Consider the following 144,179-nt stretch of genomic DNA (forward strand, 5'->3'; position numbering starts at 1 on the left):
GACGGTGAGGGGATTTAGGTGCTTCAAGAGATTGGTGAGGACTGGAATAGAAAGTAGATGGAATGATGAGAGTTGACTGAGTCTTAACACATCTGGTGGCATATGCAGATCAAATTGCTCAATAAAAATAATAATAATAACTGAGGACTTAGTACATGTTTGGCTCTCCTCTCCGTGCTCCTGAGTTAAATCATCTACACTTTGAAAGTCAGTTCAGTCACTCATTCATGTCCAACTCTTTGCAATCCCATGGACTGCAGCATGCCAGGCTTCCCTGTCCATCACCAACTCCTGGAGCCTACTCAAACTCATGTCCATCAAGTCAGTGATGCCATCCAACCATCTCATCCTCTGTTGTCCCCTTCTCCTTCCTCCTTCAATCTTTCCCAGCATCAGAGTCTTTTCCAATGAGTCAGTTCTTCGCATCAGGTGGCCAAAGTATTGGAGTTTCATTTTCAGCATCAGTCCTTCCAATGAATATTCAGGACTGATTTCCTTTAGGATTGACTGACTGATCTTGCAGTCCAAGGGACTCTCAAGAGTCTTCTCCAACACCACAGTTCTAAAGCATGAATTCCTCCTCACTCAGCTTTGTTTATGGGTCCATGAGTTGATGTGAATCCAAGTAATGAAAGTGAAAGAAAGTGAAAGTTGCTCAGTCCTGTCCAACTCTTTGCAACCCCATGTACTGTACAGTCCATTGAATTCTCCAGGCCAGAATACTGGAGTGGGTAGCCTTTCCCTTGTCCAGGAATCTCCCCTACCCAGGAATTGAACCGGAGTCTCCTGCACTGCAGGTGGATTCTTTACCAACTGAGCTATCAGGGAAGCCCACTATGTATCAAACTTCTTTTCATTTACTCTTCTTCCTCTTAGGACTTAAGCTCATTTCTGTACAATGATTCCTGTGATCCTACCTCAACAAACCTCTGCTGTCCCATATCTTTCAAGGTAAATGTAAACACGTACTAAGACTGAGGCTGGGTTACAAAATATATGCATATGCATAGTCCAATATACAGCAGAATTCAATTCAAAAAGGAATCTTCTCTTCCCAGTATCTAGGGAGATGCCCGAGCAATACCAAAGACATTTGGCTCTGGTAGTGGAAATTGGGAAGCAATGGTGAAATGAGGTAAGACATTCCAGGGCCTGAAAGTGGACGCAAGTCATCAGCTGCTTCTCTCAGGAGGCTTGTTCTTTTTGGATAAGGGCTATATGTACAAGCCACGATCTGCTGCCACAGCCTCCAGCCCCCTCTACCTGATTCTGAAGCCCGCTCAGGCTGGAGCTGATGCCCACAATGCGGGGAGTCTCATTTGTAGGAGATGAGTGTTCCCTTGCTTTATTTTACTGTTTGCCGCCAGCCAGGGTAAGGAGGATGTGTCAGAAATCATGGAGAACAGCGACAGCCAAGCTTTCTCACGCAAAGACTAGGCAACTAAGGAACAGCAAATCATGACTTGCACAGTATTTAATGGATCATGGGAAAACAAGCTTCTCTCTTGCCTGCCTGCCCTTTTGGAACCAGCTCTGGCAGACGTGGGCAAAACCGGGGTGGCGTCCTGCGGGGCTCTAGAGGGCGGGAGATGCAGGGACGCGAATAACTCAGCACCTCACCCCGCACCAGGGCCAAGGGCCGAGCGGGAGGCTCCGGAATCGCCCCTTGATGATCCCCAAAGACAGACTGGGCCCTGATAAATATCCCGCCCGGCCGGATATAGGGAGCGGAGCTTGCAGCGGGTCTGGGAAGTACACAGTCAGATCCAGCCAGCCACTCCCTCCCCATCACCAGCCTCACCCTCTGGCTGCGGAGCCGACAGGGTTACTGCGCCTGCGCAGTCCTAGTCCCACCACTCCCACGCTTTCCGAGGCCTCCTACCCAGCTTGCTGTCGCTTAGCAACGCACAAGTCACAGTCGTGGTTTCTCCGCGCGTCCCTTTCCTGGCAGGGTTTAGTCCATGGTTTTCCCGTGAGGCTCCTCATTGCCTCGAGTCAGACGTAGGAGCCCATGGAGGGAAAGGAGGATAAGCAGCAGTAAGTGCTGAGCATTGGTTTTCTATTTCCCCTTACGAAAATGTTTTCTTCCCTGTGGGGAGGGTTAAGTGAGATCCGAAGGGTGTCTTCAGGCCATCAGGGAGTTTCCTCTGCCAGTCCCCTTTCCTACTCTAACTTCTAGTATTGAGTGCAATAATTTTAAAACCAACTGTTTACTGAGCGCCTACAATCTATCAGGCATTTTACATGCATTGGCCTAAAATTCTTGACACAATACCATCTTGAATCATCCATTCCTTCTGACATCTAATTTATTAGCAAATTCAGTAGGCTTTACCTTGAAAATAAATGCAGACTCCACCACGATCCAGCATCTCTACCATCATTCCCACTCAAGGCAGCGTTCCACGTGGTCTTTTTACAGCATAAATTTAGATTCCTGTTCATCCTTGGCTACTGCAGAGGAAAAGGCAGGGCTCCTACAATGGCCACTGGGGCCCACACAATGTGTCCTTTGCCTTCCTTGACCTTGTCTGCACTTGCCTGCCTCTGACAGGGTTCTGCTCCAGCACTGAGGCCTCCCTGCTACATCTGCAGTAACTTTCTGAGTGTGGTCCCCAGAACAGCGTCAGCATCACCTGAGCACTTATTCAAAATGCACATTCTGGGGGGTGGGGAGAGGTTCCCCTCCTCTCCACAGATGTACCATATCAGAAACTCTAGAAGGGCATGATAATTGGGTATTAACAAAGCCTCCAGGTGATTCTGATGGACCCTAAATTTTGAGAACTATTCAATCAAGCAGCTTGTTACAGCTTGTTATGTCGTGGAGCCACGTTATTTGCTTCCAAAGCCTGTTATTTTTGTCTCTAAAATGGTGGTTCTCAAATTTCAATGTATATAAGAATAATAGGGTTTCCTGGGAACCTGCCCCAAAGATTGATTTGGTAGGTTAGGGAAGGGGCCCTTGAATTTGCATTTCTGACAAATTGACAACTGATGCCAGGGCTGCTACTCCAGGAACCACGCTTGAAAAAGCACCATCCTAAGGTCAGGTACTTCTGCTGCAAAGCTTTGGCAGCTACAATTCCCTTGCTAGAATGCACTCCCTCAAATACCCACTTAGCTCTCTCCCCTCTTTCCTTTCTTCATTGCCATCTTCATAATGCAGCCTCCACCTTATCTAAAAATGCCACCTACCTCCCATATACACGGACTTCTTTCCCCCATTCCCTGATTTATTTTTGTCCTCAGTACTTAACAGACTATATACTTTACTTTTTATTTCTCAACTGCCTTCACCTCCTAAAATGTAAGCTCCGTTTGTTGCTTCTGTATCCTCAGTGCCTCAAACAGCACAGAGCATATAACTCATTTATTGAAAGAATGAATTATTTAATTTTATTCTCACATGTCTTATGATAGGTATTATTGTCCTTACCATGCAAAGAATTGGAAACTAAAGCTCAGATAGTAAATGGCAGAGCTGGGATTCCAACCCAGGTCTAACTTACTTCAGAGCCCACTAGTATTTTTAACTGGAGAAGGCAATGGCACCCCACTCCAGTACTCTTGCCTGGAAAATCCCATGGACGGAGGAGCCCGATAGGCTGCAGTCCCTGGGGTTGCTGCGAGTCGGACACGACTGAGCAGCTTCACTTTCACTTTTCACTTTCGTGCACTGGAGAAGGAAATAGCAACCCACTCCAGTGTTCTTGCCTGGAGAATCCCAGGGACAGGGGAGCCTGGTGGGCTGCCATCTATGGGGTCGCACAGAGTCGGATACACTGAAGAGACTTAGCAGCAGCAGCAGTATTTTTAACTGTGCTTTCTTTCTAGTAGGAGATAACTAAGAACTCCATATTTCACATTTATGAGTCAATCTAGAGCCACTCAGACCACAAATACTTAATAAAATGACTGCATCAGTATGTGAGCAAACAGCCACAGTCCTTTCCTTAGGGACCTGATTCTAGTACAAATGCACTGCTGGGTTACAACTATGAGAAGCAGATGGAAAAAACTGATGCCAGAAGTCTACGATGATAAATAATGGCCTTTAAATAAATTCATTTCTGAAAAGATAACAGGAAAAGCCTTTGAAGTGATTTACACTTAACCGGTAATCATTTTTTCCAAACCCTTCACAGAGAGCAACTTCTGTTGGGACACAGGGAACTGGAATCCAAGGGTCCTGAATATTGTATGTGTTCTGGGTGAGGGTTGGGTGTGTAACAGCTAACACAAAGCCAGAGTGACAAACAAGTCCAGCAGATTCACCAGAAATGTGTAGACAGTATAGTGGCAAGACACTTGTCTGGATGTTGGGTACATAATGATGAATGAAACCCAGTCATCACCTTCATGGAACTTAATGGCTTGTAAAGGACATTTGTAGTGCTTACTAGAACAACTAAACAAAAATAGGTACATAAATGATAAATCGTAGTTTGCGTTATGAAAGAAATGAACAAAGTACTAAAACAGAGAATACATGGTGTGGGAAGGGGAAGTCTAGGAAAAGCTTCTGGATTCTTTACCCACTGAGCCACTAGGGAAGCCCAAAAGCTTCTGAGGAGACGACTTTTCAGCTGGAGATCTAAAGGGTAATGAGTCAGGAACTGTGCAGGGAGCTGCGGGGGTGGGGGGGTGCAGCAGATGCCCTGAGGGGAGAGGAGACCAGTGTGTTCCAGGAAACTGAAGGTAGGCAGTCTGGCTGCAGAAGGGAAGGGAGAATGGCTTGAGTGGCTGAAGAGATTAGCGGGAGCAGGGTCACACAGGGTCTCAGAGCTATGATAAGGATGAAGTGTTTTAACGTAAATGCAATGGAAAGCCATCGGGGCTGCTGCTAAGTCGCTTCAGTAGTGCTGCTGCTGCTGCTGCTGCGTTGCTTCAGTCGTGTCCGACTCTGTGCGACCCCATAGACGGAAGCCCAGAAGGCTTCCCGTCCCTGGGATTCTCCAGGCAAGAACACTGGAGTGGGTTGCCATTTCCTTCTCCAATGCATGAAAGTGAAAAGTGAAAGTGAAGTCGCTCAGTCGTGTCTGACTCTAGCGACCCCATGGACTGCAGCCTACCAGACTCCTCTGTCCATGGGATTTTCCAGGCAAAAGTACTGGAGTGGGGTGCCATTGCCTTCTCCGCAGTAGTGCCACTGGAGGGTTTTAATTGGAAAAACTGACAAGATAGAAGCGATGGACTTGGCTATGGTTTGAAATAAGGTAGGGCCATGGACATGGCTAAACAGAACTACTCACTTTCTCTATAAATTTCGAATATTATTCACTCACCTTCCATGGGTCAGGGCTTTGATTTTTTTCTACATAAAAAGTATCTAAACTCAATATTTTGTTACCTTTATTTTTCAAGTATCTGAAATTTTTTAAAAAGCACCTTTTATAAAGTCTATTGCTCATTTGAAAGGAGAAAAACTTTAATAAACTATTACTTTAAAATATTTTTATTTATAACATTTGAAAAAATCAGTAATTTTTATTTTTATTCCAGGGTAGTCATAAGCAGCAAAAAATGATGAGATTGAATTAGCTGTTCTGATATCTGCACAGTGGCCTCTTCCTGAAAAGATAAATAATAGTGCTCATTTGGTAGCTTTTGTAACTCTGCTAGGTGAGCCTTTAAAATTAAATAGATGGCTTTGTCACCTTGTCCAGATGACTAAATTTATTACATAACTAACTTAAAGAAGATGAATTAAAATTAGCATGTGACATAGGCACCTGAATAAATACTGTAAACATGATTTGTAAGAATGATCAAATCACTACTCTTTCTTTACTCCAAGCAAATGTCTGTACACTGCATTGGTATTATAGTAATAAAGAATCATGATTAAAACAAATATCTTTATCTTATATATGATTTCAAATGAGAGGATACCTTCTCAAATTTTAATTGCACCAGCCCCTAATTTTTATTAATAAAGCCTAAATTGTCTTGACACCCGAAATATATTTACATCTTATTTTATATGATTATCAATCAGCACTGAAATGTTCATTGGAATAAAGGATATACAATTTAATTCTGTTTTTCAGACAGCATAAAATAGAAGATGCTGGTATACTGTATGTAACTGAAAAAGAAGAATTCAAACATGAAAAAAAACCTGGAAAAAGTATTCAACATTCAAAACCATGTGTTGGGAGAGGACGTGTATATTATGCTAAATTCATTAACACAAATGTAAGAACATGCAATGAACCAGTTCCCTACATAGATGTCAAGAAAGAGCCAGAAAATCAGGTTGGATTGATGTTCATTACATACAAATATAGATTTAGATTCAGAAATGTTTTGCAGGATCATTTTGTCACAGACTACTTAAAGGATGTGACATATCTCAGACTAATACTTTTTATAATCCAATAGTTAAAAGCAGTAATCTGGAACAATACTCGCAGATAATGTTTGCATACAAACGATGTGTATGTATATAGAAGGAATCCAAATAACTGTTTTTCTCAACTGGATCACAGTCACTCAGCGGTGCTTAGGGAGAGGAGGGGCTATTGAAGAAATCTCTTCTAAAATATTGTATTTGTGACAGATATTATAAAATTTTCCATGATACTCAGTAATTCAAATACTTTCTATAAAATAATAGCTACCAATTATTGAAAGTGTGCAATGTGCTAGGAATGAGCTAAGAGTTTCATATAAATTATATCCTTTAATCTGCACAACTATTTCTAGGAGATATTATTGGAAATAGTTTAGTGAAAACATGCTCTAATATAGTAAATTAACATAACCTGAGATTACATAGTGAGCAAATGTCACAGTCACATTTCTGACCCAGGACTCTGTTTAGCCAAATCACACTTTCATTCACTATTATATTAAATATATTCCATTATCATTTTTTTACAATCAGGTTTGTTGAGGTTTGTTGTATTAGTTTCCTATGTTGCTGTTAATGATTACCACAAACTTAAAACCATAGCTTAAAGCAACACAAAGTTATTCTCAACAGTTCCGAAGCTCAAAAGTCCACAGTCAATCTCATTGGCCGCCGGCAGAGCTGGTTCTTTCACCAGGCTCTAAGGAAGAATCCACTTCCTTGTCTTTCCCACCTTCTAGAGGTTGCTGCATTCCTTGGCTCACAGACCCCTCTTTAAAGCCAACAACATAGCATCTTCAAATCTCTGACTGACTTCCCTGCCTCATTCTTCTAAGGACCCTTGTGATTATACTGGGATCCTTAGACAAAAATAATCTGGGATAATCTCCCCTTTCCAAGATCGTTAGTCATAGCCGCAAAGTCCCTTTGCCATGTAAGGTCGGTGTGCCTAGTCATGTCCAACTCTTTGCCACCCCATGGACTGTAGCCCACCAGGCTCCTCTGTCCATGGAATTTTCCAGGCAAGAACACTGCAGTGGGTTGCCATTTCCTACTCCAGGGAAGGTTAGGTATAGTTCTGATTTAACTTAACATTTAAATGGAGATTGCTTTTCGTGAGCTCTCTTTACATAGATAACATCAACTATTCATGTCATGAAACAGCACACCACAGCCCTGTGTGTGAATGTGAAATAAATAATAAGATAAATAGATAAATAAAGTTTACCTTGGTTTTTAAAAATTAACTGGTTTATAGTAATAATGGCTTTAAAATGAGTAAAGAAAATAAAGTTACCTAAATATTTAAATTGACATATATCTGTTATGTATTTTTTAAAGAAAATGTCTTTAGCATACCAGATTGGTTGATTTTACTTATTTGCAAGATTTTTAAATTAAATAATAAATTATATAGTTCTACATAGGGACATCAAATTGGTGATATTAGAAAAAGTAAAAACAAGTTTCAGCTCTGTTAGTTCCAATAAAAACTAATTTGGTTGTCTTATATTTTTAAATATTGGTAAATATTGATATTTCAAAGACAATTATACTAGGTCAGTGTTTTACAAATTGTATTTTTTGGAGCACTAACCTTTGGCTATGTGCTCAACAAAATAAAGCTTCACAGTCAAATATGCTGTGGAAAAGCTGTATTTTTATATACCCTTCTGAGAGCTTCACAATTCACATCAGCAGATAAAGGTTCTGAGAAATTCTGTGGTAAACTTGTTTAACTTGCTTATCTTTTTATTTGTCAAATCTATTTAACTATGGAAACCTCTTTTATATAATACTTATTAACATGCTGCAGAACTAGTATTCCACAGAACACAATTCAAGGATAACTGTTGCCTTTTCCCAAAAATGGTGCCGAAGGCAAAGAAGGAAGCCCCTGCCCCTCTCAAAGCTGAAGCCAAAGCAAAGGGCAAGAAAGCAGTGTTGAAAGGCGTCCACAGCCACAAACAAAAGAAGATCTGGAGGTCACTCACCTTCCAATGGCCCAAAACACTGCGGCCCAGGAGGCAGCCCAAATATCCTTGGAAGAGCACCCCTAGGAGAAACAAAGCTGACCACTATGCCATCATCAGATTCCCCCTCACCACCAAGTCAGCTGTGAAGAAAAGAGAGGACAGCAACACACTGGAGTTCACTGTGGCTGTCAAGGCCACCCAGCACCAAACTGAACAGGCTGTGAAGAAGCTCTATGACACCGACATGGCTAAGCACAATACCCTAAGCAGGCCTGATGGAGAGGAGAAGGTGCATGTTTGACTGGCTTCTGACTATGCTGCTTTGCATGTTGCCAACAAAATTGGGATCATTTAAACTGAGTCCAGCTGGCTAATTCCAAATATAAAAGCTTTCACTATTAAAAAAAAAAAGAGTAACTTTATTGCTCATACTTTATTGAGCAAAGTATGAATTGCTTAAAAAGAGGTATTTCTCAGCATTCTTTCTGATCCACAACAAAATACAGAGGAATGTGGATACAATGTAACTCTAGTAACAAATTTTTTAAAGCCACGGAGGTCTACTAAAAAACATATGATTATCTATGTGTAAGTTGTTGTCAAAAGTCTGTATTTCCCTAGGAATCCCTACAGTATAATGTTTTGTTCCACAGACAGCACCCTCATCACCACACCCCCATCATCACCAGCAGTCATCTTGGCCAGGCTGCTCTAGAGCTTGGCTTACCACCTCTAACATTCTCTTAACTAGTTTCTCCAGGATATCCCACTTGCTTTCACTATATCCCCCCAGGATTCTCCCTTAGTTTCTCAAAGAATGGAAGTAATTTTACTGATGCATTTCTGAAGATATTGGGATGACAGAAGTATAATGCAGAGATGGCCTCACAGTGGTTTCCAAGGGTAGCCAAGAGGCCTGCAGTACAACAGCTCTTGGGCATTCCAGGAGCCTGCATCATAGTGAGTCTTGTCATTAGGAATCGCCAGGTACCTTCCTACCATGGAACCCCAGTGCTGGTCATCCTGGGGCAGGGACCCTGGACTGGAAGGGAGGACTTCATCCTCTCTCTGGGTCCAAAGTTTGGGGAACAACTTTTTCTTTAGGCAAAACTCCCTCTACAATCTGCAGGATTGTGGTCCGACCCCCAAAACCTAAACAAAGCAATTACAGAGAGGGCCTTTTCCAGTCTCCTTTATCATAAATAACTCCACATCAGCCCCTCACAACCCAATGTAAGTGATTGTACACAGAGTGGTAAAGTTTTATCCTTAGTCCTCCCCTTCAGCGTGTAGTAAAGGAAAAAAAATAAGCCTCCACCTTTACCTTTAATCTTTATAATCTGAGCAAATGCTTGGATCAAATGGGCATGCATGCGTATCTGGGTGCATACACGTTTTCAGTCTTCTAGGAAGGAATCAGACTTTTGGGGCATAGGGCAAACTATCCAGAAAGAGAAAAGATAAAAAAAGTTTTTGAACTCTAGGATTTCATTCTCCTGAAGTGAGGATTCATCCAAATGATGACACTAATCAGAACACTCACCAACTCCAAGGGTCTTAAAATCATCAATCACAACAGGAAAAATTGCTCATTATTTTCCTTATATGCATCTGTAAAACCAGAGAGACCATTTTGGTAAAATTCTAAATTCAAGTTTTCTTGAAAGGTGAATAATCTCTGCATTAAGGCTAGCTTTTGCGCTATACTCTGGTTTAAGGAAAAAAACTGAAGTCTACCAGACATAGTGGTTCACTCATTCCAGAGTCCCTTCTCTAGTAACTTGGATATTAGCAAATAAATTTCTGATCTACAGAAGATGATATAAAGAATATACCTTAAAACCTTATCATATGGATTCCCTGGTGGTCCAGTGGTTGGGAATCTGCTTGCCAGGGTGAGAGACACAGGTCTGATCCCTGGTCTGGGAAGATCCACCCACTCCAGTGTTCTTGCCTGGAGAATCCCAGGGACGGGGGAGCCTGGTGGGCTGCCGTCTATGGTGTCGCACAGAGTCAGACACGACTGAAGCGACTTCGCAGCAGCAGTAGCAGCTGAGAAGATCCCACATACCGTGGAGCAACTAAGCCTGGGTGCCACAACAAGAGAAGCCACCACCACCTATTGAAACTATAGAGTAGCTCTCAACTCGTTCACAACTAGAGAAAGCCTAAACACAGCAATGAAGAACCAGCATAGCAATGAAGAATCAATCAGCACAGCCAAAAAAATAAATAAAATAATAATAATCTTTAAAAAAAACCTTATCATAGAAGATCTTTCTCAAGATATTTACTTATTTTATTTTTATTTTATTTATATTTTATTTTTGAGATAATTTAAATAACTTGGTGTTTGTCCGGCTTTGCCTTCCACAGCAGACTTGCGATAGCAGTGCAGCACAGAAATGAGAGGCTCACCCAACAGATGGGGCAGAATCGGTGCAGCTCTGCTACCTGGTGGAGATACCCCTTGGAGAAGTTACTTCATCTGCCACCAGTTTCTCATCTGTACAGTGTGTGTACACACCTGGTAGAACTGGTACACACCTCAACACCTTGTGTTGGGAATCAGAGAGAGAAGGCCTAGACCCTGGGACACGAGCACCACAGTAATCACAGAGTAGAGAAGAGCAAGAAGCAGGCACTCTGACAACAGTAAGACGAAACTATTTTGAGCCAGGGAGTTAGAAGATGCCATCTGTGTAGTGATCTGTTCTAGAATTCCTAGGATCCACATCAAGTAGTCTTTTTTGCAATTCACCTTCAAGTTCATTCTGAAAAATGAGGCATTAGCCGGTTTTTCCTACTCTCCAAAATTCTTTGATTTGTGCAAACGTATTCATTTTTACCTCTGGTTACAGGTTGTTACTGGCTCTCATTATCAGTTGCAAAGGGAGGTCTAACTCTTTTCAACTGTGCAGGGCTTAGTTCATGCACATGGTCTTTGGTCCATGTCCATCCTATCCTTTTTTTTTTTTTTTTTTTTTAAATCGTTTGGGGGCTTCCCTAGTGGCTCAGTGGTAAAGAATCTGCCAGCCAATGCAGGAGACACAGGTTCAATCCTTGATCTGGAAAGATCCCATATGCCACTGAGCAACAAAGCCCATGGACCACAACTACTGAGCCTGTGCTCTAGAGCCCAGGAACTGCAACTACTGAACCCATGTTCTGCGACTGCTGAACCCCGTGAGTAGAGAACCCTCTCTAGAGCCCGTGCTCCACGACAAGAGAAGCCACCACAATGAGAAGCCAGTGCACTGCAACTAGAGAGTAGCCCCTGCTTGCTGAAACTAAAGAAAAGCCAGCGCCGCAATGAAGACCCAGCACAGTCAAAAATAAATAAACAAATAATTGAATCTTTTGGCCATCCCAAACAGCATGCGGGATCTTAGTTCCCCAACCAGGGAGCAAACCCTTGCCCCCTACATTGGCAGTGTGAAATTTTAACCCCTGGACCACCAGGGAAGTCCCCATCCCATCTTTTCAGTTTGAAGATAATTTCTCTTAAGGAAGAACCTTGGATTGAATAGCTCTGACTTCAGCTCTAAGCAAGGTACACTTCTCCAAATTCTAAGCCTTTCCGTGATTTCTTGCTATAACAGATTTCTTTCCCCGGAATACCCTACTTTTCCTTCCTTTGGTATTTTCGTAACTTTCTGCTATCTAAGCTTGAGAATCTCCTGACAAGACGACTCCATTAGAGTATGTTTTCTTTGAATCTGCTACTGTGCACCTTTTTATACATACAGGTCTCTTTGGAAATTAAGCTCAGTTGAAACCTAACTCCCTAATATTGCCATTTAGGTTTCTTTAGATGCCTCCTTCTTTTTTAAATCAATGCAGCTTCAATTGTATTTTCAGAATTTAACTTACTAGAATTTCATATTTATCACCCTTGAATCATATTTTAAAGTCTCTGACTGTGCAATAACAGTTGATTTTTTAAAAGGATGATCTCTTCCTTTAAAGCCTCGGGTAGCTGTTTGAATATACCCAAGGTTATTCTCATTCTCTAATATCCAAGAACTCTGAGGTATCACAGTTCCCTTTTCCCAAGGTTCTCTTCTACCTGATCAACCAGATGAAAAATTTTTTAGTCAGTTCTAAGACAGAAGATCAGCCCTGGGTGTTCCTTGGAAGGAATGATGCTAAAGCTGAAACTCCAGTACTTTGGCCACCTCATGAGAAGAGTTGACTCACTGGAGAAGACTCTGATGCTGGGAGGGATTGGGGGCAGGAGGAAAAGGGGACGACAGAGGATGAGATGGCTGGATGGCATCACTGACTCGATGGACGTTGAGTCTGGGTGAACTCCGGGAGTTGGTGATGGACAGGGAGGCCTGGCGTGCTGCGATTCATGGGGTCGCAAAGAGTCGGACACGACTGAGCAACTGAACTGAACTGAACTGAAGACAAGTAACAATTCACCTCACTGCTTTCTCAGCTTCTAAGAGATCAAATTGTCAAATGGGCTAATGTAGAATCTTCACTTGCTTCATACTTAGGTAATGTTTTATTATGAAAAATTCAGTAACACTGGAGAAATTTCTGCTTAGAACAAAATTTTTCAAACTGAGTCATTAGTGAGTTATAAATCCATGTGGACTGCAACCAGCTTTATGAAATGAAAATAAAGTAATATAATAGAAAAATAACCAAGAGCACTGCATGTAATAAAAATAAGTATTGTTTTGTGAAACCTAGTTTTATGTGAATGTATGCAGTGGGTACTCTTGCATGACATAAAATGTATTTTGTGGTAGGGGTCATGGACTAAAAACTTTAAAAAACCATCATCTTAGATGATAATACATTATTTGTACTGCTGAAAGGAAAAGAAAAGAATGTAAAATTTAGGTTAAATCATGTTTACTGTGTTAATACATAGGCATACATGTGTACATACATATATAACAATAGTACAAAACATAGAAACATAACTATTCTGTTGATTTTTACCACTCCATCTGTGGATATAAGGTAGTTTAAGAACTTAGCTGCTGTATTTTAGCGAAAAGTATGTGATAATGCATTTTTAGATGCCTTTTAAGAAATATAGCGTTGTGAAAATACTCAATATATTTATTCCTAGATTTCAGAACCGTATTTTAGTACTAGAAAAATCCAGTAACTTGTTGAATCAAATTACTCACAGACATCAATCACAGAAATCAATTCACAGACATCAAACAGCACATGAAAATATCTTATAATATCCAATGTTATGTTTCCATTTTCCTTCCCATGAAGGGTGACTGGTGGCCACATGGTAAAGGGCTGGAAAATCCCATCCAACCACCTTATGACACTAAGAGCACCCAGAGGAGTGACTTTAAGAAGCCAACATGCCCATTGGCTTCTCCAGTCAAACACAGCAAGTTGCAAAAGCCGTCTTACGGAATAGGTAAGGTTAGCACGTCTCCATGGTCTCAAGTTACTGCTATCAAATTAAGATGTATTAGATGTGCTTTTACCTCCTGGGAAAAAATAGTCCTCTACAGGAGTTGAAAATATACATGCAACAAGTGCAGCCCTTGACAAGTTTGTTTCTCATCCCTTCCTGGTGGACAATTTAGCTCTAAACATGTTTAATATAACATAATGAAAATTGTAATGATCATTGATAACACTAGCCTCCAAGTCAGAAATTTAGTGGCATTCTGCACATTATTGCCAGCAAACTTTTAAAACTGTAACTGTTAAAATAGGAGGCAACTCTAACAAGCAGTATTTCTCAAAGTGCACACTGAGGGACACTAGTTTTTCTGATGTTTACAGATACTGCTCAAAAAAAAAAAAACAAAACAGGGAAAAACTGAATTTAGAAAGTTAAACAGTTTTTGTCTTACTACAGAACTCTTAAAACCCTTATCCTAAGCATAAGCATAATAAATTTCCCAGAAGAGGAATGAAGTATGCTATGTCTGAATGTAAAAGACAACTTCATCCTTTTCAGAAGATCATCTACATGACTGGTATCTCACAAAATATAATTTAGGAAATACTGTTCTATACACTATTCATATATTTTGAGATCTAAAATTTGTTTTACCTGATAGCATCATTATCATATCTAAGTCTTTCACATTTATTCAATTTGTTTCTCAACCCAGTCCTACTCATCTCTGCCACAGGAGTAGGATTTTTTAGCAAGCCTTTTTTCAACCCCCACATTTACTAACTTACTTTTATCATAATAAGAAATGATTTCTATTTTTCTAAGCCAACTAAAAAAGTCTAGGTCAATTGACTCTACTGGTGAAATGAAGTAAAACATGGCTCCCTCCTCCCCCAAATGACTACCAAAAAAAAAAAAAATTCACTTGAGTTCTTTCACTTAAGTGAATTGTATTTGACCAATGACACTAATATCAATACATGTTTAGAGATAATAGTGCTTCACATTTTCAAGGCTGAGTGGCGGTTTACCATGGTCTGGGAAGAGCCTAGGTAATTTCCTATAAAGAACCATTTCTGTTATCTCTTGTCCTGAATGTGAATCTTCATCAGTATTAATTAACTAGAATACTTCCAATAAAAAACTGCAGTTTATGTATGTTTAAGGGTTTATTTGGGAATACAATTTTTAATAATTCTCTTTTTTGACCCTATGGACTGCATTAGTAGCCCGCCAGGCTCCTCTGTCCATGCGATTTCCCAAGCAAGAATACTGGAGTGGGTTGCCATTTCCTTCCCCATTTAGCAAGTCTTCAAGCCACCATCAAGCTTGCCAGGAGAAGTATCAATAACCTCAGATATGCAGATGACACCACCCTTATGGCAGAAAGTGAAGAAGAACTAAAGAGCCTCTTGATGAAAGTGAAAGAGGAGAGTGAAAAAGTTGGCTTAAAACTCAACAGTCAAAAAAGATCATGGTATCTGGCCCATCACTTCATGGCAAATAGATGGGAAAATAATGGAAACAGTGACAGACTTTATTTTCTTGGGCTCCAAAATCACTGCGGATAGTTACTACAGCCACAAAATTAAAAGATGCTTGCTCCTTGGAAGAAAAGCTAGGACAAATCTAAACAGCATGTTAAAAAACAGAGACATTACTTTGCTGACAAAGGTCTGTATAGTCAAAACTATGGTTTTTCCAGTAGTCATGTATGGATGTGGAATTTAGACCATAAAGAAGGCTAAGTGCCAAAGACTTCATGTTTTTGTACTGTGGTGTTGGAGAAATCTCCTGAGAATCCCTTGGACAGCAAGGAGATCAAACCAGTCAATCCTAAAGGAAATCAACCCTCAATATTCATTGGAAGGACTGATGCTGAAGCTGAAGCTCCAATACTCTGACCACCTGATGCAAAGAGCCAACTCACTGGAAAAGATCCTGATACTTGGAAAGACTGAAGGCAGGAGAAGGGGACGACAAAGGATGAAATGGTTGGATGGCATCACCAATTCAATGGACATGAGTTTGAGCAAACTCAGGAAGATGGGGAAGGTCAAGGGAGTCTGGTGTGCTGCAGTCCATGGGGTGGCAAAGAATCAGAAACGACTGAGCGACTTAACAACAAATAGAAGTGCAGGATCAAGTCCAAACAAAAATGTATTTATTGAGTACCCTCTCTGTTCTCACCCTATACAAAAGTTCACAAGATACATATTAAATTTTCTGAACACAACAGTAGGCAGTGAAGGATTGCTTTGAGGTCAACAGTTCCTCAGTTGTAGCCTTCTGGCCTCAGTGACTGGCCAGTCTAATTAAGAATACAAAAGGCAGCTAGACTGAAGGTCAGATATTAGAAAATGGTCATATTTAACATGATTTCTACCTCAAGAGAGGCAATCAATAGGGAGGGCAAACCATGAGATAATCTCTAACAATGGTGTCTCTTTTAGGAATGTAATAAAGTTTCCACTTCTAATTCAAGATGGTAGACTGAGCAGAAACATCTAAATCCCCTGCCTCCCACAACCCTATTACATGATACCAAAGCAGTCAACCCACAAAAGACCCATAAAAGTGAGAAGAATGAAAGGAAGTGCTTTCTGACATGTGAGGAGGAATGGAAGACTGTTGATGGATAAAAGACAGCAAAGAAGCAATAATCTAGAATATATAGAAGGAGATACAACCAAGAAGAGACAATCTGCCTGAAAAAAAACAGAAGTGTCTGAAGGCTCAGCCAGGAGACAAAGCGAAATGGAAAGTGTGGAGGGAGAATTAGAGGGTTATTCAAATAACTTCTCCAGTCATGAGCACTGTACCCTCTCCCTACATTGGCTGCTAGAGTCCAGTGTCTCAGCCAGATGTCAACTACCATGCTAGGTAGTTCAGTATTTCAAACTGGTCTTCTCTCCTATTCTTAACTTATGAATGGACAACCAAAGATTAGAATTATGCCAAATTATAAATTTTTTAGTTTGGAGCCTAAAGTCAAGAAAATATCACAGAGCATAAAAAAACTTAAAGACAAAAACTTTAGAAAATATAAGAGAATAAAAACAAAATAGAGAATCATTCTTGGAGTTCCAACTCTTCTGGAGCTCCAGAAAAGAGTAAATATAAAAGAGAGAGAACTATCCACACATAACATTTATTGAAAGTGAAAGTGTTGGTCTCTCAATCGTGTCCCCAGGTCTCCTGCATTGCAGGCAGATTCTTTATAATCTGAGCCACCAGGGAAGCCCTAAACATGGATTAAGCAGATACTATCTGCCAGGTACTTTACGAACCTTCTAAATGTTAGCTCATTCAATTCTCACAGCAACATAGTGGAATGTAATATTAATAGTACAGGCAACACTAGTGGTAAAGAATCCGCCTGCCAAGGCAGTTCAACCCCTGGGCTGGGAAGATCCCTTGGAGGAGGAAATGGCAACCCACTCCAGTATTCTTGCCTGGAAAATTCCATGGGTAGAGGAGCCTGGTAGGCTACGTCATAGAAATTTGGACACGACTGAGTGACTGAGCACAATACTATTAATATTCTCATTTTTCAGATAAGAAACCAGAGTTTAAGAAAATAATTTTCCCAAGGCTACACAGCAAATAACTGGTGTCTGAACTCACTCGGACTCTAGTACCGTTATTAAAAATAACCAGTACTTGGACTTCCCTGGCAGTCCAGTGGTTAAGATTCTGCACTTCCACTGCAAGAGACACAGGTTAGATCCCTCATTGGAGAACTAACTAACTAACTAACTAAGATCCCATATGCCATGCAGCAAATATTAAATTAAAAATAACCAGTATTCTACACAGCCTCTAAAATAATAATAATTTCCCAATTAAAAGAAAGCCACTGAAAGAGTCCACTGAGTACTTCAAAATATGAAGGGAAAAAAAAAGAGACACACCTACACATCACTATGAAACTGTAAAACCACAATTATAAAAAGATTCTAAAAGTTTCCATTAAAAGAAAACCAAGTCACCACCTAAAGAATAAGTATATGGAATTAACACAGCTGGAAGAGCACAATGGAGTTAATGTCTTCAAAGATCTCAGGGGAAATCATTTTTAACCTAGCAAAGAGGATTCTATTTGACATGTACACTAGAACTTTTAACCCCGGCACCGGGGTTTGGATCAAATGAGAAAGAAATGTAGTACTAGCACAATATTTGGCCATTAAATGAACAAAACTCATATAATTGTTAATATATTGTAAATATTATATAGTAGTTTTCAACTTTTAGCATCACTCTATAGACACAACACCGAAAATTTAACACTTCCCTGGTGGCTCAGACTGTAAAGAATCTGCCTGTAGTGCAGGAGACCCAGGTTCAATACCTGGGTTGGGAAGATCTCCTGGAGAAGGAAATGACAACCCACTCCGGTATTCTTGCCTGGAGAATTCCATGGGCAGAGGAGCCTGGCAGGCCACAGTCCATGGGGTCACAAAGAGTAGGACACAACTAAGCGACTAACACAAACACACAGATCAGACACTACCTACTTATCTCCTGAAAGTCATGTTTGTTTCAGAACCAAGTACACAGGCGAAAATTGGTTCTGAAATAAACATGACTTTTAAAGAGTATTCTCTACCTCCTTGGTCTGAGTTATGTACTCCTTCTCTAAATCCCCATACCATGATATCAGGACCAGCAGGAGATAAAGTCGGTAGATCTGGGAGGTCAAATAGGATCATGCAGACCACAGCAAAGAGTTTGAAATGTATTCTACAAACAATGAGAAATAACTGGAGGCTCTAACTGGGGAGAGTGATATCATTTATGTTTTAAAAAGATCCTTCCAAGGATCTGAGTTGTTGTTTTTTTTTTTTTTAAGTAGTTTTTTCTAGAAAACATTCAAAGTTGAATGCTTTAGAAAAGACTTGCTAAAAGGTCATTCACTAACTTAAAAATGCTAATTAAGAGTGGGTAAAATAACTATAAAAGAAGAGAGAGCGCGAATTTTTTAAATCTTGAAGGACGCTGTACTCATTTTCCTTCAAAAGCTTCCTTAAGTTTCCATTCTGTGATGCATCAGGGTGTGGTTTGTGCAAGAAATACAAAGTGAAATTCCAAACAGACACTTCCTCAAAGAAAATGCCTTTGCACTTCAATAAAATTTTGGTAAATGGACTGCTTAAAATATCTAGACATGGTTTCATCATTGACTGTGATTCTTTGTCTTTACCGACTTTTTTGTGAGCTAACCAGTCAGTCCCAATACTTTCTCTGGGAGCAGCTATTTCTTCTCTGGTTCAAGAAGGGACGTGGTGGAAGACGAGACAGGGAGACAGGCTTTGTTCTAGGATGAACAAGCAGGACCTGGCCATTTCATAAAGGAACAACCATAATCACTGTCTATAGGTCTGTCCGTTTTCTCAAAGAGGAATCCTCCAAGCTCTGCCTGGAGTAGGGGAGAGAAAATCTGGGAGTCCCTCAAACTATCTTCAGTTTACAGCTTCAACTTGAACCACTTTGCACGCTCCTGGCCTCAGAAGCATCTGATGCCAAACACTGGGGCAGGAACTAGATTTGATTTTCACCCTACCTCCTCCTCCACAAGCACTTAGCTTCCAGTTTTCTGGGATCTACTCAAGTCAACTGCCACTTATCCATCTGCTTTCCAACCTCCAAATTTGTTAGTATCTTTGCTCATATTTAGTTCTCTTTTTTTTCCTTAAGGCTTTAAGACATTTTAATTTCTTTACTATCACTGTACTATCTTTTTCCTCTTTCTGTCTCTTCCTCTCTCTCTTGTTCTTTTATTGGTATTTCTCATTGCCAAGATCATTACTATATTCCAGGTCCTACCACTATGCCCAGACTCAACAATTACTTATTGATTAAGTTAAATGATAATTCATATTATTCAGTAGATTATTTAAAGTCATAATATAACTTAAACTAATAACACACAATATAAACCTGCAATTTATTCATAGTTTAGATGGTGTTTGGATACTAGATGAGAATGATTTTAGTTTATGTAACATTTTAAAATGTGTATATAAACCAGTCGGTATGTCAGATTTTTAATGTATATATACATGTGTACATATTTATATATATGCATACAGACAAAATGTGTATATAAACATGCATTACTAACAAAAGTCATCTCATAGTTATTCTTTTCCATCAGCCCACTTAATTACGCATGGCTTTTGGCATTTTAGTAATGGCATCTTGTGCTGATAATGAAAGTGCCCTTTATGTCTTGTACCACCACACAATTTCCTGGCTGCCATCCATGGTCAGTTCAACAAATGGCTATACTCCATCATATCCCAGTTACTGTAGGAGTAAGCGTTCGCTTTTGGTTTTATATAATAAAACTTTATAAATTGGAAAAGCTGATCTAGTTTATAAGGGAGGTGTTTTGAACTTAAATGAAATTTTGACTGGTTATAAATTACTTGATATTTTAACATTCTTGCAAATTCATATACAGTGCTAAAAATATTTTTCTAAAATAGGTTTTAGTTTGTGTTGCTTCTTTTGTATCAGGGTATAACAATGATTTCTTGCTATAATTGTATTCAAGTTTCTTTTTTTTCCACTGTATTTTGAAAATATGTACTGTTGTTTTTACATTAATAATCTTTTATTTAAGATGAAAATAAATCCTACTTTGAAGAATGGGGTTTCTAATAGAAAAATTATACTGAGGAATGCTTTCTTAAGTAGATACAAACAAAAAGTTAAGAAAAATTTTCAAAGTAAAAACGGCTAAGTTCCCATTAATATGAGGAGCAAGTTGTGTGCTTGAACAAATCCTGCCTTTGTTGATAAAATATAGATGGCTAGACACCAACTTGTTTGGAAAATTCCTATTTTAATTAGAAGTTTCCAAGAAACAGAGAGTGGATTTCAAATATTTTTCATAGACTTTGCCTTACTTTTGGAAGCCTCATCTAACAAGGTTTCTTTTAAGTAATTATTTTGGGTCCAATTTGAATTCTTAAGTAACCACTAAGAACTTGAATATCTTCTTTGATGTTTTCCCACTTAGATGATCTTCACTATTGTTGGGCTTCTTTTAAAATCTCATACATTTGCATAAATGAATATGGTAGTTATGTCTACTTTTAATAATGCCTGGGTAAGGAACTTCTTTCTGTACTCTAGATTGCCTTCCCTGCCCCTTTATTAGTCTCCATGAAGATATTTTTTTAAGTTACTACTTTTAAGATTCTGGGAGGTCTTATATAAAAAATGATTTATTTTAATTGATTTAATTAACTTCCTTCTGAAGTCTTTCTGGCTGTTATCTGCCTAACAAGTCACTCCAACATTTAGTTGCTTAAAACAACAATTATTTTATTTGCTCATGATTCTGCAATCTGGGCTGTGCTCAGCTGGGCAGTTCTTTGGCTGGTCTTATCGGTGGGCACTTGAGTGGCTTAATTTAGTTGACAGGTCATCTGAGGACTGGACTCAGCTAGGATGCTGGAATGATTGGGCCTCTCCTTCTGCATTTGGTCTCTGAATGTGGTTTCTCTAGCAGGGTAGATGGACTTCTTACATGGCAGTTCATGACACTCTCAAGAAAGCAGTGTTTTCTTAAACTTTATGCCTGGAACTGGCATGATATTGCTTCTGCCTCATCCTATTGACTGAAGTTAATTACAAGTCCATTTCACATTCACAGAGGGACTGCGCAAGGATGTGAATACTGGAAGGCCTGATTCTTTGGGACCATCAATGTAACACATTAGTTCAATGTCTTTAAATAGTTGTTTCCATTAGAATTTAGGAATGGCCAACTCTTCACCTCTCTTTGAAAATGTCTAAACTGAATTGCCCTCGCTCTTTAATGAATGAAAGTATAGCTGGATATAAAATTCTAGATCCACAGTTACTTAGCTTTTACACCAGGAAGGTGTTATTCCATTGTCATCTGGATTCTATTGTTATGTGAAGTGTGCAAGTAAGCCAGTTGTTAATCCTTTGAAGGGCTCATGTTTCAGTAGATCTTTTTTATGTTTTAAGGGAGTCTTTGTATACAGAAAGAGTTTATAGCTACTTATGATTTAAATTAATATTCTAGTTTTAACTTTATAAATTTAAAGATATTTCTTTCCTTAAGCCTTTAATTTTTAAATAGTAGATAGTAACTTTCACTTATTCTTTGATGTTTAAACTCAAGTTGAACATAAACCTTAGGCACATAAGGGTTTAAACATAAACCCTTCTTGATTTATTGCTATTCGTGAGTTCTTCCTCTAGAAATTTTTTGAAGTGATCTGTTTTACAGGGAAATATTCTGAGGCCTTCTTTGCCTCCGAATATTTTTTATTCTGGCTTCATAATTAAATGGCAGTTTGGCTGGATGTAGAAAATCCAGCCTTAAGGATTTTTCCCTTTAATATTTAAAAAATATTAATGTTATCATGTGTCCAATGTTGTTGTTATCAAGTTTGATATAAATCTGCTTTTTACTCTTTTGTAGGTAATCTACCTCTCCTCTTTGAAAACATTTAAAATTTTTCTTTGTCTCACATGACTTTAAATTTCTCTATAAAATGTCTAAGATAAGTTTTTTTTCTTTATCTACCATGCAGGATTTGGAGGAGTGTGAGCCAAATGAGAGATCTAGGGTACAAAATGTAAGGAGGCACTCACTCCCAGCATTGTGCAAGTGCATCCTTAAATTTGCATCCCATGGGCCTCACCTGCTCCATCTTCTCACCCTGCTACCTGTTTGCTAATCTGTGACCCCTTTCAGTCTGAGGCCTCTGAATTTTAATTCTGATATATTTATCATCCTTACTTTAAACGTTTCATTTTCTGTCTTCTAGATTTCCTGAATTCTAGTATTGGTATTTCTATCATCCATGTCTCTCAGCTTTTTAATTTTTATTTTTTAACCTTCCCAGATGTCTTCTAGGAGAGCATCAGTCTGACTTTCTAGTTCATAAATGTTGTTATTTATCTCATCATTTCCATTTCAACTATTAATTTTTCATTTCTAATATTTTACATGATTCTTTTTAATGTTCTCATTCTTGCTTTATATTAATACCTTCTATATCTCTGAGGATATTTGTTATGCTTATTCTATTCTTGGTGCATGCTGCTGCTGCTGCTAAGTCGCTTCGGTCATGTCCGACTCTGTGCGACCCCATAGACGGCAGCCCACCAGGCTCCTCCATCCCTGGGATTCTCCAGGCAAGAACACTGGAGTGGGTTGCCATTTCCTTCTCCAATGCAGGAAAGTGAAAAGTGAAAGTGAAGTGGCTGAGTCGTGTCCGACTCTTTGTGACCCCATGGACTGCAGCTCACCAGGCTCCTCTGTGCATGGGATTTTCCAGGCAAGAGTACTGGAGTGGGGTGCCATTGCCTTCTCCGATTCTTGGTGCATAGGTTCTAATAATTCTCCTTCACATAATATATGTTTTCAATTTTGTTGTCTTTCTTTTACAGTGTCTCTCTAGTTTAACTTTAGGTCATATTCCACAAGGGGAATTATCAAGCTCTGTGAGGACAAGGCTAAAGACCATGGCTTGGATTGTGTGCCTCCCAGTGAATTTAAGGCAAGAAGATGAAGGTCAGGCTGGGCCGGCTGTAGGTCAGGCCCCACAAAACCAGTTTTGACCATCTCTATTTTTTGTCCCTACTGAGACCAATGCTCTAGTCAGGGCTCCACTCCCTTCTCCTTTTAACTCCTGAAAAGAGTCATCACTGAGAGAAAGCTCTTGATGTTTTTAATCAAGACAGTTGCCAGGGGAATGCTGGAGGAGGAAATGCCCAAGAGGGCCGCATGCGTCCATTTTCATCAGCTCCTTACCCTGGAGGGATTTCTGTGCTGTTTCAATGATGTTACTAAGTTGACAACAGATGGCGAGACTGTTGCTGCCAGTTTCTGCTGCCTTCAGGCAAATAGTGATCTTCCTAAGGCAAGGTAGGGGAAAGTCAAGAGCAGATTTGAAAAGCTCTCTTCAACCTATTCTCCACTGGCTATTTCTGATCTCCCTATCCTCCAGCCCAAACTGCCACCAACCCTTCGTACGGTTTACTAAACTCTTTAGTTTTCTCACAGTCCTTTGATAGTTCATTGGATTCATGCTTGATGGTTTCCCTTTTGTTAGGATATGAAAGAGCTCTCCTGCTGCCTAACTTGGAAATCCCTTTCTAATTTGGTCCATCATCCTGGAGACTTTATAGACACAGTCTTTAATCCTCACAGCTCTGAAAGGGAAGTATTATTATCCTCATTTTAGAGACAGAAGTGATTTGTCCACAGTGACACAGGTGGGATATGTGGGAGAGCTGGAATTTGAAAACACATCCATCTTTTCCCAAAGCCCATGCTTTGGATACTCCATTGATCCCACCTAATTAATGCCTCAATTTAGAAGAGCTTCATTTTATTCACAAAGTTATCAGACTATGTTCCTGAAAAAACACTAACATTCTGTGAGCTGCACCGTGACATTTACCCCAAAACTGACAGTCTTTTCCAAATTGGTAGAAAAATATGTTATGGTTAGAATTTTCTCAATTTAGTCGTTGTGCATAAATTTTTGTTAAATTTTTGGCACCTGCTCTCTTTTGTGTGATAGCAAATCCTAAAGGAAAGGTAATGATTAGGTAGAAAATGAGTTTTGAGTATTTGATCTCAATTAGAAATCAATGAAATGTTATCAATTAGCATTTTTTCCTGGTAGTTGGAAAAGAATGCCATCTCACATCATGTAATACATAAATGTTTGAATGCTTCATTCCTGCTAGTAAAATTAGTTTATATTAATGTCTGACTATTGAATTGAATTTGTGAATACTTAGTAAATGTAAATTTACTAACATTTTTCCTTTTTATATGCACTCCCTAATTTTAAAGGCATGTTTTTTAAAAAATTAAATTTTATTTTTTAATAGTGAATACATGCATATGGTAAAAATTCAAATGGTACATTAGGATGAAGAGTGAAAGTGAATCCACCTTTCTCCACCTCCATCCTCCAGTCTGCTAACTCCTTCCTCCTGCAGCAACCACTGGTATCAGTTTCTTGTTATCACTCCATAGATATGGTAGTGATATGTATGTAATTACCTTATGTATGTTTTTTTCTATAAAAAGGAGAAATTTTTATTTTTTTTAAATTAATGTATTTAATTGGAGGCTAATTACTTTACAATATTGTGGTGGTTTTTGCCATACATTGACATGAATCAGCCATGGGTGTACATCTGTTCCCCATCCTGAACCCCCCTCCCACCTCCTTCCCCATCCCATCCCTCAGGGTCATCCCAGCGCATCAGCCCTGAGCACCCTGTTTCATGCATCGAACCTGGACTGGCAATCTGTTTCACATATGATAATATACATGTTTCAATGCTATTCTATAAAAAGGAGAAATTTTTAATTTTTTCCTTGACAGAATTTTATGTCACTAAACTGGGTGTTACTCTGACTCCTTATATAACAGTGTGTGCTAAAAGCAGAAATAAAGTGAGTTTTAAAAATTAAAAAATTTTAACATTGAGAGTCCAACATAATGAACCCCTACATAGATAGCTATTACCCACATTAAAAGATTATTTTAAAGTGATTTTTAAAGAGCTTAATACTCTTGCAAATTTTCAGAGCCTCTGTAAATGGGAAATGAAAAGAATTATGTGTTCAACTCTAGGTGCAGCAGCCCTGGAATCTTCTAGTTCATCTGTCAGTGCTATCTGAGAGCAATTTGTGCATAAATTTCTCAAAACCTTTCTAGTAGTAAAAAACAAAAAAAAACAAAAAAAAAACAACAACAAATAAATTGTACTTATGCTTTTCCTAGCACTTTGGTTGGTATATGTACAAGAAGCAGATCTAACAGTAGGTTTTTAAAAGCCATCAAAGCTCTGGTTTTTCCAGTAGTCATGTATGGATATGAGAGTTGGACTATAAAAAAAGCTGAGCACCAAAGAATTGATGCTTTTAAACTGTGGTGCTGGAGAAGACTCTTGAGCATCCTTTGGACTGCAAGGAGATCAAACCAGTTAATCCTAAAGGAAGTCAGTTCTGAATATTCATTGGAAGGATTGATGCTGAAGCTGAAACTCCAACAACACTTTGGCCACCTGATGCGAAGAACTGACTCACTGGAAAAGACCCTTATGGTGGGAAAGATTGAAGGCAAGAGGAGAAGGGACAACAGAGGATGAGATGGTTGGATGGCATCACCAACTCGAGACATGAGTTTGAGCAAGCTCTGGGAGTTGGTGATGGACAGGGAAGCCTGGTGTGCTGCAGTCCATGGGGTCGCAGAGCTGGACACAACTGAGGGACTAAACTGAACTGAACTGCATTAATATTAGCTTTTTAAATTACTAGCAATTCCACATGTGGGGCTAATTTGGTTGTTTTGATTTGGTTCTTCTCATAGAGAAAGAATGATAAATCTATCATAGTATTATTTAGATGTGTTTAGGTAACCTTGCATACTTAAAACAATTTAGTTTCATTTGCATTTTTTATAAAGCAACATATTATAAATACTTATGTTTCCATATACAAATCTAATGTATCCTGACCTTTACAAAATCTTTTTCCCTCTTAGTTCCACTTGTCTCTCCTGATGCATCAGTAGACCTTCAAAGGAACTTTAAAGAACACATCTCCTTTATACATCAATATGATGCCAGGAAAACACCCAATGAGCCCATTCGGGGAAAGGTGAGACAGTATTTAGAATCAATTATTTAATAGTTTATGATGGGGGATAGATTTATGCTAGAACTCCAAGCCTTTTCAAGTCACAGTCATCTTTCTCAAAGTTGATTTAAACAAACTAACATGGTTATTAGGATGAAAATCTTAAACACATGTCATAATCAAAACTAAAGAATGATGTCATCATTTTGGATCACAATATTTGGAATTTGGTTCAAATTAGTAAAATCATTCACTTAACGTAAAGCAAGTTTCAAATAGGAAAAGGAGTACGTCAAGGCTGTATATTGTCACCCTGCTTATTTAACTTATATGCAGAGTACATCATGAGAAACACTGGGCTGGAAGAAGCACAAGCTGGAATCAAGATTGCTGGGATAAATATCAATAACCTCAGATATGCAGATGACACCACCCTTATGGCAGACAGTGAAGAGGAACTAAAAAGCCTCTTGATGAAAGTGAAAGAACAGAGTGAAAAAGTTGGCTTAAAGCTCAACATTCAGAAAACGAAGATCATGGCATCTGGTCCCATCACTTCATGGGAAATAGATGGGGAAACAGTGGAAACAGTGTCAGACTTTATTATGGGGGGCTCCAAAATCACTGCAGATGGTGATTACAACCATGAAATTAAAAGACGCTTACTCCTTGGAAGGAAAGTTACAACAAACCTAGATAGCATATTAAAAAGCAGAGATATTACTTTGCCAACAAAGGTCCGTCTAATCAAGGCCATGGTTTTTCCAGTGGTCATGTATGGATGTGAGAGTTGAACTGTGAAGAAAGCTGAGCGCCAAAGAATTGATGCTTTTGAACTGTGGTGTTGGAGAAGACTTTTGAGAGTCCCTTGGACTGCAAAGAGATCCAACCAGTCCATTCTAAAGGAGATTAGTCCTGGGTGTTCATTGGAAAGACTGATGCTGAGGCTGAAACTCCAATACTTTGGCCACCTCATGCGAAGAGTTGACTCATTGGAAAAGACCCTGATGCTGGGAGGGATTGGGGGCAGGAGGAGAAGGGGACGACAGAGGATGAGATGGCTGGATGGCATCACCAACTCAATGCACATGAGTTTGGGTAAACTCCGGGAGTTGGTGATGGACAGGGAGGCTTGGCATGCTGCGATTCATGGGGTTGCAAAGAGTTGGACATGACTGAACGACTGAACTGAACTGAAAGCAAAGAAATTTGATAAATTTTTGTATGTGTGTAGCAGGGGGATGCATATCAGGTTTATAAATTGAAACTAATGTAATATCCAATTGCTGGATTTTTTTTTTTTTTAACCAACTACAGATGTTTGTTTTCATATTTCATGATGGCTAATAATAACATTTCACAACAACTATTAGTTGTTGGAACTAATAGATGTTTGCAATGCAATCATAAATCCTTAGGTCTTTAAACTGCAGTTTCTACTGTTTCCATAGCAACCCAAAGATCAAGAAAGGAAATTTGATATGAATAGTCTCATACAATCCAAATGACAGAAAAATTGAGAATGAGAGATAATAAGATGTTCTTCTGACTTTGTTTTTTCTTTCCTGTTCATTTTCTGGTGCACCGTTGTTCATACTTTGTTTGAATGGTTCACCAATAATTATTATGCTGCTGCAGTCTACAGTTTCAGACTAAGGTGACAGCTAATGAACAGGCAGAGAAGTAAGAGCCTGTTTCAACCAGGACTTGAGCTAATACATGAACTCAGGTCACAGCTGCGTCTTCCAGCAACTTGTGTGCCCTGGTTAACATCAACTTTGTTTTCCTTTCCAGAGACATGGAGTTTTTGTGCAGACAGAGATAAAACCAGGGAGTAGGCCAACAGTTCCTGAGAGAACAGAGGTATTACTGAATGCTTCAGGGTCATGCTCATCAGAACAGTCCAAAAAAACAGAGAAAGGAAACTCAGCGGAAAGCAAAATGATCTCACCCGGTCTCTGCCGACAAAATTCCCAGGAGTTGTTAGAGACTAAAACTCACTTATCAGAAACAGACATCAGAGTGGCAGCCAATGCCTCCCCCAGAAGGCCTGAGAAAAGGGAGAAGACTGCAAAAGTCTTTCAAATAGCTGTAGTAAATGCTCTTCTCACCAGGCATGATCCTTTAAGTCCATCAATAAAAAGTCAAGACAAATCAGGATAAATTACCTTCTTCAGAAAAAAAAATAAACCTTTGAATGTACAGAAATTTCAGAATCATCACACAGGCCCTCACATTTGTTTTTTCTTTGATCAATAACCTCAAAAATTACAATTTGGGAAAATGAAAAAGGGATAATAAAATACACCAAAAATTCAAGTGTGGTCTTCAATGAGTGATAGAGATGAGACATATTTCTATGTCATATTTATAAATATAACAACTTTGTTATGTACAACAATGGATGTAACTAACAAATATGAGAGGCTTTGTTAGACAGTCGTTAATCATGGCTTTAGAATCAAACTGGGGTTGAAATTTTGGCTCCAGCACATAAAAGCGACGTGACCTTGGATAAATTACTTAACCTCTCTAGAAGTCAGTTTCCTCATCCATAAAATTAGGATAATAGCAACTTCATAAGGATATTAAGCATGAGATCATGCACACTGATCAGTGATCAATGTAACCACATCATCACTATTACTATAAATAAAATTTAAATTTAAGGATAACATTCTCCCATATGCTTGAATTTTCCTCCTTATTCTAAAATTTTGAACCCTTTTATGCACAGTTAAAAGTGTGAAAACTAAAAACATTCCTCCCAGTAAAAGATACACAAACATACCCACTTAATTCAAAGGCATGAGTACCTAGAATATCAAAATATTTCCTAAACTGATTTCTATTTTACTTAAATTATTTCTAGCACTAACTCACTCTTTGCCTTTTTGGTCAGTTTGGTATGGTTAATTCTTCCAGTTATTCTCTTTGATACATTTTGTGCCAAAAAATTTATCTATTATAAGCTTGTTGTATCGCTGTGTTGTGTTGCACACAAGTGGAAGTAGGTAAGGTATTCCTCTGATGCCTAAAAGAGTATTTACGTACACAACAACTTTCCAGGGGAACTTATCAGTTGCACTCTATTATCTATAGTACTGGTAAGACTCTAGGTATATCTTTATTCCCTCACTAAAGACATTTTAATAGACTGCAAACAACCAAATGCCATTATTAAATATTTGTGTATTGGGGACTTCTGCTTCTTACAACATGGCAAATTAAACCAAATAGTGAATCCTTTTCATTACAAATACGTTGAAATGCTGAATAAAATGAAACAATAAAATTCATAGCCCAGCTCACAAAACAGAGAAACCTTCATTTCCAAAACAGAGAACTTGCTTATTTTATGTATCAATTCCTATCTTGACGATCTCTCCTTGTCAACACATGTAGACTACCTTATTATTTTTTTATTGAGGTATAGCTGATTTATAATAAAGCTGTGTTAGTTTCTGGTGTACAGCAAAGTGATTCAGTTATACATACATGTACATATTCTTTTTTCATCTTGGTTTATTACAGGATATTGAATGTACTTCCCTGTACCAGAGGACCCTGTCTATTTTATATATAATAGTTAGATATAATACAACCCCAAACTCCTAATTTACCCCTACTCAACTCTCTTTTCCCTTTGGTAACCATAAGTTTGTTTTTTTCTGTCTGTCAATCTGTTTCTGTTTTGTAAATAAGTTTATTTGTAGACTACCTCATTACTGTATGTTGGGGAAAGGAATGGAGGTTGTTAGTAGATTTGGAGAGAAGTCTTAAAGGCTATGGACTTGAAAAAAAATTTGTTAAAGCATACACTTTTTTTTTTTTTTTTTTTTAAAGGCTGTGGACTTGAATTTTAATTCACATTGGAGCAGAGTTGGAACCTTGTAGCCTCCAAAGTAGAAAGCTGGAACTGAAATTTGCATAAAGCCAGAACTCTGGAATAGCTGGTGTCGCATTACAAGGCAGACTAAAAGAATTCCAATATTTAACTATTTTTATGAGATTTAGCCCAAATCAGTGGCTCAGACAGTAAAGGGCCTGCCTGCCATGCAGGAGCGGGAGACCTGGGTTCAATCCCTGAGTCGGGAAAATCGCCTGGAGAAGGGAATGGCAACCCACTCCAGTATTCTTTCCTAGAAAATCCCATGATGGAGGAGCTTGATGGGCCCCAACCATGGGGTTGCAAAAGAATTGGACATGATTGAGTGACTCTCACACACATGAGATTTAGTATGCAGTGATAGAGGTGTATGATCAGTCTGCCATCTTGAGTCAATCTTTAATTTTCTTTAAGTAAATCATTTGTAAACTTAGTACTTTAATTATGAGTAGACCACAGATACTCTGAGATAGACCTCGCAGTTGACTGATAATCACTGAGCATTGCTACAGTCCTTCTGCCTTAGACAATATGCTTTAGTGAAGGATAGAGGGTCTGGATCCAGTTAGTGGACTACTGCCATAGGCTAGGTCTGTCATTTTCAATATTTTCAAGTATGAGGACATCTTTTCTGCATTATATAAAGATTTTATGTTTCCGCACAAAATAGTAATTGGACTTTCAGTATCCATTGTTTGAATAAACAATAACAAAATGCAGTGATGACTTTCAGGTTCAATTCTCTGTTTTTAACTGCTAAGAGTCTTTGTCTCCACAATGAATTCCACAGTCTATTAAACTTATAACTGCCTGTCAGTGTAAGTGCTGGTCTTAAATTTTGCCAGAATATTTGAATGTTTCCATGTAGTTCCCTTATTAGGTATTTTCATAGAATGATAGCTTTTACCAGGAAACAGGATCTTTTTTTTCATTAATGGGGGTCACAGAGAGTTGGACACAACTCAGCAACTAAACAACAATAACAAATCAAACAAACAATAATTCTTCACATAATATTTTAAAACCTTCTTAACGAATGTGTTAATGGTTTCAATCCTTGACACTGCTATTAATAATATCATAAATTTACATTATGTGATTTAAGCTTTAACATATTTTTTAGTCTACTATCTCATTTGATCCTTATAAAACTTCTATGAAGCAGGCAAATAATAATATGTCAAATTTACAGCTAATCATAGGCTCAGAGAATTTAAGTAATTTCCCCAAGTCTGCAATTAGCAAGCAACAGAGCGAGGACATGAATCTAATCCCAATGCTCTTGTCCATTAATTCTGAAATGTCAACCACAGGGCAATGCTGGCCCATCACAAATGAGTAAACAAAGACAGTATAAGAAATATCAAGGCAAATAATTTCAACACTTTTATTGAAAGATTTTCATTCTATTGCTTTGGGGTTTAAAATTCTCTTTGCCAGACTTTTTATCACTATGATGGACTAAGTTGATATGGAAAACACCAATCATTCCTAACACAGATAAAAGCTCAATAAAATATATTTCAAAAGTTGAAATACACAACTAAGCACTAAAACAAGAAATTAAAATTCTCAAATACCAGAAATAAAGAGAATGCTAAAAAGTGGTGAGTAAAGGGTGAGGCTAAAGAGGCAACTGAAGAAGTGGAATCAGAAGTTGAACTTAAGGGCTGGGATTTTAATATCTGAGCTGAAAAGGGAGCTGAGATTCCAAGCAGTGGAGTTGGGCTTAACATACAGCCAGGATTCCAGAAGAGATTTGCTGCTTTGAAAAGTATTCTAGAATATCTCCTCTCATTAGCCTGAGAATTAGGGGAGAGAACAGAATGATTACCACCCACATGATGTATCTCCCAAACTGAACTGTGCACAGGCGTGTAGGCCAAATGTGCATTCATGAATAGTGCAGGAAACTGAAACAGAGGTAGCAATAGAAAAGCTGGCACAAACCACGAAAACCTGAAGGCTGCAGGCAGAGACAAATACAAAACTGCTCCATAATAACCCTTTACAATCCTAGATACATGAGACAGTATAGAAAGAAATGCCCAAGATGAGATGAAAACACATACACACACACAGGGCTTTGCTGGTGGCTCAGATGGTAGAGAATCTGTCTGCAAAGCAGGAGACCTGGGTTCAATCCCCGGGTCAGGAAGATCCCCTGGAGAAGGGAATGGCCACCCACTCCAGTATTCTTGCTTAGAGAGTTCCATGGACAGAGGAGCCTGGCAAGCTACAGTCCATGGGGTTGCAAAGAGTTGGACAAGATTGAGTGACTAACACTATGACTATCAGTCACATATCAGTGACTAACACATGTGTGTGTGTCTATTTTATGGGAAGAAGTTAGGAGAATTCATTCCCCCAAGAATTACAGACAGTAGGGCAGAGAGACTATGAAGTAAGTACAGTACACTTAAATGATCTGAGACATAAAAGAATAAAAACTATACAGTAAAAAATAACAGGCATATTTCAGGGAAAAAGTTATAGAAATTCTAAAGATAAAAAAATATCATTTTTTGCAGTGATATGGATGGACCTAGAGAGTATTATACTAAGTGAAGTAAGTCAAAGAACAATAAATACTACTGTATGATATTATTTATATGTGAAATCTAAAAACTAATATAAATGAATGTATATGCAAAACAGAAACAGACTCACAGATACAGAACACAACTAGTTGTAAAAAAAAAAAAAAAAAGAACTAGCTGTAACCAAAGGAGAGAGGTAATGCAGAGGGGCAAATTAGGGGTATGGGACTTAGAGATACAAACTCCTATGTATCAAATAGGTAAGTAATAAGGATATACTGTGTAGCACAAGGAATTATAGCCATTATCTTGTAATAACTTTTAATGGAGTATACTCTGTTAAAATACTGAATCACCATGCTGTACACCTGAATTTAATATAGTATAGGAAATCAACTATACTTCAATAAAATATATATCATTTAAAAAAACTTAACTCAGTAGACAAAACATAGCTCAAAAGAAAACCAGTAAATTGGAAGATAAAGCTGAATAAATCTCACAGAATATAACATAAAAAGATTAAAACATATTAGAAGGAGGCAAAGAGAACAGAATGTTAGTCAGAATGTAATGTTACGGAGAGTTCCAGAAGGACATAATAGAGGGAATACGTGAGAAATCTGCAACCAGAAAAATGGCTATGAGGGAGACTACTACTTGTTTCCAGTAACCAATCTCTCCCTCTGCCTTATTCATTGAATTACCCATTTTCAGCTGGGAATTTGGTTGCCTAGACTAAAGACAGTATTTTCCAGCTTCCCTTGTGTCTGGACTGACCATATGACTATCTTCTGAGATATAACTATAACGGCAGAACAGCTTCCAGAAATATACTTAAAGGGAGGAGGCAGGCCCTTCTTTATACTTTTTCCTTCCTAGTAACTGGAATGCAGATGCTAAGGTTTGAGCAGAGAATCTACTTGTGGAGCACAGTGGAACAATAAAATAGAAGGGTCCCTGAGCCCCTGGCATCATCAAACACCACCTGGAAGGCCTAATTTATGTGAGAAAGAAACTTCTATCTTATATACATTACTCTGATTCAGAGTTTTTCTGGGTTTTTTGGTTTGCTTTTGTCACTTGCAGCAGAATCTCATCCTAATTTACACAATGATTAAGAATTTTCTAGGACTGAAGAAAGATGTGAGTCTTCAATTTGTAGAAGCAAATAATTTTGAGGTAGAAAAATGCAATTAAACTCACACATGAACACATAATAATGAAACCACAGAACATCAAGTATAAAGAAAGAAGGCTTTGAAGCAAATAGAGAAAAGAGATTCTTGCCTATAAAGGGAAGGCAATCACAATGGCAACAGACTTTGCATTCACAACAACAGATGTTAAGAAGATGGTGGAGTAGTATCTTGAAATGCTGAAAGCAATAATGGTCAACATAGTATTTCATGGTTAATTAAACTGTAATTCAAGAATGAAGACAAAACATGGACATTTTCTAACATATACAGATTAATAATAACAGCAAGTGCTATGTAATAATTTTACAGGGCACTATTCTAAGTGCTTTGTATGTTTTCACTCAGTAATCTCCATAACACTTTAAGATATTATTTATATTTACCATATTAGAAATGATGACACTAATACACAGGGAGGTTAAGTAACTTGCCCAAGGTCACACAGCTAGTCAGTAGCCAAATGGGGATTCAAGCACATGCATTTTTTTTTTTAATTGGAGGCTAATTACTTTACAATATTGTGGTGGTTTTTGCCATACATTGACATGAATCAGCCATGGGTGTACATGTGTTCCCCATCCTGAACCCCCCTCCCACCTCCCACCCCATCCTATCCCTCAGGATCATCTGAGTGCACCAGCCCTGAGCACCCTGTCTCATGCATTGAACCTGGACTGGAGATCTATTTCACATATGATAATATACACGTTTCAATGCTATTCTCTCAAATCATCCTACCCTCGCCTTCTCCCACAGAGTTCAAAAGACTGTTCTTTACATCTGTGTCTCTTTTGCTGTCTCACATACAGGGGCATCGTTACCATCTTTCTAAATTTCATATATATGCATTAGTATACTGTATTGGTGTTTTTCTTTCTGACTTACTTCACTCTGTATAATAGGCTCCAGTTTCATCCACCTCATTAGAACTGATTCAAATGCGTTCTTTTTAATGGCTGAGTAATATTCCATTGTGTATATGTACCACAGCTTTCTTATCCATTTTTCTGCTGATGGACATCTAGGTTGCTTCCATGTCCTGGCTGTTGTAAACAATGCTGCGATGAACATTGGGGTACACGTATCTCTTTCAAGTCTGGTTTCCTCAGTGTGTATGCCCAGCAGTGGGATTGCTGGGTCATATGGCAGTTCTATTTCCAGTTTTTTAAGGAATCTCCACACTGTTTCTCCATAGTGGCTATACTAGTTTGCATTCCCATCAACAGTGTAAGAGGATTCCCTTTTCTCTACACCCTCTTCAGCATTTGTATACTTTTTGGCAGCAGCCATTCTGACTGGCATAAGATGGTACCTCATGGTAGTTCTGATTTGCATTTCTCTGATAATGAGTGATGTTGAGCATCTTTTCATGTGTTTGTTAGCCATCTGTATGTCTTCTTTGGAGAAATGTTTGTTTAGTTTTTTGGCCCATTTTTTGATTGGGTTGTTTATTTTTCTGGAATTGAGCTGCAGGAGCTGCTTGTATATTTTTGAGATTAATTCTTTGTCAGTTGCTTCATCTGCTATTATTTTCTCCCATTCTGAAGGCTGTCTTTTCACCTTGCTTACAGTTTCCTTCATTGTGCAAAAGCTTTTAAGTTTAATTAGGTCCCATTTGTTTATTTTTGCTTTTATTTCCATTACTCTGGGAGGTGGATCATAGAGGATCTTACTGTGATTTATGTCAGAGAGTGTTTTGCCTATGTTTTCCTCTAAGAGTTTTATAGTTTCTGGTCTTATGTTTAGATCTTTAATCCATTTTGAGTTTACTTTTGTGTATGGTGTTAGAAAGTGTTCTAGTTTCATTCTTTTACAAGTGGTTGACAAGTTTTCCTAGCACCACTTGTTAAAGAGATTATCTTTTCTCCAATGTATATTCTTGCCTCTTTTATCAAAGATAAGGTGTCCATAGGTGCATGAATTTATCTCTGGGCTTTCCATTTTGTTCCATTGACCTATATTTCTGTCTTTGTGCTAGTACCAATCTGTCTTGATGACTATAGCTTTGTAGTATAGTTTGAAGTCAGACAGGTTGATTCCTCCAGTTCCATTCTTCTTTCTCAAGATTGCTTTAGCTATTTGAGGGGTTTTGTATTTCCATACAAATTGTGAATTATTTGTTCTAGTTCTCTGAAAAATACTGTTGGTAGCTTGATAGGGATTACATTGAATCTACAGATTGCTTTGAGTAGTATACTCATTTTCACTATATTGATTCTTCCAATTCATGAACATGGTATATTTCCCCATCTATTTGTGTCCTCTTTGATTTCTTTCATCAGTGTTTTATAGTTTGCTATATATAGGTCTTTTGCTTTTTTAGGTAGATTTATTCCTAAGTATTTTATTCTTTTCATTGCAATGTTGAATGGATTTGTTTCCTTAATTTCTCTTTCTGTTTTCTCATTGTTAGTGTATAGGAATACAAGGGATTTCTGTGTGTTAATTTTATATCCTGCAACTTTACTATAGTCATTAATTAGTTCTAGTAATTTTCTGGTGGAGTCTTTCTATGTAGAGGATCATCTCATCTGCAAACAGTGAGAGTTTTACTTCTTCTTTTCCAATCTGAATTCCTTTTATTTCTTTTTATTCTCTGATTGCTGTGGCTAAAACTTCCAAAACTATGTTGAATAGTAGCAGTGAGAGTGGGCACCCTTGTCTTGCTCCTGATTTTAGGGTAAATGCTTTCAATTTTTCACCATTGAGAATAATGTTTGCTGTGGGTTTATCATATATGGCTTTTATGATGTTGAGGTATGTTCCTTATATTCCTGCTTTCTGGAGGGTTTTTGTTTTTGTTTTTGTTTTATCATAAATGGATATTGAATTTTGTCAAAGGCTTTCTCTGTATCTACTGAGATAATCATATGGGTTTTGTCTTTCAATTTGTTAATATGGTGTATCACATTGACTGATTTGCGGATATTAAAGAATCCTTGCATCCCTGGGATAAAGCCCACTTGGTCATGATGTATGATCTTTTAAATATGTTGTTGGAGTCTGTCTGCTAGAATTTTGTTAAGGATTTTTGCATCTATGTTCATCAGTGATATTGGCCTGTAGTTTTCTTTTTTTGTGGCATCTTAGTCTGGTTTTGGTATTAGGGTGATGGTGGCCTCATAGAATGAGTTTGGAAGTTTACCTTCCTCTGCCATTTTCTGGAAGAGTTTGAGTAGAATAGGTGTTAGCTCTTCTCTAAATTTTTGGTAGAATTCAGCTGCAAGCACAGGCATTGTTCCCCAGAGTCCATGGTTTTAATCACTTACAGTAATGCCCTGTATTACCCACTGACCTTCTCTGAAATTATTACTAAAAGAATGATCTTGAACCTGGACATAAAAAGTAGGATGTAAGTAGAAAAATAAGACAAATCAGTAAATCATATTGAGTAACTCATATATTAACTACAAAAATGTTCTTTTGTAAAATGATTCTGATACTAGATTTTAGGGATCTTTTTTTTCCTTGTAGAGTCTTTACTTGGCAAAAGAAAATATTTGACAACTCTATGTTAGTTCCCCCAGAAAAAAACTTTGGGAATTTTCCTAGTCTATGAAATCATAAAGTCTGGAAACTATTGGTTTAATCTATTGTGCAACAAAGGTTTGTTTTTTGAAAAAGCAAATTAGCCAAGTTAATTACTAATGTGTTATACAAAAAATATACTTATTAGTAAGAGGATATTTCACTGGGTATTTGAATTTATGGTGTAAAGAGGACACAGGCTACATGTAACCATTAGGGAGAATCACCCAGGAAAGGGCATACTATAAATCAAAATGTAAAAAGGGAAGGGAAAAAAGCCCTTTTGACCACAGAAATTCATTACTAATTTATTAAGATTTATGGAGAGAATGCCATTGGCTGATAAATTATATCAAGATGATCTCTAGTATTTCATCCAGGAAGGCAGAGCCCAGTGCTGTTATATGTACAACAAAGTCAAAGATGTATAACCAGACTGCACACCTCTGAAAGAGTGAACTTTGTGAGGAAGAGAGAAAATAGGTTACTTTTTCAGTTCAGTTCATTCGCTCAGTCATGTCTGACTCTTTATGACCCCATGGACTGCAGCATGCCAGGCTTCCCTGTCCATTACCAACTCCTGGAGCTTGCTCAAACTCATGTCCATTGAGTCAGTGATGCCATCCAACCATCTCATCCTCTATCATCCCCTTCTCCTCCTATTACTTTTTGCTTGTTTGTGATGATTAACTTTTTTGGGAAACTTTAAGAAAAAAGATTTATGTACTCAATTTTTTCGCTGCACTGGGTCTTAGTTGCTGCACACAGGCTACTCTCTAGTTGTGGGGCATAGGCTTCTCATTGTGATGGCTTCTCCTGTGGTGGAGCACAGGCTCTAAGGTGCACGGTTCAGTACTTGCAGCTCGAGGGCTCAGTAGTTGCACCTCGTGGGCTCCAGAGCGCTGGCTCAGTAATTGTGGTACATGTGCTTAGCTGCTTTGCAGCATGTGGGATCTTCCTGGACCAGGGATGAACTGGTGTCCCTTGCATTGCCAGGCAGATTCCTGACCACTGGACCACCAGGGAAGCCCAATTAACTTCTTTATTATAAAACTTTCTTCAAATGATTCTGTAAACTATCTTTTTAAATTCTGTAAATAAAGAATGCCTAACATTTTACTCTTAGGTAATCACATTTCCTCATTCTCTAGTCAGCTTTGCACTAGAAGGAAACATGCCAAAAATGATGCCCAGAGTTCTCAGCTCTTTGTTTCACAATCACAAGCAAATGAGTTGAAGAAGCCTACTACCTAATGGAGTTTTTAAGGCTAGAATCTTAATTGCAGCTCTAACGGATGCTGCGTTTCCAAATTAAGCTCTTCTGAAAAAAAAAAAAAATTTCATTATTTAGGTTGTTTCTGTTTCTTTATGCTTATTTCTGCTTTGGTATTTAGAGGCTTCAGTATTTCATTGTGGTGGGAGCTGGGTATAATGAGAAGGTATTTTTAAAAGTCAAGCTGTAAAGTAAAAAAGTCCTTTGAAAGTCCTTCACATCATTTAGGATGTCTAGAACATGAAATTTGTGGTATAGTAATTTTTATATACACTAAAGTATCATTGAGCTACAAGGACAAAAGAAAAATCTCGATCAGATGTCTGCCTGCCTTAAGGGTTTCCTCCATTCTGTTTTTAAAATCAGGATTCTATAACCCTACATGTTTGTATAATAAAGTATTAACCCTGCCTAAACAGAGGACTGACATTTACCCTTGGCTCCTATGAGGTCACTTCTAAGACTTTGGAATACCCTGACTGATAAGTGTGTCTTTGTTGACCTAAGGACCTTGGGCCATGCCAGATAGTCACTGCAACAATATGATTATTTGGGGATGGGTCCTGGGCCATGCAGTTTTAGTTTGACCACTATTGGCTCTGGAGACAAAGGTCAGCGATGGAGGTAGTCAACCATGGCTGTATGACCAAGCTCAATAAAAATGCTAGACACCAAAACCCAGGTTTGGACACAAAATCCCAGGTGATAATATTTCATGTGTCTCTAACATAGGACCGAGAGAAGTTAGTTCTGTCCACAATTCCATGGGGAGACAACTGGAAACTCATGTTTGGATCTCTCCTGGACCTGCCCTATGCACCTTTTAATTTTGCTGATTTTAATGTGTATCCTTTCACTGTAATAAACTGTAACCATGAGTATAAGAGCTTTAGTGAATTCTGTGACTCCTAGCAAATTATTAGACCTAAGGGTGGATCACAACAAACTGTAGGAAATTCCTCAAGAGATGGGAATATCCGACCACCTTACCTGCCTTCTGAGAAACTTGTATGCAGGTCAACAAGCAACAGTTAGAACCAGACATGGGAACAATGGACTGGTTCAAAACTGGGAAAGGAGTACATCAAGGCTGCATATTGTCACCTGGCTTATTTAACTTATATGCAGAGTGCATCATGAAAATGGAGAAGGAAATGGCAACCCACTCCAGTGTTCTTGCCTGGAGAATCTGAGGGACGGGGCAGCCTGGTGGGCTGCCGTCTATGGGGTCGCACAGAGTCAGACATGACTGAAGTTACTTCGCAGCACCAGCAGCATCATGCGAAATGCCAGGCTGGATGAAGAAGTAGCTGGAATCAAGATTTCTGGAAGAAATAACAACCTCAGATATGCAGATGATACCACCCTAATGGCAGAAAGTGAAGAGGAACTAAAGAGCCTCTTTGATGAAGATGAAAGATGAGAGTAAAAAGGCTGACTTAAGACTCAACATCTCAACATTGAAAAAATTAAGATCATGGTATCCAGTCCTATCACTTCATGGCAAATAGATGGGCAAAAGATGGAAACAGTGACAGACTTTATTTTCAGGCTCCAAAATCACTGCAGATGGTGATTGCAGCCATGAAATTAAAGGACGTTTGCTCCTTAAAAGAAAAGCTATGACAAACCTAGACACTGTATTAAAAAACAAAGATATCACCCTGCTGACAAAGGTCTAGATAGTCAAGGCTATGGTTTTTTCAGTACTCATGTATGAATGTGAGAGTTGGATGATAAAGAAGGCTGAATGTTGAAGAACTGATGCTTTTGAACTGTAATTCTGGAGAAGACTCTTGAGAGTCCCTTGGACAGCAAGGAGATCAAACCAGTCAATCCTAAAGGAAATCAACCCTGGATATTCATTGGGAGGACTGATGCTGAAACTGAAGCTCCAATACTTTGGCCACCTGATGAGAAAAACCAATTCATTGGAAAAGACTTTGATGCTGGGAAAAATTGAGGGCGGGAGGAGAAGGTGGGGACAGAAGATGAGACGGTTGGATGGCATCACTGACTTAATGGACAAGAGTGTGAACAAACTCTGGGAGTTGGTGATGGACAGGGAAGCCTGGTATGCTGCAGTCCATGGGGTCACAAAGAGTCAGGCATGACTGAACAACAAAAGGTGATCTTGGGGACCCTAGAACTTGCAGTTAGTGTCAGAAGTGAGAACAATCTTAGAGGCCCTCAAACAAAGCAATACTGTTGTGAGGATTAAGCAAGATAATTAGGTCTATAGAGAAATGGCCTGGTAATATAGCACCTCTCACTACATTAGATAGAGTTGGAATGTTTGACAGAAGAATGTAATAATTTAATTTATTTAGCTCTAAAAGTATAACGAAGCATTTTCAAGAAGAAATTCTGAAATTTTAAAGGACAAAGTCTTGATTTTACTACAACTAATCTCAGTTGTGGTAAAGAAATGGCAAAAAAGAAGATCTGTGTATCAGTCAATAAAACTCTCATTTCTTTAATCAATCCTATCAAAGGTCCTTTTGGCCTTGAAGTGGTCATCACTATTTCTGGCTATGGTACAGCATGCTCCTTATTAACTTCATTTAACTCTGCCCACAGCTTCCTAAATTATCCCTTTGTTCTCCACATTCACCCTATTTCAGTGGTCATTATTTTCTAGCTGGACTAGATTCATACAGTGATAGGCACTGTCACATATGATCACAGAATCTTCTCAACACCAGGTTATAACTGTAAATTGATTAAAGTTGACACTTAAAATACATTTGTCATTCTTAGATTTTGGACGTAATGATATTCCTCCTGGTTTGAACCTGTACAAAGAAACATGCCTTATTATTGGACACTTGATGGCTCTCTCGTTTCTGGTTCATGGAGCAACAACATCTAGTTACACCACGTCTTAGTTACACCACTCTGTGGTCCAAGTAATGGCAATTTTAACCCAATTTATCTGTCTGTTAATAAAGCCTCCAAGATGCCCTGTGACCCAATAAACTTCTGCTTCATACTTCTTTTTTGAGTCACCTGTCTCTGTGTCTCAAATTTCCACAGAGACCAGAAGGTTAACCAAAATAAGGCAGTGGTATAAATAATAGTTCTGATTTCTGGTAGAAAAGACTTTGGGAAAATTCATTTCTCCATGAAAGAAATGAGACACTGGCAAAAGTGGTTGAAATCAATTACTTCAAAACTTTGAAAATTAACCAAAAGCTTACTATAACCAGAAGAACATTCATTCAGTAAAAATGACAATCTCTGTGAGAAAAGTAAGCTCTATGGTATTTTAACTCATTCTATTTCCATCCCACTCTCAAAAAGAATAAAACACTTAGGAATAAGTGTTTCAAAGACTGCAAGTCTTTTAAACTGAAAATTATGAAATATTGTTGAAAGAAATTAGAGGATCTAAATACGTGGAAAGACAGTGCATGTTCAAGGACTGGAACAACTGATATTGTTAAAATGCAAAATACCCTGACTGGTTTACAGAGAAAATACAATACTTTTCAAAATCCCAGGTGCCTGTTTTGTTTTGTTTTAAAGAAATCAAAGCTGATTCCAAAATTCATATGGCAATGCAAGGGGGCTAGAACAGGCAAGACAACCTTAAAAAAGAAGAGCAAAGTTGGAGTAGTCACACTTCCTAGTTTCAAAACTTAACACAAAGCTACAGTAAATCAAAATGGTGTGGATTAGGACAAGGATAGACATGCAGACTCATGGAATAGAACTGAGATTCCAGAAATAAACTTATACATCTAGTCAACTGATTTTCAAGAAAGGTGCCAAAACAATTTAAAGAATAGTCTTTTCAACAAATGGTGCTAGATAACTGGATCAGTTCAGTTCAGCCACTCAGTCATGTCTGCCTCTTTGTGACCCCACGGACTGCAGTACACCAGGCCTCCCTGTCCATCACCAGCTCCTGGAGTTTACTCAAATTCATGCCCATTGAGTTGGTGATGTCATCCAACCATCTCATCCTCTGTCCTCCCACCCACAATCTTTCCCAGCATCAGGGTCTTTTCTAATGAGTCAGCTCTTCACATCAGGTGGCAAAAGTATTGGAGTTTCAGCTTCAGCATCAGTCCTTCTAATGAATATTCAGGACTGATTTCCTTTAGGATGGACTGGTTGGATCTCCTTGCAGTCCAAGGGACTCTCAAGAGTCTTCCCCAACACCACAGTTCAAAAGCATCAATTCTTCGCTGCTCAGCTTTCTTTATAGTCCAACTCTCACATCCATACATGACTACTGGAAAAACCACAGCTTTGACTAGATGGACCTTTGTGGGCAAAGTAATGTCTCTGCTTTTTAATATGCTGTCTAGGTTGGTCATAACTTTTCTTCTAAGGAGCAAGTGACTTTTAATTTTGTGGCTGCAGTCAATGTCTGCAGTGATTTTGGAGCCCCCCAAAATAAAGTCTGTCACTATTTCCACTGTTTCCCCATCTATTTGCCATGAATTGATGGGACCGGATCCCATGATCTTCGTTTTCTGAATGTTGAGTTTTAAGCCAATTTTGTCATTATCCTCTTTCACTTTCATCAAGAGGCTCTTTAGTTCTTCTTCGCTTTCTGTCATAAGTGTGGTGTCAAATGCATATCTGAGGTTATTGATATAATTGAATAACCACATACAAAAGAATAAAAGTGAATCCCTTTTTTTTTACATCTAACAAAAATCAACTCAAAATGTATCACTGACCTAAATTTAACAGTGAAAACTATAAAACTCTTAAAAATAAAACACAGGTATAAATCTTAATCATCTTGCATTAGTCAATGGTTTCTTACAGATGACACCAAAACACAAGGAACAAAAGAAAAAAAAGACAAGTCAGATTTAATAAAACTTTAAAACTTTTGTGCTTCAGAGAACACCATCAAGAAAGTAAAAAGTCAACTCACTGTAGAAAATAGTTGCAAATCATTTGAGAGACTTTTATCCAAAACATATAAACAACTTGCAAACTCAACAATTAAAAACAGCCCATTTAAAAAATGAGCAAAGGATCTAAATATGCATTTCTCCAAGAAAGCTATACACATGACCGGTAAATACTTGAAAGGATTCTTAACATCTTGAATAATTAGGGAAGTGCAAATCAAAAGCATAATGAAAAAAACACTTCATACTCCTTCAGTTTAGTTCAGTTGCTCAGTCATGTCCGACTCTTTGTGATCCCACGGACTGCAGCACATCAGGCCTCCCTGTCCGTCACCAACTCCCGGAGTTTACTCAAACTCATGTCCACTGAGTCAGTAATGCCACCCAACTATCTCATTCTCTGTTGTCCCCTTCCCCTCCCACCTTCAATCTTTCTCAACATCAGGGTCTTTTCAAATGAGTCAGTTCTTTGCATCAGATGGCCAAAGTATTGGAGCTTTAGCTTCAGCATCAATCCTTCCAATGAACACTCAGGACTGATCTCCTTTAGGATGGACTGGTTGGAGCTCCTTCTGTCCAGGGGACTCTCAAGAGTCTTCTCCAACACCACAGTTCAAAAGCATCAATTCTTTGGCACTCAGCTTTCTTTATAGTCCAACTCTCACATCCATACATCCTTGACTAGATGGACCTTTGTTGACAAAGTAATGTCTCTGCTTTTTAATATGCTGTCTAGGTTGGTCATAGCTTTTCTTCCAAGGAGTAAGCGTCTTTTAATTTCATGGCTGCAGTCACCATCTGCAGTGACTTTGGAGACCCAAAAAAATAAAGTCTGTCTTTGTTTCCACTGTTTCCCCATCTAATTTGCTATGAAGTGATGGGACCAGATGCCATGAACTTAGTTTTCTGAATGTTGAATTTTAAGCCAGCTTTTTCACTCTCCTCTTTCACTTTCATCAAGAGGCTCTTTAGATCTTCTTCACTTTCTGCCATAAGGGTGGTGTCATCTGCATATCTGAGGTTATTGATATTTCTCCACTCTCAAAGGTTCTGTGGCCACTGCTGAGTTTTCCAAACTTGCCTGCATATTGAGTGCAGCACTCTAATAGCTGCACTAATCATCTTTTAGGATTTGAAATAGCTCAACTGGAATTCCATCACCTCCACTAAAAATTGATTGGAAAGTGCTTTAAAATTTGTGAAGTGACAGACAGATGTGAGGTTCATTATCACAACTTTGACGTCATGATTTTATGAAAATTTTAATGGGCAAATAAAAATTGTTTAAATAACTAGGAACAATTCCATGGTTACAGGGGAGCATTGTTTTAAGGAGAGAAAAAGAATACTTCTGAATGCATATTTTTATATATATGTGTGTGTGTGTATGAAATACATTCCTTCCTAGGCCAGAGTGTTTTACATCAGTGTCATGCTGACATTTCTCATCACATCAATCATGCCGAAGTTGCTAGACAAAAGAATTCAGTGATGGCAAGGAGGGGTGTCCCACTGCTGGATGGTCAAGTGGGAAGTTCCTTTATTCATTTTGCTCCTAACATCACTACCAGTAAATTCAACAGTACAAAAACACCTGGTAATTCTATGCTACTTCAGTCTTATATTTCAGTGCTGCCAGCTATAAAAAGACAGCAAAATTACATTTTTCAGAGAGAAGGAGGAAAAGGACATAAAATCTCCTATTACCTCTACAAAAATGTTGTAGGAATCACGAGATGTTAATTATAAAAATTACTTTGCATATTCATTTAAAAGCACATATTTTGTTTTGAAATATTAGTTGTTATTTTAGAGCTTTGTTTAAAAAAAAAAAAAAAACACAAAACCATCAAGAGAAGAGTAGCAAGTGTATTCACTCAGACCAGTTGCCGCACAGCTGACATGGTAATTTTTTGGTTTTGCCATCTAGGATTCCACCCCTCAGGATCTGAAGTGGGCTGGAACCCAAATAACTTGTTGAAAATATGAATCTGTGAGGCGCTCTGTCTGGTGATTCCTTCCAGTCTGCTTACACTGAGGAGAGGTGAAGCCTCACTGGCCTTTAGAAGAGGAAAGCGCTGGTTTAAAGGTGCCTTCTCTTGTGATGGGGGTGGACAGGAAGCCTGGGTGGAGGGCGGGCTGGGACCCAGCAAGACCAGACAGGGTTCCTGACGTTCTTGGGAACTTCCTGGAAGCATGAAGAGGTGAGGCCCCACCCCTGGAGGAACAGGCCACTGGTCAGCTCCGGCTGTGCCCTGGGCCTCTGCCAAGGGGACTGTTTTTATTGTTACCAAATGTCACTCCACCCAAGGCAGGATTTTCAAAGATTCCTTAGATGAATGGAAACTTCTGGTTGCTCCTTGTTTTCTGAAGAGTGTTATGACAGGCATTTGATCTGCTCCTCCTTTGTAATTCAGGAAAAATTCCTCAGGGCCTGGAGGGCGACCTTTAACAGGAAGCAGGGGACATTGTTATTCCTTTCCCCACAGTTTCAGGGTCTCTTATGGGCTAAGATTCATTTTCTCACAGATGTTTTAGGCTGCTCAAGCAGGAAGAAAAAACCCACCACTGTCCTCAGTATTTCCTTGTTTGATTTTGAGCCCCCCAAATAAGGAAGATGGGGCAAGTTGAGGTTAAGAAAAGGCCTGAGCTAGGCCAGAGGCTCCAAAGCATGAGAGGGACCACCCAGCTGGGACCGCCGCTGGAGGCTGCCAGCATTCCCCAGGGTGCTGGCTTGCATTGGGTTTTTCAGGGAAAGGCAGGCCCATCTTATTTAGGAGCCCCCAACCTCCACAGCCATTTGTGCCCAGAAAGGCGGCAGGAACATCTGGGCTCGGCATCTGCTCTGGTGCTGGGTTCAGAGGGAGCAGAGGCACACTGAAGCGTCCAGTTACCAGTTCCCACTGGCTTGACCCCACCCGACTCCGACTCCAGAGCAAATGCAACAGTCTGGAGACTTCAAGCCGTCTTCAAGCAGCAGGAGTCACACCTGCTGTCACAGTTGTCCGCGTCTCGCCTCTAGTAAATATCAGACATGCCGGCGGTGGGCGAGGGCCTAGGCAGCCATGATGGCATCTCCCAGGAGGACGACATCAATGCCAGAAACACAGTGGCTTTGCCAGGAAGCGAATCCCACAGTGTGGGTGGGCGCAGGAGTGGGCCTGAGGCTTCTGCCTGGGGAGCAGTTGTGCTGGCTGCCTGGGAACAGCCAACTCCAGTCAAGCAGGAAAGCAGGTTTCCGAGTTACCACTCAGTCACTTGCCAGCTGTGTGACCTTGCAAATGTCACCTAACCTCTCCCACCTTCAGCTGTTAAACAATGATAATGTGAACAGATACATCAGACGGTCCTGGTAAGGAATAAGTGAGATGATGCATGTGGAATGCTTCATAAACAGTAACTGCTAACATGCATTGAAGGTACGATGTGCCTGATACTGGTCCATGAACTTCACAGGTCTTACTGGAATCCTCACCAACCCTTTGAAGTAGGTTACTATTATTACACCCATTAAAATGGGATAACATAAGGAAAATGGGGCACAAGGATATTACGTAGCTTGTCTCTGATCACATGGCTAACATGCAATGGAGCTGGTATTCAAACCTGGGTAGTCTGATTCCAATCTGCCCTCTGATTCTAGCAATAATGTTATAATGTGGGAAATTTTGACATGCATATTCAGCTTTAAGTCTTCCTTCCTCCTTAACCTAATATTCTACCAGCTGCTGAGATCTGTAGAGTCCATCAGTGTCTCACATTTGTCCTTTTGTTTTTTATTCTCTCAAATTTATTTATTTAGTTTCAAAACATAGCCTGCAACTTTTTGACACTCTCCCTATCGAGAGGTGACTGTGGCCCCTCGCCTTGAATTTAAGTGGGCATGTGACTGCTTAGAGCAACAGACCAAGATAGAAGTGATGACATCAAACTTCCAAGGCTAGGTCATTAAAGCCCACTGTCCACTGACACAGTGAGCCACCGCGTGAGAAGTCACTTCCCCGAGGCTGCCACGTGAAGGGCACATGCAGGCATTGTACCAGCCTGGGCTGAGGCCAGCCTTCCAGTCTCCTCCACTAAGGTGCCAGAAACAGCAGGAGAAAGCTCATCTTGGAAGTGGCTCCTGCCCTTCCAGCTCTTCCTGTCCCAATCATCTGAGTCATCCCCAGTCTCCAGCGGAGGCCGAAGATCAGGAGCAGATGAGCCACGTATAACTATATATTAAAGTGATCGTTATCCTGTGTCACCGTGTTTGGATTCATTCACTGTACTGCCACAGATAACTGGAACACTCACCATGTCCCAACTCAGACTCGTCCCTGCCTCCTATACACCCCGTCCCTCATTTCTGCCTTTAGATGAACAGCAAAATCAGCTACCCAGTAGGTCAGAAACTTTCATGTTCCACCTCCAGTTAGTCACCAAGTTCTATTTCATCTGTTTCCTATCTTCTATTTCCATTACCTCTTCCTTTCCTAGCTCAGGATCTACCGCTCACTCATCTAAAGACAATGGTCTCCTAACTGATCTGCCTGTCTTTAGCTTCTCACACCCTGCACATACTCTGCAGTACGGCCAGGTTTGGTCTTTGCAGATTCTGATCAGTCTCAGCCTTGCTAAAAACCCTCTAAAAGCTCCCCATTGCTGCCAGAAGAACTTATAGGATCTTCACAGCCAGGTAGCCTTTCCCCATCCACCCATCCCCCAGCCCAATGACCTGCACTCAGACCTGGAGCTACTCGCTCTTTCTAGAATATGCCAGGAATGTTCAAGCTTCTGTGCCTTTATTCACACTGTTTCCTTGGCCTGGACTGTCCACGCCTTCTCACATCCCCCACGTCTGTAACATGTTTCTGATTCCTCCTAGACCTAGCTCAGCTATCACCCTCTCTGAGGCTCCCCCTTCAACTCCCAGCAGAACAAACTGTTCCTTTCTGTACATCCCATTGTTTTCCAGTTTGGGTGTCACTTTGTAGCTCATACTTGGTGTTTGTCTCTATACTCTGCATCTGCGGGGCCTACTGTGTAGCCTGCCTGGCATACAATAGGTGCTCTATCAGTGCTTCTCGGATTTCCACTGCTGCTGCCCTAATTCAAAGAATCATCTCCACTCTGTCTTCTTAAATACAGCACCCCAACAGGCCATCTTCTCCTCAGAAATTTAGGCAGCTCTTCACCAAATGAAGACAGAACTCCTTAGTATGGCATCTGTGACCTACACATATGTCTATGGACTAAGGAGACTTAGCAAAATAATCAAACAGTTGAAGCTGCCCAATAAGTTGGGTGGGTGCTGCCAAGCTCTGGGCTGCTTCTGACCAACCCTCCCTCCCCTTGTCTGTACCCAGACATTCATCAGCACAGTGCCGTCCTCGATTTTTAAATTTCTATTCCTATTTTATCTTCCTAATAGTCTGTTTCTCTTGGGCAACGCTTGTCCTTCCATTCCTGGCAGTGAGTTTCCACATCAAGTCTCAGGAATACCCATGAGGTCCTACTTCATTCTGGGTGCAAGACAGCAAGTTCGCCTTCTTTACTGCTCAGTGCCTAGGCAATGGCATACAGACACCTGCATCACAAGTGTAGTGTTTCTCGCTTCCTCTCCAATTATCTTAACTTGTATTTTACTACACAACATGCCTCCTGCAATGTTCTTTTCTTTTTCTTATCCTCTATAGTAACTGGTTTTACAGTCTTGTCTAAACTAAGCATTTCTTGCTCTACACTATAATTCTTACAGATACAATCCTAAATGTTGAAAGTGAATGTCTTTTCTTCTTTCTCATTCTATTATGAGCTATTTCCAGCAATTATATACCCATCTACTGGGAGCCCTATTTAATAGAAGGCATTTTGAGTAATTAGATTTGAGTTATCCACTTGAGAAATGATATTTAATAACTGCTGGTACATTCTCATTTGGTCATAATTTCAAGTAAAAAGAAAAACTATCCCAGGGCAAAAGGAGCATAAGGATTTTAATACTTAAAGTAAAGGCAAAATAATGCTTAGAGAACCAATACATATGCCCTATGTTTCTCAGAGACTGGCTAATTCCTTTCAAAATAACAACATTGTTTATTTCCATTTAAAGAATTTAAATATCAACCAGAAGCAGAAGATATTAAGAAGAGAAGAACTATACAAAACAGATCTTCATGACCCAGATAACCACAATGGTGTGATCACTTACCTAGAATCAGACATCTTGGAGTGCAAGGTCAACTGGGCCTTAGGAAGCATCACTGCAAACAAAGCTAGTGGAGGTGATGGAATCCCAGTTGAGCTATTTCCAATCTTAAAAGATGACACTGGGAAAGTGCTGCACTCAATATGACAGCAAATTTAGAAAACTCAGCAGTGACCACAGGACTGGAAAAGGTTAGCTTTCATTCCAATCCCAAAGAAAGGCAATGCCGAAGAATGTTCAAACTACCGCACAACTGCACTTATCTCACATGCTAGCAAAGTAAGGCAATGGCACCCCACTCCAGTACTCTTGCCTGGAAAATCCCATGGATGGAGGAGCCTGATAGGCTGCAGTCCATGGGGTCACTAAGAGTCAGACACGACTGAGCAACTTCACTTTCTCTTTTCACTTTCATGCATTGGAGAAGGAAATGGCAACCCACTCCAGTGTTCTTGCCTGGAGAATCCCAGGGATGGGGAGCCTGGTGGGCTGCCGTCTATGGGGTCGCACAGAGTCAGACATGACTGAAGCGACTTAGCAGCAGCAGCAAAGTAATGCTCAAAATTCTCCAAGCCAGGTTTCAACAATACATGAACCAAGAACTCATGAATTTTCAAGCTGGATTTAGAAAAGGCAGGGGAACCAGAGATCAATTGCCAACATCCACTGGATCATATAAAAAGCAAAAGAATTCCAGAAAAACATCTACTTCTGCTTTACTGACTTAGCCAAAGCCTTTGACTGTGTGGATCATAACAAACTGTGGAAAATTCTTCAAGAGATGGGAATACCAGACCACCTGACCTACCTCCTGAGAAACCTGTATGCAGGTCAAGCAGCAACAGCTAGAAACTGGACATGGAACAATAGGCTGGTTCCAAATAGGGAAAGGAATACGTCAAGGCTGTATATTGTCACCCTACTTATTTAACTTATATGCAGAGTATATCATGAGAAATGCTGGACTGGATAAAGCACAAGCTAGAACATCAAGACTGCCAGGGTTAATATCAATAACCTTAGATATGCAGATGGCACCACCCTTATGGCAGAAAGTGAAGAAGAACTAAAGAGCCTCTTGATGAAAGTGAAAGAGGAGAGTGAAAAAGCTGGCTTACAACTCAACATTCAGAAAACGAAGATCATGGCATCCAGTCCCATCACTTCATGATAAATAGATGGGGAAACAATGGAAATAGTGAGAGACTTTATTTTTGGGGGGCTCCAAAATCACTGCAGATGGTGACTGAGGCCATGAAATTAAAAGACACTTGCTCCTTGGAAGAAAAGTTATGACCAAACTAGACAGAATATTAAAAAGCAGAGACATTATTTTGCCAACAAAGGTCCATCTAGTCAAGGCTATTGTTTTCCCAGTAATCACATATGGATGTGAGAGTTGGACCATAAAGAAAGCTGAGTGCCAAAGAATTGACATTTTTGAACTGTGGTGTTGGAGAATACTCTTGAGAGTCCTTTGGACTGCAAGGAGAACAAATCAGTCAATCCTAAAGGAGATCAGTCCTGAATATTCACTGGAAGGACTGATACTGAAGTTCCAATACTTTGGCCACCTGAGGTGAAGAACTAACTCGTTAGAAAAGACCCTGATGCTGGGAAAGATTGGGCAGGAGGAGAAGGGGACAACAGAGGATGAGATGGCTGGATGGCATCACTGACTCAATGGACATAAGTTTGAGCAAGCCCTGGGAGTTGGTGATGGATAGGGAAGCCTGGTGTGCTGCAGTTCATGGGCAAGCAATGAGTCAGACATGACTGAGCAACTGGACTGAACTGAAACATCAACCAGTTCCCAATTTGGTCCCTTTAGAAGGATGTCATACATTATCCTCAACTGTGTGTCAGAAAGAGAAAACTGGGATGGGCCTGGCCTTGAAAAAGTGGTCACTTTTCAAATGCAGAGCACTTGACAGACTTCTCATTCTCTTTCTCTTCTTTTAATGTGGCAAATAAAGACAGAATACGGCAGTGCTAAATATTGGCTCCAGAGATGAAATGAATACACCAAGACACCTTTCCGGGTCCTGTTTGCCTCCCTCGCTCCACTCCCATGCACAGAAGGCTCAGTGCAGCTTTCTACTCAGCATTTTCTTCCCTGAGCTGTGAAAAACATTTCTTAATCTTACCTGGAAAACATTTTTTAAGGTTTATCTAGTGAAGTATTAAGTAAATCCTGGCTATTACTTTATGACATTCATTTAGTCAGACTTTAAGGCTTCCCCTTATCAGCCTTTAAAAAAAAATCCATAACAAGGCCCCCAAACCCAGAAGGAACAGATGAGATTTTTCTACAAAAAATGTTAAATGCTAATATGGCCAAAAATATAGCTCTACTAAAGATAAAAGATAAATGGCAGAGAGAAAATTTTGGAAGCATATAACAAAATATTAATATATTCCTTAATACATAAAGATATTAAAAGTTCTATATAAAGAACTCATACAAATCAGTAAAATAAAATTAAAAAATGAATATTTTGTATTCAAATAAATATGAAAAAGCCAAAGGGCATGAACAGGGAATTCAAAGGACAAATATTTTAAAATGTGTAAATAATGTCAAATAATTGTAAAATAAGAACAAGACACAAGTTTTCACCCGAGTTGAGCCAAAATTTAAGACTGCTTATATAAAATGTTGGTGAGGATAAGGGGGGTGGGTACATATTTTACCCTAAGGTCATGGGAATGTAACAGGAACAACTCTTTTGAAGGGATATTTGACAAAATAAAAAGTGTAGATGCACATACATTTTTACCCTACAATTTTATTTCTTAGAAGCTATCCTACAGAAATAACTATACTATAAACAAGAACATACTTATAAGGATGATTATCAACTATATAATTTTAACTGTATATCATTGAAGAAAACTTCAATGTTCTTCAATAGAGAACTCTTTAAATATATTATGGTACACTGACATGACAGAACTGTACAAAAAAGATCTTCACGACCCAGATAATCACGATGGTGTGATCACTGACCTAGAGCCAGACATCCTGGAATGTGAAGTCAAGTGGGCCTTAGAAAACATCACTACGAACAAAGCTAGTGGAGGTGATGGAATCCCAGTTGAGCTATTTCAAATCCTGAAAGAGGATGCTGTGAAAGTGCTGTACTCAATATGCCAGCAAATTTGGAAAACTCAGCAGTGGCCACAGGACTGGAAAAGGTCAGTTTTCATTCCAATCCCTAAGAAAGGCAATGCGAAAGAATGCTCAAACTACTGCACAATTGCACTCATCTCACACACTAGTAAAGTCATGCTCAAAATTCTCCAAGCCAGGCTTCAGCAATATGTGAACCATGAACTTCCTGATGGTCAAGCTGGTTTTAGAAAAGGCAGAGGAACCAGAGATCAAATTGCCAACATCCGCTGGATCATGGAAAAAGCAAGAGAGTTCCAGAAAAGCATCTATTTCTGCTTTATTGACTATGCCAAAACCTTTGACTGTGTGGATCACAATAAACTGTGGAAAATTCTGAAAGAGATGGGAATACCAGACCACCTGATCTGCCTCTTGAGAAATTTGTATGCAGGTCAGGAAGCAACAGTTAGAACTGGACATGGAACCACAGACTGGTTCCAAATAGGAAAAGGAGTTCATCAAGGCTGTATATTGTCACCCTGCTTATTTAACTTATATGCAGAGTACATCATGAGAAACGCTGGACTGGAAGAAATACAAGCTGGAATCAAGATTGCCGGGAGAAATACCAATAACCTCAGATATGCAGATGACACCACCCTTATGGCAAAAAGTGAAGAGGAACTAACACGGCTCTTGATGAAAGTGAAAGTAGAGAGTGAAAAAGTTGGCTTAAAGCTCAACATTCAGAAAACGAAGATCATCGCATCCGGTCCCATCACTTCATGGGAAATAGATGGGGAAACAGTGTCAGACTTTATTTTTCTGGGCCCCAAAATCACTACAGATGGTGACTGCAGCCATGAAATTAAAAGACGCTTACTCCTTGGAAGGAAAGTTATGACCAACCTAGACAGCATATTCAAAAGCAGACACATTACTTTGCCAACAAAGGTTCGTCTAGTCAGGGCTATGGTTTTTCCTGTGGTCATGTATGGATGTGAGAGTTGGACTGTGAAGAAGGCTGAGCACCAAAGAATTGATGCTTTTGAACTGTTGTGTTGGAGAAGACTCTTGAGAGTCCCTTGGACTGCAAGGAGATCCAACCAGTCCATTCTGAAGGAGATCAGCCCTGGGATTTCTTTGGAAGGAATGATGCTGAAGCTGAAACCCCAGTACTTTGGCCACCTCATGCGAAGAGTTGACTCATTGGAAAAGACTCTGATGCTGGGAGGGATTGGGGGCAGGAGGAGAAGGGGACGACAGAGGATGAGATGGCTGGATGGCATCACTGACTCAATGGACGTGAGTCTTAGTGAACTCCGGGAGTTGGTGATGGACAGGGAGGCCTGGCGTGCTGCGATTCATGGGGTCGCAAAGAGTCGGACATGACTGAGCAACTGGTCTGATCTGATCTGACATGACTGAATTCTCTAATGCACACCAAAAGCATGGGTCAGATCGTCTAAGATATACTGTGAACTAAACAAGTCACCAAACTATCCAATATTTATGGAGACAGTATGATCCTATTTTTTACCTAAAATTTTTCAAATTATATAGGTAGGTAGCAGGGTGTGTGTGTGTGTGTGTGTGCGTGTGTGTGTGTAGATAAAGTTCTGCTGCTGCTGCTTCGGTCGTGTCTGACTCTGTGCGACCCCGTAGATGGCAGCCCACCAGGCTCCCCCATCCCTGGGATTCTCCAGGCAAGAACACTGGAGTGGGTTGCCATTTCCTTCTCCAATGCATGAAAGTGAAAAGTAAAAGTGAAGTCGCTCAGTCGTGTCCAACTCTTCGCGACCCCATGGACTGCAGCCCACCAGGCTCCTCCGTCCGTGGGACTTTCCAGGCAAGAGTATTGGAGTAGGGTGCCATTGCCTTCTCTGAGATAAAGTTCTGGAGGGATACATATTGTGATTATTCCATGAAAGCTAGGATAAAGAGGCAACTCCCTTCAGCTTTATAATCTCAAATATTGTTCAAAATTTTTACAGTGATATGAATCACTTGGTAATTTTTTTTTTTTACAAACATAATTGAAGAGAAATAATATCCACAGAAATCTTACCTACGTTCCTGTCATGGGTATCTACTTACTAAGTTTGAGGATCCCTAAGACCATAGTTGGGTCTTCCCTCATAGCTCAGTTGGTAAAGAATCTGCCTGCAGTGCAGGAGACCAGGATTCAATTCCTGGGTTGGGAAGATCCTCTGGTGAAGGAAATGGCAACCCACTCCAGTATCCTCGCCTGGAGAATCCCATGGACAGAGGAGCCTGGAAGGCTACAGTCCTTGGGATTGCAAGAGTCAGACATGACTTAGCGACTAAACCACCACCACAACCAAGACCATATTTATCCTAAAATTTCAAGTTTACTTTATGGTCCCTTCTCTTGGCACTAGAGTACAGGAATGACTTTACATTGGAGACCATGAGTTTTGTTTCTGAACCCCTTCCCAATTATTCTGACTCACTTCCAAATACCTTATTTCCATGGAGGTTTAAATCTGACCTTTGGTGACAGTTACCCAGAATAAACCAGTGCACATACTTTGGGGCAATGGGCTGGCAGTGCCCAGCATCAGGAGCCAAACACAGTGAGCTAAAGAAAGTCAGCCAGATACCATGCTCTACAACCTGCTGTGAGTATGTGACCACACACCTCACCAGCCAGGGGTGCCCTTTCTTGGCCATTAGCACTGAGGCCCAGAAAGCAGAATATTAAACACACTCCAGGGCTTTTGTTACTGTAAACACAAGTAATGAGGCACAGGCTCTCCCTTTCAGGGCCACCGTCAAGCTCACACAAGCATCTTTGTGCTGCAGTTGTGTGAAAGACCAAGTGTTCTTCTGATATAAGGAGTCTTTACTACTCAGCTCACCAACTTTCCAGACTTTCTGTTCTTCTGACTTCCCAACCAGGTCTCTATGGAGTGGCCAGTGGATGATATTCATTAGTCCTTATGAATCTTTTATTTCATAACAACACCTGTATGGCTACTGCCCCGTGGTTGGTGAATGTATAACAACTGACTTCTGGAGAAACTATGCCCTGGTTTATAATACTGGGTTGGCCAAAAAGTTTGTTAAAGTTTTCCATAACATGTTACGAACCCCAACGAACTTTTTTGCCAACCCAATATTTACTGATTTCCATAGTGTGGTATAACTCCCATAGCCAACTTCAAGCTATCAACAAACATCACTGCATATCAGTTGGGAAGAAGTGTACACAGCAGGATACCATTATACAGTATTTCTACCTCAAGAACAGAGGTTAATAGTGAATATAATAAAATATTAGGAAGCACTGAGTTGTAAAAATGACATTTTTAAATAAGATCTATTTAATGGTTACATATTTCTAATAATGGCTGTGTTAACAACTTGCTCACAAAATTCCTGAAAACTGAAACAACAAGTCTAGCAAGCCAATACAAGATGCTCCAGCACACTCCTAAGATCACTGCATTGCAAGGTTTTATGGGTATTCTTTCTCCTGGAAAACTCACAGTCATTACTTCCTCAATGGAAGTGCATATCTCCCAATATTTCTGGACAATCTATATGTCTGTTTATATCTGTACACTGATGTGTGCCATCTTGGGCTTGGTGTTGGGGCTGAATAGTGTAGTAGATGAAGAAAGGCATGGACCTTGGAGTCAAATAGATTAGTGACTGCTCTGTGTCAATGTGCAATTAACCTTTAACTCTTAATTTAAGAATATGTACTGCCCATGGGATTGTTGGAAGAAGAGGTAAAGAAGGGAGAGAGTATACTTAAACACAGAGCAGGTGTATGGTTTAAGGACTGACATTTGTACAACACTTGGCACGTAACAGGAGGTAAACACGTCAGTCCTTTTTCTCTTTAACAACATCTCGATGAAGCCCCATGTAATTGACCAGAGCTCTTCAGAGACCTAGGCGGCATCAGGACGCAGACAGGCTGAATTTGGCTCTCTCTTTCTTTTTACCTGATTTGAAAATCAGGCTGGGAGACACTCTGACTTTATCATTCTGGTGCCTGGCAACGGTCTGTAGTTTAATCCTGTCAATTAGGGTTGTCATTGTGTGGCAGAAAGTTCTAGAGATAAAACTTTCCTGGCTTTGTGGTGATAATATTCCTCTGGGTCACCAAGACCGGATAGCCAGTGTGACTCATTCTTGAGGAAAATCTCACCTCACATGCTCTGGGGCTATACAAGTTTATCCAGCGTGCTGGGCCAGCACCTAAGCAGGCCTGGAAGCAGTTTAAAAAGTTTTTGAAAAGGAAAACTATATACTGCAATTTTAATTCTTCCTTAATTAATTGGTCACATCAGAAGCTTTATACATGCTAATAAATTTTTTTTAGAACATTAGAAATTCACTCTAACTTGGGAAAACATGCAGGTGAAATTACCAAAAAATACTGTCTAGAAAGAAGAAATATAGCAGCACCTAGCTTTTTCCCAAAACAGAACATATTACAATTAACAGTAAAGTTTGAATAACAACAATGTGTAGTAACACATATAAAAACAGACCAAAGGATATGCAATAACTCACAAAACAATACACAAGAAAGAGGTATTCGCTGAAGGTGGAAAGCTGGAATGCCCTCCCCTCACTATCTACTCAAATCAAATCCCCTTTCCAAGTCTCATGCTGACTGCCGAGGGTTCTAGTAAATCTTTTTTGGACCCACAGCTTCTGTGTTCCGGGACTTCCCTGATGGCTCTGGGGGTAAAGAATCTGCCTGCAACACAGAAGACACAAGAGACTCAGGTTTGATCCCTGGGTTGGTATAATCCTCTGAAGAAGGAAACGCAACCCACTCCAGTATTCTTGCCTGAAAAGTTCCATGGACATAGAGGCAAGCCAAGGCAGGCTACAGTCCAATGGGTCGTAAAGAAGAGAGTCGACTAAGCACACAAGCACTCACACACTCCCATATTCCTGCAACTATATAATTTGTTCCTTCTACTGCCCGGTTTATACTTTCCTCCATTCTATACTGTTATCCTTTATAGAGATTCAAATTGTTATAACATCTGTTTTTGAGGGCAGAGAACCTGCACTGTATTTTTATATAAGCTTCAATGTAATAGGCCATTCATTTTATGAATGAATAAGTGAACACATCAAGTCACAAATGAACACCTCTAGACTTGGGTAACGCACAACTTCTGGGGCCCTCAGTTTCCTCCTATGGCCTTACACAAGGAGACTGCATTGACTGAGCTTAAAAACCAGGCTTCTACTATCAACATGGTTTCTGGCCTCAGGTCACTGTGACCGACATCCCTGGAAAGTAGCCTGGCTGCTCCTAACAATTTCTCCTCATCCACCCAGATAATAAAGTAGCCAGAAAAAGACCCCTGCTATTCATCTGAGACCTCATCCTTTGACTTCTATTTTTTTCTCTAGTTCCAGTGTCCTCCAGAAAACTGTTTTTCAAGGTGTGGTTGTTGGGTCACCTCATCGATCACCAGGGCCCTATCTAAATATGCTGGTTTCTTGGTCCCATTTGCAGGCTACTGGATCAGATTCTTGGGGGTGAAATAAGGCTGGCAATCTCCCAGGCAGCTTGTTGAGACTCTAAAGGTTGAGACTCTCTGATTGAGAAGAGAAGGGAGGGAAGGAAAATAAATGTGTGGCCTCCACATGCCAGATGCTTCCTTTGATTCTCACAACAATAGTAAAGGTAGATCTTACGTTTCTTTCAGTGATGAATCTCAGATGCTAATATATTGATAAGACAAACTGCCAAAGGTCCCTCAGTGAGTGAGTACTGTGATTCCAGAGTTCAGCTGACTCCATGTCCTCAGTTCCTTCCATGACAACACACAGTTGACCCCCACCCAAAACACCTTCCATCTGTTCACAGGCAAGACCCCAGGTTCCAGCAGTTTCCTCTACTCACCCCAAATGACTTCTGAGATGCTACTCCACAGCTCATTTGCCATAAGAGATACAAGCTCAAGAAGCTCCTCAGTTTAGTCCCAACGATCAGCACAGTTTATACACTCTGACCAGGGCTTAGAGAGGACAATTCAACTCAGTTCAGCAGAGCATTGTTAGGCCTTTGCCAACCACTGGACTCCAAAAGAAGTATTCACCCTATTTCCAGCAGGCCTCATGGATGAGGGGAAGGAAGATCCTGGTGGGGCTTGGAGGAGCACAATAGGGTTAGAACCTGCTCCAACAGTGGTGGGAGTGCTGTGGGCAGCCTCTGAAATGGCCCCCAAATGTGGAATCCCCCTTCCCTGCATGTGGTCTGGGCTTCCTGACTCACTTCTAATGAACGGAACACAGCAGAAGCGATGGTATGTCACTTCTGAGATTAGATTATTAGAAGACGGCCGCTTATATCTGGGGTATGAGAATACAGGACTTGGTGAAGTAAAAGGAAGAACATAAATGATGTCCAGGTATTTGGACTGAATACCTGAATGGATGTGGTGTCATTTACTAAGATACTGAAGACTAGATTAAAAATCAGTTTAAACTCAGCCATATAAAAGGATGAAATATTATGCCAATCTTCAGCAATATGGATGCAACTAGAGATCATGCTAAGTGAAGTAAGTTAGAAAGAAAAAGACAAATTCCATATGATATCACTTATATATGGATTTTAAAATACGATACAAATGAACCTATTTATGAAACAGAAACAGAATCATGGACTTAAGAGAAAAGACTGGTGGTTGCCAAGGAGGGGGTTTGGGGAGGATGGAGTTGGAGGATGGGGTTAGCAGATGTAAGCTTTTATGTCTCAAATGGATAAACAACACGGTCCTACTGTATAGCACAGAGAACTATATTCAGTATCCTAGCATAAACCATAATGGGGAAGAATATTAAAAAGAATGATATATGCATAACTGAATCACTTTGCTGTATAGCAGTAATTAACACAACACTGTAAATCAACCATACTTCAATAAAAAATAAAAATAAATCAGTTTAATAAGAAAAAGGCTCTTAATCATGATTTTGGATTTGGATGTGAAATTTGAGATGTTTGTGTGACATTCAAAGAAAATAAAAATGTCTGCTAAGCAGGTCGGATTTAGGTCTGGAGCTCAGAAAAGAAGTTTGGGTTTGAGTATACATTTGGGGGGTTTTAGAAGAAAAATAAAAGCTCCTGGGGATTCCTCACCCACAGGAATACTACAGGGGACCACATGCTTATCACCCCTTCTCCCAACTGCAACTCATGTGAGCTGGGTGTGGGTTGTCCATACCTGCCTTGACACACACACAAACACACACACACAATTATGCCCATGCTTTGGGGTGTAATGTCCTATTCAGACATGTGCTGCCATGGGAACGTGGGCACAGAATACGTAGCTAGTTCCCCTCTTTCCTTTATGGATATTTTCAAAACAGTGTTTCTTTGGTAATGTCTTTTTTAGTCTCCTTGTTTCCCTGACTACAGATTGAGAATCATGAAAAGACTCTGGTTGCTGTTTAGTAGATCTTTCTCCACTGAGTATGGTGGCTGAATGACTGTATTCCTAGCCCTGATTCAAAGTCTATTGTATTAATTATATCATTCATCTATTTGCAACCCAACCTCAGAGTAAGTCTGCATAGACCACCACCCTACCTGAGAACTGAGTAGCTTCCATCTCAAGCTGGTGGTGGTGCGTGATTTAGTTGCTAAGTCGTGTCAGACTCCTGTGATCCCATGGACTGTAGCCTGCCAAGCTCCTCTGTCTATGGGATTCTCCAGCAGAGAATACTAGAGTGGGTTGCTGTTTCTTTCTCCACCATCTCAAGCTGGTCTCCTGCTTTCAAGGGCTGGTGCTGCCCTGCCCCACTCTGCCCAAATCTTCCTCTGCCACCTCTGGTCCAGGCCCAGGTGATATTTCTGACCTTTATGCCTTTGTTCATGCGAGGTTCTAATGTGGGTTTCTAATCCAGTTCCTAATTTACTATGTGATTTGGAACAAGTTGTTAAAAACTCTCTCAGCCTGTTTCTTCCTTCACCATAAAAAGGCTCCATTGATCATTGGAGCTACCATTTACTGCCCTAAATATTTTATGCATGTTTTATCAAATCCTCCTAATACCTATTCAAAGATATATTATTGTTCCTATTACACAGATGGAGAAACTGAAGCTGAAACAGACTAAGTTGCCCAAGGACACACAGGTATTGAGGAGCAAAGAAGGCATTAGAAGCTGTGAAAGAAAACTTGCTTTCCTCTAGTTTAATCACTTCTGTGACCAAATGTGTGGGTTTTATCCCAAAAGAGCTGGGCATCCTGCAATTTGACCAGTTCTGACCCCATCCACCTGGAGTCAGCATTCAGTCCCACAAACTGCCCCCTCATTCAGACACCAACTGCATGTCCCAGTTACCACCTGCACTTCTGACTGACTGGCTATAAATTGGGGTTCTCATGACCCCCTCCTCAGGTTTGATAATTTGCTAGAATGACTCATAGAACTCAGAGAAATACTTACTTACATTTACCAGTTTATAATATTATAAACAAAATAGATCAACAGCCAGATCAAGAGATACATAGGGCAAGGACTGGAAGGGTCCCAAGCATCAGAGTGTCTGTCCCTGTGAAGTTGGGCTGTACCACCCTCCTAGCACATGGATATGCTCACCAATCAGGAAGCTCTCTGAACCCCATAATTTAGGGACTTTTATGGAGACTTCATCCTATAGCCATGATTGGTGATTAACACAACTTTTAGCCCTTCTCCCTTGACTGGAGATTGAAAGGAATGAGGCTGAAAGTTGGTTCCCCTGGCAACCAGCCCCTCAACCTCAGAGGCTTTCAAAAAATCCACACCACATTAAAAATTAAAATAAGCTCAGGTGCGGTTGAAAGGGGCTTCTTATAAATAAAAGACATTCCTTTCACTTTGCTCTTATCACTTAGCAAATTTCAAGGGTTTCAGGAGCTTTGTGCTCTTTATATATTTGGTCCACAAATTCTTCAATACTCCTTTGAAAAACTGGAGCTTAATTCCTCTCCCCTTGAGTGTGGGTTGGACTTAGTGATTCTCCTCTAGTGAAAAATATAGCAAAAATGGCAGCATGCAACTGCCAAGACTAGATCATAAGGTGTGAGAACTTCTTCCTTGTTCTCTCTCAGATCCCTGGCTCTGGGGAAAGCCGGCTGCCATGTTGTAAGAACTCTCAAACAGCCCAATGGAAAGGTCCACATGGCAAGGAACTGAGACCATCTGCCAACAGCCATGTGAGTGAGCTGTCTTGGAAGAGGCTCCTCCAACCTCATTCAAGTCTTCAGATGACTGCAACCCAGCCAAATCTTGACAAGTGAGAGTCCCAAAGCTAGAGCCACCCAGCTAAGCTGCTCCAGAATTTCTGACCAAAGAGATAATGTTCTGTTTTAAGCTACTCAACTTGGAACAATTTATCACACATCAATAAAGACATACCTAGCCACAAAACATCCCAAGCAGTATCTCACATGCACACACCCTCCTTTTCCCTACCCACCTTTCTACTTTCCTTGTCTTTTTTCCTATGTACCTTGAAGTGAATCATTCGAAAGCTCTAGAAGACCACAAGTTGGAAGAAGCAAGGACCACCCAGTCCCCTGGAGGAAAGCCATCCCTACCATGCAAAACCACAGGCCTGAGGCTTGTACATTATAGTAGCTAGTGTTATTTATTCTGCTGATATACCCTCCTTTCTACTTCTCCTAGAATGTATTGTTCTTTACCACATGATATAATTCTTTGCATAAATGTCTTTCTTCTATTCTGGTCCACAAGTTGCTTTCTTTTCAAAATTAGTATCAAATGAGCAATGAAAAGATGCTCACGCATGGCAGTATGTGCTTTGCCAGCATATCTCAATTAATTCTCACAATAACTCAATAAGGTAGATTTTGTTAGTATTCTGATATTTCAGCTGTGGACTCAGGCTAAGACAGGTTAAAGGACTTGCTCAAGATTACATAGCCCAGAAGAGGCAAAGCTGACATGTGTTCAGCTCAGTTCAGTCACTCAGTTGTGTCCAACTCTTTGTGACCCCATGGACTGCAGCACGCCAGACTCCCTGTCCATCACCAACTACTAGAACTTACTCAAACTCATGTCCATTGAGTTGGTGATGCCATCCAATCATCTCATCCTCTGTCTTCCTCTTCTCCTCCTGCCTTCAATCTTTCTCAGCATCAGGGTCTCTTCAAATGGGTCAGTTCTTTGCATCAGCTAGCTAAAGTATTGGAGTTTCAGCTTCAGCATCAGTCCTTCCATTGAATATTCAGGACTGATTTCCTTTAGGATGGACCGGTTGGATCTCCTTGCAGTCCAAGGGACTCTCAAGAGTCTACTCCAACACCACAGTTCAAAAGCATCAATTCTTCGTCACTCAGCTTTCTTTATAGTCCAACTCTCACATCCATACATGACTACTGGAAACACCATAGCTTTGACTAGATGGACCTTTGTTGACAAAGTAATGTCTCTGCTTTTAAATATGCTGTCTAGGTTGGTCATAACTTTTCTTCCAAGGAGCAAGAGTCTTTTAATTTCATGGCTACAGTCACCATCTGCAGTGATTTTGGAGCCCCCCAAAATAAAGTCTGACACTGTTTCCACTGTTTCCCCATCTATTTCCCATGAAGTGATGGGACCGGATGCCATGATCTTAGTTTCTGAATGTTGAGCTTTAAGCCAACTTTTTCACTCTCCACTTTCACTTTCATCAAAAGGCTCTTTAGTACTTTTTTACTTTCTGACATAAGACTGGTGTCATCTGCATATCTGAGGTTACTGATATTTCTCCTGGCAATCTTGATTTCCGCTTGTGCTTTATCCAGTCCAGCATTTCTCATGATGTACTCTGCATATAAGTTAAATAAGCAGGGTAACAATATACAGCCTTGACGTACTCCTTTCCCAATTTGGAACCAGTCTGTTGTTCCATGTCCAGTTCTAGCTGTTGCTACTTGACCTGCATACAGGTTTCTCAGGAGGCAGGTCAGGTGGTCTGGTTTCCCATCTCTTGAAGAATTTTCCACAGTTTGTCATGATCCACACAGTTAAAGGCTTTGGCAAAGTCAATAAAGCAGGAGATGTTTTTCTGGAACGCTCTTGCTTTTTTGATGATTCAGCAATTTGATCTCTGGTTCCTCTGCCTTTTCTAAATCCCAGCACATGTTCAGATCCCCAAATTTTGAAATCTTGGCCACTATGATCCCCTTCCTCCCAGGGACCCCTGTATCCCACACTGTGCCCAATGAAGTATTGTGCATACAGCTGTTGCTGAATTAATGCCTGCAGCTACATGAGTTAAGAAACAAATGGAAATATGGTAAGAGGGGAAATGTCATGAAAGGTCACAAATAATGAAAAATTCTGTTGTCCTGAAATATTTTGTTCCTCATACAAATGTCTCTTTTTACTTGTATGCCTCTGAACTTTAGGGTGTTAGTGGCTGGGACACATAAAGAGAGTCATTCAGTGGATAAAAAGCCTGCTTAAGAAAAGGCTAAGAAATTCTTCAAAATGTCTACATTTTCAGATAAAGAGCCACAAGAGCTTCAGGACATCAAACACATTGAGGACTTTTCTCAAGAGCCAGCTCAGTAAGGAAAGGAGCTGAAATCCGCAGGCACCTCTGAAGGAGAGGACAGTAACTACTGTAACAACGGGCCCCCACTTCACCAGAAACCTGAATCCATTCAGGGACCTCAGCAGCAGGACAAAGGCCGGACTGTTCTCTCCAGAACAACGGGATAGTGCAGTGAAGAGTGGGCGCCCTGTGTACCGAGGGAAAAGGCTGTAAATGAGTCCCTGGCATCACCACAACAGGTCAGCCTCAACAAAGGCGGGACAGAGCTGTTGGCCAAAAAAACCCGTCACAGTAAGTTCCCTCCAGGAGAGAAAATTCAATCAGATTTAAACTAAAAACAGCTCAATCTCCAAAATATGTAGCCAGTATACCATGAGGAAAAGAAGATTCTGCCTTCCTAGGGAGGGGAGGTAAATAAGAAATAGTCTCAAACTCTCTTCATGAAAGCAAAGCCCAGGCCTTCTTCTGATTTGTTTGGAACTGGCATTAACTTCAAGTCGGCACCCTGTTTGCCACCTTGAGTTCACACTTTTGTCTTTTCCAATTCTCCCTAAGTAAAGCTTAAACTTTCCTGACTGTAAACTTTTTTTTTTCTTCCTTGAAATGAAAAATGTTGAAAGTCTTGGGCTCTGGGAAGAGAAAGGGAGATTGGAGCAGAAAGACAGAGGTATCTGTTTTCTATTCTTACCTTCTTGTATTCATTTCTCAACTATTATTTTATTAATTACTAACTTTATTAATGTGAAGCATTCATAACTTTTTGGGTCTTCATTTTTCTATTTGTTTCAAAAGAAGTCAAATATGCTTTTCTGGGGGTAAGTTTCATAACTACACATCTCTGTCCTAACACTTTTTTGTTTCCCTAAACAGAAGCCTTGCTTCTCAGAGAAAAGTCCACTGAGTGTGTTTCTTGCAGCAGAATATTACAGAATACCTTTACTGAACAACAACAAAGGGTTATTGGGGTTTTTCCTGTGATTTTAATATTGCTTAAGGTGGTACAACCATATATTATTCTTTTATATGGATCCATGGTTTCTAACAGGTTGATTTTTCCCCAGAGGAAATCTGGCAACCTAGCAACATTTTTGGATGTCATAACTAGGGAGGTGGGTCCTGCCAGCAGCTGGTGGATAGAGGCCAGGGAGGTTGCTAACATCCCAAAGTGGATAGGAAAGTCCCCTCTACATAGAATTATCTGGTTCAAAATGCCCATAGTGCCCAGGATGAGAAACCCTGATATAGATATGATAACTCTATTGTATAATATGGAAATACACCCTGAAGTCATGCTCAAGAATAACTCATTAGATTAGGAGCAAGGAGAACGGTGTTCTCCTGTTTGGATGACACACCATGCATGAGGTTGAGACTGGCCAGATTTAGGGGTAGCTGTTTGTGTCTGATCAAGACACTTGATACATGGACACACAAGCCCTTGATAAATGCTTCAAAACACAGTGGAATCTATCCTTTATTCTTTATTCATTTACAGATATTTGTTGAATTTCTGCTATGCTATCAAGTATACACAGCTTATAAGGGGACTCACACTCCAACCAGGAGCACATCTGTTCTTAATAAAAAATAGAAGTACTCAGGCCATGTGGAAATATTACAATCAATATTTTGGCCAGGATATGTCTTCAGAGAACTTACATGAAATGAGAATGAAACTGACATACTTAAATATCTTAGATATTAAACCTACATACAATTCACTTCCAGCATGACTGATTTTGTCCTGAAGTCATTATAAATAAACTCCTATCCCTTTAGAAAAGCCAGATCCCTTTAGAAAAGCCCCAGGGAACCCATGGGGCTAAAAGAAACTGAACAAGCCAAGTAAGAATTTAAGCCTGGGACATGGATGGCAGGAGCTTCTGGTACTTTCGCTTTGTATTTCTGACTGGTCCCCACCCTACCAGTTGTCAAGGGACGGGAGGTGCTCCTGGACTTCCCTCCACAGTTAGAACAGCCGGAAGGACATGACTCTGTGGCCCCAGGGGCTGGACTTGGCTCCTCACTCTGAATGCAGTCATCAGGAAAGTTCCCAAACTACCCCTCCCTAAGCAATCATGAATCCACACTTAATTCTCGCCCATCGAAGTAAAGCCTCATAAAAATATTCTCCCTTAAAGAAACCCCAGCAGGGTGAATTCTCTCAGAAGTTATAATAGTTGTAGCATTATTGATCCATGAACATTTGAATTCTTTGAATTAGTGCCTATGAACATGAAAGAAGACCCTGTACTTTTTCACAAGTCCCTGAAGAATCTCTCATTCCAAAAAAGGCAAGTTACACTTTTTTTTTGTTAATTTTGCAAGAGCCCCTACAGTTTTTTGTTTATTTAATATTCAGAAAATTTTTATAATAAAAAAGAAATGCAGCTAAGAGTATTAGAAAAAGAACAGAAAAATCTATTTGCAAAAAATATACTGCAAATGCAATTTTATCCTATTTTTGGTTGCCTTCAAGGAAAACTAACTTAGAAGAGCCACACTGATACCAGTTCAACTGGGCCAAAACAACAGCTGACTCAGAGTTTGCTGAACTCACCGAGCTGGGGTCGGAGCAGGTCCAGCCTGACCTCCCTGCTGGGCAGTAGTCTAAGCAGAAATCTGTCTGATTCAGACCAACCCACCTGTGACTGCTCCAGGGTGACTTTGCCTCCCACCTCCAATGAATCTTAGCTTAGAGCCCAACTCCAGTTCTGTACGTGACCAAAGCTCTGGTCAAGGCCCAAAGTCCACTGTCACTCTCAAAGTTCAGGATGTTCTGATCTGGCCTGGAAATAGCCCAGATGATTCGGGGCCAGAGCAGTGGATGATGGGTTCATCCTAGATCAACCTCATAGCTACTTAACTTCAAGGGTTTAAATTGGGACCAGAAAAAGTATGGAGAACATAGCAAACCATCTGCTTGGCTGCATTCGGCCCTGGGTCAGTCACAATGGGTGTTCAGAACCCCTAGTCCTGTGTCATCAATCAAAGAACGACAACTTCCACTAAGAACTAAAAACCTGGGGAGGCTGTCTGGCTTTAAATCATGCCTTGTGTCACTTTGGAACTATGTTACGAGTTAAACCTCAGCATGCTCCTTGACTTTAACTCATTCCAGTTTCTCAAATGAGAACAAAGAAAACATCGGAATGTATCCGTCAGCAGTATGACAGGCTTCATACTGGGCTAAGCACTGTATTTTCACCCCTAACTCAAAATTTCCTTTCATATACAGATTTAGGGCAAACCGTTTGTTTCCTTGGGCATTCCTGGTGGCTCAGACAGTAAAAGTGGCTGTCTACAGTGCAGGAGACCCGGGTTCAACCCGGGTTCAATCCCTGGGTCAGGGAGATCCCCTGGAGAAGGAAATGGCAACCCACTCCAGTACTCTTGCCTGGAAAATTCCGTGGATGGAGGAGCCTGGTGGGCTATAGTCCATGCTATCACAAAGAGTCAGACACGCCTGAGCAATTTCATTTTCACTTTGCTTCCTTAAATGGTGGCACACATTTGTTTTTACTAGGTGCTCAGTGGTGTCCTAAGTGCTTTATAAGCATGAACATATTTATATGCATGTATTTATATATGTACATATACGTTTATCATAAAACATATATAATGGGTTTGCATACATTCCAAAGGATGCGCTTTAAGTTTTATTCATGACTGAATTTATTTTTTAAATAATTTTAATTGCTGAAGTAATATGTGCCCATATTAAAAAAGTAAGGTTTTATTAATAAAAAGTGAAAATCTTGTTATCCCCTCCAGATCCATCCTTCTGAGGCAACACCAATGGTTACAGAGTGGGATAAGCCTTCTGAAGGAAGTATCGAGAAAAAATTTTAAAGGAAACTCAAGTCTCAAAGCAAATAATTAGCATGAGGTAAAGAATAACATTTTTTTTTAAGAAAAAAAAAAAAAAAAAACACAAATGAAGTGGAAAACGAGATCAAGGAAAAGCCCCTAGCATGGGAAGAGGCTAAATAGTGTGGCTGAGTAGAATTTTTAAATTAATGCTGTTGAGGGAGGAATAGACCCTGGGAGGTGGCTGGTGGGGAAAGTGACCCTGTGGGCCTCCTGTAATTGACCTGGCAGTGTCAAACAGTACGGAGGGAGAGCCTAGTCGTTCCCATCGGCAGACATTTCCTTTCAAGGGTTTAGTCACATGTCTTTTTAGAAACAGTCCAGTTATCTCAAGCCCATGTACCCCAAGGAGCTCTGGGACTGCATTTGAAGAGTCTACCAATGCAAAGAGGAAACCATGTCTCTTGCCCTAGAGAGAGGGATGGAGTGGACTGAGAGGCAAATGTGGCAACAGTTTGTCCATGGAGACCCAGCATCACCCAAGAACATCCGTTCCCCTGTGATGTGTGCAGGAGGCCTCTGGCCTAACCTTCAAGAAGGCTCTGCAGCTGAGGGGAGCTCATAGGTGCCCTGGAGAATGGGATCTAAGGTGGTCAGAGCCAAAGGACCCTCCATGGAACCAAAACACAGTGGAAATGATTTTGAGTTGATGGATTCACTGGAAAATAGAGAAGGGAGTAATTAGGACACAAAAACACTGTAAATCCTGCAGGGTCATGACTACAAACCTCAGAATAAAATGAAGTCTTCAGGCTCCAGGGACCACCCTTCCAGCTGCAAAAATGCTACAGACTGAGCATCTTTGTCTTTCAAGGAGACCAAACAAAGATCAAATAATGGAGGGGGTGGGCAGTGGGAATACAGGACCCTCTAGCTTATTGACCTTGACACTGCATGAGATCTGGAAGCTTTGTTGGATCACATAAAAATCAGTCTCTTGGGCATTTAAAAATACATGTGTTAATAGTTTTTTCATATCTGCATAAAGAACTCAACCTATCCCCAAAGCTAATTAATAAGCCTTAATGAGGGCAGGTGTCTTGACTTCAAAGTGTTAGAAATACTCATGGGACATGGTGAAGATGGTATCTGTCTAAGGCAATAGTTCAGCACCCTGATTGCACATTAGAATCACCTGGAAAGTTTTAAAACATTGATTCCTGGAATCTAGCCTCAGAAATTCTGATTAAATGGTTTTATGGTAAGGCCAAAATATTATTTTTAGAACTTCGTCAGGTGATTTGAATGCAGGGAGCCATGAAACACAGATACTGGGATCCCAAGCTCTCCTAAACAATACTACCTTTCCTATGAGGTACACGGAGATGAAAACAAAAACAGGTAACTTTTTACCAGCAGCTTGGGCCCCGAATCTCCCTGCAGTACTTGTAGTGAGCTGGGCTGGAGCTAGTGATGAGTGCTTTGGCATACACCTGAACAACCAAAAATCAAAGCCAAGTAAGAGCTAACTCTCTCTCCATCCCCATATCTGAACCCAAGTCTCAGTTGTTACCACTCCAACAAGAAGGACAGCCACATTCGCCAGCAGGAAGCGGAACAAACAATATACATACAACTCATATTTTCAACAAAGAGAGCATTCATAGCTCGAAATACAAATCAGTAAGAAAATAGCCACAACCCAATGGAAAAGCGATCAAAGGCTATAAACAGCTACTTAAAGAGTAGCCTTGATAAACTAATAAACATATGAAAAGATCTTCAACTTTGACAGTGATCAGGGAATGCCAACGATAATCACAAATGAGATCGATACCATTTCACACTTAGCAAAATTACTAAAGTCCAAATGTTTGGTAATACCAAAAGTTGGCAGGGATGCTGAGGAACAAGAACTCTGCTCTATTACTTGTTGGGGTATAAACCTGCACGATAACTCAGAAGAGCAGTTTTTAATATCTGCTAAATAGTAATGTAGAAGACGCTCATACCCTTCAAGAAGTCAGTTTCCCTTTCAGGTATATGCTGCTCAGATACTGAAGGAAATACAACACAGGGGTGCCCACTGCAGCATTCGCTGTAATGTGAATAGGTTGGAAGGTTACCATCCTCCAAGAGTGGAAGAGATAACTGTGGTTTCATCACCATACATGAAATAGTTTGCCCAGTTACAATGAATAAATAACATTTACCTATTTCAACACAGATTAATCTAAAAGGTAACACTGAATATGAAAAGTACAAGTTACAAAAAATCATTTTCAGTAGGATACCCTTTATGTAAAATATTAAAACACATACTCATAAACAAATATGTAGAAAGAATATAAAAATGTGAGCAGGAAAAACCGTGCATGAACAATAAGAAAGTTACTACCTTTGAGGAGTGGTAATTATCTTCTCACATGAGACTGGGAAGGCATTTCAACTGCAATTAGATGTTTTCCTTGCTTCCTTCCCTTCTTCCTTCCCTTCCTGGCTCCCTTCCTTCTACCTGCCTTCCTGCCTCCCTGCCTGCCTTTTCTTAATTGTTTTTAAATTGGAAGCAAATGTGGCCAAATGTTCATTTAAAAACCTGAGTATAGGTAAATGAGTGCTGTTCTAGTTTTATCTGTATCTTATCATACATGGAAAATATTTAATAATTAATTTAAAATTTTTCTTTATTATTTTTCTTCTAATAATAACCTTTTAAAAAACTTTCTAAGGAGCAAATAAAGACGCCATAAGCATCTCCTTCAACAGGAGCTTCAGTGTATTTCCTCGCATCCTTTAATACTGAGATGGCGAAACAGCTGTGGTGAAGAAGCCTGCTGCCAGCTCCCAGGATCCATTGGCTGATGGGTGGAGACTTCAGGGCTCCCAGGTTGCCCATCCCACAGCCACCACACCAGGCTCTTGCTACATCATCAATGTCCATTCTCCACTTTGGAACGTAAGAGAGATTTAATCTGACCTCTAGAGAAACACATAAACTCTGGAGTGAAGGACTCTCCTTACTTACATAACCGGTGTTTTATGTGGGAAAATTACTGGAGTTGTATTGAACCTACATTTGATGTGTTTCACATGCTCTGGTCCCTACAAAGATCAGGTTATGAGTCACTGACAAGCAAGTCGAGGGGATCCTGGGAGCACCTGGGATGCCACTGATGCAGAGGAAACCAGACCATAGAGGCAGGGGGGCTTCACAGAGCCCGCAGCTGTGCCACCGCTGCAGCCAGGGCCCCGGGTTCATGTCTCCCTGCCCAGTGCTCAGAGACCCTAGGCTGCCAAGGTGTCCTTTTCAGGGACAGACGAAACATCCTCAGAGGATAAAGCTAGAAAAAGGTGAAATTTCTTGCCTATATCTTTTTCCCTCCATGGTGTTATTTTATTTCTACACTTAAAATTTACAGAAACTATGCACTAAATAAATATTTTAGGTAACCAGTTTATTTGAAAACCCTCAAACTGAAGGATACATAAGAAAAAGGCTTGATATCTCCTTTTATTACTGCTTTCAACCATGTCCTGTCCAATCATTCTCTCCATCCCTTAGTGTCATAGTAGGCAGATCTGATATCTCTCAGATCACTTTTAGATATTAAAACCTCTCCAAACTAATCTCATAAGGGATTCAAAGCTCTTCTCTCCTTCCCCAGGATAGGCTTGGAGTGTGTACTTCTGTGTGTGTGTGTGTCTGTGTGTGTTGGGTGTGGGGGATAAGACTTGGCTCTGACACCGCCAGCCTCTTGCTTCTCAGGCCCTAGCTTACTTGCTAGGGGCTTTTAGAGGGAAAGGAGAAGCTTAAGAAATGTGTTACTGTGACTAGCAGTCCTCTGTTGGAGCTGGGGACTGCTTGTATCACACTGCTTTGTTGTGATTCTCTCTGAAACTAGAGGCCTCTGGTGATTTAAGGGCCACCAAGAGTCCATATCAGAGAAGGCAATGGCAACCCACTCCAGTACTCTTGCCTGGAAAATCCCATGGGCAGAGGAGCCTGGTAGACTGCAGTCCATGGGGTCACGAAGAGTCGGACACGACTGAGTGACTTCACTTTCACTTTTCACTTTCATGCATTGCAGAAGGAAATGGCAACCCACTCCAGTGTTCTTGCCTGGAGAATCCCAGGGATGGGGGAGTCTGGTGGGCTGCCGTCTATGGGGTTGCAGAGAGTCAGACACGACTGAAGCGACTTAGCAGCAGCAAGAGTCCATATGGTGATTGCAGCCATGAAATTAAAAGACACTTACTCCTTGGAAGAAAAGTTATGACCAACCTAGACAGCATATTAAAAAGCAGAGACATTACTTTTTCAACAAAGGTCCGTCTAGTCAAGGCTATGGTTTTTCCTGTGGTCATGTATGGATGTCAGAGTTGGAGTATAAAGAAAGCTGGGTACAGAAGAATTGATGCTTTTGAAGTGTGGTGTTGGAGAAGACTCTTGAGAGTCCCTTGGACTGCAAGGACATCCAACCAGTCCATCCTAAAGGAAATCAGTTCTGAGTGTTCATTGGAAGGACTGATGTTGAAGCTGAAACTCCAATACTTTGGCCACCTGATGTGAAGAGCTGACTCATTAGAAAAGACCCTGATGCTGGGAAATATTGAGGGCAGGAGGAGAAGGGGACGACAGAGGATGAGATGGTTGGATGGCATCACTGACTCAACAGACATGAGTCTGGGTAAACTCCAGGAGTTGGTGATGGACAGGGAGGCCTGGCATGCCGCGGTTCACGGGGTCGAAAAGAGTGGGACACAACTGAGCGACTGAACTGAACTGAAGAGTCCATATGGTGCCTATACACTACTATGTATAAAACAGATAACTAATGAGAACCTACTGTATAGCACAGGGAACTCTCTTCAATGCTCTGTAGTGACCTAAATGGGAGGGAAATCTAAAGAAGGTGGGATATATGTATATGTGTAGCTGATTCATTTTGCTGTACAGCAGAACTAACACAACACTGTTAAGCAACTATTGTTGCTGTTCAGTTGCCAGTCGCTCAGTCGTTTCTGACTCTTTGCAACCAATGGACTGCAGCACTCCAGGATTCTCTGTCATTCACCATTTCCCAGAGTTTGCTCAAACTCATGTCCATTGAGTCAGTGATGCCATTCAACCATCTTGTCCTCTGTCGTCCGCTTTTCCTGCCTTCAATCTTTCCCAGCATCAGGATCTTTTCTAATGAGTCAGCTTTCGCATCAGGGGGCCAAAGTATTGGAACGTCAGCTTCAGCATCAGTCCTTCCAATGAATATTCAGGACTGATTTCCTGTCCAATTGACTGGTTTGATCTCCCTGCAGTCCAAGTGACTCTCAAGAGTCTATATATACCCTCCCAATAAAATTTAAAACAAAAGCGTCCACGTGGTGTCTAAGTCAATGAGAAAGGTGTTCCACTGGTACCTAAGGCATCCAGAGGAACTGTCCAGGATCTTCAGTCAAGCCCTTCAAAGCCAAGGGTAGCACAGAAAGCAGATTGCTGGAGAACACTGGCTACATAGGCATGGATTTTCTAGGTCCCACTGCCACCCAAGCCCAGACTGGCATCAAGATGCCTTCGCTGATTCTGTGGAGCTGCCAGAAAGAGACTGAGTTCCCTGTCCAACTCAAACAAGGCCCTGCTTTTACCCAGAAAGGAAACTGCTCTAATCTATTAAACTACAGGCTGGGTATTGAATCCTCCTGAATAATGTATCAGCACTTGTATCAGTGTTCTTTCAGTGAGGAGCTAGGAAAAGAGGGAGAGAACAATGGGCCGCACCCATCCAGGTGGTAATATATAAAGGTGAGAGAGAAGGCATTCAAAGCACTCTTTCAAACAGCCGTTTCGTTGTTTGCTTGTCAGGAGGAAGGAAAAGATGAGTGGGGGTGGGGAGGAAGACATGCCTGTTCTAATATATATATATATATATATATATATTTTTTTTTTTTAAGAAAGGAGGTCACCAGAAAGTTATCTCTGGAGAAAGCATTAATTCCTCATCTGACCACATCTGCCCTCTACAACCTTTACTTGTCCCTCCACCTCCAACTTACTTTAATGACGGCTTTAGGTAGCGATGCCTTCTGAGGCTGACCTGTGTTTTAGGCTCCTCCACACCAAGGGTGCTGTGAGCATTCAACTCCTGAAAGGAAGCTGTCCTTAAACACAGGGCCCTCCACACCAAATGGCAGATCTTTGGCTCTCTGGACCCAGTCAGGGACCTTCCATTTTGGATGGAACTCACCACATTTCAATCCCCTTCAATTTAGAGATCTTAAGCATTTAAGCATTCTTGCCTGGAAAACTTCATGGACAGAGGAGCCTGGCTGGTCCATGTGGTTGCAAAGAGTCAGACATGACTGAGCACATGCATGCACATACGTGTGTGTGCACACATGCATTTAAGCTTTTAAAAGCACACAAGCATTTAAGGCTCTGTTTCTTATGAGCTCTTATTTAAAATGCTGTTTTTAGTGTCAAAACTTTCAAACCTTAGAAGGGTCACTATGTGTATCTCTGGGTAGAAATCAATTTGAACTATACAGATCCTGAAAAAATGAATGGAATACTCTGGTTAAACACTACAATCTGTATATTAATGTTATTTCAGTATTTTTCATGTTGCTGGGATGTTCCATAATCAATACATATTCTGTGCTTGAAAGATGTTTCCATTTCACACTGGTCAGAAATTACAGAACTGACATATAGTCAATATAAATTGCACTTATATCTTATAAATGTAGAGACCTAAATTCTACCAAACATTAAAAATAACATTCTGAAGGTAATGAAGGATATTCAGGGAGAGATTTTGTTTCTTCACATGGTCAACAAGAAAGTCTATTTTTTTACCAATTAAACATGCATTTTTTATTTTTTCCCTCTTACCTTAAATTTTCAAAACATTAATTTCCCTTTCAAATGTCTAATCATTATTTATATTTTATGTCATTCATGTTAGTTAAAATTCTACTACCCTTAAAATATTATTTTAAAACCCCAAATATAATGCTTTCTAGCTTTCTGATCAAATTGTGAGGAGCAACTTGGTATGCAATTCAGAGATGGAAGGATAAGTCACAGCTCAGATGAGAAGCGCACATGGATCTGAAATAATTATAATGTGGGCAGGTCAAGGGTAAATGCACTTGAGGGTGACTGAATGTGTGAAGTTAGCAGGATGCAGTGTTGAATGATAAAGTGACAGCTGCAAATACCATAAGCCTCTCTAGCTAAATATACATCTTCCAAATTGCCCTGGAACCGTTCAGTGTGTCTGTCATTAGCAGTTATCACAGTGATGGTTTTAAAAGAACTGCCACATCCTTTTGTAGAAGTGAGTGGCTGGTTCATTCTACCAATCTAGACGTGAATGAAGGCTCTAGTTTCCCATTAGAGAAAATTATATGGGTTGAAAAAGGTATGTGTGAGAGAGAGACAGACAAGAAGTCCAGCAACCCAGTCATAAACGCACCCTTGGGCACCCAGGCTGCTAATGGCAGATCACGTATCGTGTGTTTTGCCTCACCTGACCCCTTAGGATGATTTAGCAGAGGCACTTTCTCCAGAGTCACTGAGAATTAACCCAGAAGTTCTGGCCAACAGGGAACTTTCCTTCAGCGGAAGTTTTAAAGCAAAGAAACTCCCTGGTTTTCTCTCCTGCACATCCCCTCTCTCCACCTCGAGGAAGTCAGTGAAGACCTAACTTCAGCCGGAGCTCTTATCGCTCTGGCTACTTGAGATGACTCAAGGAAACTTCTTTTCCCCCCAGGGCAGTTTGTGTGCCTTGACCGCTCTTATTCTACTCAAGGTGTCGATTAATTTTCTCATCTTTTTGCATTTTGAATAGTTTATGCTGGGCTTTTAGTTTTATATGCTCCATCTCAGAGTCTTTTTATCATGTCAAGGGAAAATGCTCATATTTTCCACCATCAATTGAGCTGGCTGCTTGACTATAAGGCACATTCAGTGTTCTGACTAGAAACACAAGCAGGACACTAATGTTTTTATAGTCTACTCAGCTGCCTTTCTCTGTGGTGAATGTGTATTGTGTCCATGTAGCTAAGCTTGGACTACATGTCCCAGAAATTCTCTTCCTTACACAGTTGGCTTGGGTCAGAAGAGAAACTCTGTTTGGGATTCAGAAAGTGGGAATGAGGCAGCCATATTCTTTTATGCTCAACTGGGCTGATGTCGGTGTGGGGTGCAACTGCCCTTCACAGGTGTCATCGCAGATTTGCTGGTCCCACTGCTTGGTGTGGGGCAGTGGCCTGGCCCACAGAGCCTCTGGATCCCACTAAGTCTCCTGGGTCAACTTCTCTGACTCCAGGATCAAGTCCATGCTTCTCTGCGGGAGAGGGTACCAGCTTATCCTGCAGGCCCCCTGTATCTAGCGTTGGAGGCTTGGATGTAGTTGAGCTTCCATTCCAGTACTCAGAACATTTTAAATGTTTTTTTCCCAGCAACTTTTCTTTAGGTTCTCCGACATGAACAATTCTGGGATGGGTAGTGGAATACTGAGAGGCCCAAGTACAATCTTGACTGTTGGGAGCATCCTGCTGCCAGTCTTTTATTGAGGCTGGGCAGTTCAGGGCACCACAAGGACCTCTGATCTGCCCAATAAGCCTCCCCACATTACAGGATGGGTTAAGAAGAGGGCTTCTTAGGGAAAACAGTAATCTCCTTGGGTAGCCAAGCAGTGAGAATTCATTTGACTCTTCTACGTGGGTGGTTCTGTTGATTTTAAAGGATATGTTTTAAATTAAGAGAGTTGCCCCAAAGCCACAAAAATACATTTTGGTTATATGTGTGTTTATGCACAGAGTTGGTGGGATCTGGAAAACCCTTTAGGAAATTCTCAGCATTGTTCCCATGGCTGAACTTTCTTGAATATAATGCCTTTTTTTTTTTTTTTTAAATAAACAAGAGAGTTTCTTCTGGATCCACTTAGGTGCATGGTCATGACTCGTACTGGATCTTAAATAATCCCAAACCTAGATGAATAAGAGCAGTTCCCAAACACAGCTGCTTGACAAAGAAGATTGCCAATGTTCTTTTTATGAAGGGAAGGAAAGGACATTTTCAGAAATCTGTTTTCTTTCCTCCTGGAGTTTGTTTTTCACTCAATCCCAGAATGAAGACTTATTTTTTTGTTAACTCCAAATATCCATCCTTGAAATAATTTGCAGGTAGTTTTACTGCCTTAATCGTCTTTACACCTTAGCTAAATGATGCTCGCTTCATTTTGTGTAAGTTCAAGAAAAAAGACTAAAATCATATTATGCTTAGTGAAATAAGTCAGGCAGAGAAAGACAAATACTGTATGGTATCATTTAAATGTAAAATCTAACAAATAATACAAATGGATGTATATGCAAAATAGAAACAAAGATTCAGAAAACACACCTGTTATTACCAAAGGGGAGAGGGAAGTGGGGAGGAAGAAATTAGGGGTATGGGATTAACAAATACAGTCCACTCTGGACAAAACAAATAAGCAACAAGGATATACTGTAGAGCACAGGGAACTACAGACAGTACCTTGTAACAACCTATAATGGAGTACATATATATTTTGTAAAAAAAAAATCACTGAATTTTTGCAAAATAAGCCTGAATTTTTGAAAAAGCTGAATCACCAGGCTGTATACCTGAAATTAATATAATACTGTAAATCAATAAAAAATGAATAAAATAAAATGGCTTATGAAAAAAGACTAAAATCAGTCCAGCTAGGCCTATACATGTTCAACTACATGATTCTGGCAGGAAAAAGTTCATAGACATGGAAGTCAAACATTACCCAAATAAGTGGGACTACATCTTTTGATGCTAGCTCCATATCCAAATTTAACAGTGTGGGTCATTAGAAACTTGAGTGCCCCAGGCCATACCAGGCTGAGGATACAGAGGATTTCATGCGTTTAGGGATATTCACACATAATATCTTTACCCAATTGAGTTCAATTAAAAAAAAATTAAGAACTAGACACAGGTCTCAGAAAAAATAACAATCAAATTACTGGCTTCATCACTGATTAAGTCTAAGTTAGAGGATACAGCTGGGTTGTGCAACAGTAGGCTTATTCCATGCTGTCCCAGTCAAGGCACAGCTGGACAACCTCAGTCCTCAAGCACAGGGTCAAAGGCTGTCCACTAAGCTTCCTGCATAATCAGGAATACATGAGTCATGAGATCCCAAGAGAATGCAGGAATGAGCTGAGCACGCCTAGTTCTTCCACCAAAAATCCCCCATCAGAGAAGTCTCTACTCCTCTCGCGGGGATAGTGGAGTAAGGGGTAGGGAGAGAGACCAAGATAGTGTTCTAGGGAAGTTCCTCCACTGGGACACTGCCACCCTTCCTGAGCTCTGCTTCGGTCTTCTATCAGGTTCCACCAGAACTTCTGGAGCTGTCAAGGAACCCCATGATCTTCCGCAAAGCAGGAGAGAATTTATCTACTCTTTGTAGACTTTAGTGGCAGCATCTTGCTAACACAATTCCAATTCTGCTCAGGTAGGCAATATAACAAGCTAACTATAGTCTTCCCCAGCCCCTTTGCATCAAAGGATGGCTATGTGACACAATTTGGACCAATGACACATTAACAGAAGTCTCCTGAGTTTTTCTGTGAAATATTTCAAACTTAAAAGATATATATATATATATATATATATATATAGAGAGAGAGAGAGAGAGAGAGAGAGAGAGAGAAAGCTATTAGCATGCTCTCCTCCCACTCCCTTCTTCCTCAGGTTGGAAATGATAGATTTATAGCCATCTTGCAATTACAAAAAGTCAAGGATGAAGATGAAAACTGGCACATTAAGGATGGTGTGACAGATACTAGGTGCCTGGTGGTACTGTGATCAGCTGTGCTAAACAAGTTTCAGCCTACTTTTATGTTTCCTATTTTGTGGGAAAACAAAGTCAAGAAAGACAGACATTTGTATAAGACACTTTGAGATGGTTTTTTGTTTTCTGTTACTTGCAGATAACTGTAATCTGAACTAATAGCAGCTGTGTTTCCCCAGGCAGCTTCAGGACAGAATTTCATGAAAGCAGTAAAGGAGGAAGGAGGCACCTCACCCTCCCTTCCCTGTACCACTCAGCCAGCAGAGCACCCAAAGTAACACCGGAGACCACAGGGATGAAATCTGTGGCCATCTGACCCCCCACCCCATCCTCACTCAATTACACTGTGGGGCAGAGCCCTTTTCTTCACTCTTGTCACCCACATATTTAAATTCCACTTTCATTGCCTATACCAAGCCACCACCTCACTGACAGTAATCACAGAGTCCATTGTCCTGGCTTTCTTGTTTAACCTAAAGATCGGCTAACTTGCTAAGTCATCTACCATTTAGAAAAAACGGGGTAATCTGGAATGCTGCTTCTAATAGAGAGTCCATTTAGAATAAGTTATTTTGTCACCAACGTCTCCAGCTTTGGACAACCAATTGCTTTCTCAAAAAACCCCCAAACTTGTTACCTTCAAAACCAGATCTGTATTGAGTAGAGACAGAGGCTGAGTTAAAGAGTTTCCTGATACTATAATTAGAGTAATAAAGAAATCATATTCTCACCCCTTAAGTGGTGTATCCTCAATTCCCAGGGAGCGCCATCTAACAACTCAGCAGTATTCTATGCTAGTCAAAGAGGTCGGAGGATTTAGGGAGGGAGAGAAACCACCACCACCTCATACTCTAAGAGGCTGCTTCCTGACACATACAAACTTGAAAAAGATTATAAGCCAAAAAGGTGTCTGGATGCTTGTTTTATAATAAGTAGAACTATAAAATAATATATTTTTTTCTATCAGGAAATATTAACAGATCCAGGGAGCTTTGCAACAAATAAATTCTTACCGGGTTATTAGTTTTTCACTTCCTTCTATAAGAGTACAACATTTTTCAAATTAATCTGTATATTTGTTGTGATGTTTCCTGTTCTTGTGTGGTTTCTATACAGTTAGCTCTGTGTGCCAATAGGTTTTAGTTTTGTCTGGCTGTATCAGTCACAATGCACTGAGTTTCAAGTAACGGAAAACCTAATAGTGATTCAAACCACAAGGACATTTATTGTTATCAAGAAGTCTTAAGGCAGTCTGTCCTGGAGTTTATCCAGTGACTCGGTGATGCTGTAAGACAACATCGTGTATCAAGGATCTTTCTATCATCCGGCACCACCCTCCTCAAACAGTTGGTGATGTTTCAAAATGGCTGCCACAGCTTCCAGAATCAGTCCGCATAAACAAAAAGACAAAGCAAAAAGGATTTTGTTTATGGGTCTCACTTCTTTATCAAGGAGGAAACTTTTCACAAGAGCAGCCTAGCAGGATTCCTCTTGGATTTCACTGGCCAGGAATGGGTCACCTGGCACACGCTGGCTGCAAAGGGGGCTGGAAAATCCAACATGGCATTTTCAACCTTGTGCATAGGAGACGGGCAAAGAGGAAGGGCACTGGAAACAGCTGCTGGGGAGGCCACAAACATGTGCCATAGAGTATAAGCCTTTAAAGATCACCAATTCATATTTTATTTGCTCTCTGTGTCCTAACAAAACAAAAAAATGAAAACTATAATGGTAGTAAATATATTCAAATAGTACTTTGAAAAAATAGAAGAAAAATCACCCATAATTCTATCCTAGTTACAAAGATTTCCTTTTTGTGTATTATTTTATATTCACTGCCCATAGTCTAGTTATAAACATTTTTACCTTTTTACAAACTAATTTTGTACTTTTTCATTTATTATCACATAATTATTTTCATTTTTTCTATATATTTTTCATAATTATAATTTTTAATGTAAAAATAAATTTTTATAAGATCTAATATACATCACAATTTACTTAACCATGTCCCTATTATTGAACTCAGTTGACTTTTCATTTTGTGGCTAATATAGATTATAGTGCAATAGCATCTTTCTGTGCATACATTTTCTGTGCAAGGAGGTTAAGTGTAGAAAAAACTACAAAGTCATAGGGAGTAAGGTATAGCATGGTGATTATAGTTTAAAATAGTAGTAAATTTGAAAGTTGCTAAGAGAGTGAATCTTAAACACTCCATCACATGAAGAAAAAATTTTAACTAACTATGGTAACAGATTTAAGTAGACTTAATGTGATCATTCTGTAATAGACACAAATATGGAATTATTATGTTGTATATGAGAAACTAATGTTATATATCAACTGTGCCTCAAAAACTATGAGTATTTTTATAGCTTTTAAAATGTCATAATCTCAATCTGAATGACTGTTCAAATTTAAACTACTACTAATTATATATATACACATGTGCAAATTTTATCACAGCCTAACATGGTGCTATCATTATTTAGATGCTTGTTTGATCACTGATTCACCAACTATAAAATGTTAACACTATATTTTATTTCCATTATTTTCATTTTTTCTGACAGGGAGACCAGAGAACTAAGCTAGCGAGATCTTATTTGACTACCTTTGGAGCAAGACAGTTTCTTACCCAGAGCTAAGTTAAACCAAAATGCTAAAAATCTTTTGAATCTTTCTGAAAAGTATGTGAGAGAAATTTTGTCTGATTTTTATTTTCTGCCTTGTTTTTTCTAATTACACTATATATATAGAGAGAGAGTTACTTTATATGTATTTAAGCAATTACAATATATTATTTCACTTTCAATGAGTTAAACTTTGACAGCACTGTCATAGATGTGTAAGGGAAAGAAAAGAGTCCAAACAGGTCATCAGAACATGGAGAACCTAAGAATACACAGATGGGATATACAGCCAAGGCTTGGGGAGTCCACACAGACCAGTGTCCAGATCAGCAGTCAGGAAGCTAGAAACAAGGGCTTAGGGACAGCTGCTTCTGAGACAAGGCAGAAGACAAACCAGATCTTTAGACTATGGAAGGAAGAGCAAATTATACCTGCGATTACTGCCTACGTGTCTTCTTACTGTTATTGTTCTTGACTGAATTATCTATTCACATCCTAAAACCTGCCTTTGTAATTATATTCATTCATTTCACAAATGTTTATTGAATACCCCTTATGCACCAAGCACTGTGGTAAGTGCTAGGATGCAGTATTAAAGACAACAGACATCAAGTCCCTAACCAGAGAGGAAGGTTGACTGTCACAAAGAAAGGAAAAGAAGGACAAGGGTATAGAGCACGTCTGGCAGAAGAGGCAAGTCTCTCTCTCATATAGCAGGTCCAAGAATGCTTCTCTGAAGAGGTGACATTTGAAAGGGACCTGGATGAAAGGAGAAAATAGGTGTGCAAATATCTAAGCAAACGGTCTTCCAGACAGAGAGAGAGAGAGAGAGAGAGAGAGCGGAAAGCAGTCCCAAAATCTGAGTGAACTGGATGTGTTCAAGTAAGTGAGGGAGAAAGTGGTAAGAGATGTGACTGGAGAGAAACCTAGAAGCCAGATCCCATAGCTTTCACAGGCCAAGGTAGGAATTTGGGATTGTGCTCCCAGTATGGGAAAAGTAGTCAGGTTTGCAAAGACTTACATTTTAAAAGGAATCATGCATGGGTGCTGTTTGGAGACTAGACTGGGGGTAGGGGATGCTGGAGGCAAAAATGAAAGCTGAGACTTATTGCAATAGTCTAGGTGAGAGGAGCCAGGGGTTTGGACTGAGGTGGAGGTGATGGAGCTAGTGAACAGCTGTCAGATTCCTGATTTTTCAGGATAGAGCTGCCAGAATTTGCTGATGGACTAAATGTGGCAAGCAAGAGAAAAGGAGGAATCCAGTGTGACTCCTGGGTTCTTGGCCAGGTGAATCTATAGTCCTTTGTACTGCACTCTGGAACACTGAGGGAGGGGCAGGTATGGACGAGAAAATCAGAAGCTCAGTTCTCTTAAGTGTGAGATTAGGAGTTCCATTGAGGATGTTGAGCTGGCAGTCAAATATATTTCTTTGGTGTCCTGGGCAGAAATTGGGACTGGAGGTTTAATTTCAAAATCATCAGGTATAGGTAGTATTTAAAGCCAAGAGCCCAGATGGGATGACCTAGGGAGTGAGTGCAGGTGGAGAAGAGAAGTGGCTGTCACATGGGGCCTGAGACAACCAGGAGGATCCAGCCAAGGTCACTAAGGAGTGGCCAGAGAGGTGGGAAGAGAACTGGTGGGTTCAGGGTCCTGGAAGCCAGAGGAAGACACTATTTCAAGGACTGTTGCAATTAACCGTGTCAAATGCTACCAAAAAGTCTAGTGAGGTGAAGACTAAACGTTGATCTGCAGAGAGTGATGTTCCAGCGCTAGGTAAACTCCCACATGCCCAAGGTGGATCAAAGCATGAAAAGCAACCCCAGCAACCACCTCTCCCCAGATGCTTCCAAAGTAACACTGGGAGGATTCGGATCTGTCCTTATGTAAGTAAGGACTAGTTGGCTGGTAGCTGGAAGTTCCCACAAGTTGCTGTAATTCCTTGTTGGAGATGAATGCTCTGGTATTCCTGAGGTTATTCTGAGAGGATTAAAGGGGCAGTAAATGCAAAGCATGAGGCACAAGGTCTGGCACATTGTAATCACCCAACCCTATCAGTGTGAGCTCTTACTGTAACCCTGGTGAGTCTCACCTAATGTTTGGCTCTCATTTCAGGCCACTGCTTAGCAGTCTTCCAAATATAAGCCCTAAATTTTCTGGAGATGATTGAAAGTCATCACAATGCCTTATAGCTGAAAGGGCTACAGAGATTAATCACTCCATTCTCTTCACTTGACAGATGAGAAAACAGAGATCCACAAAGATTAGGTGACTTTCTCAAGGTCACCTACCAAATCTGTGGCAAGACTTAAACCAGAGCACAGGTCTCCGAATGCCAAATTCTTAAGAATTAGAGTAAAGCTTACAGTTAGAGAACTGAACATTCCATTCCAGGGGATCTCTCTCAGATAGCTAAAGCTTATTCTTTTTAACCAGGGAAATTTACTAACAATCATTATCACCATCATTTATCACTCTTGTTTAAAATCTTCTACTGCTTTTGATTAAAACAGTTCTGCAGAGTGGAGTTATTTTAGCCTAAAAGAGCCGAAATCCTTAGAGGAGCTTTTCTTGTTACCTCATTTCTTTACCAGCTGCTTTAAGCTTTGAGCGATCCCTTTGACTTATAAAGCAAGTGACAACTTCATTATGATAGTGTTAGAATATTGTCAAAGTGATCACTTGATATTTTCTGAAAAGACAAATCTAAGGAGTTAAGAACAGCAACAAGCACATGATTCCGCATCTCAGAGTATCCACGTTATGAGTACATTTATTTATATTATATATGTATATGTAGATTTGTAAGTGTATTATCATGGAAATTTCAGTGCACAACACAGATCTGAAACTCATGGAGAAATTAATCTTAAATGAGTCTGTGTTATCTTTCAGTTTTTCAGAGTACATATGAGGCTCATATACATTTAGTTATTGAAAGTGTCTCCATTGCATTTTTCTGTAGAGAGATTCTGAACATCACTTCATTAAACACCTAAGTACTCCTATGAGAGATGAGGAATCAGATATTACTATTCCTATTCTAGAAACGAGAAAGCTAACATCCTCACATGTTAATATGCCCAGAGGACCTATATGAACAAGAACAAAGTAATGTTCTCCCTTTGCCCTCTCATCAGGCAATCTTTGAGTCTCTCATCCTGGAGTCTGAATTTAGCCCTCAGGATTTTCAGCTGTTCCAGGAATAGGCCTTGCCAGAAAATAAAACCCACTGATTCCTGATGCTTACAAATCCACCCTCAACTTTTCCCATCTCTGGTGACCTCAGGCTCAGCTTCTGCCTGCCTTTGAGGTCAGGGGGTCTCTGTTGCTACAACAACCATGAATTCATCGCTGTTACAAGGAAACTGCCAGTCACTTACATTGGCCCAATCTTGTCAGAGCAGACGAGCTGTGTTATCTCTAGAGTGGGGTAGCAAATAACAGGCCAGCAAAGGATTCCTTCTCTGCCTCGTTAGATTTTGCTGCCTTTGAGTGATGGGAGATATGGCTGGATGTTGGGCATGTGAAAAGTCCTGGAGGAAGAAATGACACCTGGATAATTACAGGGTGGTTGAAAGGATTAATATTAAAAAAAGGTAACACATGTGAAGTGCTTGCTCAAGGGTCTTGCTCAAAGAATGTGTTCAACAGATGTTAGCAGTTAGTATTTGTAGGTTAGCTGGTAGAATTTGCAAAGAGCTGATTATCATGATCATGATTGCCATTTATTCAGTTGGACTTATATTTCACAGCAAGATTACAAGGTGATTGCCATTTTCCCTATTCCACAGAGCAGAAAGTGGCAGACTTGGGATATGACAAAGATTTCTCTGATTTTCCCAAGCTTGTTCATTCATTCATTCACTCACAAGTACTAACTAAGCTATTGTGTACTAGGCACTGAGTTAGGCAAAGAGGAGAATAAGACAGACCTGTTCCCTGTCCTCACAGGATACGGAGCATAGAGAGGAATACAGTCGGGTAAAACCCAAGGTCATAATAACCCCATTCTTGCTCTGTCACCTTGAATGTAAGCCTCTTCCCTTCTCTTCATCTTCCTAAAAGAAATCCATTCTATCAGGCAAGGAAGAAAAGGATATTTGACTGGAGAACACAAAGGGGAAGAAGTTTACATTGCATAACACACAGAATTTCTCTCCATAAGTCCCCCACAAACTCTTTGTTTTTTTCCACCGGATCAACCCTTAACCTACTCACCCAACTCTACTTTACCCCCAGCCTCCCAGCCCAGGGACAGGCCCTGGCTCCTCCTTCCTTATGCAGACTAGTTAAGTCTTACATCTCCAGTACCAAAGGTCCTCTTATTAGCAAGATACCCTTCCTTATAAGATGAGCAGAGGATTCAGTTCAGTTCAGTCGCTCAGTCATGTCCAACTCTTTGCAACCCCATGGACTGCAGCATGCTAGGCTTCCCTGTCCATCACCAACTCCTGGAGCTTACTCAAATTCACATCCATTGAGTAGGTGACGCCATCCAACCATCTCATCCTCTGTCATCCCCTTCTTTTCCTGGCTTCAATCTTTCCCAGCATCAGGCTCTTTTCCAATGAGGCAGTTCTTCACATCAGGTGGCCAAATTATTGGTGTTTCAGCTTCAGCATCAGTCCTTCCAATGAATATTCAGGACTGATTTCCTTTAGAATGGACTGGTTGAATCTCCTCACAATCCAAAGGACTCTCAAGAGTCTTCTCCAACACCACAGTTCAAAAGCATCAATTCTTTGGTGCTCAGTTTTCTTTATAGTCCAACTCTCACATCCATACGTTGACTACCGGAAAAACCATAGCTTTGACTATACAGACCTTTGTTGGCAAAGTAATGTCTTTGCTTTTAAATATGCTGTCTAGGTTAGTCCTAGCTTTTCTTCCAAGGAGCAAGTATCTTTTAATTTCATGGCTGCAGTCACCATATGCAGGGATTTTTGAGACCCAAAAAATAAAGTCTCTCACTGTTTCCATTGTCTCCCCATCTATTTGCCATGAAGTGATGGGACCGGATGCCATGATCTTAGTTTTCTGAATGTTGAGTTTTAAGCCTTCACTTTCATCAAGAGGCTCTTTAGTTCTTCTTCACTTTCTGCCATAAGGGTGGTGTCATCTGCATATCTGACGTTATTGATATTTCTCCCGGCAATCTTGATTCCAGCTTGTCCTTCATCCAGTCCAGCGTTTCTCATGATGTACTCTGCATATGAGTTAAATAAGTAGGCTGACAACATACAGCCTTGACGTACTCCTTTCCCAACTTGGAACCTGTCTCTTGTTCCATGTCCAGTTCTAACTGTTGTTTCTTGGCCTGCATACAGATATCTCAGGAGGCAGGTCAGGTGGTCTGGTATTTCCATCTCTTGAAAAATTTTCCACAGTTTGTCATGATCCACACGGTTAAAGGCTTTGGCAAAGTCAATAAAGCAGAAGTAGATGTTTTTCTGGAACTCTCTTGATCTTCGATGATCCAACAGATGTTGGCAATTTGATCTCTGGTTCCTCTGCCTTTCCTAAATCCAGCATGAACATCTGGAAGTTCACGGTTCATGTACTGTTGAAGCCTGGCTTAGAGAATTTTGAGCATTAGTTTACTAGCGTGTGAGATGAGTGCAACTGTGCGGTAGTTTGAGCATTATTTGGCATTGCCTTTCTTTGGGATTGGACCTTTCCCAGTCCTGTGGCCACTGCTGAGTTTTCCAAATTTGCTGGCATATTGAATGCACCACATTCACAGTATCATCTTTTAGGATTTGAAATAGTTCAACTGGAATTCCATCACCTCCACTAGCTTTGTTTGTAGTGATGCTTCCTAAGGCCCACTTGACTTCGCATTCCAGGATGTCTGGTTCTAGGTGAGTGATCACACCATCGTGGTTATCTGGGTCATGAAGAGAAGAGGATTATAAATACATTATTTTTTTCTTGGTCCCACAGAGAAGAGTAAACAAGCAGATCTACTGTAGTATGTAGAAGATCATAGAGTGTCTTGGAACTTGGACTTACTTAGAGAAGCAGGGCAGATGTCCTGGGAAGTGACATCTAAAGTGTGGTGGACATTATGGTTGCCTTCTGAACATCTATTGTTTAACCCTTGGTAACTGCTCTAATTTGGCTGGAGTGGAGTAATATTTGTATCCACAAGCTTTGGGGAAACAATTCCAAAGCCCCAACTCAAACCTTACCTCATCCCCATCCACCTGACCTTACCACAGTTATTGGTTCAGGGGTGAACAAAGACATAAGCTAAGCCAGTAAGACTGATAAAGATGTTGTGGAAAAGAGGAGGGGAGAAATGGGGAAAGGTCTAGAAAAGAAACGCTGTCTCCTCTTTAATGGATGTAAATAAAGAAAGGCATGTGTTTAATCAATACTGTTGGCCACTGATCACCACAAGGATCACCAGTCTCAGCAGGAAGTTTATGTGGCCCTGTAGACTGAAGAACTAAAAAGAAACTAAACCCTTTACTACCTGGTAGAGCTGCCGAACTAACCTCAGAGATGTGAATCTCTCTTATCTAGGGCAGTTTGGCTTGCGTTTTCTGATACCTACAATCACACCCAGCCTAACTGATAGAGGTGAGATTAGATCAACAAGTAGGTAGGCAAGTCTCAGATCTACGACATGAAGTTCATTTAAATAAAGATTTAGCAAATCTGTGAGGAAGAGATTTTTTTCCTTAAAACTTTATGAGGAATCTCAAACAGAAAAAGATAGGCACATTCACATATAAATTTTAAAATTCTAGACAATAAAAAAATATTAAAAACATAAAAAATACATAATATGAAAAATCTATAGCATATGTAACAAGTGACTGGGTCATAAATAAGATATAAGGGGAGTTTATTTAAATTTATTAGCTATATATCTTTGCTCTGATAGATAAATGGGCAAAGAACATAAACCAGCAATTCCCCCAAGGAGAAAAACAGTAAATAAACACAAGAGAAAATGTTCAGCCCTGGTAATAATCAAAGAAATGCAAATTAAAGCAACCTTGAAATATCATTTGACACCTACTAAATTATTATTTTTAAAAATGATGGGCTGGCAAGGTGACAGTGATATTGGCACACTCATTCATTTCAGGTGGCAATGCAAACTAGTACTGCCTTTGAGAAAGCACTATGGCAACACGAGAAACATTCATGCCTTTTGACCCAGTTAATTCCAGTTTTTCTAATTAGTACTAAGGAGAATAATTTGACAGAAGCAAAGAAACACCCTCAGCACTGTTCTTCAGAGCCTTGGTGATTCAATTAAATTCAATTAGCATATATTTTATACCTTCCACCTGCCAAGCAGAGGCAACAGGGAATCAGAAATTAATAAGATACCGTATCTGACCTCAGGGGGCTCATAGTCTGGCAGAGGAGGCATGTAGGTAAATAACTGCATTACAAAATGGTTCAGTAAGTCCAGCAAAAAACCCACAGGTGCTGTCAGGTAAGCTAGACTTTTATGATGGGGATGAGTGAGGTAGGTGAGCAGAGAGCAGGCAGGGTTAAGCAAAGGCTTACAAAGGGGACAAGGTGAAACTCCAGTCAAAACGGCAAAGAGAGTTAAAACAGGGACAATGAGTGGTCCAGTACTATGGGAACAGAGATTCCAGGAAGAAGTTTGTGGAAAACCAAGATTTGTGCACAGAGTGGAAAAAGAATTTTATTGCCCTTGTTTAACATCTATAATAGCCAAAAAAAAAAAAAAAAAAAAAAGGAACATTCTTAAATCGCCAACATTGGAAATATCTCTTAATGAATTATGATACACAATGGACCACTATCCCACATGAAAAATACATAAGACACTTCAAAACATTTACGATATGCAGGCAGGATATCTAGGGGAGAGTGGCTGGCCTCAACAGCCCTAAGCATTACTCCAAAATTCCCCTTTCTCCCTTTTTTCCTCAATTTTTAAAATTGAAATATAACTCACATACTATAAAATTCATTCTAAGTATACAAGCCAGTGCTTTTAATATATTCATAAAGTTGTGCAAAATTCACCACTAATTCCAGAACATTTTCATCACCTGAAAAAAGAACCCATCAGCAGTCATTCCTCATTCCTTCCAGCCTCTGGCAACCACTGACCTACCTCCTGTGTCTATAGACTTGCCTGTTCCTCCTCACTTTGCCCTTGGAGTAGCCTCCCAAACCCCTGCTGTTCTCGCCAGGCCTTGGTGATCAGGGGCAACATCTATTTGATGTGCTGGCCCTCCCCGGAGTGCAGCTGACTGAACATAAGTAAACACCATCCATTAAAGCCTCAGACAGACTACAGGGGAATTCAACATGGATTCAAGGGAAACTAAAGAGTCTGCCATAGGAAGTTAGCTTGCTCTGTGGGGTGCATAAGCTAACTTGAGCCCCTTCTCCCTCAGGTGAGCGTCAGCTTAGCTTCCCCTCCACCCCCACTTCCTTCTTTATATATCAAGAGCCAAGAGAGCAGGACCAGTGAAAACCAGCATGAGGAGAAAATGAGGGCAGGGCAGGAAGCACACCATCCTGAGCTAACACACACAAAGGAAACACATGGTACATTTTCATTTTTCTACTATGGCACTTGCAGGAGGCCACATGCTTCATGGGGTGGCTTGGCCTCTGGCTGCCTTCACCTAAATGATTAACTCTTTTCCTCTCTAGCCTTATCTTCTGTAGGACACTGTTCTGTTCTTTTCTTGGTGACACTGAGTGTAAAAGCTCTAGTGCCCTGTGGAAATGACCACAGATGAGCTTCTTTGCAATTTGGGTTTGTCGTGTTCTCCTGACCAGTTAAGGAGGACACTGTATATTCGATGGTGAAGTTTGACTTCTTTGTCACTAGGTGTCTCAAACGTTAGAAGTGGTCCCAGGGGCTAGAAGGCCTTACTCTTCACAAACAAACAACAGAATAGTTTATCACCTCATTCCGCCCAGTTTCCTGGTAACTGTGAAACATGGTGTTACAAGTTCAGTCACAGAGGCAACCTGCTGATGTGGCAGGTGGAGCACTGACCCAGGAATCAGGATCTGGCTTTAACCTCTGCTCTCAGTTCCCTCACTGATAAAGTGAGGGTGGGAATAGAAGGAGCCCACAGGACTTGCTACTAATTGAAATTCCACAGTTTCTCTAAATTAGTAAGGTTGAGAACCAGGCCTTTCTGTTTAGGGAGTCATCTGGTCTCAGGCTCCTTGTGAGAGAAAAAAGGGGAGGGGAAGGACAGGAGGGGACCTACAAAAAACACGGGAAGGGAGGGGAATTTCAGGAGGTGATAGAAGGAAAGGGGGTGAGAGGGGATGGGGAAAGACATAAAGAAAGGGAGGGGAGGCACAGGAAATGGGGGACAAGAGGAGAGAGAGAAGATGGACAGATGGACAGGAGGGGAGAGGAAAGGAATGGAGCAGACGGAACAGAACCATGGAGAGGACAGGAGCAGAGAAGAAGGGCAAATGAATAAGACTTCTTTGGAAAAAAGATGAGAAGAAGGGAACATTTCTGATATCCTACTAGATATTACTTCTCAAAACCGCCTCCAAGGTAGGTGCCGCTACTGCCCTCTCACCAATGAGGCCCTGAAATTTCAGACTCTTCAGTACCCTCTCCTGTATGTTGGCTGAGCAATTCCCCTCTCCTCCAAGAGATTTCAGTGCAGTTGGACAGGCTCTGCAACAAGCTGGGCTAAGTAACGTGTCCAAAGTCTTACACTGAGTTAATCACAATGCTGAAATTTAGACTCAGGTCTATCCGGTCCTAAGACCTTGTTCTTTCCACTTCTGCTAGGAAGCAAAACAGAAAACAGAAAGAGAAGTGAGGACAGGTTTCAGAGTGGATTCCTCTTCAGGTACATATTAAGAAATGGGCTAAGAAACCCTCTCAATAAAATCCATCCTCAAAAAAAAAGGGGGGGGGAGGAAAGAGTGGGCTGAGTTAAATCTATTCAATACAAGGGAACAGATTTAAGATAAAGTCTCAGAGGCATTCCTTGAACAATAGACTTTTTCCATAATTGACACATCTCCCTCTGCACTGGGCTGGCAATAAGTCTTGCTGCCTTATTCTTTAACAATGATCTTGATGTAACAATAATGCTTTTCATTTTAAAGCACACTCACCATTTTTAAAGCATGTACACATTTATTATTCCTTTTGACACTTAACAATAATAACAATTATAATAGGCAGGTCAAACCAAAGTTTTGGAATAAGACCTCAGTTTGATTGCCACCTTGGCCACTTATGAACTGTGTGACCGTGGGCTGATTAGTTAACCATTCTTAGCCTCAATATTCTCTCCCATCAGATGGGATAATAAAAGTACCTACCTCACAGGGCTGTGGTGAGCATCCAAAGAGATAATACATGTCAAGTGTTGCCCAGCACATTGTCAGTGCCTAAGAAACACTAGCCAAGTATTATTTTTACATGTGCTTGTCAGAAAGATTATCTGGCATTCAAAAATAGAGGACTTCCCTGGTGGCTTAGACGGTGAAGCGTCTGTCTACAATGCAGGCGACCCAGGTTCGATCCCTGGGTCAGGAAGATCCCCTGGAGAAGGAAATAGCAATCTACTCCAGTACTATTGCCTGGAAAATCCTGCGGACAGAGGAGCTTGGTAGGCTACAGTCCATGGGTTCGCAAAGAGTCGGACACGACTGAGCGACTTCACTCGAAAATAGAGACTATTGGGCTTTCTTTCAGGACAGTAATGGAATTGATTTTCCACTGTGCAGAGGCTAACATGAAGGTGAAGATACAAATGCTGTGTTGTTGTTTAGTTGCTAAGTCATGTCCAGCTCTTTGCAACCCCAGGGACTAGAGCCCACCAGGCTCCTCTGTCCATGCGATTCATACTGGAGTGAGTTGCCATTTCCTTCTCCAGAGGCTCTTTCCAACTCAGGGATCGAATCTGCGTCTCCTGCATTGTGGGCAGATTCTTCACCACTGAGCCCCCTAGGAAGCCCAAAGATGCAAATAATTTCTGTTTAATAGGGAAGATAAGCACAAAGATTACAGTTTATTGTCATGTTGGACATTAACCTGTTTTGTATCTAACTTGGCCATCTATTTTTAATTAAATTATACACACACACATAGCTCTAATGCTCTTTGAGCCAGTTTTAACATCTTAATGTTCCCTCAATAAATAAAATCTTTGACATGTATTCATATAATATTTGACTGAGAGATACGGTTTCACCCTTTTATATTGTAACATACTAACTAATTCAGACAGGCCTGCTCCATTTACTAAGGAACTCTGAAACTCAAAAGTGATTTCAACTTGCCCAGAGTTAGGAGCAGAATTTGGTCTTCTCAAATTCCAGTCCTGTAGTTTTTGTTCTATCTTTTGCCTTTGTGCAAATGATATATGAAGATAGGACAATAACAATGAAGAATATATGGCCTCCTCTCTCAGGCTTTAGCAGCTCCCAGGCTATCTTCACAGCCATCATTCAATCAAAGAGGAATGTGAGAAACACCATGTGAAGCTGCTTTCAAATGTTCCACTTTTCTAAATGATTTTCAAACTTGTAGAGGAAAAGAACACTCTTTAACAAGACAGCAATGGTCGAGCAAAGGGATAAGGTGGGAAATCTGATATTTCACTAAACTGGTGAGTGGAAAATCAAAACTATTCTATGCAAAATAAAGTTAATCTATATTGATTAGGTGGAGGGAGACTGAGTTGAATCTATCTTGGAATTTAAGCAGACTCATCGTCTCTGAATATTTTATATTCTCTTTTCTCGGCATGAAAGAAAAGTAAGCTCTCAGAATTAGAGGGTAATTGAGAGCGATCCCTGTGCCACTGGACTGAACTTGCTGTAATGCCCTCAACCCAGAAAGTAACCAAACCTAGTATGTTGCTCAGAGACCAGAGGCCCAGGCCTTTCTGGAAGGCAGAAGCACAAGCAGGGGAGAGCATGGAGCCAGGGTTAATTTAGATGAAGCAGTGCCTGAATCAAGTGAGAGAACTACCTGTACATGTACTACAACTGTGGGTTTATTAAAACTACATAAATGAAGAGGGGTTTGGGTATTTTAAAAATTTCACCGACACTGCATTTTGGTACAGATGGCCCCTCATTTGTGCAATTCTTTTGTCTTCAAATTTCCCTGGACTTCCTCCTATCTCTCTAGCTGTTCCTTCTCAGTCTCCTGATTGTTCGCCCCTAATTCCTCAGTGTCTATTCACACAAGAGTCATTCATTCCTTGGCCCTATCTTTTCACCTCTACCTGATTTAAAAGTCATTCATAGACTACGGCTTCCCAACAGCCTCAACCTCTTGCCTGAACTTAGAACTAATATATCCAGTTGCATATGTGAAAACTCCATCAGATGCCAATGATCAACTTAAAAAATGAGTATGTTCAGGACAGAGTTCTGATTTTCACACCACACCCCGTCCCCTAAAGAACAAATTTCAGGTTAGGGCCTTTGCATAGGCTCTTCCCTGGGCCTGGAACAGACTTCTCACCATCATTCATGGAACACTCATTCAGATCTTGTCCAAACATCACTTCCTTCAGGAAGCTGCCTCTGAGCCTCCATCTGAAGCAGCTCTCCCTTCCCCAGCACAAATCATTCCAGCAGTCTTGGAGATGACCTGGAAACTGCTCTGTAACCTCAGATTTATCACTATATGGACATCTGTTACTTAAGTGTTGACTTGTGACCCCTGCCCCGAAGTTCTGCCCCCACCTCAACAGAAAATGAGCCTCTGCGAGGTGGGACTCGTATGTCCTAGTCACTGCTATTCTACCAACACCTAGGAACTCAATAAATTGTTACTGTATGCATACACACATGCAAAAAATGCACCTCTAGAGATCTGTTTTTCCAGAAAACTGGAGAGTAATTATCACAAAAAGCATGCATGATGACTGAGAAGGAAGAAGATACCAGTACAGTCATGACCTTGAATTTCTAAATTGATTCAGAGTTAGTAAATGCCATTGGGGTGATGAGGAGAGCAGAGGATGTGTGTGGGGGTAGGGGGAAGGGAGGAGGGGGGAGCAAACAGAACACAAGGAAGTGAATTGTTCACTTTCCAGACTCTGAGATTCCAATAATTCCTAAAGGCCCAGAAAACTAAGAGACTGACATAATCATTTTATTTTTTTATTTTGCCAAGTAAAATGATTAAGGGAAAACGTTGTCATCTACTGTCACCATCCCTGTCATAAAATAAAGGACATTTAATTTCCAAAGAGTAGAAAAGATGTAAATTTCACATGTTTTTCAAGTTGAATAAACTTGGTTTCATGTAAACTTTCTATATTGACTATTTCTCTCATTGCTCTATGGTCCTTTGGAAAGGTCACCACGGACACTGTGGGGAACCACTGATTTAAATGACTGGTTAAGATCAATAAGGAATCACTGGGAAGTTTCCCAAGTCTGTACTTTTCAACATGTCTCTGGCTAAGTAAAGCTTTCTGATAAATATTCTCTACTAGGGCATTGTAATGTGCATGTGTCCTCAGAAACGTGGCATTGAAATGTTACTTAGAATTTTTCTCATACCTTAACCAACGATAGGGGCAGGCATGCAAAAAAAAAAAAAAAAAGGAAAGTATCTGAAACAAATAAATGAATATATGAGTGTGCTTGCATGGGTGTGAGTGTGCATGTGTGTATAAAGAAGTTGGTGGTGGATCAATAGTGGTAATACATAAAAGAGCTCAGTAGTACCTACTTAAATTAATGACCAAGACATCTCAGATCATAAATACATTACATAAAATACAAAATAGAATTTCTTTCATTTTACTGTAACTTGTATTTAAAATAAATATTTTTTCAAAAGAGTAAGATTAAAAGGAGCACATAACAGAGACAAGCAATATATATATATATATATATATATATATATCTCAAGGGTTCTTCACATTTACTGCTGAACCAATTCTCCAGGAATAAAAAACTCATATGAGAAGGAGAATATATTTTGAAAATGGAAATATGAATAATTTCCTCAGATGATTTACTTTATATGAAAAGAGAAAAAGCTGATTGCAGAGAATATGCAGGACACAAATGACAGTGAATAGAAACAAACTGGAAGGGGAGGAGGAGAGAAAGATGTGGGGCGAGGAGGCACTGGCCAAGCCCATGCATGAAAGAAGCAGGGGTGGCTGGGACCAGTGTCATAGCGCACGAGATGCCACTTTAAGAAATGAATTATTCAGGCTCAGGGGGAGCACTGGGTGACTGGAGCCAAACAAATAGGCAAATAACAATAAGGACTACGTGTTCTGGTTACTTCATTGACCTACGGCTCCTGGAGGGCAGTAAGCAGGGACTAGGTGTCTGGCTATCTAGATACATAACAACAATAACAGAAAATAATAAGAGGAATAACGGGTCCGATATGTAACTCCAGCTCTGCAGGGGCGGCCGCATAATCCACTCAAGTCAAGAAGTAAGAAAACTCAATTAGCAGCTGTCGCGCCGCCCCCTCGGATGCGGGAAAGGAGGAGAATTTTCTCCCACACACTCTCTAAGCCTTAGGGGTGTCTTCTGAGCTGAACAGCAGTCAGGAAATGAGGCTATTCAGTAAGTTGATACTGTGAACCACACGTCCCCCGAAGAGCTTAAGCGGAAAATAATACCAGAGGATAGATTGGAACGCCCAATAACAAACACCAAAGCAATTCTTTGGTTCTAGTATTAATTGTATTTTAAATAAACATTGTACTACTACATTTGTGACTTAGAAGCAAATTCAAAATCTTACCTTTTGACGCAACAAGGAGGCAAGCCTTTTACTGCTGTTCGGGACAAACAGTTGGTACCAAGTTTCTTGGAGCAGAGACCTTCCGCCCTGGGTGCTTCCCCCCAGAAACAGCGTGAAAACAAAATGGCTCTGAGACCTTCTGGTTTCCCTTGGTTACCGCTTCCCTTTGGTTACCGTCGGTGCGCTTCGTGGGCTTCAATACTGCATACTGTCCCAGACATTGGGTTGGCCAAGAGGTTCATTCGGATCTTAAGGGGAAAAACCCGAATGACCCTTTTGGCCAACCCAATATATTCCCACACCGAAGACAACAGACCCAAAGACCCTGATTTATTTGAATTTTAGTAAAAAGTTTGCAGAGACTTCTAGCATTTGTTCCAAAATTCATCTCAGCTGAACTCACGTTAGTCTTTCACTCACCTGGAGAGTCTCGGTGACCAGCAAGGGAAGACAGGAGAGAGAAGGAGTCAGGAGACCTGGATTTGGTCTGCCTGGACCAGCAAGCAAGGCTAGTGGTGGTCAGGCCTTGTCACTTACTTTCACTGTACTTTCTGTTCCTTGGCTGGGTAATTAGGGTATTGAGATCTCTCTCTCTCTCTCTCTTTTTTGTGTACACTGTGGCATGCGTGCCAGATCTTAGTTCCCAGATCAGGGATCAAACCCCTGCCTGAAGCATTGGGAGTCTTAACCCCTGCACCACCAGGAAAGTCCCTTGGTGATCTTTAAGATTCTTTCTAGTTCCAAAATGATATGATTTGATGTTTGTAACTGTGTGATTGGACACAAAGTTTGAATAGGTCTGTTGCCCAAGAATAAATTGGCAATATCATTCAGTTATTTGAAATGACCAGGATAACTAGATTTAAAAAAAAAAAAAAAAAAGCTTGGTCAATTATTTCAGTAACACTGACATGACCATGGCTTCCCTGGTGGCTCAGAGGGTAACGCGTCTGCCTGCAGGGCAGGCATTGCAGTGCAGACATGACCATGAAGCAGTCCTTGATTGCTTCTTCTTCTTGTGCTTAGTCGCTCAGTCATGTCTGACTCTTGACAACCCCATGGACTGCAGCCTGCAAGGCTCTTCTGTCCATGGGGATTCTCCACGCAAGAGTACTGGAGTGCGTTGCCATGCCCTCCTCCAGGGGATCTTCCCAACCCAGGGGTCGAACCCAGGTCTCCTGCATTGCAGGTGGATTCTTTACTGTCTGAGCCACCCAGGAAGCCCATTTGATTGCTTACTACTACTACTAAGTCACTTCAGTTGTGTCCGACTCTGTGCGACCCCACAGACGGCAGCCTACCAGGCTCTGCCATCCCTGGGATTCTCCAGGCAAGAACACTGGAGTGGGTTGCCATTTCCTTCTCCAATGCATGAAAGTGAAAAGTGAAAGTCAAGTCGCTCAGTCATGTCCGACTCCTCACGACCCCATGGACTGCAGCCTACCAGGCTTCTCTGTCCATGGGATTTTCCAGGCAAGAGTACTGGAGTGCGGTGCCATTGCCTTCTCCGTTTGATTGCTTAAGATAGCTTTAAAAAAAAAAAAAAAAAAAAAGGACAGCAATCCATTGATCTCCATCACATAATCTGATCTTGTTCATAGATATCTTGAGACACGTGTCCCACAAGGTTATTTTGTAAACTCTCCCCTATAGCACAGCGTTTTTGCTGCATCCTGGATGCTTCTTCTTGCTCTGTTTTCCAACGCCTCTTTGTCTGCCCACTCCCTGCATATTACTTCCTTAGCACTCCTTCTCAGAACTTTTCCTCTCTTGTTGTATTTGCCTTCTTTGGATGATTTCACCCTCAACCCACAATAGTGTGTGGTAAATGTTAACAAACAGCTCTTCCAGGAGGATTAAAAAAAGCCCAGATTTGTAGTGGTTGCTGATTTCTGTAGTGTACATGCTTTCTCTCTCCACCGTTGATTCAGTTCAGTTCAGTTCAGTTCAGTCACTCAGTCATGTCGGACTCTTTGCGACCCCGTGAATTGCAGCACACCAGGCCTCCCAAGCTACCAATCATTGTGGAGCTGGGAACTGATGCACAAAGTCAGCCCTTACCATCTGTATGAGTCCGCTCCAACACACCACTGCACCCACCAGTGCTAACTACCACCTACAGGCTCAAACCTCTCTCTTTTGTGTTGGTACCAAACTCAAATCTACTTGAATGTCGTATCTTTTTAACATCATCAAAGGCAAAATGGACACACAATCTTCCTGTAAAACTTTTCCCATATTCCATGTTTCTTATGGTTTGTGCTCAGTCACTCAGTCATGTCCAACTCTTTGTGACCCCATGGACTGTAGCCCACCAGGCTCCTCTGTCCATGGAATTGTCCCAGCAAGAATACTGGAGTGGGTTGCCATGCCCTTCTCCAGGGCATCTTCCCAACCTAGGGATCGAACCCAGGTCTCCTGCACTGCAGGAGCCATCAGGGAAGCTCTTCCTATGGTAACGGTGATTAAGAATGATTTCCCAAGCCTATGGGAAATACGCTAGCCTTAAGCTCTTGTGTGAATGCATCTTTTGAGCAATAATAGAATACAACCACAGGCTGGTGGGTAGACATGGAGTTTCCCCCAGGAGAGAATGGATTTTTTTCTCCATCATCCTGTGAACTGGCTTTTCTTAGAACAAGAAATAGGAACAGGGGAATGCTTTGAACTGGAAGAGGAAAAAAAGCTATAGGACTTAAGATCAACTGAGTCTGAACCTCAGATACAGAGAAGTCTAGAGTCATTTCACTAGCACCAGCAGAGTAACTGATGCTGTGACATGGAGGCAGTGAATGTTAACATCAAGTCTCTTAGCTAGCAGTAACGTGGAGGCTGGAAATGCAAAACAAACAAACAAACAAGAGGAGGAGGAATGGTGGGGAGGTGAGGGTTGGGGGGCAACTTGTGGAAAGTTGAGGCAGACTGCCGGACTGAGGCAGCAAGTGTGGACATAGTTAGTCCCTAGAGGGCACATCCCATTTCCTAGGCAGGAATGGGGGTCCACAGGCAGCCATACTCATAAGTCATCTGATCCTGAAGTCATCTGATCTCTGAAGGGCATGAACAGTAGCAGCAGCAATGAAGCAGTAAGATTAGAAGGTTAGAGGGGAAGAACCCAAGAGACTTGCTCTGTGACTCAACTGAGAGGCGCTTAAAGACACAGTCAGAAATAACAAACAAGGCCGTCTGACAAGAGCTGGTTTCCAGCAAGTGGTTTCAGGGCAGGCATTATTCTATAGGGGTTTAGCTAGACTAAGGAAAAAATCACTTTCCACAGGCTAGTGGGGCCAGCGTATTCCTTCAGGATTACGTTTATTTTTATCTAAATCAGACGATTTACCCCAATACCTAAGCCTCAAAACTAGGTATCATTCTGCATCCTATCTAACCCACCATGGATAATCAGTCACACGGTGCTGGCAGGGCCATCACCATTTTCTTGAATCCATCCTTGTGCCCACAGTCATTCCTTCATTCAGGCCTTCATCCTTTCTCACATGGATTTCTCTGAAAGCCTCCCAACTAGCTTCACCGATTTCTATCTTGCTTCTTCCAATCAGACCATCTACCACATTGCTACGGAGAGATCTTCAAACAAAAACTGGTTCAAGTCACTCCTTTGCTAAAAATCCTTCAGCATAAAATCCAGACACCTTGGATTGGCATGTGGGATCCTTGATAGTCTTTCTCAGCTCAGCTCATCCTCCCCTCTCCTCTCTTTCACACAGAGTCAGCTGGGTAGGATAGAACTTTGGATCTTTGCCCTATCTTCTTTTTTTTTTTATCGTAATAATATGATTTTAAACTCTCATGCCTTTTATTGTTGGTGGGAGTACACACTGGTGTAGCCACTATGAAGAAAAGTATACAGATTCTCAAAAATTTAAACATAGAACCACCATGTGTTAAGTCGCTTCAGTCATGTCCAACTCTTCACAACACAGTGGACAGTAACCAACCAGGCTCCTCTGTCCATGGAGTTCTCTAGGCAAGGATACTGGAGTGGGTTGCCATGCCCTCCTGCAAGGGATCTTCATTATGACCCAGCTATCTCACTTCTGGAAAGCACTCATTTGAAAAGATATATGCACACCTATGTTCATTGCCGCATTTACAATAGCTAAGATATAGAAGCAACCTAGGTGCCCAACAGTGGATGAATGGATAAAGAAGATATGGTGTGTGTGTGTATATATATATATATATATACACATATATATGTATATATATGCCATAAAAAGATGAAATCTTGCCATTTGCAACAACATGGATGCACCTTGAGAATATTATGCTAGGTGAAATAAGTCAGAGAAAGACAAATTCTGTAGGATTTCGTTCACATGAAACATAAAAAACAAACAAATAAAAACACAAAATAAGTGAGCAAACAAAACAAAAACAAACCCATAGAAACAGTGAACAGAGTAGTGGTTATCAGATGGAAAGGGGTGGTGAGCAGGAGGGTAAAATGGGTAAAGGGAATCAACTGTATAGTGACAGATAGAAACTAAATATTTTTTTAAAAAAAAGAAAGAAACTAAATATTTGGTGGTGAGCATGCTGTGTACAGTGGAAATATTGTGTTGTACACATGCAACTTATAAACCAATGTTATCTCAATTTTTAAAAATGAAAAACTGTGGGCAACACCCTCATGCCTTTCTTCTACTATATTGGGTTGGTCAAAAAACTTGTTCAGATTTTTCCATAAGATGTTATGGAAAACTTGATAGAATTTTTTCACCAACTCAATACCACTCTCTTCTGGTTTTCCTCTTACGTCTCTGATTGTTTCTTCTCACTTTCTTCCTCCTCTACAGATGCCTTAAATATTGATTTTCCCCAGGGTTATTTCCTCAGTTCTCTTTTCTCTCATCCTGGAAAAAGAAACTCATTTCTGGGGCATCTGCTTCCATCGAATGCTGAATACTGTTGAATCTTTGCCTCCAGATGAAACTTGACCTCTCAACACCTCTACACTGTGTTTCTTAGGTATAGTAAACTCTAAACATCTATTTCTGCTTTATTGACTATGCCAAAGCCTTTGACTGTGTGGATCACAATAAACTGTGGAAAATTCTGAAAGAGATGGGAATACCAGATCACCTGATCTGCCTCTTGAGAAATTTGTATGCAGGTCAGGAAGCAACAGTTAGAACTGGACATGGAACAACAGACTGGTTCCAAATAGGAAAAGGACTATGTCAAGGCTGTATATTGTCACCCTGTTTATTTAACTTATATGCAGAGTACATCATGAGAAACGCTGGACTGGAAGAAACACAAGCTGGAATCAAGATTGCTGGGAGAAATATCAATAACCTCAGATATGTAGATGACACCACCCTTATGGCAGAAAGTGAAGAGGAACTCAAAAGCCTCTTGATGAAAGTGAAAGTGGAGAGTGAAAAAGTTGGCTTAAAGCTCAACATTCAGAAACGAAGATCATGGCATCCGGTCCCATCACTTCATGGGAAATAGATGGGGAAACAGTGGAAACAGTGTCAGACTTTATTTTTCTGGGCTCCAAAATCACTGCAGATGGTGACTGCAGCCAAGAAATTAAAAGACGCTTACTCCTTGGAAGGAAAGTTATGTCCAACCTAGATAGCATATTCAAGCATATTCAAGCATATTCAAAGCAGAGACGTTACTTTGCCAACAAAGGTCTATCTAGTCAAGGCTATCGTTTTTCCTGTGGTCATGTATGGATGTGAGAGATGGACTGTGAAGAAGGCTGAGCGCTGAAGAATTGATGCATTTGAACTGTGGTGTTGGAGAAGACTCTTGAGAGTCCCTTGGACTGCAAGGAGATCCAACCAGTCCATTCTGAAGGAGATCAGCCCTGGGATTTCTTTGGAGGGAATGATGCTAAAGCTGAAACTCCAGTACTTTGGCCATCTTGTGTGAAGAGTTGACTCATTGGAAAAGACTCTGATGCTGGGAGGGATTGGGGGCAAGAGGAGAAGGGGACGACAGAGGATGAGATGGCTAGATGGCATCACTGACTCGATGGACGTGAGTCTGGGTGAACTCCGGGAGTTGACGATGGATAGGGAGGCCTGGCGTGCTGCGCGATTCATGGGGTCGCAAAGAGTCGAACACGGCTGAGCGACTGATCTGATCTGATCTGATCTGATGTGTCTCAAACAGAGTTCTTTGACCTTCACATGGGCTTGCCCTCCTATATCCTCTCTCTCAGTTTATGTCTGTTTGGAAGTCATATCAGTTATTTACTGTTGCCTGACAAATCATTCCCAAACAATGGCTTAATTCAATGGTCATCAGTAGTCATTTATTATTGTTCATAAGTCTATGGGTCAGCTGGGCATTTCTGCTGACTGGAACCAGACTCAGCTGATCCTGGCTGGGCTCTGTTGTGTCTGGAGGCTTGGGTGGGACAACTGGACTAACTGGGCCTTTATGCTCTCTCACCCTCCACCAAGTTAGCCTCAGTTTATTCACATGGCAGACGGGCAGAGTTCCAAGAGAGAAAGCAAAACTATTCAAGGCTTCTGGAAGCCTAAGACAGGAATGAACACACCATTACCTTCATTGTATTCTATTGACCCGAAGTCACAAAGCCAGTCCAAGTGCAAGGGATGGAGCACATCAGCTCTTGATGGCAGAAACCGCAAAGTCAAATTGTAAGTGATGTAGAAATATAGAGTGATATAGAAGTGCAGTAGTTTTCAATCTACCACAGAAGTAATCCTAGACACCTCCATAATGATGACGTGCTACTACTGCTGGTGGTGATGGTGGTGATGACGATGGCAGTGAAGTTTCCTGATGCCTAGTGCCTACCTTGCTCTGAGTTAATGTCAAGGAAAAGACAAATCCTGCATTGTGTTAGAGGATATTTATTCAAATCATCTTTCATTTTATTTATAAGAAAATCTCAACTTTATGATACAATGTAGAATATGTGTACATTTAGTCAACTTATTTCAGAAGGATCAAATCAAAACAAAATACTTGTCATTTAATAGTACCTTTGGTTTACTAGTCCCCTTGTCCTGGACTGTTCTAACTATAGCTTTAAAGACTTTCTGAATATTTTCTCCCAATTTTTTTATCAGCTAAATATGGGCAAAGAAAACTGAAAGATGTAATCCTGTCATCTTCAATAAAGTACATGTTCATATTCTCTAAAATACTGCATTTAGCATATGATACAAAATTTATACATATTCCACAATTGCATGTATTCACAAAGAAAATAATAGAAAATAAGTGCTGAGACTTTTAAAAACTGTTCTCAGTCTTGCATCCAACCATCTCATCCTCTGTCATCCCCTTCTTCTCCCACCTTTGATCTTTCCAAGCATTAGGGTCTTTTCTAATGAGTCGGCTCTTTGCATCACGTGGCCACAGTATTGGAGCTTCAGCTTCAGCATCAGTCCTTTCAATGAATATTCAGGATTGATTTCCTTTAGGATTGATTTCCTTTAGGTTTGATCTTGCAGTCCAAGGGACTCTCAAGAGTCTTCTCCAACACCACAGTTCAAAAGCATCAATTCATTAGCATTCATCTTTCTTTATGGTCCAACTCTCATATCCATACAGACTACTGGAAAAACCATCAGATCAGATCAGTCACTCAGTCGTGTCCGACTCTTTGCGACCCCATGAATCGCAGCACGCCAGGCCTCCCTGTCCATCACCAACTCCAGGAGTTCACCGAGACTCATGTCCATTGAGTTTTGACTATACAGACCCTTGCTGGCAAAGTGATGTCTCTACTTTTTAATATGCTGTCTAGGTTGGTCATGGCTTTTCTTCCAAGGAGCAAGTGTCTTTTAATTTCATGGCTGCAGTCACTATCTGCAGTGATTTTGGAGCCCAAGAAAATAAAGTCTGACACTGTTTCCACTGTTTCCCCATCTATTTGCCATGAAGTGATGGGACCGGATGCCATGATCTTAGTTTTTGAGTGTTGAGTTTTAATAAAGGCTAAATCAAATATATTTGGGGTTTTTGCATGCATGCTAAGTTGCTTCAGTCGTGTCTGGCTTTTTGCAACCCTATGATCTGTAGCCCGCAAGACTCCTCTGTCCATGGAATTCTCCAGGCAAGAATACTGAAGTGGGTTGCCTTGCGCTCCTCCAGAGGATCTTCCTGACTGAGGGATCAAACCTGAGTCTCCTAGGTCTCCTGAACTGGGAGGTGGATTCTTTACCACTAGCGCCACCTGGGAAACCCATTTGGGGTTTATATGAACTTTTTTCCAAATAGGTACTTTTTATTAGCTCATTTAGTTCTCATAATAATTCTAAAAGGAAGTTGTTATTTTTTATTAATTCCTTAATTTATAGTTGAGGTAATAGAAGTTTAGTATGATAAAATATGTAGCTCAAGGTCACACAGCTAGGAAATGATGTGTCTGGATTCATGTAGTCTGACTTCAGCTCCACTCTTAGACATAATGCTATTATTTTTATAGTGTTATTGTTTTTATAGACAATAGCTATATTGGCAACTCTCCTTATTCCCCATTGATCTGCCAATTTGATCTCTTTCTCATTTATTGACATAACCCCTCCTATCCAGTCTGCTGGTTCTGAGTTTGTTCAGGCTTTCTTAAACTCTTGCTTAGATTATTCCTATAGCATTCTGATTAGTTTCCATGTTTCTAGCACTGCAGCTAAAGTACAAATCTGATAACTTCCCTCCCCTATTTAAAAAACTTTGAGGAGTAACATATAAATTAAAACTCAAATGTGATGCCACTATTCTATTAGTCAACTTGGCTTTCCATAACAAGATACCAGAGATTGGGAGGCTTAAACAACATATGCTTGTTTCCTCCCAGTTTTGGAGGTTGGAAGTTCAAGATCAAGGTTCCAGCAGTGTTTGTTTCTAATGAGGACTCTCCTCCTGGCTTGCAGTCAGCTGCCTTCTCACTGTGTCTTCACATGGCGTTTCGTGTGTGTGTGTGTGTCTGTGTCTGTGTATGTGCAGAAAGAGAGAGGTGTCTGGAGTCTTTTTCTCTTCTTTTATGGACACCAGTCCTATTATATATTAGGGCCCCTCTCTTATGACTCAGTTTAATCATAATTACCTTTATAATGGTTCTAATTTCAAATACAGCCACAATGGGGGATTAGGACTTCAATATATGAATTTGAGGGTGAGGCAAAATTCAGCCCATAACAATTGCACACACATGCACACACACACAATGGCTAAAATGAAAAGGACAATATCAATTGTTGGAAACTGGAACAGCTAGTACTGTCATACACGGCTGCTGGGGTTTTAAATTAGTCCAACCACTTTGTAAAGCCAGCAGAATCCAATTAAGCTGGATATCTACTCAGCTTGTGACCCAGAGATTCCACTCCTGGGTATTTTATCCGGTGGAAATGAGTACATATACTCACCAAAAGACATGGACAAGAATGTTCACAGCAGTACTGTTCGTAATAGCCTAAAACTGGAAAGTACTCAAATGTTGACACATAATAGAAATGATAAAATTACGGCAAATTTATAAAATGAGGTGTTGTTTAACCATGAGACTGAATGAACCACATCTCCATAGAATGGAACAGGTGGTTCTCAGAAACATCATGCTGGCCGGTAGAAAACACATGCTTATGTGCCTAGTCACTCAGTTGTGTCAATCTCTTTGTGACCCCAGGGACTGTAGCCCACTAGGGTCCTCTGTCCATGGGATTCTCCAGGCAAGAATACTGGAATGGATTGTTATTCTCTTCTCCAGGAGATCTTCCCAACCCATGGATCAAACCCAAGTTTTCGGCATTGCAGGCAGATTCTTCACTATCTGAGCCACCAGGGAAGCCCAGAAGACAACATATTTTACAATTTCTTTTAAGTAATGTTCAAAAACAGGCAAAATAAGTCTCTCATGTTAGAAGTCAGGCCAGTAGCCCCCCTTCAAGAGGGAAATAGTGACTGGAAGGGAACAAGAAGGGCTTCAGGGGTTCTGGTTACATTATGACCTAGTTTCTGACTACAAAACTGTGTTGAGGTCGTAAAAATTCATCCATCTGAGCACTTGTCATATGTGTGTTCATGCACATATTTTATACTTCGATAAAAATTTTTTGAAAAAGAAATATTCTGAAGATTCCATTTCAACCCAGAATAAATTTACAATACTTTGTGTCTATGCTCAGTCATGCCCAACCCTTTGCAACCCCATGGGCTGTATGTAGCCCATCAGACTCCTCTGTCCATGGAATTTTCCAAGCAAGAATACCGGAGTGGGTTGCCATTTCCTATTCTAGGGGATCTTCCCAACCCAGGGATCAAACCCACGTCTCTTGTGTCCCCTGCATTGGCAGGCAGATTCTTCACCACTGTGCCATCTGGGAAGCCTGGCCTAAAGTCCTTTGTGACCTGGTCCCAGGCCAACCTCGCCAGCCCTATCTATTCTACTCCTGGCCTAAATTCCAGCCTAAATAAGCCATCATCAATACACACAATGCATGATGCTCTCCCTCTTTCACACTCTCCCCCTGCCTTCATACTCTCCTCACTTCGTTTATTGGTTAACTCCTTTCTCAACTTTCAAAGTCAGCTCAGACCTCATTCTCCACTCAAAGGCTTTTCCTCACTCCACTCAACCCACGCTGAGTTAGGAGCCCCTGCTCTGTGCTCATTCAGCGTTCTATGTACGTACACCCTTACTACATGGCACCGTCATTTATGGTTTATGCATCTGTTTTCACTGCTGGACTGTGAGTGTGATGAGACCAAGGACTGTGTCCTTTATCTCTGCATTTGCAGCATCTAATAGTGTCCAGCACATAGCAAATACCCAGTGAACAGCAAATGACTTCATAAAAAGATTAATGAAATTCCCCTTGCATCTTCATTTGGGCACAGAATTTTTCTTCAGTCATTCTAACAAAAAAAGGAAAGAAAGAAAGAAAAACTAATTTGATACAGATTACACCTTGCCCAAAATTTCATTCACAATGACTTCTTTCTTCCCTTTGAACATTAATGTCAGGGAAACCAAACACACGTTTCTTAAAACATATAATAGTAATATTGCTCATTCCCTAAAGACTGTCCAACTGTACAAAATGATTGCATTCCTCTGGAATATGGGTGAAGTGTTAATGTTCTTGGTTGGCTTGAAACTCAAGAAATTCCTCTGACATCTAGATTGGCCATGTTGCTTGGTGGATCTGCCAAAAATTCCTCAGATAACGCAGTCTGGGATTTATGGACTGAGAGGTTTATGATATTTTAGAGTGTAGAACAGGCTATTGTTTTATGTATTAGACAAGTCAAGCAAATGCAGAGAAAGCTGTGATTGGGCTGGGGGCCCAAAAAGTGAACCAGTTGACAACAGTCATTTTCTGTGCAAGTTAAAAACAGACTTAAACCAAGCAAAATGCTAAGCAGTGCTTATATTGATTCATAACAGTGTTCCTTTTTACTTTCAAGCTTGGGTGACAGATTCGGCTTCATAAGTCTCCATAATCAAAAGCCAGAAAAGGCATTAGTGGTGACAGGTGGGATGATGGAGAAATTGCCATGACGACGATTTGTGGTGAATAAAGGTACACAAAGTGCAACAACAAGCACAGGTGGGAACCCAACTGCTTGTCATCCAAAAATGTTACGGCAAAGGTAAAGAGGTAGGAGTCTAACTATTTTAAATACATGTACAATCTGGGTAGTGAAACTTGGCCTACCCTTAGGTCATTTACCCACCCCCTCTTCACAAGGACTTCTCACCCTCTCCACCCCAAGGATCCCACCTAAAGACTGATGTGTACTATCCCTTACTCTATGCATCCTCTTGAGCCACCAGCTGATAGCACCAGACATGGTCACTTGGCTCAGGCTGGACCAATAAGATGCTCTGGATTTGGAACTGAGCTGCAGTTAAACCAGGGCTCCAAGCCAGAGGATGTGCAGAACCGTGCGCCCAGCTATTTGGAGTGTGAAGTAGTGGGGAAGCAGAAAAAGTGGTCTGCAGAGAGAAGGGAGTGATACAATAAACTATCATGGCGGGAGAGTGGTTGGCAAGAAGAAAGATCAGTTCCTGACACCTTTCCTATTTCTTTTTCCAAACCTCTGGCAAGATCTGATATATCCGCTGCACAAGTCCAGCCTGCTCTTTTCGACAAAATACCACGTTTTGTTCATGCTGCTGTGGGTGGATTTCTGAGGTTCCAGGAGTAGGACACAAGTGTTGGTATTTGGGTAGGTCTGGCTTCACTCCCCCAGTGCTTTCAGAAAAGGAGAGATGGTGTGAATGAGCCTAGATCCACAGCCACTGCTGGCTGGAGTTTTAGCTCTGAGTGCTGGGGCTTCCAAACTGCTGGTTTGTCGGGGTGTTACTGTGGTTCTTTAAAAAAAGGAGCAAGGCATTATGAATGTTGACATTTGAGCATCAACAATACAACATTGAGCCTGTGGAAAATTTTAATTAAGATAACTGACACAGGAAATTGCATTTATGTATGGAGACTAAATTTAGAAGCCTGGACAGATTGACAGGATCCTTCCTAGATCCATGTAAACAGCCTATGCCAGGTGCCAGGAAGTAACTTCCTTAGAGGGACTGGCTAGGCCAGCAGGGCCATTGGCTGTCCTAAAATCTGAAGAAAGAAAAAGGACTTTCTCTAGCAAATTATATTTTCAGAAGTCTTATCTTCCAGAGTAAGAGAGAATGGACAGTTTTTGAAAGAACCATTTTCTAGGCGGTGCCTATTCTTTCTAGGCTTGGTGTCCATAAACAAGGAAAGGGTGTGGTCAGGATTTGGATTTGCTCTGGGTGGTGTTTATGCAACCCGGCCAGCTGCCAGACAGGACCCAGTGGAAAAGGGGAAATGTGAGTGCGGGTGAGGGGAAATCTCTGTGCTTCCTACTCTTAGGGTTCCCTGTTTCTCACAGCATTCCTCTTCAGCTTCCAGTTCCAAATTGGTCTCAGTGGCAGAGGGGAGACATTAATGGTGGCTGAGTAGGGTAAAGGCATTGGAACTGGGCAGACATGTTTGGAGCCCTTGTCAGCTTAAAAATAGTCTTAACCTAAAGGTCGAGAATTATGTTTTATTCTGTCAGAGTCTTTAGGACTTCAAGCCTGGGAGACAATTTCACCAGTAACCCTGAGAGAACGTGGAGGGTGTCAGGTTATATAGAAGTTTGCAACAAAGGGCAAAAATTTGAACATCAGAATTTTTGTGAATTAAAGAAAACCAGATATCTCAAGTTAAGGAATATAGCACTTAACTAAGATCATGTCATCCGGTCCCATCACTTCATAGCAAATAGATGGGGAAACAATGGAAACCATGACAGACTTTATTTTCTTGGGCTCTAAAATCACTGCAGATGGTGACTGCAACCATGAAATTAAAAGACACTTGCTCCTTGGAAGAAAAGCTAGGACTAACCTGCTACTGCTAAGTCACTTCAGTCGTGTCCGACTCTGTGCAACCCCATAGACGGCAGCCTACCAGGCTCCCCCATCCCTGGGATTCTCCAGGCAAGAACACTGGAGTGGGCTGCCATTTCCTTCTCCAATGCATGAAAGTGAAAAGTGAAAGTAAAGTGGCTCAGTCATGTCTGACTCTTCGCGACCCCATGGACTGCAGCCTTCCAGGCTCCTCCATCCATGGGATTTTCCTGGACAACATATTAAAAAGCAGAGACATTACTTTGCCAACAAAGGTCCATCTAGTTAAAGCTATGGTTTTTACAGTAGTCAATGTTTGGGTGTGAGAGTTAGACGATAAAGAAAACTGAGCACTGAAGAATTGATGCTTTTGAACTGTGGTGTTGGAAAAGACTCTTGAGAGTCCCTTGGGCTACAAGGAGATACAACTAGTCCATCCTGAAGGAAATCAGTCCTGAATATTCATTGGAAGGACTGATGCTCCAATACTTTGGCCACCTGATGAGAAGAGCTGACTCGTTAGAAAAGACCCTGATGCTGGGAAAGATTGAAGGCAGGAGGAGAAGGGGACGCAGAAGATGAGATGGTTGGATGGCATCACCGACTCAATGGACATGGGTTTGAATAAACTCTGGAAGTTGGTGATGGACAGAGAGGCCTGGCGTGCTGAAGTCTTTGGGGTCGCAAAGAGTCAGACATGACTGAGCAACTGAACTAAACTGATGTGTGGGAAGATGCAAGAGTCTGGGCTCACTGAAAGCATTCCTTTCATATGCATCTCCACTATCTGGGGTCAGTATCCTACAGTTTTTCCTCAGTGCTCACTGTAGGGAGTGGCTGCAACCTGATGGCTGCTGGATAACAGGTATTCTTCTCCTTCCCAGTTGCCCTTAGGGCTCAGAAATTCACATTTGGAGGGCCAAAATGGATGATGAGTGTGACAGCCTTATGTACTGATATGGCAGGAAATACTCCATTTCTCACTCTGGTACTATGACCAATGCTACTGTCAGATCCAGACAAGCAGGTCCTCTTCTCTGGGCCATGAGCTCTAGAGGGCTCCACTGCAGCCCTTCTCAAGGTGTGCTTCATCTCATAGAGTGAAGGACAAAATGCAGGTCAAAAAATATGCCCACCAGAGCCCATATCCCCTGCTCTAGACCTTAATAAACACCAGAATTCCCTGCCAGTAGCCATGAGCCTGCTCCCAGGACCTGTGCAGGCTCCTTCCAGGTGTGTCCTCCCTAAGGGGCATATCACCTAGATTTCAGGATGCCTTAGGGGCAGCTGTGTGTAGAGTATGGACAGGAGTAGGTCATGGACAATGGAGAATCTGTGAGTTTCAGCGGTGAGAAGAGAAGGGCACTGGGCCAAGGACTGAAATCTGACTCTCTGCACCACCTCTTTTGGATCAAACCAAGAAGTCTGAAAAGTAAATCTGAATCTGGTCTTTCCAGATTGTTTCAGAGACTTATTTTTCAAAGCAAGAGAAGAGAACACATTTTATTTAATTTTAGACAAATGAGTCCCCAATTGTACTTTTGCTCCAATCCTCCAAATGTTAGGGGTGGGCTCTGCCACCACATCAACACTGTATGATCTTTAATCAGTTACTTGCCTCTGAGCCTCCACTTCCTTCTCTGCAAAATGAAGGCAGTATTAGTAATAGTTATTCTGAGAATTTAAAATGTAGTTAGTTTAATTATTATTATATTCCCTTTGCAAGTTATTTACTCTCTCTCTGTGCCTTGGTTTTCTCATCTGCCAGGTGGGATGGTACTATTCCTACCTGTCTTTTAGGTGTTTATCAGTTGATGCATACCAAAGTCTTGGAACAGTGTCTGGTACATAGTAAATGCTATGTAAATGTTAGCTGTTACTGTTATTATTATCCACTGCCCGTGATGGGATTAAAGGAAACAGCATATGCAGTGTGTAGGTCATAGTGAAACACACCTCTGGCACAGTTTTTAGTTACTTTGAGACTTGCCTCATACTCCAGACTCTTCCTGTGATTTCAAAATCCCTACCAGACTTCTTAGGAAGCATGAAGCCTGTTCTTGCCTCCAACTGGGACTGTTACTTTGGCCAAGTGTAATCTGATGAATACAAACTGAGTCCTGTCCTGGGATAACCCTTCTTTTTCTCTGTGAAGGGCTTTGAGATCCACTCAAAAAGGTGCAAAATAAATCTTAAGTCTCTGGGCAGAGACACGGTGGTGGCAGTGAGTGAAGAATGGGGTGGGACATTGACTCCTCTCCTGAAATCCACAGATTACCATTCCTCGCTATGGAAGAGTTTCTTCAGCCCTTGTTTTGGCAGGCACTCAGGGCTAGGCTGCCTTTGGGAATTAACTTAAAATATTAGTTTTGTAAATATCTAGAGAGGGGTAATCTTCCTGAGGAGGAGACTTGATTGTATGGGAAGAAGCTATAAGCTAGAGTAAGCTACAAAAGTGTCTCCCACCTGCAAGTCCCATTTCTTACTCCTACACAACACTGCTGCTGTGAAGTAGCAGCTCTTTCTTTTGCTCAGGACCCAGGCAGCTCACTCTGCTTTAGTTTTGTGAGGGATCATCGACCCAACAGGCAGCTCAGACACTGGTGCTCTGCATGGGAATGAAACTTACAAGGGGTACCAGGAGGAGCCCAAATGTTCATTGCAGGCAGGTTCTTCCTATATCCTTGATCTCTGTGTACACTTATCTCAGCAACATGCTATTCTTTATTCATATTAAGAGATGAGTAACTCAGAACAGCATACAGTATTATACCTATCTCAAGTATTTTCATTTTAGAAAGACTTAGGAATGCCCTAAGCCAAAGAAATAAGGAGATTTCAGACAGCAGTTAGCAGTTAGAGAGGGTTATTATCACATTAGTGGTCCTGGGGAACCAGAGGCCTATTCCAAAATCCTTCTCATCTCAGGATCCATTTATTCAGCCTTGATGCTTTTTTATTTGAACTTTCAGGTATTATATTAGGGATCACTCCACAAAATCACTGGCATCACTGTGGTTAGGGGGCAGTTTTACAACTATTCCCCAGGGCCTATAAGCTGTGACCAGTGGCCATGGTTTCCAGCAAGATCTTTGCTTTGAACTTCGCTTTACATTAGGTCAACAACTTTGAGCTCTATGGACAGTCATGGAATGGTGCCTAGACCACCTTTGATTGTGTTGGATGGTTCTGACCACATACATGCACTGCTACATCATAGGAATGGGATTATTTGAATAGCTTGGAAAATGTTAGAGAGAGGTAAAGCAGAGCCATGGCATTGCCAATGGAAGTACCTGATTTCATTGGCTTGAGCAGTGTATTTAAGATCCAATCTGAAGCTGGATGTAAATATGTAAGTTGATTTGCATGCTATGCTGAATGAGTCCAGCAATAAATTATAAGCATCTTTGTGACATTTCTTAAAGGAAGTAGTTGCTATGTATGACTAGTAACCACTTTTTCAAGAGTTAAACATCTGAGCTATTTAAATTGCTCCACAAAGTGTGAAAAGCACATTAAGTCATCATGGCACAATCACTCAAATCACAAGGATGAGAGTGCAGTCGATTTTGGGGTTTTGTGGGTTTTTTCTCCTTCTTTTAACTGGTGAGGTGATAGGGGAACGTTGAATCTGATTGTCGAAATTCAGTCTCAAAATCTCTGACAATTGAAAGTTTTTAAGAGAGAAAGATCCCCCAAAGAGTACTAGCTAGGATGAATGTCCTTGTGCCACAATCACCGCAACATGTATTTGATTGTTGACTGCTGTATACCACAGAGTGTGTGCAAGGCCAGGGTGTGGGGAGACCATTGTACGAGTGTGTCGTGGGTGTGTCTGTGAAGCAGCAGGATTATTTTTCTCAACATTCTGTTTATGAAGCTTAATTTGTTGAACAGCTGTTGAGAAGTCCGACCATCACTTCTCGGCCTTTTGGCTAAGATCAAGTGTGAGAAGTCCAACCAAAGGATATGATCATTAGCATGTTTCATCCATAAGACCTAATTAGAGTAAATTTAACAATAGTACTATAAGCTATATATTATGCCAGCTCTTTTCTGTAAAAACAAAAAAAACAAACAAACAAAAAAAAAAACACAGAGATATTGCTAGTTTGTTTCCCATGAAGAAAGTTTTGATTCCATCCTGAATGTACCTTTGTTTATTTGTAAAGCAATTTCCTTTTTTTTTTTCTTATCGAAATATTTCATCTGTAGCTTAAACTGAGAAGGTATTGGAGGCTCTATCCCAACAGAGTCAGATGAATGTGTTTAATTACAGCCCTGAAGCTATGTTAGCAAGTAGAGCACTTAAAAAAAAATTAAAGGGAAAATATTTTTATTTCAATATCTCCCGTGGGGAAAAAGGCAGATGGGAAGAATAGCAGTGTTGAGACAAAATTAATATATCCATATTATATAACAACTGAAAAGGCTACTGTGTAACATTTCCATATTTCCTTCTACAAATAATGTGCATTTTTTTCTTTGAATATGTGTTTAGGCTTGAGTGGACAGTAGTCAAGCCTTAAAGGCATAGGCTAGATAATTGATTTCTGTCCCTTTAAAGACATTTTACTGTCTCAGCCCAGTGCCATTATGTGTTGATTTCATAGTTTATCACTCAGAAAGTATGTTTGTTTCCCTATTTCCTATTCCTTGGCTGTATGTATTTATTTCTCTGTTTCCTATTTTGTGGCTGTATTGGGGGTGGGGGTGGTTTTCTTACTTTTGCCCTCATGAACCTCCTCAGTTCAGTTCAGTTGTTCAGTCGTGTCCGACTCTTTGCCACCCCATGAACTGCCTACATGTGTGAAATCAAATTCTGAAGTAACGTATTCTAACTCCCTCTAGATGACATACGAAAATATTTTACTGTTGGAGACTGAATGTATTTCTGATTGCTGACAAATCCAGCTCTGAGATATCCAAAGGTGGAGATTTTCCCCTTTCTGTTTCTTTCTATAGAGGAGTCAATAGTATTGAACAAGAAAGAATTGCATTACTTTTAGGGCAGAAAAGGGCAGGCAGCACTTAGGAGAGGTAAGAGTGAATCACGTGTCCTAAATGGAGCTGGCGGCCATGTGCCTAGTGCATCCAGTTAACTAATCTTTAATTTGTGTACTGGGCACAGAGCCAGCACCTCCAGTGGACCGGGAGAGATGATTAGGGAGAACATTGTGAAAACTGCTGACCATAATTCACTATCCCAAATATAGGCATCTCTGAAGCTAACAATCTTATTCACAGGAAATGCAGTGACATGATCCAAATTGTGAGAAAAGGATTCCAACTTGATTGGGATAGGAAAGACAAAACGAAAACAACAAAATTTTGGTCCACATGTCCTTTCTGTTTGGAAAGATTTCTAAAGATTAATCTTAGGCCTACAGTGCACCTAACAGCAAGATCAGCAGGCTGCTATAATGCCACCCCAGAACCAAACCCAGCAGAAAATTAAATGGACAGAGTCTACCTTCTGAAGATGCTGTCTTTTTCTTTTTTTTTTATTTTCTTGAGGGTGCTCATCTTATCAGAGCTTTCTGAGACATTCCATAGTGATGGTTTCCAAACTATGCCCAGCCGTTGCAGGGGGGTGGGGAGAAGGGGGAAAGAGGAGATTTGTCCATATGTGGACATTGGATTCAATTCCTTGCATCCTATTTCCAGCTTCAGAGCAATTTCTGCTTCTACCTTATAACCCTCCACAGCACGATTTTAAAGAATCTAAAGTTGTTTATTTTTTTTGACAGAAAATGACCACAGAGAAAACATTACCCACTTTCAATTATACATAAAATATATGTATGTGTATAAATACATAGTGAAAAGTGAAAATATTAGTCACTCAGTTATGTCCAATTCTTTGTGACCCCACAGACTGTAGGTCATCCGGCTCCTCTGTCCATGGGATTCTTCAGGCAAGAATACTGGAGTGAGTTGCCATTCCCTTCTTCAGATGAATACATAACATTTATTTTATTCGCACTAGAGATTTAAATCCAATGGCTGTTCAGGCTCTTTTCCCTATGTGGAGAATTCAAAGAGAAGGAACTAAACATGGTGTCTTCCTAAGTTAGGCATATTCTTTGGAGCACGTTTCATAGGATGTTACTGAAGTATTCTAATTATCTGGACAAAATAATTATTTATACATACAGAAAACAAATGGTTAATTTCCTTGGTATAAAAATGAGTCTTAGAAATCAATAAGTAAAAGAAACAGTTCGGTAGGGAAATAGGCAAAGGATATATACAGATTGTTCAGGGAAAGGAACAAAAACAGGAAATAAGCATGTAAAAATATTTACTCAACTTCGCTCATAGTTTAAAAATTCAAATGGTGATGAGACAGCAATTTTTACTTCCCATTAGCAAAGATTAAAAAGAGTAGTAATACCAGGATAAGATGTGAGGAAACCGTCACTCTCATGCATTGCTGGTGAAAGTATTGATTGAGGTAATGTTTTTGTGGTGGCAAGTTTGCAATATCAAAGTTGACCCAGAAATTTTACTCCTAGGAAGGTAACCAGAAACACTCACATAAGTACACAAATATACATGAATGATGATTGCAGCATAGTTCCTTATAGCCAGAAGCTGGAAACAAACCCTAAAAAAAAAAAAATGAGGTAGGTATACGTAGAACACAGAAAGTATTCTAAGATATGGCAACCAGTAAAAGGAGAAAGTTACAAAAATGACATAGAAATTGTTCCATTTTTGTTATATCTAAAGGAAAGAAATCTAATGGCATATATACTAAAATATAAATACTGGTTATTTCTAGGAGTGGCATTTTGTAGCACCTTCCATTTCTCCTTATGTATTTCTATAATATTTGATCTCATCTAAAAGGTAAAATAAAAAAGTTTTTAAAATAACAGTATGAACATCACTGAAGTCATTTTTCTGCCAAATATTAAATCTGAATCTCAACTTGAGGAGACAATCCCGTAAATTCAGATTATGTAATATTCTACAAGACATCCAGGCAAGACTCCTCAAATTTATCAGTGTTTTGAAAAATAGGAAGAAACTGTTTCTAGATTAAGAATAAAGAGAACTAATAACTAAGTGCAATTTGTGATCTTTGATTGGATCCTGCATGCATAAAATATATTATAAAAGACCTTTTAGGACACAATTGCTGTGGTGAATCTAAGTGAAAGAATAGGATTTCTAGAATTATATTTTGGGAAATATTAGTATAGGAGATGCCCCTTTAACTGAAATGTATTGGTGGCCTGTAAATGCTAGATGGTCCCATGGATATATTATCTTGCAAGAGAGGAAGATACTTCTTATTGGAGCTAAAACTTTAATTATTACTATTACTTCCAAGGGATACCAATAGATTCAATTCCAGAATATATTAACTGGTTTACAGATTTCCAATTAGTGCCTATATGCCAGCTAGGATTTATTACAAAGTTGTTCAGTGGTAAAGAATCTGCCTGCTAATGCAGGAGCTGCAGGAGATGCAGGTTTGATCCCTGAGTCAGGAAGACCTCCTGTAGGAGGAAATGGCAACCCACTCCAGTTTTCTTGCTGGGATAATCCCATGGACAGAGGAGCCTGGCAGGCTACAGTCCATGGGGTTGGAAAGTTGAACACTACTGAGAACGCACACTTGGGGAATTTCAGAGCTAGAAGGTGTCTTTCAGATGACATGGCCAACTTTCATGGTTTTTAAGGATGGAAAAAAGGGACCCATTTGGGCTATGAGGTAACCATACTCAGAAGGAAAACTGGTTTTGGAAATCTTGCTGTAATTGAGTACACTTAAATAAAACCCTGTAGAATTATTGAACTCTTGCTGAAACATCAACAAGGGACTAGGGATCATAATGGTCCATCCTGTGATGGGCCCCTTCTGCATAGAAAGAGGCTTAACACTTAGAAAGAAACTGCATGATAATCCCCAAGGCGCATAGAGCCTCCACCTCCCAGCACTTGTGATCATGTCGGCAGACTGCCGAGTCCAAGATGAACCAAGGCATGCCCTTTGCTTGACTTTTTTATTACATAAGAAAGCACGTGGAGTTCCACCCAACACTTTTTTTTCTCCATAAAAAAAAATACAAAAGCAAAAAGAAGTGCTTGCTTACAGAAGGTGGATAACAAAATAATCCTAAGTCCTTTACTATCCGCCTGATAAATGTTTCCCTCACGACATTCCCAGAGGACTTCATTCCATCTAGCAGAATGATAGGAGAGAGATTAAATCACTTTTTCTTTATAAAATGTTTGTACCTCCTTCTTGACTAGACCAAGACTCCAGGTTTACATCCCCTATTTTATATTTCCTTCTGAGAAATAATCTCCTGACCTACATGGTGAATTAAAGAAAATCAAAAAGCTCCTCTCGGTAAAATGATTTCCCTGACTGGCTTATCCTCCCCAGGAGTCCTGCAATGGTGGTGGGACTGTGACTTCTGGTAGCGGGGCAGGTACTGGAGTGAATCGGGCAAAAGTCTCTAGATGACACAGAGAGCACACAGGTGGACCAAGCTAACAATTGTAGAGGGAAGTCCAAGTCAAATAACTGGAAGAACATATACAAAGTCAAGTCAGGAGTCAACTGAGCTTGGGTTTGCTGCCTCAAGGGTTTGGAACTGAATGGAAGTGGGCTTGTAGGACAGACAGTTCAGAGCCAGGCAAGGTTTCTTGGAAAACAGTCCCAGGTTTGATCTGGCATGCATGGCTCACCAGCTGTGACTGTCAGGGCCTGGTGTCTTGAAACAGGATCAGGTGGACTTGGAAGAATCACTGGTCAGTGAACAATAGTTAAAAGCACCAGGGCCTGCATTAGGGTCTGGAACAAAAACTGGATACCCACAGAAAAGGGGATCAGCAGGATGTAAACTCAAGGATAAACCCATTGCTGCTCCAATAATCAAATCAAAGGAGGAGTAGGAATGGAAGCAGAAAGCCCCCATGGGAAGCAGCCAAGGTTGTCAGTGTTGGAGATGTCCACATGGCGCTGGGGTGGGATGGGTTAGAGTGATGCCAGGATCAAAGGGTGGATGGTACGGCCACTCTCCATTCTGTTCCTACTGCTCTAAATGCGATGCATCTTATGCCATCAAAAGTTCTACCAGAATATTTGTTTCCTCTGTTTCCTGGCAATTAACTGAGAGTGTGAAGGAGAAAGGACATGTTTGCTTATGGGGAAGATTGTATGTTAGTGTTGACAAGAAATTTGTCTCAAAAGGAATTCCAGAATTTTGATCCTGCAGGCATTCCTATTGGAATCTGCTGGGCCAGCAGGAAATGGGGAATGCAGCCAGAAGGACTGCCCCATGATCAGCTTCACTGAGTTCTCCAACTAACTGGTTGGGGATCCGTGAGTCAAGCCAAGGTGTTCTCTTTAGAAAAACTCTGTGAGAATGCACTTGCTTTGGGAAGGGTGGGGAACATCAGCACACACTCAAGAGCTTTACCAACTTAGCCAAGAGACAGTCACGCATAAGCCTGGAGAGAATGGAATGGAGGAAGCTTGGGTTCCAAGGAAGGCAAAGTTTCCAGCATGACAGCCAGAGAACAGAAGGCACCAACAGGGCAGAGGGCAGAGGGAGGCTGCACCCTAGGGGTGCTCCAGAGCTCGCTTGGAGGAGGGGGAGAGTGGAGTCAGCAGACCGGATGCCAAAGTACCCACCTTTACCACAATAGGTCAACCTGAGTGTGTTTTGCACATTAAGTTTCTGTGATTTTCTTTCATTTGGCTTTAGATCACCTGAAAAGCACCCCTTGACACCAACAGCACTAAGTGTCGTCTATCTTCTCAGGTCTGTGTCAGATGATATCTTAGTTATTCATGTAGAACCCTCTCCTCCAAGAGTTCATACTCTCTCTGGAAATTCCCGTTTTCTCTAATGGCAAAAAGGAGAGAATGCTCTAGGGTAGCACATAAGTGCTAGGTGTGAGGGTCTAGAAGTGAATCACAGGTGCAAGAAAAAAGAAAGAGATCTCTGGGCTATGGAGGTGAGGGGCCATGTCAAAAAGGTACCCCCTCAAAAGTGGCATCTGACCCTTAAAGGAGAAGAGGAGGAAAAGTGGGGAGGGTACTCTAAGCTGTGAGAACAGCACGAGCAAAGGTGTAGGGATAGGAACGCTCAGGGCCAGCTTGGAAAATAGTAGATGAAGAAAACATATGGATGACTGACTGTTTTCCATTTTCTAAATTACTTATTCAGACTGTATCCTGAGCAAGAACAATTTCCTGTGGTTTATAAATAGGTCTCAGTTATTTTAGTAGAATGTAATGCTGATGATCATTCATGGAATGTTCCACAGAGACTTCAGTTTTCCAAGAGTCAAGAGAAAATGTACAAATGGATAAGACATAGGGCAGTATATGAAACATCATTCATTACTATAGGGTCATCAAACCTAGCACAAAGTTCATGCAGAAACCAAGTACTGGTTTCTCTGTCTCATTCTCTCTCCTGGATTTGTTCCTGATTTACTATGCAAAGTGGCGAAGGCTTCAGATGACATGTACCTCTGGATACAAAAGAACAAGAAGAGAAATTGGGAGATTGAAAAAAAAAAAAAAACAGGCACAAGAGATAAAGTCATTTGTTTGAGCTCACAGGAGGGTGGTGTCAAGGTTACAATTCAGGATGACAGGTCAAGTTTCCTTTCATCTAATATCTTGAAAACAGCCTGCTGCTGCTGCTGCTGCTAAGTCGCTTCAGTCGTGTCCAACTCTGTGCGACCCCATAGACGGCAGCGCACAAGGCTTCCCCATCCCTGGGATTCTCCAGGCAAGAACACTGGAGTGGGTTGCCATTTCCTTCTCCAATGCATGAAAGTAAAAAAGTGAAAGTGAAGTCGCTCAGTCATGTCTGACTCTTAGCGACCCCATGGACTGCAGCCCACCAGGTTCCTCCATCCATGGGATTTTCCGGGCAAGAGTACTGCCTACCCACCTCCATAACAAGAAATCATTAGAATTGTACTGAGTTCCAATTCCTGTGATTCCTAAAATCAGTATTTTTTTTTTTTTTTTTTTACTAGGCTGGTATGTTTCTTGGGTTGTGGATCCCAATAGCCTATACTTGAGAAACATTCCAATGTATATGTTTCCACACAGTCAAAGGCTTTGGCATAGTCAATAAAGCAGAAATAGATGTTTTTTCTGGAACTCTCTTGCTTTTTCCATGATCCAGCGGATGTTGGCAATTTGATCTCTGGTTCCTCTGCCTTTTCTAAAACCAGCTTGAACATCAGGAAGTTCACGGTTCACATATTGCTGAAGCCTGGCTTGGAGAATTTTGAGCATTACTTTACTAGCGTGTGAGATGAGTGCAATTGTGCAGTAGTTTGAACATTCTTTGGTATTGCCTTTCTTTGGGATTGGAATGAAAACTGACCTTTTCCAGTCCTGTGGCCACTGCTGAGTTTTCCAAATTTGCTGGCATATTGAGTACAGCACTTTCACAGCATCATCTTTCAGGATTTGGAATAGCTCAACTGGAATTCTATCACCTCCACTAGCTTTGTTCGTAGTGATGCTTTCTAAGGCCCACTTGACTTCACATTCCAGGATGTCTGGCTCTAGGTCAGTGATCACACCTTCTTGATAATCTGGATCATGAAGATCTTTTTTGTACAGTTCTTCTGTGTATTCTTGCCATCTCTTCTTAATATCTTCTGCTTCTGTTAGGTGCATACCATTTCTGTCCTTTATCGAGCCCATCTTTGCATGAAATGTTCCTTTGGTATCTCTGATTTTCTTGAAGAGATCCCTAGTCTTTCCCATTCTGTTGTTTTCCTCTATTTCTTTGCATTGATCGCTGAAGAAGGCTTTCTTATCTCTTCTTGCTATTCTTTGGAACTCTGCATTCAGATGTTTATATCTTTCCTTTTCTCCTGTGCTTTTCGCTTCTCTTCTTTTCACAGCTATTTGTAAGGCCTCCCCAGACAGCCATTTTGCTTTTTTGCATTTCTTTTCCATGGGGATGGTCTTGATCCCTGTCTCCAGTACAATGTCATGAACAAAGCCTTTGACTGTGTGGATCACGATAAACTGTGGAAAATTCTTCAAGAGATGGGAATACCAGATCACCTGATCTGCCTCTTGAGAAATTTGTATGCAGGTCAGGAAGCAACAGTTAGAACTGGACATGGAACAACAGACTGGTTCCAAATAGGAAAAGGAATATGTCAAGGCTGTATATTGTCACCCTGTTTATTTAACTTATTGCAGAGTACATCATGAGAAACACTGGACTGGAAGAAACACAAGCTGGAATCAAGATTGCTGGGAGAAATATCAATAACCTCAGAAATGCAGATAACACTACCCTTATGGCAGAAAGTGAAGAGGAACTCAAAAGCCTCTTGATGAAAGTGAAAGTGAAGAGTGAAAAAGTTGGCTTAAAGCTCAACATTCAGAAAACGAAGATCATGGCATCTGGTCCCATCACTTCATGGGAAATAGATGGGGAAACAGTGGAAACAGTGTCAGACTTTATTTTTGGGGGCTCCAAAATCACTGCAGATGGTGACTGCAGCCATGAAATTAAAAGACGCTTACTCCTTGGAAGGAAAGTTATGACCAACCTAGATAACATATTCAAAAGCAGAGACATTACTTTGCCAACAAAGGTTCGTCTGGTCAGGGCTATGGTTTTTCCTGTGGTCATGTATGGATGTGAGAGATGGACTGTGAAGAAGGCTGAGCGCCGAAGAATTGATGCTTTTGACCTGTGGTGTTGGAGAAGACTCTTGAGAGTCCCTTGGACTGCAAGGAGATCCAACCAGTCCATTCTGAAGGAGATCAGCCCTGGAATTTTCTTTGGAAGGAATGATGCTAAAGCTGAAAGTCCAGTACTTTGGCCACCTCATGCGAAGAGTTGACTCATTGGAAAAGACTCTGATGCTGGGAGGGATTGGGGGCAAGAGGAGAAGGGGATGACAGAGGATGAGATGGCTGGATGGCATCACTGACTTGATGGATGTGAGTCTGAGTGAACTCTGGAAGTTGGTGATAGACAGGGAGGCCTGGCCTGCTGCGATTCATGGGGTCGCAAAGAGTCGGACACGATTGAGCGACTGATCTGATCTGATATGGTTTCCAAGAGAAAGAAGATATTTATAGTGGTAATTAATTAGGTTAGGGATGGATCTGTATTCTGTTGCAATTAGCATTATCCTCAGCGTCCCTGTTCCATTTTCCAATCTGCTTCACTAGCATTTGCTTCGGAGAAGGCAATGGCACCCCACTCCATACTCTTGCCTGGAAAATCCCACGGGCGGAGGAGCCTGGTCAGCCGCAGTCCATGGGGTGGCAAAGAGTCAGACGCGACTGAGCGACTTGACTTTCACTTTTCACTTTCATGCATTGGAGAAGGAAATGGCAACCCACTCCAGTGTTCTTGCCTGGAGAATCCCGGGGACGGGGGAACCTGATTGGCTGCCGTCTATGAGGTCGCACAGAGTCGGACACGACTGAAGAGACTTAGCAGCAGCAGTAGCAGCAGCATTTGCTTTACTATATACTATTCACTTTGGCCTAAGAAAGATTATGAATGAACACATTTTTTTTATTTGAATTTTCTTTAGGGCTCCTTTTCTCATATAAGCTAAGGATAAAAAATGAACTGATGATAAACCTCAACATCCCACCTTCTAGTCATAATGCAGTTGGTAAAAGAGGGAGCCTAGACTTCACAGCTTTGGGTGATGAAAATTAAGTTTTAGTGGCAGTAGCAGCAGCAGCAGTAAACTACTTATTACAAAAAATTTCTTATAGGACAAAAAGAACACTCAGTTCTGTCCTGGGGCTTACTAGGTGGCTCAGTGATAAAGAATCTGCCTGTCAAGCAGGAGACATAAGAGACATGGGTTCAATCCCTCAGTCGGGAAGATCCCCTGGAGGAGGAAATGGCAACCTGCTCCAATATCCTTGCCTGGAAAATCCCATGGACAGAGGAGCCTGGCGGTCTACAGTCCATGGGGTTGTGAAGAGTTGAACACAACTGAGCGACTAATCACGCACACATGCACAGTTCTTATACCTAAACTGTCACTCTCAAACATCCCCTAGACTAAAAAATAACACTACAAGAGATTCTAGAAGTTTTTGCAAAAATTTGAAACCCACACCCCAGCTTTCAAAATAAGAACAAATGTTATTAAGTAGCCTTTTTATTCTTAAAATTAGGTCAGCTTATTGGTAACAAGGGCTTCCCAGGCTGTGCTAGTAGTAGAAGAACCTGCCAATTCAGGAGATATAAGAGACGTGGGTTCAATCCCTCAGTCGGGAAGATCCTCTTGGAGGAGGATATGGCAACTCACTCCAGTATTCTTGCCTGGAGAATCCCATGGACTGAGGAGCCTGGCAGACTATGGTCCATAGGGTCACAAAGAGTCAGACACAACTGAAGCGATTTAGCATTCATGCACATTGGGTAATAAAACCACCATCAATAGCATTTTGGTCATTCCAATAATCCTTCCCCAAACTCTTAAAATACTACCAAAATTGAAAAGGAAACTCCACCCAACTTACCAAATGTATTAACAGTTGCCTACAAAAATGTCCTTTGACAGGTAGAATGTGTAGCCAGTCAAACAGTATTATTTTCACAGTGTTTAAGATTTACAGAATCCTTTCTTAATGCCTAAGATTTTGCTTAGTTCAGTCATGCCATGTGTAAGTTTTATACTTTATGAGGATTTTCAGAAGGGAGAGGGTGAAGGTATTCTTTTTTGGACATATCATATCACTACAGTGATATGATAGCAACAGTGGATTACATATTAAACCACCAGCTAATTGGAAATTAAGTTCACAGGGATAACCCAGTCCAGCATGATCTACATATATTTTTTGGTTTCTGACATCCAAACACATTTACTTAGAGTATGAAAAAACTAGACTAGGAATTGGGAGATTTCTACCATAGAAACCATATCAAGTTTTTCCATTTTGATCCCTAAAGCAAACAATTAAACAAAGACAAAAACAAAAACCCAAACATACTGGGTTTCTGAGATGTGGAAGTTTAGATAAGGTCTTTTCTGTGCAGTTCTCAGGAAGTAAGATTCAAGTGCCCTTTGTATTTCAGTGTTGTGTATCCATGAAGAGAGGCCACAGACCCAGGTGATCAGGAAACACACCTTTCCTTCCTTTCCTCGGGATGCTCTATGTAGGCTTTCCCAAACTAGTCAGTGACCTCCCAGGGCCATTTCCACTGAATGTGATCTGAACAAAGGGCTTGGGAGTGGTGGGAGAGGAGGACATCATGATAAAATTAGCTTCAGAAATATGAGACATATACCTTATGAAGTATGGTAGTGTATTGACATCTGAGAAAATCTGCAGTTATAGTAAGGTCTGTTTTGGATCATCTGAGAGTTTCCCAAGCCAGGCTCACCCCAGAAGCCCATTCCTCTCTAGGCCCTGGACTAGCATTCTGTGGGCTATGTTTAGATGAGCAAGAGCACTGGTTTTGCTGGTACATTGGGTCTTCAAAGGCTTTCTCTGCCCCTTGACAACTTTGAGAATTTGAATAATTCACACTCTCAGGGGCTTCCCAGGTGTCACTAGTGGTAAAGAACCCACCTTCAAGGCAGGAGACACAAGAGACGCGGGTTCGAACCCTGGGTCGGGAAGATCTCCTGGAGGAGGGCATGGCAACCCAGTCCAGTATTCTTGCCTGGAGAATTCCATGGACAGAGGAGCCTGGTGGGCTACAGTCCATGGGTCACACATGAGGGTCAGAGTCGGACATGACTGAAGCGACTTAACATGAATGGACCCTCTCAGGGTCCTAGTTTTCCCATTTAAATTATGTAGAGAATAAATCTAGCTCTGCCCACCTGCCCTCGGCTCCACCACAGTGCCAAGGAGCGAACCTGGGACCCACACGCTGGTGGACACCCAGTGGAGCTGGCACCAGCTGCCTTCAGACACCCTGATGCCCAAGTAGCACAGGATTCCAAGCCTGTGGAAGACATAAATAACCTCCTGCCTGCCTTTCTGCCCTGCTCTCTGACCTTGCTGGTCTCTCAGGATCTGAGATGCTGACCTTCACTGCTCAGTTAAAGGCTCAAGAACCCGTCCAGCTGAGTAAACCTGGGATGTTGTTACACCTGAGGGAAGTGAGGAGTGGGTGGTCAAGGCGCCGGAGCAAGAGCCTTCTGTGACTCAGGCAGAGGAGTGAACCTGTAACCAAATGGGAAGATGAGTGAACTTGGGGACAAACTGGGCTGGCATATATAGAGAAACCCCTGCTGAAGAAGAGGTGACAGACTGACTGTACCACAGTTAACGAACCTATGAACTTTGTCCGCCTGACTCACATTGGGTCTTCAGTGGTGGGGCCAGACATCGACTTGCCACGACAGGGGCAGCTCAGGAGCAGACGAGATCCAGGTGAAGATGAGATCCAGGCTAAGGTGAGACAGGCTGGGGAGCAATTCTAGATGCTCTAGACACCAGGTTCTGCTTTTTGTCTAGCCTTCATTCTGTCCAGCCAGAGTTGCTGCCCCCACCGGTTTCCCTCTTGCCCTGTCTGTCTAATAGAACCTCAAAAGGCTTGGGGCTGGGCTCCCTGTACTCCCTCTGGCTAAAGCCCCTCCTGGAAATGGGGTCAAGGTCACACAACCGACCAAGTGACTGCTGGTTGGCCAGAGGAGCTCTACTGTAGCCCTGGACACTCTCAGATCTGAGGTAGATTTCTGGGAACCTGGAATGAGTTCCCTTCTCCTGAATGACAGACTAGGTGCCATATGTTGTTAAACTCTTAATCTGGAACTCCTTAAATGGGGTGGGTAGTGAGACGACTCCAGTGTCCTTGCCTGGAGAATCCCAGGGACGGGGGAGTCTGGTGGGCTGCCGTCTCTAGGGTCGCACAGAGTCGGACACGACTGAAGCAACTTAGCAGCAGCAGCAGTGAGACGACCAGAGCTGAAGCCAGCTTTGCTAAGAAGCCCCCTACCTCCCTGCCCTTTTCTTTCCTCCTGGAATGAACCCAAGCAGAGATCAAGCATGGCCTGGGAGGGTAACCACTGGCTAGTCTACTCTTTTCTCTTTAGATCTCAGACTTTAAACTCACAGTCCCTCTAATCTCTCTGTCAGTACTAGGGTCTTTCTCCAGGTAAGCCTTTAATCCTGTGTTTCTGTAGCATTGCTGGCTCCCTAAGATCTTTCTTTTTAAATTAATTTAAAATTTAATTTAAAAAAGAAAATAAATCGATCTGTCATATTTTGAAGATATAGTGTATATTTAATAAACATTTACCTCCTTTTCTTTGCAATTCATGATAGAATAAATCTGTGTTTCAACAAGTGTTCCAATATCCTTTCTAAAACAACCACTTTTTTGTTCAGTCTCATTTCCCAGTAACAGGAAGAAATATTATCACTCTTTTAAAGCCAGACTCTCTAGAATGTAAACTTACTAGCTGCATGAATTGTGATTTAAGGCCAGTTACCTACCCTGTCTTTGCTTGAGTGTTCCCACCTGGAAAATGGAGCTAATAATGGTAACTGCTTCAAAGCATTGTGAAGATTAAAGCACACTGATAAAGCACTCAGAATAATACTTTGTGTAAGGCTCTCATTACTTTGCCGACAAAAGTCTGTCTAGTCAAAGCTGTGGTTTTCCAGTAGTCCTGTATGGATTTGAGAGTTGGATCATAAAGAAAGCTGAACACCAAAGAATTGATGCTTCTGAACTGTGGTGTTGGAGAAGACTCTTGAGAGTCCCTTGGACTGCAAAGAGGTCAAACAGCCAATCCTAAAGGAAATCAGTCCTGAATATTCATTGGAAGGAGTGATGCTAAAGGTGAAGCTCCAATACTTTGGTCACTTGATGCGAAGAACTGAGTCATTGGAAAAGACCCTGATGCTGGGAAAGATTGAAGGCAGGAGGGGAAGGGGACAACAGAGGATGAGATGGTTGGATGGCATCACTGACTCAATGGACATGAGTTTGAGCAAGCTCCAGGAGTTGGTGATAAACAGAGATACCTGGTGTGCTGCAGTCCATGGGGTCGCAAAGAGTTGGACACAGCTGAGTGACTGATCTGAACTGAAGTGCTCAATAATCTCATTCAAGCTACAGTAGTTTTATCTTCTAATTATATTTTATATTCCAGACATATGTGTCTCTTGGATACCCAAACTTACCCCTGATGCTTTCCCACATCCAGGTCTTTGCTCTTGCTGATCTCTTCACCTGGAATGTCCTTCTTAACCTTGTTCTATCTGTTGAAATCCTACCCATTCTTCCAGACCCAACCATGAACACTACCTTCCTGATGAAGCCTTGCCAGATTTCCCTTAACCTGGTTATCTTCCTCTTCAAAGGAATCTCCTCAGGGCTTCATAGCTCTCTAGTGGCTTTTGTCATGTTCACTTTGGATCCAGGGAGTTTTATGCTCCTGGAGGAGCAACACACACACACACACACACACACACACACAGCACTGAGCAGTGCGATCTATCAGGGGCAACTTCAGGATGGGAATCAGGAAATCTGGAATCTGGTCCCAGAACAACCACTCTGTAATCTTGGGCAAGTCTTATTTATACACGCCTAAAGAGACCCTGGTCTCTGGCTGGTAAAGAATCTGTCTGCAATGCAGGAGACCCCAGTTTGATTCCTAGGTAGGGAAGATCCCCTGGAGAAGGGATAGTCTACCCATTCCAGTATTCTTGGGCTTCCCTGGTGGCTCAGATGGTAAAGAATCCGCCTGCAATGTGGGAAACCTAGGTTCGATCCCTGAGTTGGGAAGATCCCCTGGAGGAGGGCATGGCAACCCACCCTAGTATTCTTGCTTGGAGAATCCCCACAGACAGAGGAGCCTGGCGGACTACAGTCCATGGAGTCACAAAGAGTCAGACATGGCTCAGTGACTAAACACAGCACAAAGAGATGCTGGGCAGGTATCTCTTTTAGAGAGAGAGGTTCCCTGTTAGAATACATAGAAATTTATTTATTTATTTATTTGGCTGCAGTGAGTCTGAGTTGCAGGATCTGTAGTTAAGGCATTCAGGATCTAGTTCCCTGACTGGGGATTGAACCCATGCTTCCTGCATTGGAAGCATGGAGTCTTAGCCACTGGAGCACCAAGGAAATCCCTAGAGTACACAGACATTTTAAAAGTGGTTACCTATAAATTGCTTTGGGTAGTATACTCATTTTCACTATATTGATTCTTCCAATCCATGAACATGGTATATTTCTCCATCTATTAGTGTCCTCTTTGATTTCTTTCACCAGTGTTTTACAGTTTTCTATATATAGGTCTTTAGTTTCTTTAGGTAGATATATTCCTAAGTATTTTATTCTTTTCGTTGCAATGGTGAATGGAATTGTTTCCTTAATTTCTCTTTCTATTTTCTCATTAGTAGTATATAGGAATGCAAGGGATTTCTGTGTGTTGATTTTATATCCTGCAACTTTACTATATTCATTGATTAGTTCTAGTAATTTTCTGGTGGAGTCTTTAGGATTTTCTATGTAGAGGACCATGCCATCTGCAAACAGTGAGAGTTTTACTTCTTCTTTTCCAATCTGGATTCCTTTTATTTCTTTTTCTGCTCTGATTGCTGTGGCTAAAACTTCCAAAACTATGTTGAATAGTAGTGGTGAGAGTGGGCACCCTTGTCTTATTCCTGACTTTAGGGGAAATGCTTTCAATTTTTCACCATTGAGGATAATGTTTGCTGTGGGTTTGTCATATATAGCTTTTTGAGTCAATGCAATCCCTATCAGCTACCAACGGTATTCTTCACAGAGCTAGAACAAATAATTTCACAATTTGTATGGAAATACAAAAACCTCGAATAGCCAAAGCCATCTTGAGAAAGAAGAATGGAACTGGAGGAATCAACCTACCTGACTTCAGGCTCTACTACAAAGCCACAGTCATCAAGACAGTATGGTACTTGCACAAAGACAGAAATATATATCAATGGAACAAAATAGAAAGCCCAGAGATAAATCCACACACCTATGGACACCTTATCTTTGAGAAAGGAGGCAAGAATATACAATGGATTAAAGACAATCTCTTTAAGAAGTGGTGCTGGGAAAACTGGTCAACCACTTGTAAAAGAATGAAACTAGAACACTTTCTAACACCATACACAAAAATAAACTCAAAATGGATTAAAGAGCTAAATGTAAGACCAGAAACTATAAAACTCCTAGAGGAGAACATAGGCAAAACACTCTCCGACATACATCATAGCAGGATTCTCTATGACCCACCTCCCAGAATATTGGAAATAAAAGCAAAAATAAACAAATGGGACCTAATTAAACTTAAAAGCTTCTGCACAACAAAGGAAACTATAAGCAAGGTGAAAAGACAGCCTTCAGAATGGGAGAAAATAATAGCAAATGAAGCAACTGACAAACAACTAATCTCAAAAATATACAAGCAACTCCTACAGCTCAATTCCAGAAAAATAAATGACCCAATCAAAAAATGGACCAAAGAATTAAATAGACATTTCTCCAAAGAAGACATACAGATGGCTAACAAACACATGAAAAGAGGCTCAACATCACTCATTATCGGAGAAATGCAAATCAAAACCACAATGAGGTACCATTTCACACCAGTCAGAATGGCTGCGATCCAAAAGTCTACAAGCAATAAATGCTGGAGAGGGTGTGGAGAAAAGGGAACCCTCTTACACAGTTGGTGGGAATGCAAACTAGTACAGCCACTATGGAGAACAGTGTGGAGATTCCTTAAAAAACTGGAAATAGAACTGCCTTATGACCCAGCAATCCAACTGCCAGGCATACACACTGAGGAAACCAGAATTGAAAGAGACACGTGTACCCCAATGTTCATCGCAACACTGTTTATAATAGCCAGGACATGGAAGCAACCTAGATGTCCATCAGCAGATGAATGGATAAGAAAGCTATGGTACATATACACAATGGAGTATTACTCAGCCATTAAAAAGAACACATTTGAATCAGTTCTAATGAGGTGGATGAAACTGGAGCCTATTATACAGAGTGAAGTAAGTCAGAAAGAAAAACACCAATACAGTATACTAACGCATATATATGGAATTTAGAAAGATGGTTCTGAAAGAGATGGGAATACCAGACCACCTTACCTGCCTCTTGAAAAATCTGTATGCAGGTCAGGAAGCAACAGTTAGAACTGGACATGGAACAACAGACTGGTTCCAAATAGGAAAAGGAGTATGTCAAGGCTGTATATTGTCACCCTGCTTATTTAACTTATATGCAGAATACATCATGAGAAACGCTGGGCTGGAAGAAACACAAGCTGGAATCAAGATTGCTGGGAGAAATATCAATAATCTCAGTTATGCAGATGACACCACCCTTATGGCAGAAAGTGAAGAGGAACTCAAAAGCCTCTTGATGAAAGTGAAAGTGGAGAGTGAAAAAGTTGGCTTAAAGCTCAACATTCAGAAAACGAAGATCATGGCATCTGGTCCCATCATTTCATGGGAAATAGATGGGGAAACAGTGGAAACAGTGTCAGACTTTATTTTTGGGGGCTCCAAAATCACTGCAGATGGTGACTGCAGCCATGAAATTAAAAGACGCTTACTCCTTGGAAGGAAAGTTATGACCAACCTAGATAGCATATTCAAAAGCAGAGACATTACTTTGCCAACAAAGGTCCGTCTAGTCCAGGCTATGATTTTTTCAGTGGTCATGTATGGATGTGAGAGTTGGACTGTGAAGAAGGCTGAGCGCTGAAGAATTGATGCTTTTGAACTGTGGTGTTGGAGAAGACTCTTGAGAGTCCCTTGGACTGCAAGGAGATCCAACCAGTCCATTCTGAAGGAGATCAGCCTGGAATTTCTTTGGAAGTAATGATGCTAAAGCTGAAAGTCCAGTACTTTGGCCACCTCATGCGAAGAGTTGACTCATTGGAAAAGACTGATGCTGGGAGGGATTGGGGGCAGGAGGAGAAGGGGACGACAGAGGATGAGATGGCTGGATGGCATCACTGACTCGATGGACGTGAGTCTGAGTGAACTCCAGGAGTTGGTGATGGATAGGGAGGCCTGGCGTGTTGCGATTCATGGGGTCGCAAAGAGTCCAACAAGACTGAGCGACTGAACTGAACTGAACAATAACCCTGTATATGAGACAGCAAAAGAGACACTGATGTATAGAACAGTCTTGTGGACTCTGTGGGAGAGGGAGAGGGTGGGAAGATTTGGGAGAATGGCATTGAAACATGAATAATATCATATATGAAACGAGTCGCCAGTCCAGGTTCGATGCAGGATACTGGATGCTTGGGGATGGTGCTCTGGGACGAGTCAGAGGGATGGTATGGGGAGGGAGGAGGGAGGAGGGTTCAGGATGGGGAACACATGTATACCTGTGGTGGATTCATGTTGATATATGGCAAAACCAATACAATATTGTAAAGTTAAAAAAAAATCTGAAAGATTTACAAATATTCCTGGATAACTCAGGATAATATAATTAAATGATTATGTCTGGAAAAAAAAATAAAAAATAAAAGTGGTTACCCATGGGAAATGGAGGTGGGGCTGTGAGGTGAGTGGGGACAGAGTGAGAGAGAGAATTTCAATACCATTTTATACCTTTCAATACCATTTTGTTTATTTTAAAATGTGAATGTATTGCTTTGGCAAAGAAAAAGCTAGAGTTAAAAGAAAAGACTCTGACTGTGACTGTATTTTAAACAAAACCAGATATTTATCTTGTTGATTTTCAGTTTTCAGTGAGGCTAGGAAGGAACTAAGGAATGATTTACCAATTTATTGCCGCAGCTTTGTACTGGAGTATAAATCCCTACGGCAAGCTTGTCATCGGAAAGAAGAAACTTTGGCAGTTGACATGTTCCTGGAGTTTTCTTCTCCAGTGAGCCACATGATGTGTCCAGTTTCTGACACAGATGCTTGGAAACCAGAGGCCTTCAACTGTCTGGGGTGTGGCCAGTCATTGTGCGAAAGGCCCCTGACTCCAGCATCAGCACCCCTACCCTCTCTGGAAGATGTGGGAGAATTCAGTTAAGGAGGGGGACAGGGTCACTCTAAGCAAATTCTCAGGTCCACTTGGAGGGCAAATTAAAGGAATTTATGACTGGAGTCGGCTCTTCTCTCATGGACACGAGACAGTTGCACCTACCTGCCGATAACCAAAACATAATTTAGAGAAAGCTTTTGGATAACCTCCCCTTATAATCTACCCCTCTGCATAAATCTTCCCACCAACTGGGTAAATCTTCAGTTCTCAAATTCAGTTAGCCCACCACCATAAGAAACTTAGACCTCAAAATATTTTTGTTCCTACCAGAGTCCCGCAGCAATTAAAAATCCAATATATGATTTTTCTCAGCTTGCTTTGGTCTCAGGTCCTCTTTGGAGAGACTCCTGAGTGTCAATTACTTGCAGCTGAGAAGGGCCCATACTGACCCAGCAGGTACCGTATCAAACCCCAGCATCCCGCCTGGCTGCTCCTGGGAAGACTTCAGAAGAGCTTTTCAAAGCAGACCTCATAAAAACAAACACTCCCACCTCTACCCCATCCTCCTGTCCCCTTCAGAAAACAAACAACAATACAGCTCTGTTCACTAAACACAGGGGGGTTTTCTGTTTCAAGTATTTTTTTCTTATTCCACATTGGCAGCACTTATTAAGGAACGGATGACTTTCAAGTTGGGTGAACTTTGAAACATAAGCACAAGAATCCAGGTGCTTAACATTTTTTCAAACTTAGACACATCCTTACAGCCCTTGCCTGAAAAATATCTTTTTAACGTTTTATTAGAACTATGTCAGTTTTTTTTTTTTTTAAGATGACTTTGACCACGTATCTCGAATCACTGTTTGCTTTTAAAGCCTGTAGTAAAATGACTAAGATCCTATTTCTCTTTTCAAACTTTTGGAAACAGCTTTGGTGTCAGATGGACCTGGGTTTGAATTCTGTTTTCATCACCTGTAAGTTTTAAGACCTCAGGCAACTAACCCAACCTCTTTGTGCTTCACTTTCTTCGTCAATAAGATGGAGACAATTAGTACATACCATATAGATTAGTTGTGAGGGTTAAATAAGTACATGTAAAGTACTTAACAGAGTGCCTATAAATTGTTGTTGTTCAGTTACTAAGTCAACTATGATTCTTTTGTGACCCAGTGGACTGTAGCCTGCTAGGCTCCTCTGTTCATGGGATTTCTCAGGGAAGAGTACTGGAGTGCGTTGCTATTTCCTTCTCCAAGGGACCTTCCTGACCCAAGGATCAAATCCACATCTCCTGCAAGTCTCCTGCATTGCAGATGGTTACTTTACTGCTGAGCCACCAGGGAAACCCATGCCTATAAATACATTGTAAAAATAATAATGTTAAAGTGATAACAAAAAATTATTATACCTTTTATCGCATTTGAGGAAAATGCATATTAACTGAAATTTAGCAAATATTTCTTTTTGTGATTTTTTTAAGGGCCTCAAGTTCAGTCTTAAATGAAGGTTTATTATTAAAATTGAACTCTTATTTCCAATATGTGTGTAAAATAAAGAACCCAGAACCAGTCTGCATACCATGAAGAACAGGCAAGGTCAGAATTTCATTGCCTCTAAGGCAAATGTTCAGATATTGTTTTTGTCATGTTCTGAGAATCAGATGTAACATTTGTGCTGTAACCTCACATCCCCACTCACCCAGTATCTGAGGGCAGGGGATGGGAAATAAGGATGCCCCGATGTCAGAAGTGTGATTAAGGGGACAAGATCCAATCACACAATCCAGACCAAAGAGTTTCCCCTCAGACCAGCTACATGTTAGACTTCTCTGACCTCTGGAAGGAAGTGGTTTTTCTCTCTGTTTCTCATTCCTCACCCATCAGTTCAGTTCAGTCGCTCAGTCGTGTCTGACTTTTTGCGACCCCATGAACTGTAGCACGCCAAGCTCCTCTGTCCATGAGGATTCTCCAGGCAAGAATACTGGAATGGTTTGCCATGCCCTCCTCCAGGTGATCTTTCCAACCCAGGGATTGAACCCAGGTCTCCCACATTGTAGGCGGATTCTTTAGGGAAGAACACCGAACACTGTTCAGGGAACAGGGAAGCCCAAGAACACTGGAGTGGGTAGCCTATCTCTTCTTCAGAGGAACTTCCCAACCCAGGAATCCTCATCCATCAGCCTATGAATTTTTGCCATTTCTTGAATGAATTCTAGGCACGAGTCTAGTCCACTTCTGGAATCCTTTACATAGGCTGGTAAAATATGTCAAATTGGGGTGGGTGGGCAGTTTATCTCAAGGCAATGGCATGATGTCATTGCCAAGGTCATCTTTGGACTTTCCAAAAGAATGACACCAGTCATGAAGACATTAGCCATGCCTACCTTCTGCTTTCAAGAAGAATCATGGCTTGCTGCCCACAGATACCAAGGCCGTTGTGATGGAGGCATTATGGGAAGCCTGGGAGTTGGAAACAACCTCACTTTGGAGTCTTTGTTTTGTGGCATATTCCAAATTCTAGTTGCTTTTCTTTGGTTTCCTAAACTTAAATAGTCAGGATGCCAGTGACTGAGGTCCCCGTTGAAAATGTCTGGAACAGAGTTACTCAATAGAATTATAATGTGAGCCATATACATAATTTTAAAATTTTGCAATAGTTATATTTGAAAAAAAATAAGAAAAGGTGAATTTAAAAAACTTTTAACCCATTATACCTGAGATGCTTCCCAGGTAGCTCAGCTGGTAAAGAATCTGCCTGCAATGCAGGAGATCCCAGTTCAATTTCTGGGTCCAGAAGTTCCCCTGGATGATGGATAGGCTACCCACTCCAGTGTTCTTGGGCTTCCCTGGTGGCTCAGATGGTAAAGAATCTGCTTGTAATGTGGGAGACCTGGGTTCGATCTCTGGGTTGGGAAGATCTCCTGGAGGAGGGCATGGCAACCCATTCTAGTATTCTTGCCTGGAGAATCTCCATGGACAGAGGAGCCTGGTGGGCTATGGTCCATGGGGTCGCAAAAAGTCAGACACAACTGAGCGACTAAGCACAGCACATATCCAAGATAGTATCATTACAACATACAACTGATATTTTTAAAACAGAGGTATTTCCACTTTTTAAAAACTAAGTCTCTGATTTTAGTATGTATACAAATTTCATAAAATGTAAGTGCTCACTAGCCATGTGTGCTGCTGCTGCTAAGTCGCTTCAGTCATGTCCGACTCTGTGCGACCCCACAGACGGCAGCCCACTAGGCTTCCCCGTCCCTGGGATTCTCCAGGCAAGAACACTGGAGTGGGTTGCCATTGCCTTCTCCAATGCATGAAAGTGAAAAGTGAAAGTGAAGTCGCTCAGTCATGTCCGACTCTTCGAGACCCTACGGACTGCAGCCTACCAGGCTCCTCTGTCCATGGGATTTTCCAGGCAAGAGTACTGGAGTGGGGTGCCATTGTCTTCTCCGAGCCATGTGTGGTTGGTTATTGTACTGGACAGTGCAGGTTGAGAAGAAGAAGAAAAGTGCAGGTTGTTACATGGAGCCTTTGCACTCTGCGCTCTTCCCCTCCTCATTCTCAGCTGCTACTGACCAAAAGGAGATTCCAAGAAACTCTTTTCTAAAATTTCTAGTTTTATTCAAACAATAAGGACTCAGAATCGCTTTTATATTCATGTGGTGGGATAATTACAATCAAGCTGCCTGAAATTATGCAAGTGGAATAACTAGTTTATATCTGAGAGGTTAACTGTGATAAACCCTTTCTCAAGAGGAGCATGCAGAAAAGTGTTAAAGAATATGCAGAAGCCCATTCACCTGATGTGACAAGTGGTTGATTGGTTGTTAAAGGTGATGCTAAATGGGGAATAATTTTTTTTTCAATTTTTATTTACATTTAAAAATTGAATGAAATTCATATAATATAAAGGTATCCATTTTAAAAAGCAGAGACATTACTTTGCCAATAAAGGTCCGTCTAGTCAAGGCTATGGTTTTTGCAGTGGTCATGTATGGATGTGAGAGTTGGACTGTGAAGAAGGCTGAGCGCCAAAGAATTGACGCTTTTGAACTGTGGTGTTGGAGAAGACTCTTGAGAGTCCCTTGGACTGCAAGGAGATCTAACCAGTCCATCCTAAAGGGTGTTCCATCCCTGGGTGTTCATTGGGAGGACTGATGCTGAAGCTGAAACTCCATTAGTTTGGCCACTTCATGCGAAGAGTTGACTCATTGGAAAAACCCTGATGCTGGGAGGGATTGGGGGCAGGAGGAGAAGGGGACGACAGAGGATGAGATGATTGGATAGCATCACCGACTCGATGGACATGAGTTTGGGTAAACTCCAGGAGTTGGTGATGGACAGGGAGGCCTGGCGTGCTGCGATTCATGGGGTTGCAAAGAGTTGGACATGACTGAGCAACTGAACTGAACTGAACTGATCCATTTTAAAGCAACTGTTTCAGTGATATTTAGTATATTTGCTGTTATGCAATTATTGCCGCTATCTAGTTCTAAAACATTTTCATGACTCCAAAATAGAACTCCATACCCATTAAACAGTTATATCCCATTCTCATCCCCATACCTCCACCAGGCCCTGGTAACCACAACCTGTTTTCTCTCTGTATGGATTTACCCATTCTGAATATTTTATATAAATGGAATCATAAAACATATGACTTTGGGGCCTGGCTTTTTTCATTTTATGCTAAGGGTTCATATGCTAAGTGTACAATGTACCAAAACACTGTAGCATGTACCAGTGTTTCATTCTTTTCATGGCTGAGTAGTATTCCACTGTGTGTACCCAACACAGTATCCATCCACTGATGAACTTTTGCATTGTCTCCACCTTTTGGCTATTGAGAATAGTGCTTCTATGAATATTTGTAGCCAGGTGTTTGAGTACCTGTTTTCAATTCTTCCGGGAATATAGCTAGGAGTGGAATTATCATATGGTAATTTAGTTTAATTTTTCGAAGGACTGCCAAACTGTTCCCCACAGCAGCTATACCACTTTACATTCCCACCAACAATGCATGGGATTCCAATTCCTCCACATTCTCACCAGTAATAATTATTTTCTGCTCCCTCCCCCTAATTTTGTTGAGATATAATTGACATATAGCACTGTATAGGTTTAAGGTATACAGCATAATGACTTGACTTACATGTGTCCTGAAATGATTACGTAAATATCAAGTTTAGTTAATATCCATCATCTCTTAAATATACAAAATTTAAAAATTTGTTTTGTCTTATGATGAGAACTCAGGATTTACTGTCTCAAAAACTTTCACACATGTCCTGGAGCAGTTGTTATCATGTTGTACATTATTTATTCTATAGCTGGAAATTTGTACCTTTTGATCATCTTCGTCTACCTTCCCCACATCCAACATCTCTGGTGACCACAAATTTCATCTCTTTCATTTTGTTTTACTTTTTTTTTGTTGTTTTAATTAAAGCTACCCTCGACCCTAGTGGTTTCATTTCCCTATGACTAATAATATTGAACATATTTTCACAGGCTTGTTGATCATTCATGTATCTTCTTTGGAGAAAATTCTATTCAACTCTTTTGCCCATTTTTTAATTGGGTTGTTTGTCATTTTGTTGTTGAGTTGTGAAAGGTTTCTGAATACTTTGAATTCTGAATACTACATCCTTATCAGATGTATGATTTGCAAATATTTTCTCCTATTCTGTAGATTTTTTTCAATTTCTTGATACGTCCTTTGGTGCACAAAAGTTTCCATTTTGCCTATTTTTGATAAAATCAATTGTCTATTTTTGTTATTGTTCATGTTTTTGGTGTAATAGGTGTAGCAGCGGTAATGAATTCGGATGCCAGTGCAGGAGAAGTGGGTTTGAGTCCCCAGGTAGGGAAAATCCCCTGGAGGAGGGCATAGCAACCCACTCCAATATTCTTACCTGGGAAATTCCATGGACAGGGGAGCCTAGAGGGCTGCAGTCCATGGTGTTGCAAAGCATCAGACATGACTGAGCGACTGAACTGAATGGAACTGACCACACATAATCTGATGGTAATATTTTTAGCCTTTCATCAGACATTTCAAAAATACACCACTTCGTTTCCACTGAAAGAACTCTTTCATACGCATATTTAATTGGTTTATATAATGCTTAATTATAATAAATGTAATTATTAGGTGTAATAAGTATAACTGGCGTAAACAAGTTGGAGGAGAGACATAACTGCCTTGGTAAATATACAACACAACTGGTGGGAACTGAAATACACAGATATAGAAGAGTAAAGCCTTCCAGCAGGGTGTGTTTGTTGTACCACAGACATCAGTGTGCATACAACACAGCAAGTAAACAGTGTAATCCAACATGTGGGTTAAGTGAAGAATCGTTGAGAACATCTAATCTACTATCCCGGAGTAGAAATCTAAATTCAGAATTACTTTAAGAACTTAAAAAAAATGTAGTAATATATACGTAGTATTTACCATCTTAACCATTTTTATTTATTTTATTTTTTGATATGTCTTCATCTGTTTGTTGACTAACAGTCAATGGACAAAAGAGTCTATAAAGTACTAAAAATAATTTTAAACATTTTAAAAAATACTGCTTTTTGTTTTTTAATTGGAGAAAAAATTGCTTTACAATGTTGTGTTGATTTCTGCCATACAACTTGAATCAACCATAATAATACAAATATCCTCTCCCTTGTGAGCCTCCCTCCCCTCCCCCCACCCTACCCCTCTAGGTCATCATAGAGCACCAGGCTGGGGTGCCTGTGTTATATAGCAACTTTCCACCAGCTGTCTCTTTTACATATGATAGTTTATATATGTCAATGCCACTTTCTCCATTTGTCCCACCCTCTCCTTCCCCTACTGTGTCTACAAGTCCATTTTCTATGTCTGCGTCATTCCTTCCCTGCATCTGTACTATTTTTCTAGATTCCATATATATGCATTCAGTTCAGTTCAGTCGTTCAGTTGTGTCCGACTCTTTGCAACCCCATGAATTGCAGCACGCCAGGCCTCCCTGTCCATCACCAACTCAGAGTTCACTCAAACTCACATCCATTGAGTCGGTGATGCCATCCAGCTGTCTCATCCTCTGTTGTCCCCTTTTCCTCCTGCCCCCAATCCCTCCCAGCATCACAGTCTTTTCCAATGAATCAACTCCGTATGAGGTGGTCAAAGTACTGGAGTTTCAGCTTCAGCATCATTCCCTCCAAAGAACACCCAGGACTGATCTCCTTTGGAATGGACTGGTTGGATCTCCTTGCAGTCCAAGGGACTCTCAAGAGTTTTCTCCAACACCACAGTTCAAAAGCATCAATTCTTTGGCGCTCAGCCTTCTTCACAGTCCAACTCTCACATCCATACATGACCACTGGAAAAACCATAGCCTTGACTAGACGGATCTTTGTTGGCAAAGTAATGCCTCTGCTTTTGAATATGCTATCTAGGTTGGTCATAACTTTCCTTCCAAGGAGTAAGCGTCTTTTAATTTCATGGCTGCAATCACCATCTGCAGTGATTTTGGAGCCCCCCAAAATAAAGTCTGACTCTGTTTCCACTGTTTCCCTATCTATTTCGCATTCGTATACAATATTTATTTTTCTCTTTCTGACATACTTCACTATGTATAACAGGCTCTAGGTTCATCCACCTCACTACCACTGACTCAAATTCGTTCCTTTTCATGGAGAGTAATATTTCATTGTTTATATGTATCACATCTTTATCCATTTATCAGCACTTTAACCATTTTCAAATGTACAGTTCAATGTCATCAGTTCAGTCACATTGTTGTGCCCCCATCACCACCATCCATCTCTAGATCTTTTTTCATCTGGAAAAGAGAACTACTTTTTAATAATATGCAATGCTCAAGCACACGGCTCTGATGTACTAGTTTCTAAGTAGATATCACTGTCACTTAGCACTTGTGTAAACTTAGAAATTCAAATTATGTCTCAGTTTTCTCATTTATAAAATGGGGTTAATATCTACCTCACAGAACTGACAAAAGGACAAGAAAGTATGTTATTTGCTGCTGCTGCTGCTAAGTCGCTTCGGTTGTGTCCGACTCTGTGCGACCCCATAGACGGCAGCCCACCAGGCTTCCCCGTCCCTGGGATTCTCCAGGCAAGAACACTGGAATGGGTTGCCATTTCCTTCTCCAATGCATGAAAGTGAAAAGTGAAAGTGAAGTCGCTCAGTCGTGTCCGACTCTAGGGACCCCATGGACTGCAGCCTAACAGGCTCCTCCCTCCATGGGATTTTCCAGGCAAAAGTACTGGAGTGGGGTGCCGTTGCCTTCTCCGTGTTATTTGCTAAAACACTGTAAAAACTGGAAAGTACTTTATAGTTGCTACTTACTGGGCTTTCCAGGTGGTGCTAGTGATAAAGACTCCACTTGCCAGTGCAGGAAACAAGAGAGGCGGGTTTCATCCCTGGGTCAGGAAGATCCCCTGGAAGAGGGCATGGCAACCTACTCCAGTATTCTTGCCTGGAGAATCCCATGGACAGAGGAGCCTGGTGGGCTGCAGTCCATAGGGTTGCAAAGAGTGGGACACCACTGAGGTGACTTAGCACGCACACACATGATCCTTACCATTGTTAACAGAAAATTTTGAAGATCCTATATAGAAAGCTGAGACTATTTATTCTGACCATGTTATAAATATTGTTTCTAAACATTTATATTACCATATAGTCAGATTAATAATCATACATATATTGTACTTGTTTATTGATCATACCCCCTTCTACAATGGAAGCTCCCTGAAGGCAGTGATTTTTTTACTGTTTTGCCCACTGCTCTATTTCACAGCCCTGAACAGATTAAGGCATACATATTTCTTGAATAATTGAAAGAATGAATTATTTTACTGAGCAATGAATGTGCTATTGGTGCTCAGAAACTATTCACTAATGGTAATGATACTTTAAACATGTAAGTCTGTAGGTTTCCCCAGTGCAAAATAAATATGTGTAAATCACCAGATGGAACATTTCTAATATGAGGAGACTTCTCAGACTAGTTCAGCATTAAAAGGAAGTCAAGTTTAAGAATATTAGAAATGAAAAAAATTTATTCAAGTTTTCAAAATGTGTCCTTTTAAAATTTTAGCATGTTAATTAGTACAATAAAAGATGGGCTTTCTTTTTCTAAATTTTTATTGTGGTAAAATATATACAACTTAAAGTTTATAATCTTAATTTTTTTGTTATTTTAAAATATTGTCTGTATCCTCTGTGTTGTACAATATATCGTTGTAGCTTATTTTATACATAATAGTTTGTAGGTATACAGGTATTAGTTGGGCTAATATAATCAGGTAAATAAAGTATCATTTCCTCTTTTCTAAATAAAACAAGTGGTGGCAGACATCACTATTGTTCATCAATCTTTGATTTTAGTTGTAGTCACCTGACAAAGCAAGTCATGTAAAATACAAGTGGAGAAAACTTTGTGCCATTTCTGGGCAGAAGTATTTCTGATAGGAAGGTACCATAGCATCTAAGTATTCCAGAATGCTGAGCTGACATTTGGAAGACAGCTTCCTCAGAGAGTTTCTTGGAACCACAGTTGACTATGTATAAGCAACAAAGTTTTTGCTGATTTGTAACTAGCATATTATACTGAGATTTGGGGACTGGGTGTTACAGCATCATAACCTAGTCTATACTGACTAATAAGTAGGTTGACAAGATTTCCCCCTACATTTCTAATGGAAAGTTAAAGTAACTATATATATCTGTAAAAAAATTTGAAATAAAGTGCTATCTCCACTTTATTGGAGACAAATAATGCCTGGCGACAAAGCCATATATACTCACAAGGTTTTGAAAATGGAGAGTAGGAAGTTACAGAGAGGACACTGATGAGTTTTAGGTTCCTTTAAATCAACCTTAAGTCTAATATGAGGAAAAACTTCAAAGCTGCATCTGAGATACTTAAGAATAATCCTTTTGAGTTACCTTTATTATTGCCTAAATGTTTTTTCTTTTTCTCGGTTCTGTCCTTCTACAGAGATATGTGCCTTCTTCAGTGATATCTCCAGATTGACTTTTTTGGGGATGGGGGACATGTTAATTTTTCCTGGTCAGTGATACCCTGGGCTCTCCTGGGTGATGTTTTTTTCCCACCAAAGGTTGCTAGTCAGGTATTTACGGTGAAACTCTGAATCCTTGTCTTTCACATTTTTTGAATACTTGCTGCCACTTTACTGGAGTACCTTGCTAAAGATACGTCTGGCTTCCCTTTCTGAAGGAAAAATATTAAAAGTAAGGGGGAGTAGACTGGGGTATGGCAGGTGACTCATCCATCAAATGAAGATTTATTCGAATACTGTTATCTGTGATAAAGGAAACAGTTAAGAGTCACAATTTCAGAATAACACTGAAAGAATTTAAACAGGCATTTCTCAGTACTGCCATTGTTTTCTTTGGTATTTCATTAACATTATGTGTGTGGGGGGAGGGGCTAGGGGCTCTGGCACAAAATAAGTGAAAGGGAAACAACTTTTATTTCTAGTCGGATTTCGCCTTACCTAATAAGGGCAGCCACAGACATGTTGATTCTGTTCAATTCAACAAATATTTTTTGAGTACCTTTTAAATGCCTACTATGTATAAACAATGGACAAAGAAACCTGCCCTTTGAGAGTTCACCTGGCTGTGGTGATCAGCCTTGTGAGAAAAATGTTAAATTATTTGCCTTCCTCAATTTTTTTCATACAGTTCCAATATAAACTTTGGTCAAACATTCAAACATATGGTGAAGGCCTGAAAGGAAGGATCATCTTCACTTTGCTGAGATGATTTTGTTTAGTTTTATTTTTAAACATTCATTAAAACTACATACAAAAATATAGTAAATCTACCAGGTCCACTGATTTGAGATATAAGCATGATCGCAAATCAGTGGACCTGGTTGATTTATACATCTCTCATGGTCTATTATTATTGTTATTATTAAGTTTTTTTTTTTTTTTTTAATTTAGGGTTTGAGGGTCATATCTTCAGGAGAAAAGCCTTAAGGCTTTAAAAACAAACAACGGAGAAAGGCCTCTTCCCTCGGAAGGTTTACACTGCCGCCTTGGGCACTTACAGAGCAGGCAGAAAGTCAGTTTCTCCAGACTGTTTTCTGAAGAGCGTTTCTATTTGTGGTCCTGGTGATGACACCATCTTTTCTCCTCAATAGTGGCGGTTCCAGAATTTCTACA

General features: G+C 40.8%; 3 protein-coding genes and 2 long non-coding RNA genes across 6 annotated transcripts in view; 3 read left to right on the plus strand and 2 right to left on the minus strand.

Moving 5' to 3' along the window:
- Positions 1-2,011: 2,011 nt before the first annotated feature.
- Positions 2,012-28,590, plus strand: C11H2orf73 (chromosome 11 C2orf73 homolog). The gene is made up of 5 exons (XM_055540106.1): positions 2,012-2,037; positions 6,054-6,261; positions 13,585-13,738; positions 26,299-26,414; positions 28,188-28,590. The coding sequence occupies exons 1-5, from the start codon at positions 2,012-2,014 to the stop codon at positions 28,554-28,556; spliced, it is 873 nt and encodes a 290-aa protein (XP_055396081.1). The 3' UTR covers positions 28,557-28,590.
- On the plus strand, positions 8,155-8,635 carry LOC129623073 (60S ribosomal protein L23a-like). The gene has a single exon (XM_055540107.1). The coding sequence runs from the start codon at positions 8,228-8,230 to the stop codon at positions 8,633-8,635; it is 408 nt and encodes a 135-aa protein (XP_055396082.1). The 5' UTR covers positions 8,155-8,227.
- Positions 28,591-44,948: 16,358 nt separating the features above from the next.
- LOC129623074 (uncharacterized) lies at positions 44,949-72,294 on the minus strand. The gene is made up of 2 exons (XR_008700332.1): positions 70,782-72,294; positions 44,949-46,148 (listed from the first exon to the last, which is right to left on the minus strand). It is a non-coding gene; the product is annotated as an uncharacterized LOC129623074 (long non-coding RNA).
- A 9,518-nt stretch (positions 72,295-81,812) lies between these two features.
- On the minus strand, positions 81,813-90,929 carry LOC129623075 (uncharacterized). 2 transcript variants are annotated; one of them, XR_008700334.1, is made up of 4 exons: positions 87,882-90,929; positions 85,250-87,756; positions 83,700-83,846; positions 81,813-82,628 (listed from the first exon to the last, which is right to left on the minus strand). It is a non-coding gene; the product is annotated as an uncharacterized LOC129623075 (long non-coding RNA). The 2 variants fall into 2 exon arrangements; XR_008700333.1 differs by having other exon boundaries at positions 81,813-83,846.
- Positions 90,930-144,125: 53,196 nt separating this feature from the next.
- SPTBN1 (spectrin beta, non-erythrocytic 1) overlaps positions 144,126-144,179 on the plus strand; it is a 212,922-nt gene continuing 212,868 nt past the window's right edge. The window contains exon 1 of the mRNA XM_055540110.1: positions 144,126-144,179. This exon is cut by the window's right edge and continues 92 nt beyond it. The gene's annotated coding sequence lies outside the window, so the exon portion shown is untranslated.

This window comes from Bubalus kerabau, chromosome 11 (assembly GCF_029407905.1).
Source record: "Bubalus kerabau isolate K-KA32 ecotype Philippines breed swamp buffalo chromosome 11, PCC_UOA_SB_1v2, whole genome shotgun sequence".
Classification (NCBI taxonomy): Eukaryota; Metazoa; Chordata; class Mammalia; order Artiodactyla; family Bovidae; genus Bubalus; species Bubalus kerabau.

What these genes read in the sequence shown, in the direction of transcription:
- C11H2orf73 (XM_055540106.1), top strand. Translation starts at nt 2,012, where the DNA reads ATGGAGGGAAAGGAGGATAAGCAGCA. An exon ending in GGAAAGGAGGATAAGCAGCA is followed by an intron (nt 2,038 to 6,053) that starts GTAAGTGCTGAG and finishes TCTGTTTTTCAG; the next exon opens with ACAGCATAAAATAGAAGATG. An exon ending in AGAAAGAGCCAGAAAATCAG is followed by an intron (nt 6,262 to 13,584) that starts GTTGGATTGATG and finishes CTTCCCATGAAG; the next exon opens with GGTGACTGGTGGCCACATGG.
- LOC129623073 (XM_055540107.1), top strand. Translation starts at nt 8,228, where the DNA reads ATGGTGCCGAAGGCAAAGAAGGAAGCCCCTGCCCCTCTCAAAGCTGAA.